Here is a 105,692-nt window from a genome sequence, read left to right on the forward strand (position 1 = left end):
TATCGCCCCAACAGAACCACTTTGCTTTAGTGTGTTAAGTTTACTTTGATCGGGAGACGTGTTCGTCGACGTCAACGTCAACCGACAACACTGCAAGAATTGGCCGTGGCACTGCAAGAGGAGTGGGTCAGATTGCCCCAAATCGTGATTGGACGGTTGATTAGGAGCATGCCACGACGAATTGCTGAATGTCTGAGGATTGGTGGATCAATTACTCATAATTAAGACAAAAATCAAAAACGTCCATTTTCACTTTTAACAGTGTATCTCTTTGCGAGTGAAATGGGATCGTAAGATAAGCCACCCATATAAACTGTTTATATTCATGTGTAGGCAATTGGCATGTTATTAACATACACTGGTTACCTCTAATAAAAACAGCAGTGCATTTCCGCAGTTTTGTATTGTTTCTGAATATCCCCTACTTTTTTTTTGAAGTATACACATTGGCAAAACTAAGTTTATAATATTTCTGTCATAATTACTTCCGTCCCTGTAATTTGCGGAGGCTGTCGGTGCCGCTGTCCGGGCTAAATTTCACCCATGGCACACTGTATGGCGCAAGTCCGTCTTCATTAGCCTAGTTGGTGATGAAAAGTAGGACGATAAACCCTATTTCGTTTTGGTAAATTTCGTCAAGAACACCGCTATCTATGAAATTATTGTATCGCTTTATGCAACTTGAATAAAATGTTGTTGGAAAAAGACTAACATAGGCCTAAAGTTTAAGCGGTATATTAGATTAAAAATTCTAACGTGCTATCGTCTAATTTCTAACTTCTGTTTATGTAATTTTTAAACTTCTATTCGTGTAGCCTAATTTCTAACTTCTATTCATGTAATTTTTAAATTAAAAATACATTATGTAAGATTTAGGTAAAGGTCTAGCCATTCTTGCTATAATAGTTCGAAAATAGATCATATAAGATATGTTGCCAGGCAACAAAACATACGCCCACAGCAGCTCAATCGTCTTGGCAGTCGACAAGGGTTGTCGCATATTTATTCTTTTGTAGGTAATTAGGGGAATTTAATAGACAATTTCATACAGATGACATTATAATTTTCGTCGTTTGAGGGTTCACGAGTTTCTAGAAACTAAAACAAGAGCCATAACTCTGGAAGTAATCTATAGAAATTGTTGAAATTCGACAGGCATTTTCGTTTTACTAATTCAAATAAAGCATATAAATTTCATACAGATCGGATGATAACTTTTGTCGTTCGAACGTTCACAAGGTTCAACAAAGTAAAACAAGGGCCAAAGCTCTAGAAGTAATTGACGGAAATTGCTAACATTCAATAAGCTTCTTCATTTCACTAATTTAAATGATGCATATAATTCCATACAGATTAGGTGATAACTTTTGTCATTCAAGCGTTCACAAGATTCAACAAAGTTAAACAAGGGCCATAACTCTAGATGTAATTAACGGAAATTTGCTGAAACTCAATAGGCTTGTTCGTTTTACTAATTTAAACGAAACATATAAATTTCATACAGATCGGATAATAACTTTTGTCGTTAAAGCATTCACAAGGTACAACAAACTCACGGCGGAATTAACGGGAATTGTTGAAATTCAATAGGATTCTTCGTTGCACTAATTTAAATGACGGATATCAATTTCAAACAGATCGGATGATAACTGTTGACATTAGAGCGTTCACAAGATTCATCAAAGTGAAACAAGGGCCATAACTCTAGATGTAATTAACGGAAATTGATGAAATTCAATAGGCTTCTTTTTTTTACTAATTTAAATGATGCATATAAATTTCATACAGATCGGATAATAACTTTTGTGAAACAAGGGCTATAACTCACGCGTAATTAACGGAAATTGCTGAAATTCAATAGGATTCTTCATTTCACTAATTTAAATGATGCATATCAATTTCAAACAGATTGGATACAAGGGCCATAACTCTAGATGTGATTAACGGAAATTGCTGAAATTCAATAGGCTTCTTTGTTTTACCAATTTAAATGATGCATATAACTTTCATACAGATCGGTTGATAACTTTTGTCGTTAGAGCGTTCACAAGGCGCAACAAAGTGAAACAAGGGCCATAACTCCAGAAGAAATTAACGGAAGTTATTGGAATTTAATAGGATTCTTCATCTCACTAATGCAAACAACATATATCAATTTCAAAACAACCATATGATAAATGTAGTCTGTAGAGTGTTCACGAGAAATTGTGGACGATGCAGGACGGACGGACGGACTGACGGGGGCGACGGCAATATACGACCACATTCTCATGTGGGCGTATAAATATGAATAATTTGAAAATTTCATTCAAATTACTCTATTGCGAGCGAAGATATTTATAGCCTTTGAAGGTTTGACAAGACGTGTGCAATAATTTCAACCACCGTACTGGTTGTTCGAAGCTAAGTCTCGCTCCTCCATTTTTAGATTAATTTAAATCAAAATATGTCTGAACCGTTCTAATCTATTTAATATCGGAGAAATCTGATGCCATCATCAATGAAGAAGACGTTTTTCGCCTAAATAATAGAAATAAGATGAAATAAAATTAAAATTCACATTGAACAAATAAAGAAGTTGGGTTATGAATTGTCTTAATTTTAAAAAAAATTACATGATAGAAGTTATATTATAGCCTACTAAATTACATGAATAAAACGAACAGAAGTTAAAAATTAAGTGATCAGAAGTTACAAATTAGACGATAGCACGTTAGAATTTTGAATCTAATATACCGCCATACATGCTCAGCCATCGGACAAGTAGTCGATAGAATAAATTTTATTTCGTTCCAGTATGATTTATCAAGACGTACATGGCTGACTTTTAACGCACTCGGCAAACCTATACAGATTCCAGTACGGGTACCGGAATCACTCGGTAAACCTCAACAGATTCCAGTACCCTACGTCTAAAGTAGGGTTCCGGAATCTGCCGAGGTTTGCCGAGTGGTACCGGAATCTGCCGAGGTTTGCCGAGTGACTTTTTACGCAGCCTTCAATCTCGATCAAAAAGACGCATTTTTTTGGCATTTGGTGGCGCGAACACCCCGCTCAGACACGCATGATCAATGATCCGATTAAAGATACTAAGAAGGCCAATGACATCACGATTGTAAACAAAGTGTCAAAATCGGCTCAGAATACAAACGAATTTGGCAAGCGTAACCTGTGTCGATGAAGTGAAAGAATAAGTGATTCACGTGAATACAGAAAACCTATTTATGTACGTAGATCTAATATTTATTATTCAGTTTCGAAAACCCCTGAATATCAGTTAACAGCGACGAGGGCACGGCGTTACTCACATTCATATTACACACCGAGTTCAAACGGTAATCGCTTAATTTAATTCTTTAATACAACAGTAACAGTATCTTATTTTACAGGCTTTACAATAATATGCTATAGCCTAAACAAAATGAGTTCGCAAGGTGAAACTGTTTTCAAATTGTAGGTAGAAACAAACCGACCAGGTCTCGTTCTCGTAGCTCGTTACGCTGCAGTAGTCACTAAAGGTGAGTGGCTACTTTTAAGGGTTAGATCTAAATATTAAGGCCACCTGCAGATTTTTTCAAGATGTAACAGGGTCAGGGCAGGTGAGTGTTGCCGAGGATTGTGGCTAAGGGTTATAATATAGGGTTAGTGCTAGCCCCATTGTGACCTTGATGAAATCTGCATGTGGCCTTACTATTCAGTTTTGACCCCTGCTTGGGTGTTAAAAAGTCATCTGGGAAATTTAAGTACCGGTAACTTACTTGTAAACCCACTTAAAAATACATTATGGGAGATTTTTGTAGAGAGTTGGCCATTCTTGCTATAACAGTTCAAAAGTAGATGATGAAAGAAGAATATATTGAAAAATTCAGTCAAATTACTTTATTCTGAACATAGTTATCATCGTTGTAATATTTGCCTAGAAATGGTAGCGAATTGTGTCTTCACCTTCGCTGACCGTTTGATTGACAGGCGTTAACTCCACCTACATATCTCGATTATCAAGTAAAGTTTTCAATGGCATACGGAAACGCTTTACAGCGGCCTCGCTAAGTACACTCTATCATTTAGCCTCGATCTAACTGACGTATTTTCATCAGGTTACCCCTTATCTGATTTAATCAATTAGTGAAATCCTATTTAAATCCGAGCTGTAGCCGAGCCATCCGTGGGTCTACAGAGTTGATTTTGGTCTTGTTGTTTAAATAAAGATCTAATTTATAATTTCTATAACATCTGAACCCTAAATTAAGACTTGCAATAATCAGATTTAGCTCTTGCATAATACAAGTTTAAATAATCCAATGCTATCTATCTCAATTATTAAAATGAAGAAATACTCATTCACCTCAACTAAAATGAACTAGGTACCACTAATGGTTTACTAATATAGCTCACCCGACTAGGCTATATCAGAGACTAACAATCTATACGACTCGCCTCCTGTCTGAAAACCTGCACCCCCCCCTCGCCTCCTGTCTGAAAACCTGCCCCCCCCCCCCCCCTGTATTGCAATCCCTACCAAACAATTAAGTTACTCTCTTTGTCTTTAAAATCAAAAGTCTTGTTCTCAGAAAAAAACCTTCTATACTCTTCAACTATTGACTTGAAAGATAATTAAAAGCTGGAAAACATAATCAGTGGGCCATGTTAAAGCTAAACTCAAAACATTCTTGTTTCAAAACCCTGATCTGTAAATAGAGCGAATAAAACACTGAAGAGCCCCTTAGAAACTGTTCTTCAATATTATCATGCTTTATAAATGACAATATTAATATGTCATGTTAGCTGTTCCTCTGCTTTCAATTTCAAGTGAGTTACAAAACCCCCAAGTATTTACAGTGTATTTTATTGTCTATTAAAATGGGTTCGTCCGTTCCGTCCATCCGTTCGTCTGTCACACTTTTTGGGACACAATAACTCTCTAACTCTCCTTCTAATTGAGCTAGAATGTTCAAACTTGGTGTACATAGGTGTTTATTAGGTTGATGCCTTGATGGAGTTCGAAGATGAGCATTTTCTGCTTATGGTAAGCAGAGATAAGCAATTTGATTGGTTGATGCTTTTGGACACAATGACTTTAGTTCTGATTAAGTGAGAGTGATCAAACTTGGTGTATAGTTTCATTACATCAATACCTTGACTATTTTCTGCTCAGACTAAACAGAGCGATAAGCAATTTGATTGGTCGAGTCTTTGGAACACAATAACTCTCCTAATTGAGCAACAATGTTCAAACTTGGTTTAAGTGTTTATTAGGTGAATGTTTTGATTGAGTTTGAAGATGAAAATTTTCTGTTTTAGGGTAAGCAGACATAAGCAATTTGATTGATTAATGCTTTGGGACATGATAACTTTAGTTCTTATAAAGTGAGAGTGATGAAACTTGGTGTACAGTTTCATCACATCAATACCTTGACTAAGTTCGATAATGAATATTTTATGCCGAGGGGATAAGCAGAGCGATAAGCAATTTGATTGGTCGAGACTTTGAAACACAATTCCTTGATAGAGTTCGTAGATGAGCATTTTCTGCTTAGTGTAAGCAGAGATAAGCAATTTGATTGGTTGATGCTTTGGGACACCCTAACTTTTTTAGTTTCAATTAAGTGAGAGTGATGAAACTTGGTGTATAGTTTCATTCCACCAATACCTTGACTAAGTTCAATAATGAGCATTTTCTGTTCAGGTTAAGCAGAGCGATAAGAAATTTGATTGGTCGAGTCTTTGGAACATAAAAACTCTCCTTCCAATTGAGGTAGAATATTCAAACTTGGTGTAGGCATTTTAATTGAGGTAGAATGTTTAAACTTGGTATAGGCATTCATTAGGTGAATACCTTGGCGTAATTCAAAGGTGAATATTTTCTGCTTGGGGTTAGCATAGATAAGCAATTTGGTTACTTGATGCTTTGGGACACGATAACTTTGGTTCTAATTGAGATTGATGAAAGTTGGTTTATAGTTTCATTACATCAATATCTTGACTAAGTTCGATAATGAGCATTTTCTGCTTAGGCTAAGTAACTATAAGCAATTTTAATTGAGGTAGAATGTTTAAACTTGATGTAGATGTTCATTAGGTGACTTAGTTTAATGATTAACATTTCGCACTAAAAGAGGTAAACAATTTCATTGGTCGATGCTTTGGGACAAGATAACTTTGATTCTAACTGATGGAGAGTGATGAAACTTAAAGTATAGTTTTATACATGTACCAGGAACTTCAAAATATTGACTGAGTTTCATCGTGAACATTTCCCGCTTAGAGTTCGACTAAGTTTAGATAACCAGTTTAATTGCTCAATACTTTTGAAAAAGGTAAATGTGCAATTAATCAATATATGTCATCTATATATTTGGGGATTTCAGCAGGGGACATCTGCCTCAGTGTTGACTTGTTTTAAATAAAATTAAAATCATGTTCCATAACCTACAGTGTATACAGTATACACTTAATTATACACGTTTAGACTTGTCAAGCATGTCTGAATATGTAACTTGGATTTGTCTGAATACCCTGCTTGGATTTTCAACATACACATGTAATAAATAGAAATTAATTAGGTTGGTTATCTTGTTGAAATTGAATGCATCTTTAATCATAATTAGATCACTGTAGTGTTTTTTTCAACAAATAGAGAATCGCCTACCAGTCTTTTTTGATACCAAAAAATATCAACACAAGCTGATAAAGTAACAAAAAAACGAGGCTCTGCCGAGTTTTTTTTTACTTTATAAACAACTGTTGATATTTTTTGGTATCAAAAAAGACGAGTAGGAGATTTTATTTATCACCCAATCCCTTCTTACATGCACAAATAGATAAATATAATTCTTTGCTGTAGATTTCACTTTTACTGAACATTACAGCGTAGTGATACATCATTTTTGGACAGCAATTCAACCATTGCGAAGTCCTTTATATTGACCCAGTGTTTCCATCAAGGTCAATTGAATAACAATAGTTTATTTTTAATAAAAAAAAAAGTTACTTTTAATAAGAAATGAACTGTTCTTTGAAAATAAAAAAAAGTAGTTCCTTTTCAACTGACCAATCAAATTAATGTAAAGCAATATCTACTGTAGAATGTATTATTGGGTGATAAACACAAATACACATGCAGTTATGTAAGTTAATAGGTTGGTAGGTCAATTTGTTGAGTGTTGGCACAGTAGCAAAGTTACTTAAAATAGATCAAGATATGAATGAGCTTATCTTGTTCATCTATTCTACATGCTTTTCTTTACCAAAACATTAAAGATACATTATGGGAGATTAGATAAAGAGCTGGCAGTTCTCACTATAATAGTTAAAAAAAACTAGATAATGTAAAGGGAATTTGCTAAAAATTCCAGTCAGATTGATCCACTCTGAACTGAGAATTTAGCGATTGAATTTGGGGCCTAGCCTCGATTTTATTACTAAAGTTGGTATGATAAAATACATAGTCTCGATTATCCATTTCTTGATTTAATCATGAATGAGCGTAGAGCAGCAGATCAGATTCTAATCCAGTAAATATTGCAGGCTAGTGATGACATCGAGAGTTGATTATAGTCTGGATAAGTTAATTAATGTCTAATTAATAATTTAGATAACTTTTGAGGCCAAAAGAAAGACCTGCATTTCCAATAGGCAGATTTAGCTCTGGCATAATGTATGTTTAAGTATATGCTATTTCTGTCTTGTTTACTAAATGATTTTACTATTTTTCGGGACAAGAATGATCTTAATCTTATTAATATGTTGCTTTTCAAAGTCCTTTATCCTATATTTTTTTTGTAGCTAGATCTTCAAGAATGATGTTTTGGTAGGCCATTTGAAATTATTGTTAAGATTTCTTTGGCAGTTGGAACTTAATTACACAACCATTGATTAGAGAAAATGTTCAAATTAGAAAGACAAAATAGGCCGAAAAATCGAGGTTCCGTGTAAACGTTACATGTAAAACAGCCCTTGACAGTTGGAATTCGATATAATAAGATTAAGCCATAGTGCTGTTTTCCAGGTCCAGCCAAAATTTCCCTCATAGCACACTGTATGGTGTTTGCTCATCTTCATTAGCCCAGCCGGAGCAGAACAGTAAGACTTTTAACCCTATTTCATTTCATATTTAATATATATTTGCCAGCCAAGCACATTTTAAATAATACAAATATCACCAGATGTCTGTATGAGTGATAAGGTACTCTTATTTTAAGATAATGATTCAATGAACCTACTAGTATGAATGAGTGCGATTACTATGCAGCCAAATAGTGTTTGATAGTAATTAGGGTTTCACACTGCGTAGCTTGTGTGAAACACTATTGTTTTTGTTTGGATTATATTATATATGAAAGCTTATTGTTTCTGTTAAGATTATCTTTTTTTGTTTTCTGTTATTTTCCCATAAATCTCAGAATCTAACCATGGGGTCTTTCTGAACTTTGACCTAACCCCCTCAAGAATGGATTGTGGCTGTGTAAAACTATTTTCAAAACGTTTTACGAATTCGAAATCACCAAATTTTTCGAACGAAAAAAGTAACAATGCATAGTCGTAACTTTGTTGGGTTTTTTTTACCTATTTTACTAATTCTTTTTTCTTTGAGTACCTTGACGAAATTCATTTTAGCTTGTAATTTCAGATTTTCAAATTTTGAAAATTCGTCACTGTGATTTCGCATCGGAAGTTGAGACCAACAAGACAACTTCTTTAATATCTACATGATTTTCATGAAATTTGGAATGTATGTAGATCTTACTGATGCGACTTGAAAGATGTCATTATTTCCTAACTTATCTCCCCTTTGAGAAATTAAGAATCAAAGTTTTCAAAAAAATCGACAAAATATAGGACAGATTGCCTTGACATTTGTTTTCTGTTATAGCTAAGATATTACTGATGCGTACACAAAATATGACGTCTATCGATCAAACCGGAAGTGCCACCATCTTGAAATGTGAAAAATTCCTAAAGCTTTTGCGATATTTTACTGACAGACGTGGGAGTTACATTTTCTGAATCCTTGAAGGAATGCCTAAATGTTTCTTGTTATATTTAGGTTTATATAACTTCACGATTTTTTGACTGATTTTAATGATTATTTTTTCTTGAGATTCCTTATATAATCCATGACATGTGACAGGAAGTGACAGTGAAGATGAAAGCTTTCATATCTGCCTGGCAGATCTAGTTATTTTTTTTTTTATTTGTTATTTTCCCATGAATTTTATATCTCAGAATCTAACCATGGGATCTTTCTGAAACTTTGACCTACTCCCCCAAGAATAGGTGGTGGCTGTAGATTAAAACCATTTTCAAAACGTTTTACGAGTTCGAAATCACCGAATTTTACGAACGAAAAACCTAACAATGGGTATCGTAACTTTGTTGGGTTTTTTTTTACCTATTTTACTAATTTTATTTTTCTTTGAGTACCTTGACGAAATTCATTTTCACTTGCAATTTCAGATTTTTGAATTTTAAAAATTCGGCGCTGTAATTTCGTCCCGGAAATTAAGACCAATTGACAACTTCTTTAATATGTGAACAATTTTTATGCAATTTGGAATGTATGTAGATCTTATTGATGCGACTTGAAAGATGTCATGAGAAATTTCCTAACTTATCTCCCCTTAGAGAAATGAAGGACCAATTTTGAAAAAAATTGAAAAATATAGGTCAGATTGTCTTCAAATTTTTTTTCTGTACTAGCTAAGACATTACTGATGCGTACACAAAATATGATGTGTATCGATCGAAACGGAAGTGCCACCATCTTGAAACGTGAAAAAAAACGTAAGGCTTTCGCGATATTTTACTGATAGACATGGAAGTTACATTGTCTGAATCCTTGAAGGAATGCCTAAAAAATGTTAAGAGTAGAGTTTTGAATAATCTACATTGATGGGCTTGTAAATAAACACAGAGGCCATAGTTTGTTAAATTCGTCTCTTATTTCTAAAATTAATACATTGCTGGATATTCGGGCTCAAGGTCAAATTTTTAGTATTTGAAAAATTGAAAATTACGAAATTCCACTTAGACGTTTTTCTTGTCGACATTAACGGCCTGGAAATGCGTGAACATTATATGGATGTCTGTCAATCCAACCGGAGGTTCTGTCATCTTGAAACGTGAGAAAACAATAAGGCTTCTGCGATATTTTATTTACAGACCTTGAAGTTACATTATCTGAATCCTTGAGGGAAAGCCTAAAAAAACATGCAGAGCAGAAATCCACATTAACAGCTGTTCAAATAAACACAATAGGCCGTAGTTTGAAGAATTTGTCATCTATTTCTGAAATGAATACATATCTGGATAGCCGAGATCAGGGTCGAATATTTTGTATTTGAAAATTTCAATATTTTGAATTTTGCCTTTGACCTTTTTTCATGCCGACAAAGTTCTTTACAGGACAATTTATTCCCTTAATTTTCAAAATTTACAAATTTGACGAACATATTCGATTAGCTGAGGACAATCTGATTCCAAAAATATAAATTCCATTCAATTTTCAATGTTATCTAATTTAATTTTGATGCGCCCACATTTTCATGTGGACATATATTGTCGTCACCCCTGTCCATCCATCCGTCCACAATTTGTTTGTGGACACTCTACTAGTGACAATTTTTATTTGATTTTGACAAAACTTAAAATATAGATTTATCTCCCAAAGATCTCAGTTCCTTTTGATATTGGCATATATCGGACCATAACTTCATGGATTATAGCCCCTGATTGTATGAAAAATCACGTTTTTAGTTTGTGGACACTCAAGAGGTCACGATTTTCATCTGATTTTGATGAAACTTGAAATGCATGTTTCGATATTTGTGCATATCGGATCGTAACTTCTTGAATTATGGCCTCTGATTGTACGAAAAATCACAATTTTAGCTTGTGGTCCCTCTAGAGGTCAAAATTATTATCCGATTTAAAAAAAAACTTTCGAATGTATCAAAATTATTATCCGATTTAAAAAAAAACTTTCGAATGTATCACCGTTACACTGTAATGATGGTTGAGTTCAAATTTCGTGAAAATCGAACCAAAACTGCCTGACAAAATGGCCACCCCTCATACGCAAATATACTATTCAAAAAAAGTAGGGGATATTTGATTTTTAAGTGTTATTAAAGTCACCTAATGAAACTGACGAAGAAACAAATGACAAAATAAAATGAAGTTCACATTCGTCGATTTATTCCAAATGATCGTTAGACTAAGTAAGGCACAGACTGACCATTATAAGGGTAAAATGATACCCGGGGTCAAACAGCAAAGCCACCACAGCATCACAACCAAGTCAGTAACTGGTAAATCCTCCTCTGTTTGCCAAACAAGCATTGATCCGACGTGGCATACTCCTAATGAGACGTCTAAGGTCATTTTGGTCCAGATTGTCCCATTCCTGTTGCAACGCAGCAGCAAGTTCTTGGACATTGGCAGGACGTTGTTGACGTTGACGTAACCTCTGTCCAAGCATGTCCCAGACATGCTCGATGGGGGAGAGGTCGGGACTCAGTGCTGGCCAAGGTGATGTTCTGTTGTTGGAGGTAACCTGTAACGATCCTGGCCCTGTGACATCTTGCGTTGTCATCCTGGAAGATGAAACGGCGGCCATGATGTCGTGCGAACGGCACAACATGGACTGCCAAGATGTTGTCCCGGTAGTACTGGCCTGTAACACGCCCTGCAACAACATGTAAAGCCGTTCTTCCAGCAACAGTTATGCCTCCCCACACCATAACAGAACCACCCCCAAATCGATCATGTCTGATGACGTTAACGTTTCGACGACGCCACACCCTCCTACGTCTGTCCAAAAAATCAACAGTGAACCTTGACTCATCTGAAAACATCACATTGCTCCAGCGTCGATTATCCCAGTGTTGACGACCCCTACACCAACGACGTCTTGCCTGAATGTGATGATCTCTCAAACAAGGGATCACGCGAGGACGTCGGGCGCGAAGGTGACCCCTATGCAGTCGATTCCGAATCGTCTGGCCACTCACTCTCACACCAGTGTCTGTTTGAAGACGAGCGCTGATCTGATTTGCTGTGATGACACGATTTCTCAAGGCCAAGGTACGGATAAATCGATCCTGGGCTTGAGTTGTCGCCTTTGGTCGACCTGAGCGTGGTCTGTCCTGTACAGATTGTGTATCACGGTATCTGGACCATAGTCTGCTTATGACAGACTGAGAAACATTCATCGTCCGCGCCACAACCGCCTGTGTTGTGCCGATCTGTAGCATGTCAAGGGTACGTAACCTTTCATTTTGGGTAAGCCGACGCATATCAAAATTTGTTTTCTGGTCACTAAAACAATTAAACTGATGTTTCCACCCTGGAATTCAATGCCACAATGACTGTAACATTCAACGTCAGAGTCGTGCAAATCTTGGGTTGGACCCCCATGATGATCCCAAGCATCACCTGCATTCCATGCGGTAGCTATTGGTGCGTTTGGGCGTCACATGTAACTGGAAATGTTTCTTCTGTTAGGTTCTATAGTGACTTTTTTCGTAGTCATTTGCATATTTTAGTATTATGCCCCCAAAATCAAATATCCCCTACTTTTTTTGAATAGTATAGTATATGGGTCATTCCATGTCAAGTGGGCCAGGGGGGGGGAATCGACCCCTCGAAAAAATTTGGAAAAAATATATCTTATTGAACATGTAAAAAATAGAAACTGCAAAATTTGTGGTCTGTACTTTGAAAATTGACTGAGATACGAGCATTTGAGTTTCATGAGTTACCAATGAGTTTTCGAAACAAAATATGTATCAATAATTTACTTTAGTTTCAGATATCTTATTTTTGACCTTTCTAGTGAAGATATACAGCTCACATCTGATTGTCTTCAAGAACTTTTTGTGTAGATTACGAATCTGCAATACAGTTGAATGGTAGGGTTCACATGCTACTTGGTCAGAAAAATTTCTGGATTTGGTAGTGCTCCAGGAGTTACAAGGTAATAGATATAGACCAATATTTTGGTCTATCCAGAGATTACCAGTAGTACTACATTAGAAACATATGAAAATAGATACCCTAAAAATTGGCCTCAAATATGGTTTTAGACAAAAACTGTCTCCAACATTCTTGTTCCTTGCTATCTCGATATTTTTTCGATTTTTTCAAAATGTGGAATTAGGAATATCAGCATTTCCAGCCATAATAAACATATAAACCAAATTTTAGCAAAATTGAAGGGGGTACGGTTTAACTCATTGGGTGATAATTGACATGGAATGACCCAAAACACAGATTTTGAGAAAAATTGAAAAAATATTGAGATGGTATGGAACAAGAATGGTTTTAACGTTAGAGACATTAGTACAAATTATAATTCCACCAAGTTTCAGATTTTTAGATGCTCATCTACCGGGTTCAATCGGCTTGAAAATATGATAATTTACATATTAGACGGCATGGGACAAGAATGGCTTTAACATGTGTTGGAGACATTAGTACAAACTACCGGGTTCTATTGGCTTGAAAATATGAGGCAATTTTCGGAATTTTGTGCCTAAATCCATATTCGAGGCCAATTGTCTGGGAATCTAGTGAAGACTGGTGCGTTTCATATGTTTCTTATGTAGTACTACCAGCAATCGCGTTTTTAGCTTGTGGTCCCTCTAGAGGTCCCAATTTTTATCCAGTTGAAAAAATGTTTGAATATTTCACCGTTACACGCTAATCAGACCATAACGGCCTAACAAAATGGCCACCCCTCGTTCGCAAAGAGTGTAAATATATGGTATATCAAGGTTGTGGACCCTCTAGAAGTCACAATTTTGATCTGTTTTTGATGAAACTGAAAAATTGTTAAATTACTGAAAATGCTCTTCTAATTTTTATTTTTTTTCAAAACGGCTCAATAGATGTTTCTGAAACTTCTGGTACAGGAAGTTAAGTCCAACACCATGTGTTAAAACTATCCCGAACGTGATGCGTAAACCGTAATTAGTTGATAAAATATCCGATGTTGTATGATTGCTTCCAGTCTGTTCCCTGAAAGCCGGTTCAGCACTGCCATGCAAGTCTAGTTATTATTACTATTATTTACAATGGGAGCCTATTTCTCAGTAGCTGTAACAGAGACCGATATGGGACCTAATTTTCTATGTGGAAACTAGGTGGTGGTTAGGTGATCAACTATTTTTGAAACTTCTGCGCAGACTGGAAGTGGCCGAATTATGTACGGTGCTCCAAAACTAAAAATCGGCCGAATTTTGTATGGTGCCCCAAAAATAAAAAAACGACAGTAATTTTGTCAATTCTTTACCTATTTTTGTCCCCCCTCTTTCGAAGAAAGCAGGGGACTATTAAAATGTGTTCGTCCGTCTGTCTGTCTGTCCGTCACACTTGGTGTAGTTGTTTGGGGAAAAAAAGTGATTTCTCCTTCTGATATCGACGGATGAAACAAATTAAGGAATCGTTGGGTCAATCAGTGATTGGACTACTGTGTGATACCCAATTTATACAGATACGATGATCAGATCTCAAAATATAGCACGTCGAAAATCAAGTATTTTCTGATTTGGAGCCTTTTTGGACACCTTTATCTCAAAAACTACTGCTGCGATTTTCTTTTTATACTTCCTCTATTGTGAGTCCCTTCAGAGGTATTGTGCATAAAGCAGTTGAATATGACGGCGATATCACGAGAATTGGACGAAAATGGAACTGAAATTAGAAAAAAATCGAAAAATTGTTAATATCTGATTGACTTTAAATTTATACACAGTGTTTAAGGTCATGAGACAAAGAATCCTATTGATTTTCACCGATATTCGATAATTACTGCCAGAGTTATTTCTGATTGTCATGAGACAAAAAGTCTATTGATTTTCATTGATTTCCGATAATTATTACCCTTGATCACTTTGAAAAGTTAATATCCGATTGACTTTAAATTTATACACAGTGTTGAAGGTCATGAGACGAAGAAGCCTATTGATTTTCACCGTTTTCCTATAATTACTGCCAGAGTTATGGCCCTTGATGACTTTGAAAAATCTTGTGGACGTTCTTGAGGCTAAAGTTAATATCCGATTGACTTTAAATTTATACACAGTGTTTTATTGATTTTCACCAAGAGGCTAATGTGAATATCTGATTGACTTTAAATTTATACACAGTGTTTAAGGTCATCAGGTCATGATTTTATATTTATTACCGTGTTTACACATATAAAATCGTTTTGATTGACTTTAGATTGATACACAGAGTTTAAGCTCTTGAGACGAACAAGTATATTGATTTTCAATGAATTTTGATAACTTGAATAGCTAAATCCATGATATTTAATGTTTTGTAGACTAAACGTTAGCATGGGCCAAACAAATTCCAATGATTTTCTGATAATTACTTAATGAGTTGTTACTTTTATTTTAGTCTGTTATAAATGTTTCATTACTGACAAAAGTAAAAATATGCGACAACTCTTGTTGACTGCCCCGACGATTTAGTTCCTGTTGGCGTATGTTTCGTTGCCTGGCAATCCATCTTTTTAAATATTGCCGTAATAAACACAATAACTGTCGTATTTAAACATATGATACATTTTGACATAGTCGAAGATGATGCACATTAAGTTTTTGATTCTTGATGAATCTTGAAGATATTAGGTGGCAGATTTTGAAAATTTAAATTTTTACAGAAAACTTTTTTATTTTTAAATGTTTTTTTTTATGGCGTTTTACCCAGGGTTAAAGAGACATCTGATTTGAGCAAAAATGTGGGCAATTTTGTCTCAAAAATTTTCCTTGGCCGCTATTGGCTAATTCAGTTTATGGGTTCTAGGTTAATTATTTATTGCTCTATTTGTATAAAACAAAGATCATATACTCCATGATGCAAATTCACGATAAAGTTTTCTGTTGGCACCGGAAGTGATGTAATTTTGCTAAAAACAATGATTTTGACAGGTCGTAATGTCTTTTTGCAAGCAAATATTGATTTTTAACAAATCTTAATAGATCAAGATGAATGCCCCTACTAAAGGCGCAAAAAATGTTTTTTTAATTTTGTTTTTTTATTTGCTCCATTTTGATTTAAAGGCAAAAAAAAGTGTAAAAATTAACTATTTACATGCATTCAGGCTTTTCGTAATTTAAAATATTTCTTTGTAACTTTCATAAACTTATAGCATTAATTCATACGAAGACAATGTATGTCAAACTTAGTTTTAATATGAGTAATGAGTCACTTTTCATGTTATTTTGCCTGTAAAAGAGTCAATTATTATTCAATTTTCATAAAAGTGATACCATTTTATGCCTAATGTCACTTTGACAAGGTCAAACCAATTTAACATTTTCACTGTCACCGGAAATGGTGTCATTTTGATAAAAACTGTATTTTCAGCCTTCAAAACAGATATTTTATTCAACTGAGTCGTATTTGTTATTTATTTTATAATCAAGATATTTGATTCCAATCAACAAAAAGAATGAAGCTATACGGTCATATAGATACCACAAAATAGTCTCTAACTTGCTCTGTTGCAGAGAAATAGACGATTTTCTACAAGTCACTTTTCAAGGTTTTTGGTCCATAAAAGTGTCAATTATTATTCGATTTCCATAAATATTTTACCATGTGATGCGTAATGCCATTGATGATTTCATAAAACTAATTTAACATTTTCATTATCACCAGAAGTAATGTCATTTTGGCAAAAACTGTATTTTTAGCCTCCAAAACAAATTTTTTTTTTTTTGATGTGAGTGATATTCATTTTTCGTATAAAATTCTGAAATTTCATTCTAGGGGACCAATAGAATGAATCAATACGACCATATAGATATCAAAAACGTGTTTCTAATATCTTCCCTAGCCGAGAAAAAAGGATCACTTTTTAAGATTTTTTGCACGTAAATAAGGCTTTATATATGGTTAATTTTGTTCAAATTTTAATCAATTTTCTGTTATGCAAAGGACAATCGATGTGGTTATTTCTGTAATACAATTTAAATATTTTGTTGATAACGGAAGTGATGTCATTGTGACGAGTCTTCGTTGAATAAATGGAACTGATATTGCTGGATTTATTAGCTAATTTTATAACGTGTCCTATGCTTTTATGGCAATCTGTTTAATGTTTGCATTATTACGGGAAGTGATGTCAGTTTAAGGATTAAGTAGCACGGGTGAAACCCGTCATTACTGCATTGCAGTTCTAGTTTTTATTTATTATTATAATAATTTATTGTTGGCTTGTTGTTTAATACTATCAATACTAATTTTATTTATCCTTGTCATAAGAAATATCATACTATCAGATGAAAAACTTTGTATTTTAAACAGATGGCATAATTATTTATCCTAGAAGGAATTTCTTTAATTCTGCATAGGGCATATATTATGACTGTATGCTGCATATACGGCTCACATTGAAATGTGGTTGTGTATTGTTGTCACCCCCGTCGGTCCAGCCAATTGATACACAGCGTTGATGGTCATGAGACAAGAAACTCTATTAATTTTCAGAGATTTCCTATTTTTCTATAATTACTGCCAGACTTATGGCCCTCATCTTGTGGACGTTCTAGAGGCCTACATGTAAGTGATCATTCGATTGACATTAAATTAGACAATTGCTTGTGGAGCTCTAGAGGCTAAAGTCATTGTCTTAATTAAAGTGTATACATTTTGTTTAAGGTTATTTTTAAGCATGTCTGATAATTGGTTTTCTGGTCATTACTTCCAGAGAATTTGTTCTTGATAACTTTCAAACAATCTTGTAGATGCTCAAGATTATAATTTATTTTTTGACTGTTTTTGTACTCATCGTGTTTATGTTCATGAAATATAGAAATGTAGAATTACTTTTGGAGTTATTACCCTCAATCACTTTTTAAAATCTTGTAGACCCTGTAGTCCTGTAGTTATTTTCCTAGTGATTAGAAATTAATACATGGTGTTTGTGAGATAAAACCTATTCATTTTCAACTATCTCCGATAACTTGAACAGTTAAATTTATCATCAGTACCTGTACATGTTTTGTATAATAAAATGTTAGAATCTTGAAGGACGAGAGGCCAATCAAATTTTAATTATTTCTGATAATTAGTTAATGGATTGTTTCTCTTGTTTAAATTCTCCAATTGTGGTACCTACAAAACAATAAATATGTGACAACCTGTGTGGACTGCTCTGATGACTAAGCTGCTGTACGATGAGCGTATATTTCATTGCTTGTCTACCTATCTTATATATTATGTAACAAAATGAATTGAGAGTTTGTTGGCAATTTCACCTTATTTAAAGCGGACATTGAATGAACCTATTTCACAAACATTAAACTGAGCCGTACTTTTTCCATTACACTTTCTGATATCCATCCATCTAGCTGTCTCAGTGACAGATCATCAGATGGCTTATTAAGTTATTTCCAGGCATGTTTTCATATTATTAATAATTATGTTGGTTTTTTTTATCATAGTGATGATTGATTATGGTTATTTCAGATTAAATTCAGTGTGCAGTTTCTGAGATTCAAGCTTAAATATATAGCAATGAAAATGATGACAAAAGTCAGATTTATGGTAGAGGTTGAAACACAGAGATTGGAGACAGTGTGTATAATTGGTGATCATGATACTCTAGGAAACTGGAACCCAGATAGATTACTTTCTTTGGACCTTAAAATGAAGTAATTATCATGAATTAAAGTTTGTCAACTTAAGCAGCGCAGGGTACATAAATGTTGGACAAAGTCAGTGGAAAAATTTTCCAGCATATGCTATAAAATTGAGACATTGCATCTCTTTTTGCCACACTAATGACTGTTTCTCAGTATTTATGAAGCTTAAAGATGCCTTTCTGCATACAAACTGGGTGATTTGATGATATCTTTGGACTAAAAACATGTTCAAACTAATTAATCTATCAAAAATTTGCTTCAAATCCCTCTCAAAACATTGAAATCGCGAGGAAATACCCCAAGATGTATCTATGTTTGTCATGTAACTTGATTGAGGAAGGACCCATTTTCAGAATGTATTTGTCGTTAATTACTGCTCATTTGCCATACATATTGAAGCCTAAGTAAATTCTTTGATTCTTTTTCTGCCGTTGAATTGTAGAGTCTGTTGTACGTTTAAACCCCTCAATGTTCCCAGAACTGCCTAACCATTTGATCAAGAAATAACAACCGCTCCCTAAGTCAAGCTGGCAGACAATAAGCTGTTGGGTTGCCATCAGTTAGTCTAATAGTGATACCCTGACATTTTTGCCCAGTCCTTGCCTCATGGGTGTTTAAGTGAATCCGGTATTTTTCTAGTAAGATTGGGCGTCTCTACTTTCCATTACATGTATTCCAAATTTGCCATACTTTTATGGGAAATAACTACCAAATAAATCTTTTCGTGAGAATGTATCTTTAACAAATCAGTTAAAAAAATCAGAAATAATTGAATCTTGGAAAGGCACATGTTCCCCATGACGAAAAGCAGTCATATCACTGTAAAAGTTTTGAAATTTAAATGGGCAAATAAAAGGATTACAAACAAAAGAGATTTATATATTTTATATATAGAACTTAATTAAGGACTGATGGTTTAAATACTTAAGCCCAATTGAGCTCGAATGTTAAATTATTAAAATTGCTGACCTTATCAAATACTTTTAACTGACCTTTTGTGATATCTGTCATTGATTATATCATTTTGTTTACATAGAAATGTATGGTGTGTAGATATTGACCTACCTGCCAATCAAGAGATCAACTACCGATATTGTATAACTGGTCTGCTGGAATCGGCTGATAGGGACGAAAAAGAGGCGATTATCAAACAATGGGAAACAAATATTAATCCAAGAAAAAGCTTCATTACAGGTTTGGGGAATTTATACCTTCTATTTTTCAACGTAGGAAGGGTCTGGACCAGTTGTCCACATTTGAAGTTATTTTACTACCGGTCACAATTTTTATCTGATATTGACGAATCTTGAAATATAGATTTATCTACCAAAGATCTCTGTTCCATTCAATATTCGCGCATATTGGGCCATAACTTCCTGGTCACAGTTTTTATACACCCACATTGGCTAGCCTGGAGATCGATGTTCGATCTCTGCATTGGCTGAGAAAGTTCATCAGGATTTTCCGACGTGGTTTCCACTTGTCAGTGCTCGGGACGGAGGGCCTGACAAGCACAGCTGTCTAGTCATTTGGATGGGACGAAAAACTGAGGTCCTGTGTACACATTGGTGTGCACTTAAAAGAACCGTTGGCAGTTGGAAATTTGATATAAGAGTAGGCAATAGTGCGGCTCCTTGGGCAAAATTTTCCTCATAGCACACTGTATGGCATATGTCCGTCTTCATTAGCCCAGTTGGAGCAGAACAGTAGGACATTAAATCCCATTGCATTTCATTTTATACGCCCACATTGAAATCTAGTTGTATATTGTTGTCGCCCCCGTCCGTCGGTCTGCCGTCCACAATTGCTTGTTTCAGTGTAGAGGCTAAAGTTAATATCCAATTGACTTTAAATTTATATTTAGTATTTACGAAGAACCTTACTGATTTTCAATGATTTCCGATTATTACTACCAGAGTTATGGCCCTTGATTACTCTAAATTTATACACAGTGTTGAAGGTCATAAGACGAAGAATCTTTTCAAAGATTTACGCTATTTACTGCCAGAGTTATTGCCCTTCATATTAAATATTTTGCATACTAAACATTAGCATTACTCGTTATCATATGTTAGTGTGTTATAAATGTTTTCATTACGGACAAAAGAAGAAAAAAATATGCAACAACCCTTGTTGACTGCTCGGAAGACTTAGCTGCTGTGGGCGTATGTTTCATTGCCGGGCAGCTTATCTGTAAGATCTTGGTTCCTTTTGATATTCACTCATATCGGAACTTATCTTCCTTGATTATGGCCCCTGAAGTCACAATTTTTATTTGATTTTAAAAGTTGCTTAAACATATCACGATTACTCCCTATTGATGGTTTAGTTTGAATTTCGGACTAAAACTGCCTGACAAAATTAACATTATCCAGACCATAATAAACTCTTGATGTCAAGGCTAGCCTTCGATGTTGGCTGGATTAGATTCCTATATGCCGCTAACGGCTATTGATAATTAAATCAATAAAAGCGGATAATCGAGACTATGCTGTTTATATTAATGATTTTAGTAATGATGACCGAGACTATGCAAAAATTTCACATGCTTCTTTCTCGGCTCATAGTGGATCAATTTGACTGAAATTTTCAGCAAATTACCTTTACACTATCTAGTTTTTAACTATTATAGCGAGAACTGCCATCTCGTTATCTTTATCCCCAAAATGTATCTTTAAAAAATATTTTTATAGTTCAATGATTAAAATTTCTGACTAAAGCTAAGCAGAGCTAAGCAATTCCATTGGTCGATGCTTTGGGACAAGATAATTTGATTTTATCTGATGCAGAGTGTAGAACGTAGAATATAGTTTCACTACCAGGTACTTCAAAACCTTGACTGAGTTTGATCGTGAACATTTTATGCTTAGACTAAGTATCGATAATCAGTTTGAATTAGATAAATGTGCAATTAATTAATATGTGTCATCTGTTTATTTTGGGATTTCAGTGGGGGATTGTCATCAGCCTAACTGCTGGCTTGTTTATTTTTATGCACCCACATTTTTATGTGGACGTATATTGTTGTCGCCAGTGTCCGGTCAACGGGATGTCCACAATTTGTTTCTGGGCACTCTACAATTTTGATGAAACTTAAAATATAGGTTTATCTCCTAAAGATTTTGATTCCCTTCGATATTGACATGTATCGGACCATAACTTCATGGATTATGGCCACTGATTGTACGAAAAATCCTGTTTTTATCCGGTTTTAAAAGCCGTTTAAATATAACTCCATTACACCATAAAGACGGTTGAGTTTGAATCTTGTGAATATCGGATGGAAACTGCCCGAAAAAAGGGCCGCTCCCTATACCCAAATAGTGTAAAAGTATTAATATCAAGGTTGTAGACCCTCTAGAGGTCACAATTTTTATCCGATTTTTGTCTATCTCTTGCAAAATGTTGGCATATCTTGCTTGGCAACTGCATGTTTTTTCTACTAAAATCACAACAAATTTAAAATAATTCATGGGTTTACAAAATAAAGGTTAGGTACTATTCAATCTGATTAAAACACAGATCCAATTTCGTTTCGTTTTTATAGTTCAAAATTTCGATTTTACTTGTCTTTACTACACTTGGATCTGGAAGCGTTGTTATTTAACTCGTGTTCTGCTTGAAATGAGGGGTCAGCCAATCAAATGGTCTGTCGAATCGAGCATTTGACCTTTTTTGCGCGGAACTGTGAATAGACAAAGCAAAAGTAGATAAAAAATACATGGCGGTCGCTAATTGGTTAATCGAATGACTGACGTAATTGGGTCAAATGTCGCTTGCTTGGTACCTGACGTCATAGAACGTGAACTCCCACTATAACTTGTTGGATCTACATGTAGTGTAGGCCATCGAAAGTATAAAAAATGAAACGAAATATAGATCTATATTTTAATTAGATGGGGTACTATTCTAATTGTCCCAGAGAACAGTTAGCTCGATCAATGTATTGTATTTTTGTAGATGAGAATGATTTACAGATTTTACCTGTAGCTCAGTTTGGTAACTACGGTAAGTATTTCATAAATATTTACTTTTACACTTTAATATACAGTGCAGCCCTGTTATGTCCATATGGCAGTAATCTACAAAGTTATAATTTTTGAGAGAAAATTATTGGCAGTAAACTTGACCAAATTTTTTTGTTTCTGTGAAGACATTGATTAGAACAGTGAAATTTTTGGAACCGATAGCAATATGGGTCTGATTCCCATAATATTTGCACCATAACATTTGATCTGGGACATATTTTTTTCTTGTAGAAAAGGGGGATTGGTTTAACGTGGTGCGTTAGATCACAGGGTCTGTCATTAAGTCAGGTGGCATGGTTATGAGTTGACTGTTCAACATTGTGGGTATTCTCCAGGTCCTCCGGTTTCCTCCAACAGCCAAATACATTATGTTTAAGTGAATTTTTGAGACCGAAATGACCACGTTTGTGTTGAGTGGATGTTAAACTCCATTTCTCTCTCTGTTATTTAAACATACATTATGCAAGAGCTAAATCTGCCAAATGTTATCTAAATTATTAATCAGACATTAATTAACTTATAAATCCAGACCATAATCAACTCTCGATGGCATCGCTAGCCTGCGATATTTACTGGATTATAACCAGCTCTTCTGCTTCTGATTAAATGAAAAAATAGATAATCAAGACTATGTTTTTTTATCCTACCGACTTTAGTAATGATGATCGAGGCGAGGCCCAAACTTCAATCGCTAAATACTCGGTTCACGGTGGATCAATTTGACAGGAATTTTCAGCAAATTCCCTTTACATTATCTAGTTTTTACCTATTATAGTGCGAACTACCAGCTCTTTGTCTAATCTCCCATAATATATCTTTAAATGTTCAACCAAATTTGAGTAATGGATTATCAGACGTACTAGGGAAGAATAGTAAGCTGTTTTTGTTTCTAAACAAACAAGTTTTAGGAAAATAACATACCTACGAATGAAATTTGTTTTGAGCCAGCTTTAATCACCCAGCTTGAAACTGAAACTAATTCTTGTGTAATATTTGTGTGTACAGTATTTTGATCACAAATCGTACTGCTAAATGCTACTAGATAATCTTTGATTATCGAAGGCTATATTTAGCGTATGATGACTTAACATCCAACAAATTACAAAAGAAAAAGCTTAAATTACAATTTTGATATAGAGGAAGCAAACTAACTTATGATTTGATATATATCAGATTGAAGGAGTAAAAGTTGTTATTGTTACATGCGTGTATTATTTCCAAAAAGACTTGGTATGAACTAATCTCAGAGAAAGTATAAACAATATGTAGTGGCATTACAAGCAGAATTACAATTTGTAATCATGATACAAAGACAGATGTTTATTTTAATTACCCATAACTTTTAAATTTTAGTATTTTGTTTATGACTTCTAAAGGAATATGAAATATGGTTTTCATGATATTCAAATATTTCATGTGGAAATTTCCAGAATCTCAATTGATTTTCAGTTCCAGTTGGTGCATTTTATCTTTTTACATAGAGAGTTATTTGTTTCTACAATAAACTTTATGAGATTATGATATGTGCCCTTGAATTTATTGTTTTAATTTACTTTCTTATATTTGAGTGTGATAGAATGGACACAAAAATCTGAATTTAATAACAAATTTGTCTAAAAATACGGAGATTGAAAAAAAAAAAAATCCTGAATTAATTCCCCCTGACAATTAGATTTGTATACAATATACTTTATAATTATTATCCCACGCCAAACGAAGTTAGGGAGGGATATTGAAATGGGGTCCGTCTGTCCTTCCCTCCGTCTGTGGGTCCCAATTTCATTCACGGCGCATATCTCATAAACCATTCAAGATATCTTTCTGAAACTTTGTACACACATCTACCCATTACGATAGTGTGCCTTTTGAAATTTAGGAATTTCTGGGATTTATATTTTTTGTGTTTCCATGGAAACAAATTTGACTTAGTTTTTGGTGTGCAATTTCGTTTCAGGAGCATATCTCATAAACCATTCAGGATGTCTTCATGAAACTTTGTACAAACATTAACCTATTATAGTAGTTGTGCCTTTTACTATTTAGGAATTTTTGCGATTTATATTTTTTGTGTTTCCATGGAATCAAATTTTACTTAATTTTTGGTGTGCAATTTTGTTTCCGGAGCATGTCTCATAAACCATTCAAGATATCTTCATGACACTTTGTACAAACATTAACCTATTATAGTAGTTGTGCCTTTTGCTATTTAAGAATTTCTGGGATTTATATTTTTTGTGTTTCCATGGAAACAAATTTGACTTAGTTTTTGGTGTACAATTTTGTTTCTGGAGCATGTCTCATAAACCATTCAAGATATCTTCATGAAACTTTTTACAAATTTTTAGACTATTATAGTAGTTGTGTCTTTGGAATTTCTGGGATTTAATAATTTTTGTGTTTCCATGGAAACAAATTTGACTTAGTTTTTGGTGTACAATTTTGTTTCTGGAGGATGTCTCTCCATTCAAGATATCTTCATGAAACTTTTTACAAACATTGGCCTATTATAGTAGTTGTGTCTTTGGAATTTCTGGGATTTAATAATTTTTGTGTTTCCTTGAAAACAAATTTGACTTAGTTTTTGGTGTTCAATTTTGTTTCTGAAGCATAAACCATTCAAGTTATCTTCGTGAAACTTTGTACAAACATCAACCTATTAAAGTAGTTGTGCCTTTTGCTAATTTGGAATTTCTTGGATTTAATCATTTTTGTGTTTCCATGGAAACAAATTTGACTTATGTTTTATGTACAATTTTGTTTCCGGAGCATTTCTCATAAATCGATCAAAATATCTTTTTGAAACTTTTTACACACATCATCCTTATTACAGTAGTTGTGCCTTTAGCTATTTTGTTGGATTTAATAACTTTCGTGTTTCCACTGAAACAAATTTTTTACTACAGAATTTTTACTGCACATTTGAATTAGTTTTTGGTGTATAATTATTATTCGTGTTTCAATTGAAACAAAATTTTTACTACACATTTGAATTAGTTTTTGGTGTATAATTATTATTCTAGAGCACATCTCAGAAACTGGTCAAGATACCTTTATAACACTTTTACATTCATCAACATATTTAAAATGTTTAAAGTTGCAATTTCATATTTTTATGTTCTATTTTTAAAATTTATTAAAATAAAGCCTTAAAATATATGGTATCTATAAACAGTCCTACCTTGTTAAAGAATAATCCTATTAATCCTATAATTCACTATTGCCAGTTGAGAAATTGGCAAAAATATCATTTTTAACTTCAAATTCAAACGTTTGAAGAAAGCTATTCCATGGGGGAGAATTGAAAAACAAGGGAGGTAATTGTGTTATTATTTCCGGGGTCAAAGGATTTTTAAGAGGGAGAATAATACCTATGATCGTATAATAGTGAGTTGACAACCTATTGAGCAAAAGACATAGAAATAATTATGTTTTGACTTTCTTAGAAAATATGAAATTATCGCTTTAAATATTGAATATCAGAAGCCCATCTTTTCCCAGTAAGATCACAACATCAATGTTGATTTATATTGACAAATAATTCGTGTTTTCAATGTCGAAGACTTGGGATGATATGGAGTTAGAGACTTACCTACTTTAAGTGTCATCATTGAAAGTCAGCATTTCTTTGTGATAATGATACCAGACATTGATGGTTCTTGAATTATTTTCTTTTCAGAATTTTGGACCTTTGCTAATCTGTGTGTTCCAGCAATTCCACTATGTTCTTCTGACAAAAAAAACATCTTGATTCCAGAAAGCAGCAATAGATGTGAAAAAGTGTAAGCTTCAACCAGTTGTGGATGCATTTACTAAATGATTTGTTTGAATTTGGCACTATGCTGATGGTTGCGGATTGCTAATGGTGTTCCAGATATTTTGGTTCACTGCACTTTTCATATATTAAGTTGTGATGTATATCTTTCAGATGGTTACCATAATACGACATCTGGATGGCTCTCAACACAAACCTATGTGCAGCTGAGACTACAAGGAAACCCTATTCATATACATAAAGCTCGGCATCAACACCAAACATTGCACGTGAAATGTGTACCACAGGATTATCGGCCTAAAAACGTATTAACCAGTTCAGTTATTTACATCATGTAGCCCTAAACTAAAAATCTTCTTACACAACTAAGTATTTTTTTTGGTGTTTTATTTTTCGTTTTCTCTCAGTGTTTTTTTACACCCACTTTTGGAGATGGTTGTATATTGCCTTAACACTAAATTTCTTTCTTAGCACAGCACAATAGAGGCTAAAATAGTCCAAATATCTTTTTTGGAATATATGGGTATCTTTCCCTATGAAATTAGGAACCTTATTGAATTTCAGCATGTCGTTGCCCTGGTCCGACTGTCTGACATCCACAATGGACACTCTAGAGGCTAATGTTAATATCCGATTGACATGAAATTTTGACACACTGTTCAAGGTCATGAGACAAAGAAGCTTATTGATTTTCAACGATTTCCGTTAAGTACTAGTGGACACTCTATAGGCTTAAGTTAAAATCCACTGTGTTTATGGTCATGAGACAAAGAATCCCATTGATTTTCAATGATTTCTGATAATTACTGCCAGAGTAATGGGTCTTGGTCACTTTGGAAAATCTTGTGGATGCTCAAGAAGTTCAAATTAATATCAAATTGACTTTAAATTTATACACAGTGTTTAAGGTTATGAGACGAAGAAGCGTTATGGCCGTTGATCACTTTGAAAATTCTAATGACTTCTGATAATTACTCTGATTGTTACTCTCTATCAGATTTTAGTGGGTTGGAAATGCGTTCATTACTGACAAATGTAAAAATATGTGACACCTCTTGTTGACTGCCTAGACGATTTAGCTGCCGTTTGCATATGTTTCGTTCCCTGGCAACCTATCTTTTTTATATCACCACTCAGCAAATAAATTTTGGTGTTAGTACTTTAAAATAAGAAATTATTGGAATCTGTCTTTTAGGTAAAGGGAAAGGGAGGAGGGGGGTGGAATGAAAATGTGAGTTTAATATAATTCTTTGGTTACGATATTTAAACAATCTCCACATTAATTTCTTGTCTGCGATATCACCTCGGTGGAAGCGGACGTAAAATACAACTAACCCATCATCATAATTTCTTGCATTCAACACTGTAATACTTACGAATCGATCTAACCTTGTCTTGTTCCTTCCCTGGATATTTTTATAGCTCTCTTAAAGTTGTCAGCAATCAAAATAGCTATTAAAAAATCCAAGTAAAGATTTGTATGAAACTGAATTTAAACCTACTAATATATAACAATATCTAACTTGAATTGTGAGTATCAGCTAACACTATTTAAATTGATATTTATAAGAAATACTAGTTAGTTTTGTTATCAAATATTATTCTGAGTATATTGTTTATCATGTTGGTCAATATTACCTTCTCCTTTTTGACCTGCAAACCAAATTCAAATCAAATTTATCAGTGTTGGAGGATTGATGATTTTTGTTTTGATTTTCGTATTTATAATATAAATAATATCATTGCTTCTTTACATATAATATAAATTAATTATAATGGTTACCATGCTTTTTTGCGGCTTTATAATAATTTTAAATAATAAGAACAAATCAGAAAACAACTCACTTTTATTGTTTATTCCTTTATTTGTTTTTAATTTATAGGCTCACATTTTATAGTATGAAGTAAAAGTAGTCATATATTGTTTTCAGTCCTTCTGGCTGTTTGTCAGTGCATCCAAAATTCAGAGTAACCTGTTGCCACGTTTACTCTCTCTGAGAGTTTTTACCCTTATCATCAAAATCGTGTTAACAGAGTTTTTGAGATTTTACTTTTCAAACTTGCTTTGAATATCATGCAAATGAACCCTAATAAGTTTTTCATGTCAATTATTCGCATTGTTATTGCCCTCTCATAGATGACTTGATGAAAACGCTTTTGTTACAGTTTTTGCGTTTTATGTAGACAAAATGCTGATTTAAATATAAAGTTACAATCCTTGTCGTCAAAGCCATGTGAACACTCTACAAATCAAAGTTTCAGGATATTTTCTCCACACTTAAAATACTCACAATACCTTCATGATAAGCTGTAACAACCTTGAAATTCCAGTCAATAACTTAGATTGTGTTAATGCCATTTTCAGGTGGATATTAATGAAGATAGTAATGAAGGCCCACAGTCTTGTTCAATTAACGATGTTCAAATATCTGTAAGTAAATATACAACTTTTACACCTCTCGGAACACCTATGTGCTCCAACTACAATGGATATTAGTCTGAACAAATAGCATTAATTTTCTATGCAGTTAACTCATCGAGGTAACTTTACATGTTTTGATTGGTTGAGAAGAAGAATGACCTTCATCTTGTGTTTGGAAAATGTAAAGTACCGGTATATTCCGAAACTGGTAAATTGAGACAGTATTCCTTTTGGGTGAACTTACACAGTTTTTTTTATACACCAATATTCATTTTGTCGAAGCAGAAGTAATTTAAGCTGGAGCAATTGAGACAAGTGCACTATTAATATATACAACTTAAAAGCCAGAAAATAAGTGGCTGAGTTGAGTTCATATTTAGGCTTCTGTCAAGCGCAAATTTTCTTATTTAGTGTGTTCGATGTTTTTAGTGGTTATACACAGTTGAATATATCAGATTTAGATGATATTTAGGTAGAACTAAATCACTATTTCCATGCCATATATACGTCATGGACCTGTTCTAGACTTGTTCAATATATAATTGTAGAACGTCTATTGTTCTTCTATACAGTTACACGACCATCATGAATAGAAATGGCATTTGCCGGTTTGTACTGATCGTGAGTTTCAGCAGTTAGTAAAAAATATTGTTGTATTTGAATAGATTGGGAAAATATACCTATTTTGCCATGTGTAAATTTGCAGATAGGTTCTGACCATGTTTGTTTAATCTAAACTAGGGCAGCCCAAAGCTGAGTCGGGGAGTGACATAGGCTTGGTATGGTTGCAATACCACTTCTGGTTTTGGAGTTATACTACTTCCAGCTTTACGAAGCTCATATATGATTATTATACCTGACTTGCTATCGACCATCAACCGACCTGTGACACCTTGAGCAAGGAAATAGAATGATCTGTTAGTTTATTTTCCATTGTCCAGTAACTATCTTATTATTGTAGGTGTTGCGAGAGGATGGTTGTAAACCACATGAACAAAATCAGTTTGGTGAAGCCTATCAACCAGATGATTTTATGGTATTTACGACTAATACTTTACATCCTGAAACATTGGTAAGACTCTTTTATTTATAGCAGTGTTAATGGTAAGGGCTACGATATTGGGAAATATATTTTTTGGGTTAAGAGTGTAGTAACATTGGATTCCTTTATTACAGGGTTTTCAGTTAGAATTTTATATACAGGATACCTCTAATGGATATATGGAACCACAATATATTGGTTACACTCATATATTACCTCTAAATACAAAACATACCCTTGAAGAAAAACATCTACCTCTTATGAGTTTAAAACATAAACCAATTGGAAAAATCGCAAGTAAGTACTGGTAGTGAGGATTGTTAGATTTATCATTAAAGATTGGGTTCTCTCAAATATATTAAACTTGTAGACTGGACACTCTAGAGGCTAAAGTTAATATCCGATTGACTTTAAGTTTATACACAGTGTTTAAGGTCATGAGACGAAGAAGATTATTGATTTTCAATGATTACCAGTAATTGCTGCCAAAGTAATAATGGCCCTTGATCACTTTGAAAAATCTTGTGAACGCTCTAGAGGCTAAAGTTAATATCCGATTGACTTTAAACTTATGCACAGTGTTTAAGTTCATGAGACGAAGAAGCCTATTGATTTTTAACTATTTCCGATAATTACTGCCAGAGTTGTGGCCCTTGACCCCTTTGAAAAATCCTGTAGAAGATCTATAATCTAAAGTTAAGAACTGATTGACTTTAGATTTATATACAGTGTTTAAGGTCATGAGATGAAGAAGCCTGTCAATTTTCAATGATTTCCAATGATTATGGAAATTGATATTAAATGTTTTGTATGCTAAATGTTTGAATAAGGCAGAACTAGAACCCAAATGGATTGTTACTTCTAATCAGATTTTAGTGTGTTGTAAATGTTTTCATTTCTGACAAAAGAAAAAAAAAATGCAACAACCCGGACAACTTAGCTGCTGTGGGCGTATGTTTTGTTACCTGGCAACCTATATTTAGAATGGCATTTGCACAGTAAAGGGATAAAACATAGCAATCAACTTGGACATGTTGTAAATAGAAATGTATGTATATTTGTTATGTCTTTGTTATTGTTCCTAATTCATATATGGTTGGGGAGACAGAAAAGACAATATAAAATACCTGTATGAAAATTATATATTATTTTTTCTCAAAAAAAAGTTTGAAACCCAAATAATTTGGATAGAGCCAAACTCCTGAAAACTAGTACCTATTGGATAAGGATTTGGATTTCCAACAAAACTTTAGTGTATGTTTGGATAAAATTGTTCTATAATGATTAAATGCTGAATTAGGACAACACCACAATCTCTAGGGGCTGTAAAAATAAACAATATCTTTTCTTCAGTTTTCTAATATTTGTCCCCCGCCTTTCGACGAAAGCAGGGGATTATTGAAATGGGTTTGTCTGTCTGTCTGTCTGATTGGTTGATGCTTTGGGACACGATGACTTTAGTTCTAATTAAGTGAGAGTGATGAAACTTGGTGTATAGTTTCATTACATCAATACCTTGACTAAATTCGATAATGAGCATTTTCTGCTCAGTGTAAGCGGAGCGTTAAGCAGTTTGATTGGCCAAGACTTTGGAACACAATAACTCTCCTTCTGATTGAGCTAGAATGTTCAAACTTGGTGTAGGTGTTAAGTGGGTCAATGCCTTGATGGAGTTCAAAGTTGAGCATTTTCTGCTTAGGTTAAGCAGAGATAAGCAATTTGATTGGTTGATTCTTTGGGACACGATAACTTTAGTTCTAATTAAGTGAGAGTGAAGACACTTGATGTATAGCATTATTACATCAATACCTTGACTAAGTTCGATAATGAACATTTTCTACTGAGGGTAAGCAGAGCGATAATCAATTTAGATGGTTGAGACGAAGGAACACAATAACTCTCCTTCTAATTGAGGTAGAATGTTCAAACTTGGCGTAGGTGTTTATTGGGTCAATGCCTTGACTGAGTTCAATGATTAACATTTCGAGCTGAAACTAATAAGCAGAGCTAATCAATTTCATTGGTCGATGCTTTGGGACAAGATAATCTTGATTCTATTTGATAGAGAGTGATGAAACTTAGTGTATAGTTTGATTGCTGGATACTTTTGAATAAAATAAATGTGCGATTAATTAATATGTGTCAGCTATTTATTTTGGGATTTCAGCGGGGGACATCAGCCTCACTGTTGGCTTGTTTTTTCCCATTTTCCATCTGAGATGACAATGTAACACTTGACATTTTGTATAGAGTCTAAGCATTGATATTTTACAATAATTCCAGTCACATTGATAAAATTGGCCATAAAGTATGTCTTACACCAAATTTCCATCCAATATAGCGAACAAAAACCAGCATTTATTTTGCTGAAAGCTTGACAACAGATTATTTTGTTATTTGTTTGTTTAATACATAATTCACAGATTGAATAAGAATTATTGTAAATAATTTAATCAAGAAAATAAATGTTGTAGATATATAACAGTTGTTATTTTCCATTCAAGTTATGCCAATTGATAATTCATCTATAATTTTAAAAGTAATGGTAATAAACAGTCCATTCAAAGTTATTATAAGGTGGAAATGACATAGTATTAACTTAAAAAAAACCTCCAACAGTCATTTCTAAACCTTAAATGGTCATTATTTATCATGCAATATCTGTGGTTCTTTTTTGCTATCTCTGGGTACTGTTACGTAAACACTCATATGAAGGAGCAAACCAGCTAAGCTATCCCAATGTATGAATTTTTATACGCCCACATTTTCATGTGGACGTATATTGTCATCGCCCCTGTCCGTCCATCCGTCCACAATTGTTTGTGAACAGTCTACAGGTCACAATTTTTATCCGATTTCAACGAAACTTGAAATATAGGTTTATCACCCTAAGATCTCGGTTCCTTTCGATATTGGCATGTATCGGACTGTAACTTCATGGATTATGGCCCCTGATTGTACGAAAAATCACATTTTTAGCTTGTGAACACTTTAGAGGTTACAATTTTTATCCGATTTGGTTTAAACTTGAAATGTATGCTTATAACCCAAAGATCTCGGTTCCTTTCGATATTCGCGCATATCGGACTGTAACTTCCTGAATTATGGCCCCTGATTGTACGAAAAATTGTGTTTTTAGCTTGTGGACCGTATAGTGGTCATAATTTTTATCCGATTTAAAAAATCGTATTCTTATATCACCGTTACACCCTAAGGACGATTGAGTCCGAATTTCGTGAAAATCGGGCCAAAACTGACAGACAAACTAGCCGTTCGTTCTCATATAGCGTAAAAATATGGTATATCAAGGCTGTGGACCCTATAGTTCGAATTTCGTGAAAATCGCCCCAAACTGACAGATAAAATGGCCGTCCTTCGTTCTCAAATAGCGTAAAAATATGGTATATCAAGGTTGTGGACCCTATAGAGGTCACAATTTTAATCCTATTTTGATGAAACTTGACATGTAAGTTTATAACCCAAAGATCTCGGTTCTTTTCGATATTTGCACATATCGGACCTTAACTTCCTAAATTATGGCCCCTGATTGTACGAAAAATCACGTTTTTAGCTTGTGGAGCCAATAGAGGTCATAATTTTTATCCGATTTAAAAAAACGTATTATTATATCACCGTTACACCCTAAGGACGGCTGAGTTCTAATTTCGTGAAAATCGGCCCAAAACTGACAGATAAAATGGCCGTCCTTCGTTCTCAAATAGCGTAAAAATATGGTATATCAAGGTTGTGGACCCTATAGAGGTCACAATTTTAATCCTATTTTGATCATATCATATTTGTTCATATCGGAACATAACTTACTGAATTATGGCACCCGATTGTACGAAAAATTGCGTTTTTAGCTTGTGGACCCTATAGAGGTCATAATTTTTATCCAATTTAAAAAAACATATTATTATATCACCGTTACACCCTAAGGACGACTGAGTTCGAATTTCGTGAAAATAGGCCCAAAACTAACAGACAAAATGTCCGCCCTTCGTTCTCAAATAGCGTAAAAATATGGTATATCAAGGTTGTGGATCCTATAGAGGTCACAATTTCTATCCGATTTTGTTGAAACTTTCGATATTTGCGCATATCGAATTGTAATTTCCTGAATTATGCCCCTTGATTGTAGGAAAAATCACTTTCGTTTTAGCTTGTTTTCTATCCATCTCTCGAAAATGTGGGCGTATCCTGCCTGGCAGCCGCTGGTAAATTCATTAAATGGTCCCTTGGTATGAATCAAAATAGATAAATGGCATATTATTACATTTCTTTTAATCTTCCTGGTGGAAGTAATATGTCCCATTACTGTGCAAAGAGCCAGTCTTTGTATGAATCCAATTTTGAAAATCAAGTACCACCAATTACTGTGGTACCGGACCTTAATATGACATCATCCCAGCCATTGTTAATCAATGCTGCACAGTTTCTTGTTGAGTCTATATTTTCATGTCAAAATGTCATAGGCAACACCTTGCCTTTATTAATATTATTTTTATTTACAGTTCATTTTATGATTGCCAAACCAGTTAAGAACATTAAATTCAACATGGAATCTTGTTTTCAAAGTCATTGGAAATTTCTTGGTGTGTCTTTGGATGTCGGCCATAGAGGCATGGGTTCATCTTATAAAAAGTAAGTATTTTGAGCTATGAAATATCAGTTCTGCTTCCATTTTATTATACACCTATATTTAATTTGTCGGTTGCCATTCCCGAAATGCCCAACTGGATATATTTGATCTGTGCAAAGGAGAATTTCCCAAATTTGATTTTAACATATTTCTTAACCATTATGGTAATGTATGGATTTTTCAAACAGGACAGGTTATGGTATGGCATCGATGTGTACATCAGTCTGTAATCATCTAGGGTTTGCGACTTTGTGAAATCAAGAATTCTTTGTTAATTTTATAAAACTATTTTTTTCTTGTAGGCTAGCTCTTGTTAGAGAGAATACAGTTGCCTCCCTTTCAGCAGCAGCACAGAATGTAAGTTATTAAAAAATAAGATTGATGATTGCATTTTATTTATTGACTGTTCAACAGTTGACAGTTAAGCCAATAGTGAAACTAAAATTAATAAACAAACCAACTCCCGCTCAGTTTTCTTAAATGAGAATTTAAAATAATGGGGAGTGTTGAGCTTGTATATGTATGGGCTATTAAATTAGTCTTGTGGAAAATGATTATCAACAAAATAAAAGTGTAGAATTAATCATTCTTTATGTTCTTCAGGGTGCTGATTTAGTAGAATTTGATGTAATGTTAACAAAAGATTTACATACTGTTGTTTATCATGATTTTGAAGTATGCCTTACATATAGCAAGGTAGGTTAATAAAACAGGTTAGAATAAAGAATAATACATTAAAGCCTCAATATGGGGCCAATAATCATTTGCCTTACTTAAATTTGTAAAAAATAAGGACTTAATTGTATTCTTTAAATAGTAATCTAATAAACGTCCGTCTGTCTGTCCACAATTTGTTTGTGGACACTCTACAGGTCACAATTTTTATCTGATTTTGACGAAATTTGAAATATAGGTTTATCTCCAAAAGATCTCGGTTCCTTTTGATATTGGCATGTATCGGATCGAAACTTAATTGGATTATGGCCCCTGATTGTACGAAAAATCACGTTTTTAGCTTGTGGACACTCTAGAGGTAATAATTTTCATCCGATTTTTAAGAAACTTGAAATGCATGTTTATAACCCCAAGATCTTGGTTCCTTTCGATATTCACGCATATCAGATCGTAACTTCCTGAATTATGGCCCCTGATTGTACAAAATGGCCATCCCTGGTACGCAAATAGTGTAAATATATGGAGTATCAAGGTTGTGGACCCACTAGAAGTCACAATTTTGATCCTGTATTGATGAAACTTGAAATACATCTATAACCGAAAGATCTTGGTTCCTGTCGATAGTCGTGCATATCGGATCGTAACTTCCTGAATTATGGCCCTTGATTGTTCAAAAAATCGCTTTGTGTTTAGCTTGTTCTCTATCCATCTCTTGCAAAATGTGGGCGTATCCTGCATGGCAGCCACTGGTTTTCGTTTTAGATGAAATGGTAAGATTGCCACACACTAAATTTGTCCATAAGCTCGATATACTTTTGGGGTGGGTAAGGGGTGGATGGTCGATTGGACGGCATGCACGCGTTGTATCATAAGGTCTGTCATTGAGTCAACTGGCGTGGTTTCGATTCCCCGGTTGTACGTGACAAGGAGTAGGGTCGTCTGTTCAACCTCATGGGTTTTCTCCACGTCCTCCGGTTTCCTTCCACTGCTAAAGACCCTTACGCGCAAGCGAATTATTGAAATGAAATTGAACCATATGTTAGCCTCCAAATGACCTTGTTTGTGTTGAGTGGACATTAAACCCCATTTCTTCCTCTCTTTTTCTGGATACACTATTGAAAGCACCGTTTTCTCTGCTATCAGACCTATTCTAGAGAGGAGGCTCCTCACTTTGTCCGGCTCTGGGCCCCCCATACTGTCCCTAGGTTTTACATAGGCTAAGTCAATTTCCCATTCCCGTTTCCATTCAGATCTAAATAAAAAATTGTTCATTAAAAAAACATTAAAAAAACATCTAATCGTTTAGATGAGATACCATCTGGAGCTTGTTGTTATCCCCCGCCTTTCGAGGAAAGCAGGCGACTATTAAAATGGGTTCGTCCATCTGTCTGTCTGTCCGTCTGTCTGTCACACTTTTGGGACATAATAACTCTCCTTCTAATTGAGCAACAATGTTCACACTTGGTGTGTGTTTATTAGCTGAATGCCTTGATGGAGTTCGAAAATGAGAATTTTCTGCTAAGGGTTGGTCCATTGGTGGATGCTTTGGGACACGATAACATTAGTTCTAATTAAGTGAGAGTGATGAAACTTGGTGTATAGTTTCATCACATCAATACCTTGAATAAGTTCGATAATGAGGGTAAGCAGAGCAATAAGCAATTTGTTTGGTTGAGACTTTGAAACACAATAACTCTCCTTCTAATTAAGGTAGTATGTTCAAACTTGGTGTAGGCATTCATTAGGTGAATTACTTGAGTTGGATGATGAACATTGTCTGCTTACGGCAGTGGTTCTCAACCTTTCTTTGCCAACGGCACACCTTGGCACACATGAAAAAATTGTGGCATACCTGGCTAAATATATATGAAAAATATTTGAATTTTTCAAAATAAAAACATGACAGCATTCAACCATAGACACAGACTAGCTAGTCATAGACACATAGAATGACTCAAACTAAGTATAGACCAACACAGCTATGAACTTACTTTATTGCCGTGTTTCTAATTTCATCAGTCAAATAGCTGGCTTCTTTAGTGCCAAGGCACACTGGTTGAGAATCACTGGCTTACAGTAAGCAGAGATAAGCAGTTTGATTGGTTGATGCTTTTGGGCACGATAACTTTGGTTATAATTAAGTGAGAGCTATGAAATTCCGAGTATAGATTCCTTGACATAATAAGAATTTTCTGCCTAGGCTAAGGAGCGATAAGCAATTTGATTGGTCAGGACTTTGGAAATAACAGCTCTGCTTTTAGTTGAGGTAGAATGTTTAAACTTGATGTTGATATTCATTAGGTGAATGTCTTGACTGAGTTCAATAATTAACATTTCCTGCTAAAGCTAAGCAGAGATAAACAATTTATTTGACTTTGATTCTATCTGATAGAGAGTGATGAAACTTAAAGTTGATAATCAGTTTAATTGCTCAATACTTTTGAAAAAGATAAACGTGCAATTAATTAATATGTGACATCTATTTATTTCCTGGATTTCGGCGTGGGACATCAGCCTCACTGTTGGCTTGTTCATGGATGGAAATGAAAAACATGGGAGCATGAAATCATTAAATGGCCATTACTTTCATAAGGATCAATCTATTTGAACAATTTTTGGACAATGTGCTTTATAGTAAAACTACTTTTTATTGTATATATGCTCTGAAAGTATAATATAGTGTTTAGTCTGGATTATTGTGTTAATACATTATTTGGAAAATCAATCATTGCTTATCTATGATATACATGTATCTGTATGTATTTTTGTTTTACAGAAACGAAATGACGATTCTGGTTCTAAATTGTTAATTGTTCCAGTCAAAGATTTAACTTTGGAACAACTGCAAAGCATGAAAGTAAGTTTAAATAAATCAGTATCAAGCTTTTGAAGAAAAGATAACTCCTTTATAATAAATGTGGGATATTATTGATCAAAAGAAAATACAAAAATCAAACTACCATTTTTATCCAAAAACTGTTAATAATCAAAAATTAAATATTTTATCCTAACAAATTGCAGAATTGAAATAAAGAAAACATCAAAGTATGCTTAGAATATTTTCTTTATTTTACAGTTATCTCATGCATCATCAAGGCTCGGAGAACAAATAGGTATGCTAATTTACTTAAAATAAACTTTCTTGTATGTTTCCACAGTTTGCGAAAGCAACAATTTGTTATGATTAAGATGGCTTGCCTAAAAATAATGAATATATTTCTTTTATGCAGACAAAGGTCATATATCTCTATTCATTGGGATGAGACAAAAATTTATGTACAAATTGATGATGCATCTAAAATATCCCTTGATAAGTGTTGTTTCACAAGCAATTGTAATAAGTATTATCAGCATATTACCACTTTTAGAACATTTAAGGGTGATTGTTTCCATTAGATACCATGCCAACTAATCAAAATCATTGATACTGATATATTTACAACGTACTTTATAAATGAGAGATCTGAATAAAATAGATATATTTTTTTTCAGTAAATACAATTCCTTTCAATAAAAATGTAAAAAAACAACAGGAAATTGATTTCACGGTGTGTACTTTTACATAAATAAATACATTTTGGGGGGCAATTGTCCTATGGGGGCAGTTTTCTGGCTCCCAATGACATTATAGACAAAACCAATCTGATGAGAAAATTCTAGTGTTGTTGGGTTGCCTGCCCATTCTCATTGCTTATCTTCTGCCAAAGACATCTGCACTCAAACCAATTATTTCAAAATGAGATCAGTAGATGTTGAGGAAGTTAAACTCCTCTCTCTCTCTCTCTCTCTCTCTCTCTCTCCTTGTTATGAATTGCAGATAAATATGTGTAGGTTACAATGATAATATATTTTATGTTTCTTTCTGTTTAAGATTTAAATGGTGAAGACTTTCATCCTGCTGATGCACAGCCCTTTCCAACTCTACAACAATGTTTCCATGGTGTGGATGAAAGCCTAGGTTTTAATATAGAAATCAAATTTCCACTTCAAGATGAGGTTAGTCTTTTATCATTCTTCAAGTGATCAGATGCAGAAGAGCCCCTAACTTTCGGCAAATCTTACATTTCAGTCAGACGGGTAAAGTGAAAACAAAGTGCCCAAAATCTAATGAAACACTAATTTTACTTTTCTTTTAATTGAATACGACGAATTTATACTGAATTTACTATGGATTAAATCATTTTGTCTGGAGCCACTCAACTTTGCGGGAATTGTTTTGGGCATGGAATATTATTTGTGAATGCAGCTCCAACAATCTGATTGGATGGTTGGAATTTAGGTCGGCATAGAGTGGGATTTCGGTTACAAAATTATTGGACAACTTTGAAGTTGCTTAACTCACGGGCTAAAATAGCAGAAAAACGTATTTGCGGCAGTTTAAATTTTCAAAATTTTCTTCAGGAGGGCAATGCCCCCATATCCCGTGATGATTGATTGGTTGTGTGGATTCAGATCAGCCACCTAAGTTGGGCCATATTGGTCCACATTGAAGTTGTTGTATTCACGGGCTGGAATAACAGCTTTCTGCCATCTCTCCCGTCTCAGTGGACTGATTTGGATTCGAGTCAGCCACCTTAATTAGGCTATATTAGACCACTTTGAAGTTGTATTCACGGGCTGAAATAGCAGGGGGAATGGGGGAGGGGCCTCTTGAGGGTACTTACACAGTAAGCCCCGCTCCTTCACCGCTTGCAGAGGACCTGCAACCCGAAATTTTTTTGCCCATATCGGGTTGTAAACCCCTAACAGTTATCGAGCCCGGACACCTATGTTTGGGCTTACCATTATATAACATGAAATTACCAGCACAGATTTATAAGTATTTAACTGTTTTAGACTGGTGTATGGGAAATGGAGGGATTTATGGATCATAATACGTATGTAGATATTTTACTACAAGCTGTATTTAAAGACTGTGGTTCTAGAAGAATTATTTTTTCCAGTTTTGATCCGGAATGTTGCATACTGTGAGTACATTAACATCCAATTTTTCATATGAGGTTTACCATATTATTTATGTATTTTCGGGCGTAGGCTTGCTGAATGATCTTGGATTAGCTTCAATTTGACGATTTCTTCTTTTGCAATTTGACTCCTGTTTCAGTAAAATGTCAACAAAAGCTTTGCTGGATTGAACAGAATTTTCATTGTCAATTTGCGATTGGTTAACAAACATTTTTAAAAGAATCACAAATTTTCTTGCTATGAAATGTCAACACAATCCTAGCAGAATTTAATGAAATTTTGATTGGTTAAGAAACATTTTAACAACCAATCAATCACTGTGTAACTAATTGAAACAGCACTAACCAGAGCCATAGATCAGTAAATATAAAGAAAAGGATGACTAAATACCTGCGAGGTGGGCTAGTTAGACACACAAAACTGTGCTTTGATAAAGCAGTGTAGACTGTGAGTAGTATCATATTGCGGATTGCCATAGCGGTGAACGCACTTTAAAAACTTCATTTTTCCCTCCCTTTTCTATTTAAATTCTTTTTTTTTTTTAAATTACAAATAAGTATTTTCACATTTTTTGGGGTTTTAGATTACAAAGAAAACAGAATAAATATCCTGTATTATTTTTATCAAATGGACCAACCAAAAGGTATACACCATACTTAGATGCCAGAACTAGAGGTTATGACGTGGCCATGTATTTCGCTCTATCTGAAGGATTATTGGTGAGTATTTATTCGCAGAATCTAATGGCGCAAAGATTCCCACAGACTTGCTGAATATGACAATTCTTGAAGACAAAACTGAACAGCAAAACACATGCAATATTTTCTAAAAAAGCTACTAATCATCTGTTGGAATTTGAAATAACAGTGTTGAAACCAAGGCGACCTTCATTTTTCTACTTTATTTGCAGGGTGTTGATCTTCAGTCTGAATGCCTATTATCGGATTTAGGAGTAATTAAAAGAGTACGTGATAAAGGCTTAGTATTATTTGTATGGGGTGAAGACAACAATGATAGAGAAACCATTAGTACATTAAGAAAACATGGAGTACACGGCATTATATATGATAGGTAAGTAAGGTTTTTTATGCTTTTGGGGAGTGATCAAGTCAATCTGATTAAAACACAGATCCTATTTCGTTTCGTTTTTATAGTTCAAAATTTCGTTTTACTTGTCTTTACTACACTAGGATCTGGAAGAGATGTTATGTAACAGACGTTCTACTTGATGTGAGGAATTAGCCAATGAAACGGTCTGTTACGGCGATTTCTGTGGGAACTGTGGGTAAACCACTAGAAACGTCAACGCCGATTGATTAATCAATGTCTGACGTCATAGGGTCAAAAGCCACTCGTTTGAATCATGATGTTAACCCTTACTATAACTTGTCAGAACTTCATGTAGTGTAGGCCATCGAAAGTATAAAAAACGAAACGAAATATAGATCTGTATTTTAATCAGATTGTGATCAAGTGATCAAATGTGTGCGCTTTAGATCAAAAGGTCTGTTATCGATTCAAGTGCTGTGAATTCGATCCCATACTTGTAAATGACAAGGAGTATGGTCCGCTTGTCTAACAAACCGGTATTTTATCCTCCCATTGCTAAAGACTCCTGACCCCAAATGATTGAGATATATATTAGTCCCAAAGTGACTTAATTTGTGTTGAGTGTATGGGCTGGGGAGATAATAATCTGAAACACTGCTTTGCCATAAAGTAAATGGTTAATGCAGCTGAGTAAATGCTTGTATCCATTGCTTTTATAAATGTGTCCTAATTTTGCATTACAAAGTTCAAAATGCTCTGTTAAGTATCAAGTTCAGAATAACCTCAAAACAGTGCATTATTAAGTTCAGAATAACAGTTTTACCTCATAAACAGAACAATTCTGCAACTAAAATTTGACTGACAGGATCAAATGAAATTGACATTGAAGCTTTATATTAATTGAGAAAGTGGACAGAATCACCCCTATACTTACACAAATGTTATAATTTTGTCTAGGATTGATTTCTACAAAACAGATAAAAACAAATATTTTGAAGCTGTGGAGGCAAATGGATTACCAGAAATGGAGACAGGAGAGTCTTCTACATCATGAAACCAATTCCTATAATATGCTATGCTTTTTGAGATTATCATTTAAAGAATCTTTTTTCTTTTTGTAATTATCTAGTAACACATTCAATTTGATGCCATAAATATTCCTTTAAATTTTACGTTAATTATCAGTATTTATTAATATAACTGTTATAATTCTTTTGTAAAGGGCTGTGCCATTAACTGTTACGTTTTTGTAAAGGCCTCTGCCATTAACTGTATTTGTATTCTTTTTCTATTATTTATATTTATCTGTTTTGTGCATTGTCTGTTAGTAACAAACCACAATTTACATCTGTAGTTCAATCTGATTATCAAAGCATTTAGTATTTCATTTTGTATATACAGCATGCATTTCTTGTTATATTTAATTTGATCATTTGTTGTCCCCCACCTTTCGAAGAAAGCAGGGGACTATTAAAATGCGTTTGTCCATCTGTCCGTCTGTCACACTTTTTGGGACACAATAACTCTCTTTCTAATTGAGCTAGAATGTTCAAACTTGATGTATGTGTTTATTAGGTCAATACCTTGATGGAGTTCAAAGATGAGCATTTTCCGCTTATGGTAAGCAGAGATAAGCAATTTGATTGGTTGATGCTTTTGGACACAATGACTTTAGTTCTGATTAAGTGAGAGTGATCAAACTTGGTGTATAGTTTCATTACATCAATACCTTGACTATTTTCTGCTCAGACTAAACAGAGCGATAAGCAATTTGATTGGCCAAGATTTTGGAACACAATAACTCTCCTTCTAATTGGTGTAGGTGTTTATTGGGTGAATCCCTTGATGGAGTTTGATGATGAACATTGTCTGCTTACAGTAGGCAGAGATAAGCAATCTGATTGGTTGATGCTTTAGGGGCACGATAACTTTGGTTATAATGAAGTGAGAGCGATGAAACTCTGAATATAGATTCATTATATCATTACCTTGACTAAGTTCGATTGTGCGAATTTTCTGGGCTAAGGAGCGATAAGCAATTTGATTGGTCAATACTTTGGAACATAAATACTCTGCTTTTAATTGAGGTAGAATGTTTAAACCTGATGTAGATGTTCATTAGGTGAATGTCTTGACTGATTTCAATGATTAACATTTCAAACTAAAGCTAAGCAGAGCTAATCAATTTCATTGGTCAATGCTTTGGGACAAGATAATCTTGATTCTATCTGATAGAGAGTGATGAAACTTAGTGTGTAGTTTGATTGCTCAATACTTTTGAAAAAAATGAATGTGCGTTTAATTAATATGTGTCAGCTATTTATTTTGGGATTTCGACGGGGGACATCAGCGTCACTGTTGGCTTGTTGATTTTGGTTAACTATATGGCCAAGTTGGAACCCATGCAATTGATACAGTTTACTTTTGTAACTTGAACTAGCTTATTTTCATTTCTGTGAATTTGGGAAATTCTACTCCTATTCTGTACATCTGTTATGTCTTGAAGCATTTCTGAGGTTATCTCATCCGTATGGATTTTTAAATAGATTTAATTAAATCAGGGAATTGTTTTGTTTTTTGGTGTGAATATTATTTAGAATTTTAAATCTGATGTGTTATCGAATATTTATTCTGAGACGTAATGAAAATGCACCACTTTTATAAATGGATGAATATGAATTTTGTTTATGAGATATACTTTAATCTTACAATTCTGAATGTAACATCAGATCACGACCATAATATGTGAGAATGATGTTTTCACGATTGTGAAAAGTCACCATAGATAAATTCTCTTTAACACAAAAAACTGAATTTGACAGAATGAGAATGTTAAAAAAAACAACACAATGACCTACAATTCAGTTAAATCGGTGGTGCATTTTCATAGCCATCTCAGTATATTGTATGTTTTAGTTGCCATATTTTATTTTTAACAGAACCTATATATTCTTATATTATGTTTGTTCACTATATGTATTATACTAGGCCATAATAAATGTTAAATGGACAGGAATTTAAATAATTGAGTGTAGTGTTTATAATCACTAATGTCATTTGAGGGATGTTTATATATATAATTAATCCCTTGCAAACTGCAATATTGTGAAAATTGGATCACTAAAGAAAATTGATCAATTCCGTTCAGTATTTACAAAGATATGATGAATTGAATATTTGTCAGCCTAAAGCCAAGCTCACAACCTGCTGTACTTGTTTTGACACGCATAGATCATAGGGTTTGGTAGCTTGCAGCTCAGTTGCAAGAAACCGGCTGAAAGTTTTGTATGTGCAGGACCATGAGTCTCTAGGCCAGTCTGCGATCTTCTACGGTGCCGAACACACACAAGTCACGCGTAAGACTCCCACATGGCTTTACTAAAATCCCCCCCCATAGACTGTCCATAGTAGTACGTACGGCAGGTTGTGAGCTAGACTTAAGGCATCCTCTGCAAATGATTTAAATGGGAAATGGTCAAGTCAAAACTACAAGTAGAGTTTATCTACCGTTGATATTTTGATTTCTTAATTAAATGTTAAATAATCAATTTGAGTACAACTTAAGCTGAGAAAAATTAGATATTTTCCAAAAAATAGAATGACATCAGAGACTTTAAAGGACCTAAGTCCGTAACTCAAAATCCTCCAAAATCTTCTACATCGAAAACACGAATTATTGGTCAATTTAAATCAACATTGATGATGTAAACTTACCGGGAAAAGATGAGCTTCTGATATCCGATATTTAAGATAAAATAATTTTTTTAACATTGGTACACGAATCGTGTACCATAATGCGCTTCAGCCCCAGTTGTATTGAGAGACTCGAGGGACGAGGCTAGACACATTGCACCAAATCAAATGGAGTTATGTAGACTAGAATAACTAGACGCTAGAAATTTGCACTCGATTGAGATTGCTGACTTATTTCGCCGAACATAACTGATTTGAAATTGGAGTAAAAACGGAAACCATTAAATGTAAATCAGTTTATATACATTCATATTACAATATTATATGCGCTGCGACCCACTTTTGTGAATTTCTAGGTCCCAAATGTTAGCGATTTAGCTCCTTTAAGTTAGGTTATACTTATCTGTTGAGGTTTTGGTGAAAGAATGTTTTTTTGTAGAATTCTAGATACTTTGTTATTTATATATGTTAATATTTATTAGATGTTTTATGATGCAAATTTATAGATCTGTTTGAAATAATTTTTTAAGGTGTTTCCATTTACATGTACCTGATTAAAATGAAGTTAATTGTCAACAGATGCACCTTGAATTCAAAAACAAACAAAAGTTGTTAATTGTTATATATATTGTTTCTTGGTGCCTTAATAATACTCACTTGACACCTGTCAACCAATATGTAAAGTACAATATTTACTTATTATTGTAAATATATTTCATTGATATTCAATGAATAAACTTTGTACAAAGTATCATTCTTTTATTATGATAGATATTGAAGAGCTTCTTTTCCAAAATGCAATAAACACCATTTGAATTTTCATTATCATTTTTATATTTCTTATTTTAAAAAGTATTGTTACAAAGTATTGTTTTTAGATAAATCAAATTTAAGTTTATCATCCTGTCTTTGGTATTTTTTTTAAAAAAAACTCCCCATCAGTAATGTCATGGAATTTATCGCATTTTGGTAAAGAGCTCTTTAAAAATTGCATGAATCAATCTTAATTATTTTTATTGAAATATATAAATATTGTATGAGACAAAGTATGCAACTTGAAAACCTCTTTCCTTTTGTCAAATGTTATTTATTCATAGTGCTCGTAATATTATTAAGTACTTGTGGTTATTTGTAATTAAATAAAATAATTTTCCTTTAACAAATCTGTTTTATTTCTTATTTATTAGCATCCTTGATTAGTTTTCGAATCTGGGTGTGGCAATTTGCTGTGTCTTGCCACAGAATACAATAAACCAGTGTTACAAAAGACAGTAAAATAAGAATAAAAGTTTTAATAAACTTTCTTCAAACCGAGATACCGTAGTAAAATTTATTATGGTCTTTCAACCACCCTTTTAATGGAGCTAAACCTATAATTCAATATTTTCCATAATATTTGAAATTAAAAATACGAATTAGAATTCAATATTTGTTCATTTTAATCAGTATTGATGTTGTATCTTGCCATGAAAATATGGAATTATGATACCAAATATAAGACACAATGAACATTTTATAATCTGTACACAAGTCCGGTATTTATGGTTCTGGGTGCCATTTGCAATGAACAAAGAAAAACATATTCTACAAGACAATGCGGAAGTAATTAGTAATGGCTGATTCATAAGCGACAATAAAATTATAAAAAAAAAACGTCCAGGAGGAAGCAACCATCGTTCAATTTTGACTGCAGGTTTACATTTCACCGAACATAATTAATTATTATAAATTACACTTTTTTCTTAAATAAATATAAATCGCTTTACTTTATTTTACTTTATATACATTGATATTACATTAATAGTCCAATATTTCAGTCTAAATAGGTTCCGTCCAAAGGATAAAACCATACGCCCTGTAAAAAAAAAAAAAAAAAAAAATGCTTTAAAAATTGTATCACTTTTTGAAAATTAATTTCTTAGAATAAATATGACCAAAATTGGTGCTAATCATGAATCCATAATTTATTATATTTTACCATGGACCTTATAATACAAGGTCCATGATTTTACATCTTCCAAACTAATAGGCTATCGGTATGACGATAAAATGAATTCGCGCGAAGTTGATCGTAGCCAGTCATTGGCAATCAGATGTGTCGCCCCTTATTACGGATACTAAAGCCCAATCAGCGACAGCAATCTGTTGCGTACAGTTTGCCTTATTTGAGTAAGCAGTTGTCAGTTGATTACAAAATAAACCCTGGCTCTGATCTCGCAAACATCAACCCGTCCTTTATTGTTGTGGCACATGTGCGCCAGATGTAAATATAACCTTTGACCTTCCTCGGAAATGGGAGTCTCCCATGTTCTGATTGGCTTAGAATGTGCCTCATTCCCACGTGTGCTGATGAAGCCGACTGCCACACAAAGCAAGTGTTTATATGAAGCCGGTGACAAAAGCTACCATAAATCACCTTAATTTGGCGACCAGCATCGGGAAAAATGTCCGGTTTTAAACTGGGAATTGTTCGCCTTGGAAGAGCTGCAGGAAAGGTAGGTATATTTTTAGCATGGAATGTATTGCAAGAAATTGGCTGTTGATATCGATCGCCTTCACTCCAGCAAGTGGGAGAAATAATACTATGTGAAACTAGCCTACATAATACTTTACATGTATATTCTCGTTCACGGAACAAAGATAACCAAACAGTGTTTGAAGACAAGGCATTATTAGTTGATATTTTTGGGGGGTTATGTATATTCTGTTGTTTTCTATGGTGTATATAAGATATAATACCTCGTTAGATAGTGAAAATAGAGCACCGTTGATTAATTAATAACACTAATCCGATGGAGGAAGATCGCTGCCAAAACAATGAGATTAGAATGAAAACCATATCTGTTCAACTGGATTGTTTTCCAGTGAAAATATATACTGGTGTTAATATCTTCTTAAAGGTTAAAAAGGATCTTCTTTATTCAGAGTAGAATTAGTGTAATATTAACTCCTATCACCATTGCTGTGATTCAGTTTGAATTTTAATTGCATTTATCCCAGTTACCATTAGGACACTGAGCACAGCAAGATGGTTTTAATTTAATTGGGTTCTTTCTGTTCATGAGGTCAATTTTGTGAATGATTTTTTTGTTAAATCTATTTTAACCTGTAATATCCAACAAAATGTAGGTTTCTACTACATGATTTAAGTAAAGGGTGGGGGTATGTGGTGGGGTGCAACCAAAGTGTTGCAGAGCGTAGCATTTTTTGTTCATGTTAAAAGTTTCAATCTTAAAATAATAACTACATATTAGTCATCCCAATGATCGGCCTGTTGGCATTGCATGTACTGATTCTTATATAGAATCCCTTTCACCTAAAAATAAACGCACGAAAAATCCCACTGTTAAGAATTGCCTAGGAAAGCATGGTAATTAAGAACCCTGGAGGCAAATAAATAATTGAAAATACAACCAATGAATGGACAGGGACAGTATAATGATAGTACTGTAATAGGCATTCCTGTTGTTTTGAAGACATGTATATGTATCCACAAAAAAAATATGCCACTAGAAAAGGGACTGCATACTCCTGCAACCCCCTTTGTATCTGCACATATAGACACTCTTTTACATTCTTCTGGATTGAGAATTGAGCATATACCATTTAGCTGGCTAGTAGCTAAGTATAGATCAATTTTTATTATTCAGGTGCAATGAAAGGTGTTTATTGTACAATTTAAAGATCATTTAGTATGAATCTCTTTTAATAGGGTATTTTACAGACATTTGGAGAGAATAAAATGGTTTTATAGGTGCATGTAATATTATCACTTAGTAATGCATTCCATAGTTGTTAAGGACCATGCTGCAGATAACATTTGTGTGTGTAATGTTAGATCCCATATTTTCCATGTCTTGAGTACATCCACCAGGTATATGTAATGCCATAGGTCACAATGTGTTTTACCAAATTTGTTCTCTTCTCCCACATGAAAACTGTTGCACAAATGTTGTGGGGACTAAGGTACACATACAAAAGGCACTCAGTGATACAATATGCAGTTAACGATCAGCCAAAGGACCCAAACCAAAAGTGGACTCTTTAAATTGGTTATTCTGATTCACAAAATACAACAGGTTCAGTGTTGATATACTTTACTATGAACATCAAATACAGACTGTGTAAATAATAAGCAAACAAAAATATAGTATTTTAGACATGACAAAACCTAATCCAAATTGAATATTTCAATGTACGGTACAGATTAATTCGCAATCCTGTTATGCAAATACTTAATTGACAGCAATAAAGCCTAGGACAGATGAGCGTCTCGAGAGCGTATGCCACTGTGCGAGTAAATTACGTTGATCATGTGACTCATGTGGAAGCCATTTGGAGATCATGGGATATCAATGATATCTCGTATTGGCCTATGAAAATGGTTCGTTCGACAATATACACTGGACACGGAGAGACAAGCAGATTTTTCGGCGAATCAATTGCTAGTGTAAAATATTTCGGCCGAAAATATCTAACATGCTAGATATGGGCTGTCAATCACGCGATTGGTTCACCAAGCAAAAGGGCACACGTGTGATTTTTTCTAGCGATTTTAAAAATCGGTGCAATTGGGCGAAAAAATATGCTTGTCTGTCCTAGGCATTAACGACTAGCTCAAATTGGACGTGTACAACATACCCAGAATCGAGTGGATAAGCTAATCTTACTTTTAAAATAATAACAAGATACTATGTGTGAAATCTTAACACCATCAACTAAATGTTTATTAATTGTTAATGATTTGTTTATTTAATCAAGTAGGTGTTAAATAATCTTATCTGTCCTATACTGATTAATCAGTGAACAATGATTAGATTACACATTTCTTGGATGATGTCATTTTTTTTTGTGCCCAGCATTTTTAGATACCCACATTGAAATGTTGCTGTAAATGTTGTCACTCCTTTATGTACGAAAGCCCAGAAGGCAAATTCCAAATTCCAAATGCGAAATTCCAAATTCCAAATTCATGTCTTACCAATCAAATGAATCAAATAGCAAATTGGCAGCCCCCCCTCAATTAAACAAATTAGAATTTAAATAAATTGTAATTTTAGACAACTAATTACTGTAATTAGTGCTATTTTACCTATCTGATGCCTGGATCGGATAAATTATTAGGGGGTTGGATGGCCGAATGGTTAGCACGCGCGCGCTGTATCATACAGTCTGTCATTGAATCAACTGGCGGAGTTTCGAATCCCCGGTTGTACATGACAAGGAGTAGGGTCGCCTGTCCAACCTCGTGGGTTTTCTCCGGGTCCTCCGGTTTCCTCCCACTGCTAAAGACCTCTACGCGCAAGCAAATTATTGAAATTAGGGGATAAATTATTAGGGGGGGGGGGGGTTGGATGGCCGAATGGTTAGCATGCGCGCGCTGTATCATACGGTCTGTCATTGAATCAACTGGCGGAGTTTCGAATCCCCGGTTGTACATGACAAGGAGTAGGGTCACCTGTCCAACCTCATGGGTTTTCTCCGGGTCCTCCGGTTTCCTCCCACTGCTAAAGACCTCTACGCGCAAGCGAATTATTGAAATAAAATTGAACCATGTGTTAGTCCCGAAATGACTTAGTTTGTGTCGAGTGGACGTTAAACCCCATTTCTCTCTCTCTCTCTCCAAATTATTAGATTTGAAATTGCAAATTCCAAATGTGAAATTGCAAATTGCAAATTCGACATAATCACGTGACATTACAATCATCATGGCTGCTGCAGAGACGATAATACGCCCACAGCAGCTAAATCGTCCGGGCAGTCAACAAGAGTTTCGCATATTTTTACTTTTTTGCAGTAATGAAACATTTATAATACACTAAAATCTGATTAAGAGTAACAACTCGTTAAGTAATTATCAGAAAATCATTAGAATTTGTTTGATTTTTATAAAGTTCTGCCCCATGCTAACGTTTAGTATACGAAACATTTAATATCATGGATTTATCTGTTCAAGTTATCAAAATTCAATGAAAATCAATATACTTGTTCGTCTTATGACCTTAAACTCTGCAGTATCAATCTGAAGTCAAGCGGATGATAACTTTAACCTCCAGAACGTCACAAGATTTTGCAAAGTGATCAAGGGCCATAACTTTGGCAGTAATTATCGGAAATCATTGAAAATCAATAGACTTTTTTCTTTCATGACCTTAAACACTGTGTATAAATCAAAAGTCAATCGGATATTCACTTTAGCCTCCAGAGCATCCACAAGATTTTTTGATGTGATCAAGGGCCATAACTCTGGCAGTAATTATTGGAAATCCCTGAAAATCAATAGGCTTCTTTGTCTCATGACCTTAAACACTGTGTATAAATTTTGGTCAATCGGATATTAACTTTCGCCGGACAGACAGGCAGGCGGACGGACGGGGGCGATGACAATATACAACCACATTATACGATCGCATTTGGAATTTGGAATTTCGCATTTGGAATTTGGAATGTGTCTTCTGGGCTTTCGTATATAGGTAAACTAGCACCAATTAGTTGTGTAAAATTACAATTTATTTAAATTCTAATTTGTTTAATTGAGGGGAGATGCCAATTTGCTTTTTTATTGGTAAAACATGAATTTGGAATTTCGCATTTGGAATTTGGAATGAGCCTTCTGGGCTTTCTTATTTATGGTGTCCACAATTACTTGTGGAGTTCTAAAGGCTAAAGTTAATATCCTATTGACTTTAGATTTATACACAGTGTTAAAGGTCATGGGACTGATTTTCTATGATTTCCAATAATTTCTGCTAGTTGCCCTTGATCATAAACTGTAAATTTATACTTGTTTAAAGTCTTGTGACGAAGAAGATTATAGATTTCCGATAAATTGAACAGCTAAATTAATGATATTGAATGTTAAGTATACTGCATTGGACAGAACTAGAAAAAATTCAGTTTTTAGTGTGTTGTAAATGTTTTCGTTACTGACAAAAAAACAAATATGTGACAACCCTTGTTGGCTGCTGAAAGACTTTGCTGCTGTATGTTTTGTTGTCTGACAACCTGTCTTTGATATGGATGTTGCTTAATTAATTGAATGTTGAGGGTAACAAATTTTGAAAAGATTGTCTAATGATATATACCTTGAAAATCTTGTATTTCACCTGTGTTATTGATTTTTATATGCCCACATTTTCATGTGGATGTCGTGCCGTCACCCCCATCTGTCCATGTGTGTCCACGTCCTTTCCCATTTTGTTTGTGGACACTCTACATGTCACAATTTTTATCAAATTTTAACAAAACTTATAGGTTGATATCCCAAAAACCTTGGTTCCTTTCGATATATTGGCATGCATCGGAATGTATCGGACTGTAACTTCATGGATTATGGCCCTGATTGTACGAAAAATCATAATTTTAGCTTGTGCACCCCTCAAGGTCTGAATTTTTATTTGATTTTTAAAACTGTTCAAATATCACCGTTACACCATAATTTTGGTTGAGTTCAAATTTCGTAAAAATAGGACCAGGACTGAAAAATTGCTGCTCCCCATTACGCAATTAGTATGATAAGCATGTAATACCAAGTAGAGGTCACAATTTTTATCTGATTTTCATGAAACTTATGTTTATATCCCAAAGATCTTGATTCCTTTAAATATTGATGCATGTCAGACCATAACATCCTGGGTTATGGCCTCCAGATTTTACGAAAATCTTGATGTCTCTATGTACATGTATAACCAATATTCAATACAAAAATGGCACAGAATTACAGGTTATGTAAGTATAAATGAATATGTTGGTATAAGGGGTTCTAGAAAGAGTAAACATGCTGCTTTATGCTCAATGCTATTCACTACATCAGCTATTTGTATTGGTATGGTACATTTGTAGATGAAATTGTAATTCAGAAGCCATGACTCTGAGTATATCTATGAATTTAAAGTACTCAATATCAGACATTGAAAACACAAATTATTTGTCAATTTAAATCAACATTGATGTTGTGATATTACCGGGAAAAGATGGGCTTCTGATATCCAATATTTAAGACAAAATAAACATGTTACCATTGGTACACGAATTAGTCCCATTTGTAACAAGGGACTCGAAGAACGAGGCTAGACATATTTCACCAATCTGTTTTACAGAGGATTACGAAAGTCTCTGATAACTTTGTAAAAGATGATCGCTTTCAACACGTGACATCACATCACGCAGTGACAATCATTGTTTACATAAGACGTTACTGGTTCGGACAGAATGGTGCCTTTTACTCATTTTACGTACGAAATGAAACAGGGTTTAACATCCTACTGTTCTGCTCCGACTGGGCAAATGAAGACGGGCATACGCCATACAGTGTGCTCTGAGGGAAATTTTGCCCGGGCAGTGGCACTATGGCCTACTTTTATATCGAATTCCAACTGCCAAGGGATCTTTTATGTGCACGCCAATGTATACATAGGATCTCAGGCTCAGGTTTTTTTTGTTTCATCCGAATGACTAGACAAGCTGTCCTTGTCAGGCCCTGCGTCCTACACCACTGACAAGAGGAAATGTACTTTCTCGGCCAATGCAGGGATCGAACACGTGACCTCCAGGCTAGCAAGCCAGCGTCTTACCATGGCTCCCATTTTACATACCCATTTACACTAAATAGGACATATGTTTTTACTTACATATACATGTACTTCAAACGCCTTTATTGCCCCCACCTTTTGAAGAAATCAGTTTATATACATTCATATTGCAATATATGCATTGCGACCCATTTGTGTCAATTTCTAGGTCCAAAATAGTAGCGATTTAGCTCCTTTAAGGTCAAATACTCTGTATTCTTTATATTACTAATAGCTCTTTAGGTTTGGGAGGAACTTTTTACCATATTAATTTATATAAAAGGGTAAAATAAAATGTATTTGAAATAGTCTAGAGTGAAGTTGACCTTTTGTAGATGTCATTGAAATGTCATTTTAATGATAATTCTACTAGCACTAGATAACGCATACAGCTGATACAGTGAGTGAGTCATTAATTGGTAAATTAATGGACTTGATGGTATCTTGTATAGAAATGATAACACTACCTGTTGCCTTCTCACGGACAGGGTATATGTAGTGATACAAGGCTATGAGAAGACTGTGGCTTTACTCCAGGGTTAATATGCCTATTCTCAAAACAACGATAACTATTTGTTCCAAATTTCAAGTTATTTGTAAGCAGCATAAATGGTGCTGCATATTGTTATTGTTTGTAAAATGTCATTTCCTAGAAGCCACATGTTTGAATGACAAAACAAGTTTGCAAGGGTAAACGAAAGGTCTCAAATCATAGCTAAAAATAAACACATGCAATAAACTAACATATCAAGTCTTTGTATCTAAATGTTGCTCTGTTTTATTGAAGAATTTTATTTTTTAAAAACATTGCGTACCTGATATAGCAGTTTACATGTACATGTACCTACAGTATCTACATCACAACTTATAGAATTTGAAATGAAATGTTTCATTCTGAATGCATTCACCTAAGGCATATCTTTTTTTATACGTCCACATTTTCAAGTGGACGTGTATTGTCGTCGCCCCTGTCCGTCCGGACATCCGTCCAAAATTTGTTTGTGGACACTCTACAGGTCACAATTCTTATCCGATTTTGGTTGTTACCTCTAGACAGAGCACAAGCTAAAAACGTGATTTTATTCGTACAATCAAGGGCCATAATTAAGGCAGATACTTGAAATATAGGTTTATCTTCAAAAGATCTTGGTTCCTTTTGATATTTGCATGAATCGGATCGAAACTTCTTGGATTATGGCCCCTGATTGTACGAAAAATCACGCTTTTAGCTTGTGAACACACTAGAGGTCACAATTTTCATCTGATTTTGATGAAACTTGAAATGCATGTTTAAAATCCAAAGATCTGGATTCCTTTTGATATTTGCGCATATTGGATCGTAACTTCCTGAATTATTAGCTTGTGGTCCCTCTAGAGGTCAAAATTATTATTCGATTTAAAAAAACATTTGAATGTATCACCGTAATGATGGTTGAGTTTCAAATTTCGTGAAAATCGGACCAAGTGGACTCTCTAGAAGTTATGATTTTTATCCTATTTTTATCCGATTTTGTTAAACTTAAAATATATCTTTATATCCCAAATATCTCTGTCCATTTTGAGTCACAAAAGATACATGTAGTGGCATTAAATGAACAAAATGTTAAGGAACTTTAATAGATGGACTTAAATTCTGTCAGGAAAGATTTCAATAATTTTTTAACCATATTTTTGGTAATACATGTACTGATTTATATTGTGTATGATCTGGTTGTCAGTATTTGAATATTATGCCTTTAATGGTAAGTTTAGTTGGTGCCCAAATTAAGAATATTAATCGACTTTACTGAAACTTTACAACTTTACAAATTCAATTTCAAACATATAACAAGTGTGCATCCTCTTTTGTGTAACTGTAGCAATAATCTAGTAAAATGACAAACATCCATGTAGAATATAAGATGATAATATAAGCCTAAGATTGATATAGATGTTTACTCTTTCTTGTAGCCATTACAGGAGAAAGTCCTAAATATTTTTCTGGCAATCTTTAATATAGAAATCTGATCTCTATACTCCCACTGACTGACAGAGGTTGGTGAATTCAAAAAGATGTTGGTTGCATGTATACAAAACCACATAAATTATTGTGCTTTAAGAATGGTAGCCAAAATAAGCATTGTGAACATGTATATCATTATGTCCAGGGTGTGGACTTGTATATTTATTCAAACCATCTGAACCCACATTGCTTTGTTATTATATAGGTCTGTAGGGCTATTGTTCTATTTTCTTGTGTATATCCGATATTTATAGCAGGAGTAGGCTAGTTTCTATTAGAAAATGTCAGTGGTTTCCCTTTCCTCACCTGATGTTGATGTAATATTACAATTTTGAATATGTTTTTAGGTAAACAAATAGCTGTGAGTTGGTTTACAAGAATCTGGCTCCAGTATTAACCAAAATGATGAATATTGGACATTGGTCGGAACAATTTGTTCTGATATAGCCTTTTTTTATATGAGAGTTTATTGATTAATTAATCTATGTCTTGAAGTTGCAAAACCTGGTATACATGTTATGTAGCAATTACAAATATAAGTATTTACATGTCAATAATCAATGTGAAAAGAAAGCATTACATACAATTTGACCCATACATATATAGGCCAGAGTGCGTTAATCATACATTCTGTTTAATATCTCTAGACCTCTTTAAATTTGTTCACTTCAAGAGTGCTACTCAGAGAAATAGTCCCGAGAACCTTTTGATGTCCATATTTAAAAATCAAAGTTAAAATATAAGGCAGAATAAGGGAATATTCATTTTTATACGCCCACATTGAAATGTGGTCGTATATTGTTGTCGCCCCCGGCCGGCCGTCTGTCGGTCTGGCGTCCACAATTGCTTGTGGACGCTCTAGAGGCTAAAGTTAATATCCGATTGACTTTAAATTTATATACAGTGTTTAAGGCCATGAGACGAAGAAGCCTATTGATTTTCAGCGATTTCCGATAATTACTGCCAGAGTTATGGCCCTTGATCATTTCAAAAAATCTTGTGGACGCTCTAGAGGCCAATGTTAATATCCGATTGACTTTAAATTTATACACAGTGTTTACGGTCATGAGATGAAGAATCCTATTGATTTTCAGCGATTTCTGATAATTACTGCCAGAGTTATGGCCCTTGATCACTTCAAAAAATCTTGTGGACGCTCTAGAGGCCAAAGTTAATATCCGATTGACTTTAAATTTATACACAGTGTTTAAGGTCATGAGACGAAGAAGCCTATTGATTTTCAGCGATTTCCGATAATTACTGCCAGAGTTATGGCCCTTGATCACTTCAAAAAATCTTGTGGACGCTCTAGAGGCCAAAGTTAATATCCGATTGACTTTAAATTTATACACAGTGTTTAAGGTCATGAGACGAAGAAGCCTATTGATTTTCAGCAATTTACGATAATTACTGTCAGAGTTATGGCCCTTGATCACTTTGAAAAATCTTGTGGACGCTCTAGAGTCTAAAGTTAATATCCGATTGACTTTAAATTTATACACAGTGTTTAAGGTCATGAAAGAAAAAAGTCTATTGATTTTCAGTGATTTTCGATAATTACTGCCAGAGTTATGGCCCTTAATCACTTCAAAAAACCTTGTGGATGCTCTAAAGGCTAAAGTTAATCTCATTGACTTTAAATTTATAGGCAGTGTTTGAGGTCACGAGGCGAAGAATCCTATTGATTTTCAAAGATTTCGGATAATTACTGCCAAAGTTATGGCCCTTGATCACTTTGAAAAATTTTGTGGACGCTCTAGAGGCCAAAGTTAATATCCGATTGACTTCAGATTGATACACAGAGTTTAAGATCTTGAGGCGAACAAGTATATTGATTTTCAATGAATTTTTATGACTTGGAACAGCTAAATCCATGATACAGTATTAAAAGTTTTGTATACAAAACGTTGGCATGGGGCAGAAATTTATAAAAACCAAACAAATTCTAATGGTTTTCTGAGTTGTTGCTCTTAATCAGATTTTAGTGTATTATAAATGTTTCATTACCGAAAAAAGTAAAAATATGCGACAACTCTTGTTGACTGCCCGGACGATTTAGCTGCTGTGGGCGTATGTTTCGTTGCCTGGCAACCTATCTTTAACAACCACTAGAGCTCCCAGACATGCACATGATCATAAGATAGTGAATGTGTGATCGCAGTGATCAGTTTGCATCAGTAAAACAGAAAGTGCACTACAAAAGTATTAAATGAAACATGTTTGTGGTTGAGAAATGGAGGTGTTAATTGTTTGAAACTGATGTGTTCCTTGAAAGTGTTAATGTTTTTAAATTTTATGTACTCGTATTTATTTCTTTAATCATTAATTTCTTTTTTTGCTTCAGACAAAATATGCATTATTAGATGAAAGAGATATATCATTGGTTGATAATTATGCATTTGAGGTAAGTCAGTGCGGAGAAAGTCAAGCCATGTTGTCAAATTATCTGGAAAGTATAAAATCCAGCGAAATACTAATAATTTATTAAAGCAGTCACCACTTTAAATAATCAATATCTTCTCATCATCATTACTTTGGCATTGTCTATTCCATTGGAACTGGAGTTTGGATTGTCTAGCCATTCAATGCAATACACCTCTCCTTGGACACAGTAATAGACAGGGTCGTCAGTCAATATATTAATGGTAGTTAATATTTAGATGCACCTATATATATGACTATTTTAGTCCTTCGATTCAGATTGATCTGCATCAGATTATTTGATGTATATATTTACAGGCTAAAGTTGAAGTAAATAAAGATGGAGATGGTGCCAAGATTTATGCCTTTGCGTATGATATGCAGCGTGGTAGAGGTACAGGACAATATTTACATGATTTATTATGGTAAGATTTTTATCAGCTTTGGTTTATTTTATTTGTCATTTTTTGGCGCAGCTAAGAAGGTATCAGACTATTAATTCAATAAATAGTTTACATGTACTTGTCTTTTTGAATGTCTGATTTTAACAAGCTATGCCATATTGCAGAGTGTATACATTGTAGGGTAATGTGAGTAGTGGGCTTAAATTTGATAATCAGATGCAAAATTTTCATATTATTAGTCCATTTGGAACTAATTTTCAATTGGTTAAGAACCATATATACTCTTCAAAAAAAGTAGGGGATATTGAGAAACAATACAAAACTGCGGAAAGGCACTACTGTTTTTATTAGAGGTAACCAGTGTATGTTAATAACAGGCCAATTGCCTACACATGAACATAAACAGTTCATGACGGCCCCATTTCACTTGCAAAGAGATACACTGTCAAAAGTGAAAATGGATGTTTTTGGTTTTTTATCTTAATAATGAGTAACTGCTCCACCATTCCTCAGACATTCAGCAATTTGTCGTGGCATGCTCCTAATCAACCGTCCAATCATGATTTGGGGCAATCTGAACCACTCGTCTTGCAGTGCCACAGCCAATTCTTGCAGTGTTATCGGTTGACGTTGACGAACACGTCTCCCGATCATGTCCCAGACATGCTCTATAGGGGAAAGGTCAGGACTCATGGCTGGCCAAGGCATATGGACAATATGGTGACGCTGGAGGTAGTCATTCACGACATGAGCGCGGTGGGCACGGGCATTATCATCTTGAAAGATGAAATGTCGACCTGCACGTTGAGCAAAGGGCAGAACTATCGGTGCCAGGATGTGGTCACGGTAGTACACACCAGTGACCCTTCTTTGAACAATATGCAAGTCCATTCTGCCAGTTGTGGTGATTTATCAGACCCACGCCCGAATCTGTCATGCTGTCTGACATTCGTTTACACGCCTCCAAACGCTAGCACGCCAGTTGTGGTGATTTATCAGACCCACGCCCGAATCTGTCATGCTGTCTGACATTCGTTTACACGCCTCCAAACGCTAGCACGCCTATCAGTGAAATCCAGAGTAAATCTGAACTCATCTGAGAACATTACACGCGCCCATTGATGATTACCCGATTTCTACACTGCCTACACCATTGACGACTGTTTGACATGTGCTTGCGAGTTAATGGAGGCACAACACGCAGCCGTCGCGCATGCAAATGAGCTGCATGTAGCCGATTTCTAATCGTTTGGGGTGTAACTCGAATTCCTGTAACTTGGTACAAGTTTAGAGAAAGCAGATTGGCCGTTTGTCCTCGATTACGCAGGACCTGTGTACGAATGTATCGATCCTGGGCTTGTGTAGTGGCTCTAGGACGACCTGAACGATGTTTATCATCAGCATTATTTGTGTGTTTGTTGGTACCGGTTCCAGTCTGCTAATGTGACACATTAAGCATGTTCGCTACTGCTCGCTGTGTAGAACCCATTTGAATCATGGCAATAGCACCTAGACGTTCATCATGTTGAAGACATCTCATTGCATATTAAACGTAACACACTAAAGCAAAGATACGCTAAACAGTAAATCTTATGCAACAACCGATAGGAAAGCAAACATTGATAGGATAAACCAGCATGCAGCAGTTTTCATCAACCCTTCCTTGAAGTGTCAAATTTGACATCGAACCCCTCCCGCTTGTATGTCACCCATGCAGCTCAGTAGTTCCGTTGGGGCAATATGTTCTTCATCTGTGAACATACTCTCAAAGCATGTCAAGTGTCCATGACTATTTATCATATCACAACCTGCATAGGTATTAGCATTTCAATATCCCCTACTTTTTTTGAAGACTATGTAACTGAAATAGGGACCTTTCTTCCATTGTGTGACTTGATAAATGTGACTATCAGGTACCATTATTAAAGATGCATTATTCAAGATGCCTATTGCAGGTCTTTCTTTAGACCTTAAATATTATATAATTATTAATTAGACATTTATTAATTTATTACATTCCATAATCAACTCTCTATGGCATTGGATGCTCTTGATTTTCAACGAATTTAACATGATTGGCGGTTAATGATTTAATTAAAAATGTATAATCGAGACTTTGTTTACTATAGTTACAATGGTAACAATGACAATCAAGACTCCACTATTCTTCAAACAGTTCTAACATTGCTCATAATGAAGTAATTTGACTGAAATTTTCAAAATGTTCCCTTTTTATTATCTAGTTTTTGACTATTATAGTGAGAACTGTCAGCTTTTTATCTAAATCTTACATGCATCTTTAATTCAGCACTTAAAGACTGTTTATCCAGACCCCAAAAATATAGTTCAATTAAAGGGAGAAAACTGATCACTAACTTTTCAAAAATGTGTCACAGAGTGTTTGTATTTTGGGTCAGTTATCTTTTATGATATACTATATTACTTTGATTTCTCCAGGGAAAGACACAGTGGAGGAGTCGCTCATGGTTGGAAAGTTGTACATCGTAACGGAGTAACAGTTGATAATCGTATGGAAAATTTAATGTTATTACAGGACAAATGTTCTGTCCCCTCTAACGAAGAACCATCTAATAAAAATCGTGAACAGAGTCTGTACTGGATAGCAGTGCAACAATTACAAGGAGATCCTTTAGAAGAAGTCCATATGGGTTTAAATCAAGCTAACCAAGTAAGTTTGACATGATCACAATTTATTCTTTGTGTATCGTGTCGGGAGCAAAACATTATAATTTGAACAATTGTACTAATATTCAGTAATTTCTTGAAAACAATATTAAAGGAGATGATCCGTGTCTTTCTTTCGATAGGTAATGATGATAGCTAATCAACTTGTTATAATTTAAAAATTTTGCTTCAGTAATTTCTTGAAAACAATATTAAAGCGGAAGATCCATGTCTTGTTTTCCACAATCTGATTAAAATACAGATTTATATTTCATTTCGTTATACTTTTGATGGCCTACACTACATGAAAGGTCGCGTCAGGGGTCAAACGAATGGCTTTTGGCCCTATGACACCAAACATTGATTAATCAATCAGCGTTGATGTTTCTAGTGGTTTGTTTACCCACAGTTCCGTGCATGGCATGTCAAGAAGTCGGCATAACAGATGGTTTCATTGGCTAATACCTCACGCCATCCAGAACGCATGTTATATAACAACTCTTCCAGATCCTATACTAGAGTAGTACTGACAAATGCATGTTGATAACCCAAATTTCTTGGTTCCTTTCGATATTTGTGCATATCGGATTGTAACTTCCTGAATTATGCCCCCTGATTGTACGAAAAACCGTGTTTCTAGCTTGTGGTCCCTCTAGAGGTCACAATTATTATCCAATTTAAAAAATCATTTGAATATATATCACTCTTACACCGTAATGGCGTTTGATATCGAATTTTTGTGAAAATCAGACCAAAACTGCCAGACAAAATGTCTCCCCCTTGTATGCAAATAGTGTAATAGTATGGTATATCAAGGTTGTGGACCCACTAGTGGTCACAGTTTTGATGCAACTTAAAACAGTTTTTTATCATCCAAAGATCTTGGTTCCTTTTGATATTCGTACATATCGGATCGTATCTTCCTGAAGTTGGTCCTTGATAATACGGAAAATCAAATTTTTAGCTTGTTGTCCCTCTAGAGGTCTCAATTTTTTTCCGATTTAAAAAAAGGTTTTAATATATATACCCGTTATACCCTAATAATGGTTAAGTTCGAATTTTGTGAAAATCGGTCTAAAACTGCTGGACAAAATGTCTGCCCCTCGTACGCAAATAGTGTAAATAGATGGTATATCAAGGTTGTGGAGAGGCCACAATTTTGATCCGATTTTGATGAAACTTTAAATTTATGTTTATATCACAAAGATCTCGCGCACATTCGAACGTAAATTCTTGGATTATAGCCCCTGGCTTCTGATTGTACAGAAAATTGCTTTTTTTTTATAGCTTGTTCTCTATCCATCTCTTGCAAAATGTGGGTGTATCTTGCCTGGTAACTGCTGGTTTGTTATTTGGGGTGATAAACTACATATCACCAAAAAAATACCGATTTTTTTTTTACCAGCTATGTTCCAAACTTGGCCCAAAAGCATGATAATAAAGGGTGCTGATGACAACAAAAGTCGAATTTTCTCAGTTAAACCTGCAAGGATTTTCATCAATTTTGGCATGAACAACGCTAAAGGCAAGTCCAAGAAACCTAAAGGACACGTTTTGGCTATAGATTTTGGTTTGTCTGGTATCCATGGAAATGCCAAAAAATGATGAGTTTTATTGGAAATTCTATAAGTTCATGCTAAAAAGAGATATCGATAATCCCTTCCTTAGATCAAACGTTAAAAAATAGCCGCTCAAACTTTTAAAATTTTTGTTCATTATTTATCTTCAAACGAAATTTTGTTATTTTCGGTAAATTCTTTGAATACGTTCACAACAAGTTTTAAAATAAAACAATTTGGATATAAAAAGTAAATATTTACTTCAGTGCATTGCTCCGCCGCTCTCAAAATCATTTTATACATTCAAAAATGTTAGTCTTTGACCTTCAAAAATAGATGTTCTAGTCGTGATAATTGCGTCTTAGAAGGAAATCCTTATGGCGTTATAGATAGATAGATGTCAATGGTCCAGTGTGAAACTGTTGCTGAAGACAGGCATGATTGTTTACTGTGGATCATGTGACTGATGTGTACGACATCATAATATATTCAAGAACTGATCGAAGTCGGGGAAAACTTCTCATTTGCTGTAAATAGTTTGTTTCTTTCCGCTTGTATCTTCATTATTTACACAACAAACGATTGGACTGCTTGTGTCCGAGGGGTTATTTTAGTCATGGAACAAATTTCCAAAGCCTCAATAAGATCGGTGTTGAAAAGTTAGTGCGTATCTTTGTCTACTCATCGCCCTGAATGCATCCCTTGAGATGTAGTATGTCTATGTAGGGTGATAATGAGAAATTACAGATATTAATTTCAAATTGCTGACTTCTTATCAACTTAACGTTGTAATTGTTTATTTTATTTACATTTTTTTGTCAATTATCAGGCCTAATAATGGTTTGAGTGCATAGAACCTCATAGTTGTCATTTCAATTGATATTTGACAAACTAGCTTGTTGATAATCTTCTGGCCCAATAGAATGTGTGTGAAAAAGTTTATTTTACGTCCGGTTCCACCGAAGTGATATCACAGACAAGACATTGCCCTATAGATCAGCAACAATATATATGTACATGAGTATGTATTTTGTCTTGTCTGCATCTTAACTCGCATTTATTCTTTTTATTGTTTGGTTGGGCAATGAGAGGTATTGTTCGAGAAAAAATGCACAGGTTTACTGTAAATATCCAAATACAATACTTCAGCTTCTTGTATTTATCTTTGATTATTTAACAAACAGTACAGAAACCTGTACCCAAAGCTGCATTTTTAGTGATTTTTGTGTTTAGGTTATGTGTAATAGAACAAAGTAAGATGACTTAACAAATTATATGATTAAAACTAAACATTAACAAACTTCTAAACTGGGTTGCAGAGTGCCTTGAGGAATTAATTACTGTTAACCTATAATTTATCTATATTGCTTTTACAAGTTATAGGTTTTTACCCTGGAAATGATTTTACATTTTCAATTCTATGTGTTGATTACGCCACTTAATAATGGGGCTGGTGTCTGCTGTGAAGAAGACAAGTCACATTTATCGTATTACTATCTTTTTGCACACATTCCAATAACTTGTAATATTAATTTTTAAACTGTAATTATTGTCAAGTTGTTATCCATTTTATTCTTATTTCAGCATTTACCAGAACCTTTATATAATCGATACTATAATTCTAATGGTGAGGTTTTACTTACGGAAGGTAACTATACATCTATTCTTCAATTTGTATACCTTGTAACAAAGTTCGTAACTGAGAAAAAAATGTGAAAAAAATTGTATTTGCATTTGGTATTTTGAAAATACTTTTAAAAAAAGTCAAGCTGGATGGTTGGAATGAAGGATTTGTTGGTACTATGCCTCTTCGTTCATCATATATTTTATGCTACATACAATCATAAAACATAACAGGTTTTCTTTACTAAAAGTTTATTTTATATCCATTATTTTATATTAATCATAATCTAAAACAGGATTTGATTCACCTTTTTTCAGAAGACACATGTGTTTATTATGAATGTCATTATCCACCATGTACCAATATGGAAAAGGAAATCCGTGAATTTAGTATATGTGGCAGATGTCAAGAAGTTAGGTAAGTCTAAATCTTTTGTATTATTATATGTGACACAGTGTTTTATTGTCCCCCGCCTTTCGAAGAAAGCAGGGGACTATTAAAATGGGTTCGTCTGTCTGTCTGACTGACTGTCCATCCGTCTGTCTGTCCGTCACACTTTTTGGGACACAATAACTTTCTTTCTAATTGAGCTAGTATGTTCAAACTTGGTGTAGGTGTAGCAATCTGATTTGTTGATGCTTTGGGACACGATAACTTTAGTTCTAATTAAGTGAGAGTGATGAAACTGGTGTATAGTTTCCTTACATCAATACCTTCAATAATGAGCATTTTCTGCTGAGGGTAAGCAGCGCAATAAGCAATTAGATTGGCCGAGACTTTGGAGCACAATAACTCTCCTTCTAATTGAGCTAGCATGTTCACACTTGGTGTAGGTGTCTATCGGGTGAATGCCTTGATGGAGTTCGAAGATGATAATTTTCTGCTTAGGGTAAGCAGAAATAAGCAATTTGATTGGTTGATGCTTTGGGACACAATAACTTTAGTTCTAATTAAGTGAGAGTGCGGACACTTGGTGTATAGCTTTATTACATGAATACTTTGACTAAGTTCAATAATGAACATTTTCTACTGAGCGTAAGCAGAGCAATAAGCAATTTGGTTGGTCGAGACTTTGGAACACAATAACTCTCCTTCTAATTGAGGTAGAATGTTCAAACCTGGTTTAGGCATTCATTAGGTGAATGCCTTGATGGAGTTCGATGATGAACATTGTTCACGGTAAGCAGAGATAAGCAATCTGATTGGTTGATGCTTTGGGGCACGATAAAATTAGTTAAAATGAAGTTAGAGCGATGAAACTCGGAATATAGATTCGTTATATCATTACCTTGACTAAGTTTGATGGTGAGAATTTTCTGCTTAGGCTGAGGAGTGATAAGCCATTTGATTGGTCAAGACTTTGGAACATAACAACTCTGCTTTTAATTGAGGTAGAATGTTTAAACTTGATGCTGATGTTCATTAGCTGAATGTCTTGACTGAGTTCAGTGATTAACATTTCGAGCTGAAGCTAAGCAGAGCTTATCAGTTTCATTGGTCGATGCTTGGGACAAGATAATCTTGATTCTATCTGATAGAGAGTGATGAAACTTAGTGTATAGTTTGATTGCTCGATAGTTTTGAAAAAATAAATGTGCGATTAATTAATATGTGTCATCTATTTGTCCCCCGCCTTTCGAAGAAAGCAGGGGACTATTAAAATGGGTTCGTCCGTCTGTCTGTCTGTCTGTCTGTCTGTCTGTCTGTCTGTCTGTCTGTCTGTCTGTCTGTCTGTCTGTCTGTCTGTCTGTCTGTCTGTCTGTCTGTCCGTCCGTCTGTCTGTCCGTCACACTTTTTGGGACACAATAACTCTCTTCCTAATTGAGCTAGAATGTTCAAACTTGGTGTATGTGTTTATTAGGTCAATGCCTTGATGGAGTTCGAAGATGAGCATTTTCCGCTTAGGGTAAGCAGAGATAAGCAATTTGATTGGTTGATGCTTTGGGACACGATAACTCTCTTCCTAATTGGGCTAGAATGTTCAAACTTGGTGTATGTGTTGATTAGGTCAATGCCTTGATGGAGTTCGAAGATGAGCATTTTCCGCTTAGGGTAAGCAGAGATAAGCAATTTGATTGGTTGATGCTTTGGGACACGATAACTTTTAATTGAGCTAGAATGTTCAAACTTGGTGTATGTGTTTATTAGGTCAATGCCTTGATGGAGTTCGAAGATGAGCATTTTCCGCTTAGGGTAAGCAGAGATAAGCAATTTGATTGGTTGATACTTTGGGGCACGATAACTCTCTTCCTAATTGAGCTAGAATGTTCAAACTTGGTGTATGTGTTGATTAGGTCAATGCCTTGTTTCATACCCTGTTAGGGTAAGCAAAGATAAACAATTTGATTGGTTGATGCTTTGGGACACGATAACTTTAGTTCCAATTAAGTGAGAGTGATGAAACTTGGTGTATAGTTTCATTACATCAATACCTTGACTAAGTTCGATGATGAGCATTTTCTGCTCAGGGTAAGCAGAGCGATAAGCAATTTGATTGGCCGAGACTTTGGAACACAATAACCCTCCTTCTAATTGAGCTAGAATGTTCAAACTTGGTGTAGGGGTTTATGAGGTCAATGCCTTGATGGAGTGCGAAGATCAGCATTTTCTGCTTATGGTAAGCAGAGATAAGCAATTTGATTTGTTGATGCTTTGGAACACGAAAACTTTAGTTCTAATTAAGTGAGAGTGATGAAACTTGGTGTATAGTTTCATTACATCAATACCTTGACTAAGTTCGATGATGAGAATTTTCTGCTTAGGCTAACGAGCAATAAGCATTTTAATTGGTCAAACTCTTCTTCTAATTGAGGTAGAATGTTTAAACTTGATGTAGATGTTCGTCTTGACTGAGTTCAACAACTCTTCTTCTAATTGAGGTAGGATGTTTAAACTTGATGTAGATGTTCGTCTTGACTGAGTTCAATGATTAACATATCGAGCTAAAGCTAAGCAGAGATAAGCAATTTCCTGCTTTGGGACAAGATAACTTTGATTCTATCTAATAGAGAGTGATGAAACTTAGTGTATAGTTCTTAATCAGTTTGATTGCTTGATACTTTGGAAAAAAATAGATGTGCGATTAATTAATATGTGTCATCTATTTATTTGGGGATTTCGGCGGGGGACATCAGCCTCACTGTTGGCTTGTTATTTTGGGATTTCGGTCGGGGACATCAGCCTCACTGTTGACTTGTTTTACACTCATTTTGTGGAAACAGGATATTGAATATCAATCAAGTCATGAATTGCTTATAGGAGTATTTAGACCAGGATTCATTAAATAACATTTTCTTACTCTGGTGAAATAATGCTATAGAATGATTTACATGTAAAAATGCTAATACGGGTTACATTTAGCTTGTATTTTTGGATTAATAAAGCAAGGATTCACTTCAGGCATAACCACTATCAGTGTGAAAACAAATGAAATGAAATAAAGTTTAACATCCTATGCCATGCCTTGCACTATGATATAAAAAATGCCCTGACACAGGTGTTTACGCCTACTCTTCAGTAAATTCCAATGATTCTTTTACAAGCACATTGCCAAAAACACTGGGTAAACCAGGCTGGAAAATCCGGAGTAACTGTCTTTGTGAAAACCAGGATTGATTCCAGGACCTCCTGGACTCGGTGAAGGACCATGGTTCCCATGTGTGAAAAAATGTAAAATAAACCACTGCATTGAACTTTATATTGTGACCAGTGATTAAGATCATCTGTGCTTGATGTTTTATTTTTCCTCTCTAAAATATTTGGTCAAATTTTCATTTAATCTTCAATATGGATTAAAGGGCAGAATAAATATCTTGTAATTATTGAAATAAAATTGGACCATATGTTAGTCCCTAAATGACCTAGTTTGTGTCAAGAGGACTTTAAACCCCCCTCTCTCTCTCTCTCTCTCTCTGTCTCTCTCTCTCTCTATCTCTACATTCTACAGTAGATATCCCTTGTGTGATAAATTTTATAATTAATTGGTCAATAAAAAAGGAACTACTTTTTTTATTTTCAAAGAACGGTTCATTTTTTATTAAAAGTAACTTATTAAAACGGAACTATTTTTATTTAATTGACCTTGATGGAAACACTGGGTCAATATAAAGGACTTTGCAATGGTTGAATTGTTGTCAAAAATGATGTATTACTACGCCATAATGAAATCAGGTTCAGTAAAAGTGAAATCTATAGCAAAGAATTATATTTATTTATTTGTGCATGTAAGAAGGGATTGTGTGATAAATAAAATCTCCTACTCGTCTTTTTTTTTTTTGATATCAAAAAAGACTTGTAGGAGATTCTCTGTATAACCGATGCTTTGTAACACATACAATCCACTTTGTAAGATGAATATATCCAGGGTTTCTGGAAATCAAGAACAGCCAGTGACTAAACACTTTTTTTTTGCCAACCCTGCTAAGTGAGTGTCGGGCTTGGTTAAATATGAAAAACAATACTAAAAATAAAATGTTTTATATAATTTGTATGCTCTTTTGTATTTTCAGATATTGTGGCACATATTGTCAGCAAAGGGATTGGCCAGTACATAAACGATACTGTCGGGAACGAAGACATTTGTTATACCGCGAACGTTCACCAGAGCGATAAAATTGCACCCATTTCATAGTCACCTGTTGTTTTTGCTCATTTTAAATGTGATAGTTACTATATCCTCTCTTGTTCTAGTCCAACAGTTTTAATAATTTCTTTTGATTTGTGAATAATCAAGGAGGGAGATAAGCCTGTCTCATCTTTAACAAAAAGCTTTATCTGTCTTGCTTGTGTATGTGAACTAATCTGTGTGTATTAACACCTGGAAAACTGGCCTACTAACAAACTACGAAAACTCTATCGTTTATCATAGATAGTGGTGATTACAAGACTATTAACAATGCCCTAGTGTGATAGCATTGTGGCAATCATCATGAATCTGTATTTAGAAGATAATATGTGCAATCGAACGATTATCCATTATGGTGGATATACCCAATTTCTGTTTCATTTTGATGTGATTTTGCGTCTAAAGTGTATTGATTTAGTCAAGAATAGTGTCAAAGAACTTTTTATAATGTTGTTGTTTTTAGTTTTTTTATTATGTTATTTACAAAGAAATCCATGACTGAACCTAGATCGGTAGAAGTTGGGTTTGAAATACTTTTAAAATTTGACAATTTAAAAGTTCAGAGAAGTGGAAACTTTGAAATCTAGTGAAACCAAAAGGATCTTATAATCTAGTGAAATTGAAATGTTTTGAAGTCTAGTTATGGTTTATTTAGTATTTTTAAGGTGAACCTGTTCCTTTCAGTTTGTTTGTTTATTATTGTTATTGTGGAGCAGTCTGAAAATTATGATTGAAATGTTTTTATCTTGATTTTTATTTACTTTTCAAATGGCATCTGTGAAAAGTTGGTTATATTTAAGGGTTAAATTTAAAAGTTTCAACTAATTGTGAGATATACACTGATACAAGAGTAATCTCCCCTATGAACTTTGGTTTTTAGTTGTATTTATGATTCTACATGTTTACAGATACCGTTTCCAAGATTAATTTTCTAATGCAGCTAAATCTTTGGGTTGATTATACAAGGAATTATTTTGTTAACATACATCTTTTATTTTCTGCATAGTTTATGCTATTGGCTAAGCTTGTACTAAAAGTTTAGATTTTGACGCAAAACCAGGCATATTTTTGCAGCAACTGTACAACTAACCTGTCAGATCCATCTCCAAAAATAGTTTTAGAACACGACAGATTATAGTATTAAAAAAAATATCCTGCAAACATCCCATCTGACCATGTACGCAAACTGTGTTTGTTTTATAACAGTACATCAGTATTTTTATTATTTATTAAAACTACATACTAATGCATTTATTTATTTATTTGATTACTAATATATGTGTATAATTCCATAGATCTACTAATATTTATCAATTATTGTATATTGTTATTGTTACTAACCACTAGAATGTGTTGTTCTTTCTAATTGTTATTGCGTAGTTCATTTAGTCATCAGTATGATTTTTAATTTGTTATTTTTCTAATCATTTAATCTACCTGTGTAACAAAGTTGTTTTTGAATTTAATAATTAGAACTCGCAGAGACATAGCGAAATTGTTTTCCTGAAATACAATAAGACGAACGTGAGGTAAAAATCCCCTTTTGTACAAAATAGCGAGAATCAAATAATTTGGCCCAAGATTATACTTTTGAAACAACTGAAATTTGGGACCAGGGCTCTTTCTAAATACCAAACAGACTACTTCCATGACATAGCCATTATGGTATTATAAATCAGTCTTGTTCTGGGTTTCTTTTAGTTAATTACTACTCAATGATTGAGAAGATAACCATCCCTTGTTACAACTGAAAAAATATATATAACAGAATATCAGCTTATTCACACTGGTGGCAATTGTGGCCGGTCGTCTCAAAATGGATTTAGAGCCCTGTTTCACAATAAAATAAAAATTGCCCATTGTGTAAATTGAACTTAAAAGTTAGTGTACTAGGTATAAGTTTAGAGAAGTATAATTTTGAATAAGTTTGTAAATAACTTATGTAACACCATATTCCTGAAGAAATTGTTACAAGCAATATCAGCTCTTTATCCATTGATACTTCCTCTGAGCATTATGGCTCATTTATCTATTGATTTACTCTATGATTAGTTGTCTTCCCCTTGGAACCAGGCACATGTGCTCTGCTTGCTTTACTACTTTATCTCAAGATTTCCACTGAATTTCACTTCTACAGCCCATTTGAAAGGTTGATGTAATAAAAGTATCAAGTAAAAACACCCGGGGAAGTATCAGCTATTCTAATTATTGGGCAAGATAGACCAATGAAAATGATTGCCCATAACTTTTAACATTGCTTTAAGAATTTGTTGTAACACATGATTGATGTTTTATATAATAAATTATAATAATAATGCATATGTGGGACATGAATTTTAATTCAAGATGAGAAAAGCTGTTCATTTAGATTAACAAGGGAATCCTTAGTATTTGTATATTGATGTTTTGTTTCATAAACAGTGCTTTAAGTTTATTTGAATTTTACCTTAATAAATTCTAGTCCACATTCCATATAAATGCATGTTAATTATGTTAATATTATTCCATGTTTAAGGCCAAAAGTAATAATAACAATGTATTGTGTATTTTTATAGCCATACCCTTATTTTCTAACTTTTAAATATATAAAGAGTAACTTCATGAAAACAATGAATGTGTAATATCATAAACCAATTTTCTGCAAGCTTAGAGGATAAATAAAAGGACTATGAGCTCTTGTTAAAATCTGAACTCTTGGTCTCCTTAGAGAACTCTGCAACCCCCTTCCCCTTTTAGTTCCCCGTTAGTATATGTTTAAACCTATGCAATAACATGTTTATCATTATAAAATAATATATTACAAATAATTTGTGCATATTCATATTAGTTTTAAAATACTAGATTAGCAAGATAAAACTGCAGGGTTTTTGGCACCATTTACAACATGGACGAATAGGGGTTAACAAAACTGTATTTTATGGATGTGTTTTTACAACATGTATGTCATTTTATGATGATAAACATTTTCTTGAAATGGTTTAAAAATATGCCATTTGAAAACCCCAAAAGAAGGGGATGCAAAAGTGAACGAAACAATTTATGAAATTTTAACTGACAATTTTTGACAGATTTCAATGATTTTAGGCACAACAAAAAAAATGTTTTATTCTGAAAGTTATTTTTTCTTGTCAGTGTTGAGAAAATATTGTGTTTTGTTTGTTTTTCTTGTTTTCAATATTTACATTTACAATAAAGAAAAAGCTGTATATTTGAAATATTCATATATGATAACCAAATTTTGAATTCCAGAAACATTCCAGTGTTGTATATTTGTGTTGTACAATGAAATAGTAGAATTTTTGTGCTATTGTTTTTTTTATATTTTATCTCTAAATCAGTTTGCATAGATAATATTGTGACACCCCTCCCTAAATATCTGAATGAATATAAATTAAAAGTTCATCTATTCAACACAGACATTGTATATATTCAATTATCATTTCATACATAATTTAATAGGTTCTATTTATTTGAATAAATAATTTATATATAATACTCATTTATGTTATAATCAACAAACTGCTTAAAATACCATCTATATTGGTGCTAAAAGGGCAACAACCAATAGGTTTTGAAACTTTAATTGGATACAATATGTGAGTTAAAGTCAATTTCTTTCTCTTTAAATCACGAAATTTGAAAATTTTAGTTTTTATACGCTCATATATTGCCCTCGTCCGTCGTCCTCAATTTCTTGTGAACGCTCTACAGACTACATTTTCTCATCTGATTGTTTTGAAATTGATATATGTTGTTTGCATTAGTGAGATGAAGAAGCCTTTTTAATTTCAATAACTTCTGTTAATTTCTTCTGGAGTTGTGGCCCTTGTTGCACCTTGGGAACGCTCTAACGTCAAAAGTTATCATACTTATCATCCAATCCGTATGAAATTTGAATTAGTAACACGAAAAAGCCTGTCGAATTTCAACAATTTTTGTAGATTACTTCCAGAGTTAAGGCCCTTGGTTTAGTTTTTAGAACCCTCAAACAACTAAAATTATTATGTCATCTGTATGAAATTGTCTATTAAATGCCCCTAATTACCTACAAAAGAACAAATATGCGACAACCCCTGTCGACCGCTCAGATGATTTAGCTGCTGTGGATGTATGTTTCGTTGCCTTGCAACCTATCTTTGAAATTTAGTTGATCACCAACATATCAATTTTTGAAAAAGCTTGGTTTGTTGTGGCCGCTCATCCAGTCTTTTATCAGTAATTATAAAGCACCTGATGTACTGAACATGGGCACTATTTCATTAGGTGTCATGCATCCCAGTAGAGTCTTGACCTTTGAAAGTGAGAGCTACAATTTTAATATGTATGTGTAGAGTGATTGGAGTAACATAAATGTTCAGAAGTTATTTGTGACTTTTATAGTGTCCACAAGCTAAATTCCTATTCACTAATATTTTGCATCGATAATAAATTACTTTAAAACACCTAAAATCACCATACTCCTCGCAGTGTTTCGTTTGGTTAGACAAACGAGGCTATCAAAACGGATCAGGGGGAGGATCTAGGAATTTTGAACGGGGGGGGGGGGGCGCCGCAAAATGAGGGCACTGACCGCGGAGGTGGGGCACGCCGCTGGGAGGCGATTTTTTTTGGGGGGGGGGGGGTTCCCACGAAAATTATCTGTCATTTCCTTGCATCTGTAGCCATTCCAAGAGCTATTTGGCTGATATTTTCGTCTAAGTAAACGTTCGGAAATCGTTGAAAAATAGCCTTAAAATCGAGCAAAAAAGCCAGTTGAACATGCGACTCGAAAATTGTCATGGCGAGCGAGGCATTATGATGGGAAAAAAGACGAATCTATTCCCTAGCCACTTCACTATTTAAGCCTTGTAACTTGTACTTTGTACTGTCAACACATGAAACAATGCTACATCAAGTTGCACTCATGTGCGTCGGTGATGGGCATAAGTGTATACGCCGCCGATTCCACAAGATGTCTGTCTATAGCCACTCTATAGGAGTAGGGCACCGTCAGCTAATAATTAAACAACAAGAATTCGTTTGAAAGTGAAATAAAAGCATTAATTAGAATAGACTGGTGTGTTTGAATCGATGGTTTGAGTCATTTGGGATCCCTGCAACAGGTTGGGAACGGACATATTTGGGTCTGAGAAAGGGCACTTTCAGCAGTAAGGGCACTGTCGAAAATTAGGGGGGGGGGCTTAAATCCGCCTCTGCCGGATACAATGGAAATAATACTGTTTGGAGACAACAATACTTTCACCGTTTTTAATACATGTAAATCACTGTTGAGCTACCAGAAATAACTTTTCTGGGCATGCGCGTGTGTCATGCAATTGAACCAATCAATACATAACAATTACCCCTTCCTTACAAGTATACATTATTATCATAAATGGACAATTATTCTTCACAAATTTAATAAATTACTGCGACGAAGGGTTAAATCTTTCTGGAGGTTTTCGTTCGCGATAAGGGTTTCTTCGGGGTAAAACAGAAGGATGCGTATTAACATCAGACGATTTAACATCAGACATCTCACCAGTAGCTGCTGTATTTGGGCTAGCATTATCTGGAATAGAAACTTTGTCATCATTAAACATTGGTGGTTTAAATGATTCATGAGTCGAAGGTAATACAGGATTTTCAATAAATTCTTGCTCATTCGGAACACTTAATTCTCGTTTACGGATTTGATCTTCGTGTCTTTTTCACACGTTCTGACCAACTTGAACGTCATACGAGCTTTGCATAACGTTGATAACAACACCAGGTAACCAACGAGGTCCTGATCGAAGATTTAAAACAAACACTAAATCACATTTAAATTTAGGCACAGCAAAATTCCTTTCAAATACTTCAGTTTATTTTCTAGAAGTTAGTGAGGGCCTAAGACTTGAGAAACGTGTACGCAATTGTCTTTTCATCAATAAATAACACGGAGTCTCACCCGTCGCCGTATGAGGTGTCGTGCGATAGGACAATAAAAATCGACACAGTTTCTCTTCTATACTTCCTTTGTCGTTAGACATTTTATTCATTTGTTTATTAAAATAGCCCACATAACGCTCAGCCAGACCATTAGTAGCAGGATGCGCAGGAGCCGTTCTAGTAATGTGTATATTATTTTTATCTAGAAACGCTTCAAACTCACTGCTAACAAATTGGCCACCGTTATCAGTAACTATGTGTTCAGGGGGTGCCAAAAGTTGCAAATAACTTACGAAGCTGATTTATTGTGGAATAACTTGTAGTTGATTTCATTATTATAACCTCAAGCCATTTCGAATAGGAATTAACCACAATTAGAAAACTATGCCCCATGAAAGGTCCAGCGAAATCCAAGTGCAACCTTTTCCACGGACCAGACGGCCAATTCCATGAAGCAACCGGACGTGACGGTAATGAAGCATTTTCCTGACAACTAAGGCAATGTTTGGTAATTTGTTCAATGTCTTTATCTAAATTAGGCCACCAAAAATATTGTCTGGCAAGCGACTTCATCCGCATAGTTCCCATATAATGTTCACTATGTAAATCTAAAAGTAACAAATCACGCAGGGAGCTAGGAACGACAACTCTACTCCCCCACAAAATACAGTTTTGTTCTATAGAGAGTTCCGATCTTCTTACAAAAAAATACCTTAAGATCCTCTACATCACAAGTTAGCGGCCAACCCTCTCTTGTCAGCTGGAGCACTTTAGCTAAACATTTATCAGTCCGTGTCTCTGCGGCAATAACTTTCGAAGTTAGAGGAATTTCATTTAATCCCAGAGCATTCACAAATAAAACACTATCAGACTGACATACGCTAAATTCATCACTATAGTCTTGTAATGGCGTGCGCGACAAATAATCGGCGCATAAATTATTTTTGGAAGGAATATACTTAACATGATATTTATAAGCTGATAATATTAATGCCCATCTCTTTATACGGGATGCTGCAAGTTGTGGAATGCCACTGTTTTCCCCAAACAACTTGACCAATGGCTGGTGATCTGTAAATAAACAAAACTCTCTACCCAATAGTCTAAATTTCTGAACCCCAAATATAATTGCTAAAGCTTCACGTTCAATTTGCGCATAGTTTTTCTCGGCGACCGTTAAACTTCTTGAAGCAAAAGCTACGGGTTTAAGTTTACAATGCTTTTTCTGCTGTAATACAGCAGGTGAAGCGTCACAAGATAATACCAAATCAGCTTCAGGGTCATAATCAAATCTTTAACTTTTTGAAATGTAGAATTATGCTTCCCTTGCCATATAAAAGTCTTATTAGATTTTAACAATTCATACAATGGTGCCATATGATGAGGAAGGTTAGATTGAAAGCGAGAATAATAATTCACCAAACCGATAAATGACCTTAACTGTGAAATGTTATTTGGAGGAGGAGCATCTTTAATCGCTTTTACTTTCGATTCAGTAGGGTGTATACCTTCAGCTGAAATTTTAAAACCTAAATATTCAACATTAGTCAAAAGAAATTTACACTTTTCTTTCCTTAGTTTCAAACCACAATCCCGTAACCTTGTAAATACATTCCGTAAATTATGTAGATGTTCCTTCTCATTCTGTCCCGTAACAATAATGTCATCAAGGTACGCACTTTGACCATCCAAACCTTTTAAAACCGCCTCTATTGCTCTTTGAAATAAACTAACAGCTGAACTCACACCAAACGGAAGTCTTAAATATTCAAATAAACCGCTGAGAGTATTTATAGTTGTTAGATGTCTTGAACTTTCATCTAAGGCACATTGAAGATATGCTTGAGACAAGTCTAATGTCGAAAACAATTTACCACCAGATAAATTTGCGAATATCTGATCAATTAAAGGTAAAGGATACTTATCTAATTTGGCATACTTATTTATAGTTAGTTTATAATCACCACATAACCTCAATTTTCCATTAGGTTTTATGACAGGCACAACTGGTGCAGCCCAGTCCGAGTACTTTACTCTTCTGATCAATCCATCTTTCTCCAGTTGGTGAAGTTCGTCATCGATACGTTTTTTCATTGAATAGGGTACTGACCTTGCCTTACAAAATACCGGTTTCGCATCTTTTTCAATATCCAAAGTTACTTCGTAATCTTTTAAAAGACCAACTTCATCAGAGAATAAATCATCGAATTCCTGTAATAAACTAGATAAATTCGGTGAAGACTGAACTGTATATAACATTAATATTTCATATAAATCCAAATTTAGGGCCTTGATCCACGACCTCCCCAACAAAGGAGGGCCTTTACCATCAACAATAACTAACGGTAAAGTGAGTGTTCGTTCCTTATAATCAACAGACACTAGTTTTTCACCAATAACTTTTATACTATTTCCAGTATAAGAGTTTAGTTGAAGTAACGACCGAGACAATCGGGCATTAGGGTACAATTTGTCAAAATCTCCCTTATTTATTACAGTACAACCTGCACAGGTGTCCAATTGAAAATTTACAATTTTAGTATCAACCGTAACATTTACCAGTAACGGGGAATTATCACTACATGAATGTACATGGAATAAAACATCTGTGGCGTCAGATTCAGCAACTAAGTTAGCATAATTTTGCTTTTTATTCTTTCTTTTCCTGTAACTTTGTTTATTCTTGATTCGCCTGGACAAACAAACTTTTGCTATGTGTCCATTTTTATGACAGAAGTGACACTCTGCACTAATAAAACGACAATCATCAGGCTGATGTGAATCTCCACCACAGCGAAAACATGGTTTGAAGTTTTTACGAGTATCCCTCTCCTTGGGAAAACGGAAGGTTCCCTTGTTCAACCCGACCTTATTTAAAGACAAATCACTGGTACTTGAACCTTGTAAAACTGATGCATCTCGCGTCGCAAATTCTTGTGCAACAGCTATTGTATAAGCTTTATCAAAAGTTAAATCGGTTTCTAACAAAAGTCTACGTTGGATACGTTCATCACCTACCCCACAAACTATTCTGTCTCTTAAAATATCATTTAAAGATTCACCGAAATTACATTTCTCGGCTAGTTTACGTAATTCAGAAACATATTGAGCAATTGTCTCTCCTTTTTTCTTAATACAGCTATGAAATTTAAAACGTTGAACAGCTTCTGAGGGGGTGGGGGCAAAGTAATTTTGTAAAGTTTGTATTATATTTTCATAAGATGTACTTGCCGGTTTATCTGGAGAAAGTAGACTTCTTAAAATTGAATAAGTATCTGGTCCTACGACACTTAAAAGCGCAGCGCGTCGCTTCGTTGCACGTGCATTGGCTGCATCACGGTTCGATCCATCATCAGAGACAGAGACTTCAATACTTGATAAATCGTTTGCTTGAAGATACTGCTCTAACCTTTCAACATATTGTTCCCATTCAGATCTTTCTCCGCTAAATTGTTCTGTTTGACCAAAAGTAGCCATATTTGAACCAATATCCTCGTCGCCAATTATTATGTACCAGGAGTCGGGGAATACATCAGTTGGACTGGCTGGGGAAATTAAACCAGGCAGTGTAGTAGAGAACACCTTTATTACATAACAGCTGATGTACCAGTGATATATTCAAGAATGTTAATAACAGGCCATTGCCTACACATGAACATAAACAGTTCATATGGGCGGCTTATCTGACGGCCCCATTTCAATCGCAAAGAGATAGACTGTCAAAAGTGAAAATGGACGTTTTAGATTTTTGTCTTAATAATGAGTAATTGCTCCACCAATACTCAGACATTCAGCAATTCGTCGTGGCATGCTCTAAAAAATCAACCGTCCAATCACGATTTGGGGCAATCTGACCCGCTCGTCTTGCAGTGCCACGGCCAATTCTTGCAGTGTCGTCGGTTGACGTTGACGTCGACTAACACGTCTCCCGATCATGCCCCAGACATGCTCTATAGGGGAAAGGTCAGGACTCATGGCTGGCCAAGGTATATGGACAATATGGCGACGCTGTAGGTAGTCATTCACGACACGAGCGCAGTGGGCACGGGCATTATCACCTTGAAATATGAAACGTCGACCTGCACGTTGAGCAAAGGACAGAACTATCGGTGTCAGGATGTGGTCACGGTAGTACACACCAGTGACCCTTCCTTGAACAATATGAAAGTCTGTTCTGCCAGTCATGGTGATTCCTCCCCACACCATAACAGACCCACGCCCGAATCTGTCATGCTGTCTGACGTTAACATGACGCTCATTTACACGCCTCCAAACGCGAGCACGCCTATTGGTGAAATCCAGAGTAAATATGGACTATCTGAGTACACAGAGGCGGATTTAAGGGGGGGGGGGGGGGGGGGCGAAATTTCGACAGTGCCCTTTCTTACTGCTGAAAGTGCCCTTTCTCAGACCCAAATATGTCCGTTCCCAACCCGTTGCAGGGATCCCAAATGACTCAAACACACCAGTCTATTCTAATTAATGCTTTTATTTCACTTTCAAACGAATTCTTGTTGTTTAGCTGACGGTGCCCTAATCCTATAGAGTGGCTATAGACAGACATCTTGTGGAATCGGCGGCGTATACACTTATGCCCATCACCGACGCACATGAGTGCAACTTGATGTAGCATTGTTTCATGTGTGGACAGTACAAAGTACAAGTTACAAGGCTTAAATAGTGAAGTGGCTAGGGAATAGATTCGTCTTTTTCCCCATCATAATGCCTCGCTCGCCATGACAATTTTCGAGTCGCATGTTCAACTGGCTTTTTTGCTCGATTTTAAGGCTATTTTTCAACGATTTCCGAACGTTTACTTAGACGAAAATATCAGCCAAATAGCTCTTGGAATGGCTACAGATGCAAGGAAATGACGGATAATTTTCTTGGGGACCCCCCCCCCCCCAAAAAAAAAAAAAATCGCCTCTCAGCGGCGTGCCCCGTCTCCGCGGTCAGTGCCCTCATTTTGCGGCGCCCCCCCCTTTCAAAATTCTTAGATCCGCCCCTGTGAGTACATTACACGCGCCCATCGACGATTACTCCAATGTCTACGCTGCCTACACCATTGACGCCTGTTTGCCATGTACTGGCGAGTTAATGGAGGCACAACACGCGGTCGTCACGCATGCGAATGGACTGCATGTAGCCGATTTCTAATCGTTTGGGGTGTAACTCGAATTCCTGTAACTTGGTACAAGTTTACAGAAAGCTGATTGGCCGTTTGTCCTCGATTTCGCAAGACCTGTGTACGAATTTATCAATCCTGGGCTTGTGTAGTGACTCTAGGACGACCTGAACGAGGTCTGTCTTCAACATTGTGTGTTTGTTGGTACCGGTTCTACAGTTTGCTGATCACAGACTGTGACACATTAAGCATGTTGGCTACTGCTCGCTGTGTAGAACCCATTTGAAGCATGCCAATAGCACGTAGACGTTCAGTTTTCATCAACCCTTCCTTGAAGTGTCAAATTTGACAATGAACCCCTCCCACGTGTATGGTGCTATTGTGTGTCGCACGTGCAGCTCAGTGGTTCTGTTGGGGCGATAAGTTCTTCATCTGTGAACATACTCTCAAGCATGTCAAGTGTCCATGACTATTTATCATATCACAACCTGCAGGTATTTGCATTTCAGTATCCGCTACTTTTTTTTTGAAGAGTATATTTTGCATTAATATTAATACTAGACTACTAGAATGTATCTGTTAGTTTAAACATATTTTATTGACAAATATCAAAAGGATTGAGCACAAAACTTAGAATAGCCCCTTCCATACATACAGATAATAGACAAAATTAAAATACAAACAAGATTGCGAAATAGGATATACAATAATAAATAATTTATAAGTAAAATCAGATGAATTATATCGTAAAGCTCTATATAAAAATAAGTGAAGAGGTGATAAAGAGAATATAAAATTATATTTAAAATTATATCGCAATATCACTGTTATACAATTTGTTCAATATATTTAAAACATTGAAAAATAAAGTTTATTAAATGGGATATAATTGAACTGATGCATGTATAAAATGATTTGCTAAATGTTATTCACCAAAAAAGCTATTTCTAATAATATATACTAAGATGTAACTAATATCATTAACTTTTATTTAAATCGTTTTTAAAGTTTGATATATTTGTGAACTTCAAGGAAAAGGTTTGTATTCATCTCAATTGACAATTCTGAATTGCCGCACAATAGGATATCTATATTTATCACAGAATAATTTGACAATGTATTTGATAGATCGGCACGAATTACATCATATAAGTGACATTGCAGAAAATAGTGCCCAGCATTTTCTATAAATTTGCCACAAGAACATGTGGGATCATTCACAACGTTTATTTCATACAAATCATTTTGCAACGAACTACACCCATGCCGTATTTTACACAGGTACTGTACCTGTGGTATTTTAGTGTGAATAATATTTTCATGTCTATTACCTTTACAGTAGTAGGTTGGCGCTTTATGTATTAAGGAACATAATTTTTGTTTGTATAGATATTTGAAGGATTTAATGTTGGTTGATTGCTTTATGGGGTCCTCTAATAATTCCCAATCTCGAATTGTTGTGGGGAAGTACGAAGTTTGGTGTAATGTTGTTCTACAATAAGGATTTCTATATTCGCTAATGTTTCTTAAATTGTATTGTTGTGGTGTTTGTTGATAATATTCTAGAATGTCATATAAATATGCTGGGTTTCTCTGATTTTTAATTTGAAAAAATGTAGTTAGTCGCTTTTGTGTACGTCTGTCTGACAATTTATTCCATCCGGTTTCAAAATAAAGCGCTTCACGAGAACAAGTTTTAGTTAGTCCAGTGACAATCCTGCCAGCTTCTAGCTGTACCTTTTCAAGTTTTTCGGTATTGGAAACGTTACACCAATCCCACACTTCACATACGTATTCCAATTTTGGCCTTGTGAATATCAAATATACGTTATTTAGAGCTTGTCTATTAAAGGTGAATTTTAGTTTACGCAAAATATTTAATAATTTTGAGTTGGACGAGATAATAGTTTCTATATGGATGGTCCATTTGGCGTCATTTGAAAGGGTAATGCCCAAGTGTTTGTGATATTTAACCACTTCAAGTGCTTGATTATCGAATATCAAATTCGGATAATTTTCTGTTTTTTAAAACTAAATAAAATAGCTTTTGTTTTGTTTGGATTAAAGTTTATAAGCCAATTATTCGCCCAAATGTTGAGATTTGTCAGATCGTAGTTTAGGGACTGTTACATCCAAGTGCCGGATCGTCTGCAAATAATCTAGCTACTTTATGAAGTACATTTTCTACAGCATTGATGTAAGTCAAAAACAAAAAGGGGCCCAAAACTGATCCCTGGGGAACTCCTGATTGAAGAGTAATTTCTGATGACACAGAGCCATTTACGAATACCCGTTGAGTCCGGTCTTGGACATAACTAGACAACCACGTAATTAGCATGCCTGAAACCCCATATTGACTTAATTTGTGTATCAAACCAGGTAAAAATACGCGGTCAAACGATTTAGATATATCGCAAAAAAACATAGCAGGAATATAGTTGCTTATCTATTGCAGATTAGATATCATGATACACTTCTAAAAGTTGAAGAACACTAGAGTAGTTCGGTCGAAACCCTGATTGGTATTTGTACAAGAGATTGTTTTCATGGAAGTAGTTAAACAGGTGTTTAAAAACTACCTTTTCTAATAATTTACTCAAAGTACTTAATAGGCTTATAGGTCGGTAGTTTGAAACTAGAGAGCTGTCTCCTTTTTTACAGAAAGGTAGTACATTTGGAAAAACGCCTGATTCTAGCGATTTATTAAAGATATATTTTAATGGTACACATATTGTTACTAATATTACCAAATCCATTGGCTTTTTTCAATTTCAATGTACTTATAAGATCTGCGATTTCCTTTTCCTCGACTAAAGGAATATCAAGTAGACAATTTGTTCGCTTATTGAATTTTGGTAATTCTCCTTGCTGAGTGTTATCTGTTGAAAGAATTTCAAAGACATAAAGAAAAATCCCATAAAAAGTCAAGAACTCCATCATTATTAATACGTCTAACGAGCCGGTTAAAACGTATTTTCAGATGGTCAATTCTTTTAAGACAATATGATCAGAACGCAGCAGTATTCCATGTAAAATGTCAAACAAAACATTTCTTGAATGTGGAGCAAAACGTTCTCAGTGAAGATGAGCTAAGTTTATTCGAAAATTAACTCGGTAATAATAAGCCAGTCAAATAAAGTCGCATACTGATTATTGCTTAAATCAACCCCTGATTTGTTCACGTGATCAGTAGTTATACTTTAATAATCAATCTGCAGTGGATATGAAGTTCAGATTTATGTTCAACCTGTTTGTTGACAGGGGGCGTTTGTTGATTGTCTCTAATCAGACAGGAAATTACCACATTACACACAAAATACAGACAAGCATGGCAAGGCCCGTCTGTGGGGAGTTCAGCTCTGAACGTAGGTCTCATTACACTCGCCTGTACGTTCAGGGACCGTGCTATTGAATCCTTTTGAAAAACTTTCGAACCCCAGTCAATTTTACTGGAAACAGTTGCGTGTCATCCGAATCGCTTGACAACACTGCACAATATGAATGCCCGTCTGTGAACACGTGGTTTGTAAAATGTAATGCAATTTCGACATGTTTTCTTAAATTTGTCATATCAGTCGCAGGGCCGATATGGGCTAAACCATTGTCTTACAGGTGAAATCAATTAGGATAGATTTAACATTGATGTCGGTGTGTAAGACTTATGGAAACTCGTGTTTTCCTTTTGCGTTCGTCACTTCCGATTGTAGAAACCTTAATTACACATCTATCGTAGCAATAATATCTGTGTTAAAATTATATTTAGAACGTGTTTAACCAGTTCTATCAATATGTGATAATGACTGACACCAATATTGTCCTTTAATTGGGGAGAGAGAGAGAGAAATTGGGTTTATCGTCCACTCGACACAAACTAGGTCATTTCGGGACTAACATATGGTTTAATTTTATTTACATAATTCGCTTGCGCGTAGGGGTTTTTAGCAGTGGGAGGAAACCGGAGGACCCGGAGAAAACCCACGAGGTTGGACAGGCGACCCTACTCCTTGCCACGTACAACCGGGAATTCGAAACCACGCCAGTCGACTCAATGACAGACTTTGTGATACAGCGCGCGCACGCTAACCATTCAGCCATCCACCCCCCCCCCCCTTTAATTGGGGATCACGTGGCTAAGTGGGTAAGACGCTGGCTCGCTAGCCTGGAGGTCGGGTGTTCGATCCCTGCATTGGCCGAGAAAGTTCATCCAGATTTTCCGGCGTGTTTCCCCCTTGTCAGTGATGCAGGACGGAGGGCCTGACAAGGACAGCTGTCTAGTCCTTCGGATGAGACGAAAAATCGAGATCCCGTGTATACATTGGAATGCACGTAAAAGATCCCTTGGCAGTTGGAATTCGATCTAAGAGTAGGCGATAGTGCCGCTGCCCGGGCAAAATTTCTCTCGTAGCAGACTGTATGGCGTATGCCCGTCTTCATTAGCCCAGCATAGGAGCAGAACAGTAGGACGTTAAACTGCCAGACAAAATGGCCGCCCCTCGTACATATCGGATCGTAACTTCCTGAATTATGGCCCTTGATCGTATGAAAAATTGAGTTTTAAGCTTGTGGCCCCTCTAGAGTTAACAATTTTTATCCAAATTTAAAAAAAAACGTTTGAATATCTCAACGTTACACCCTAATGATGGTTGAGTTCGAATTTCGTGAAAATCGGACCAAAATTGCCGTACATAATGTCCGCCTCCTGTACGCTAATAGTGTAAAAATATGGTACATCAAGGTTGTGGACTCTCTAGAGGTCACAATTTTCACCCGATTTTGGTAAAACTTGAAATGCATGTGTATAACCCAAAGATCTTCGTTGCTTTCGATATTCGCGCATATCAGATCGTAACTTCCTGAATTATGTCCCCTGATTATGCGAAAAATCGTGTTTTTAGCTTGTGGTCCCTCAAGAGGTCACAATTTATTATCTGATTAAAAAAAACGTTCAAATATGTTGTCACCGCTACACCGTATTGTTGGTTTAGTCCGAATTTCATGTTTATAACCCAAAGATCTTGGTTGCTGTCGATATCTGTGCATATCGAATCGTAACTTCCTGAATTATGGCCCCTGATTGTACATAAAATCGAATTTTTAGCTTGTGGTCATTATAATTATCTGATTTACAAAAACGATAAAATATATCACCGTTACACCGTAATGTTGGTTGAATTCGAATTTCGTGAAAATCGGACGAAAACTGCCAGACAAAATGGCCGTTCCTCTACGCAAATAGTGGACCCTCTAGAGGTCACAATAAAGGTCCGATTTTACTGAAAACTTGAAATGCATGTTTATAACCCAAAGATCTTGTTTTCTGTCGATATTCGCACATATCTGATCGTAACTTCTCGGATTATGGTCCTTGATGTTACGAAAAATCGTTTTTTGTTTAGCTTGTTGTCTATCCATTTCTTGAAAAATGTGGGCGTATCCTGAGGTATATTACCATAAACATACCAAAAATAAATATGGGGAAACCGGTTTAGGGCAGGCTTACTGCGCACATAATAACTTCTAAACTAGCTTTGGTGGCTCACAGATGTTTATATCGCCACACAAGGTTCATGAACTTTCTATGTTGCATTATCGAATTATATCACCGCAAAGTTCCCAGCAAATCTTTGGGTTGAGTAAGAAAGTAAGTCCACGCTGCGTCAAAAAGCACCCAAACCAGATGGTGGCAAGATGTTTTTTGTTGGGGTTTTTTTTTTTTGGGGGGGGGGGGGTGATAACACAGATTTAAGGAATGAATAAGCTATTAAACTGTTCATATGGAAAGTTTCCAGGGATTTTCCAGCTAGTTATTCCCTTGTAAGTGGTGCAGGACAAGAATACTCTAAAACGGCTGACGTCAGTTGGTTTTTACAGTGTACAGCTGTAACATCTAGATATAAACATTTAAGTTTAATCGACACGGGATAAAAAGACAACAAAGTCCTCAATTTTAATTCAATCGATTATTTCAGGCTTCATTTAAAGCAGCTTTTAATCCTGTCTCTGCAGTTTAATCTGTGGGCCTTTATTTTCCATATGTAAACTATGGGATTTAACAAACTATTCCCCATGAATAAACATACTGTTAAATACAGGGGATTCTCTTCTGCGTATTTGATACGGGTTTCCCAATAATAAACAAGATAAAAACCAGTGATAATAGTTGGAATATAACATAGACTGTACAAACCTACAATAATAGCAATTGCCACTATATTTCTTTGTTCTCGTTCAATAACCTCAGATCGTTGTTCAGTAAAAGTCACATCCCTGATTTGTACCATATGACGTTTCACGGCTTTTCCAATATAGATATACATACATGCCACGAGAATCATGCAGAAGGAGAACAATGAACAAATGATTGCATACACTTCCTTATCGCATGCAGTAAAGATATAACAACCTTTAGCACGACTGAAACTTTTTAAACCCATCGTCAATACAAAAACAAACGAAAAACTGTATATCAGAACGACCACGACCGTCATTTTACCCGCACTTATCCAAGATGTGTAGGAAAACGTGAATTTTATAACACAAAATCTATCTACAGTTTGCAAAAGAGTCATCAAGCTTGTTACTGTCCCAAAAATGAAGGCAGCATAGATACTGACAAAACATAGAACCTCAAATTTGTCACGAAGAGCTGGTTGTGATACTGCAAGAGTTGTTATGCCGAACAAAAAGTCGGCTAATAAATGTCCCACAAAACAAACTTTCATTTTAGCATCCAATGTGCGATTAGTAATAATCAAAACCAGACTCATACCATTTAGAAGAATAGTAGAAACAGAAATAACAGTTGACGGGATACCATTTCCTTTTTGAAGATGTAAAGTTCGGTTCGATACATTAGCTGCCATACTTGAGATTATTTGATTGTCACGACACTTTGCTTTCACTGGTGGCATACCATAGATTTTTTTTTAGATTATATCCCAACACATACAAAATACGAAATTGTTTTATATGTATTGTGATGCGGTTTTGTTGCGATTCAACAACATTATCATGTTACTTCTACCATGTTTAAGTAATCTGTCATTACATAATCGTGGATTCCAAGAATTTAAAACGGGAGATTAGGCAATTGCTTACGGTTTCAACAAATACTAACACGAACGGTCTTACCCATCTTTTAAATAAATGCGGACGAGTTCACGCTTTTGTTTTATAAACCAATTTCCATTATGTCTTTTTGTCAAATCACGAAACTGGCGAAATTAAGAGCGATCCTAGGGGGCGAAGGGTGGCGTGCAGGTATAAAATAAAACATGGAACAAACAGTGTGTACAGAGTGCCCCCACCCCCAACACTCCCTGAACCAGCATAAGAAGCAGACCAATTTCCTGATTGATTCACATATTACACATATTAAATCGTGTGTGTGTATTATTGGAAAAGTTAATGTCATAAAACGAACAATACCTTTGTTCGATGTGCGATTATAGGCTACATCTAGAATATTGACGCCTCACACATGACAGTCACAACGTTAGCTTTTGGCTCTATGCCAGAGACGTGCTGAACGAGTAGGCAGACTAGCTGCCAATTCTGCCCACATAAACGCAAGAAACAAAAGTAACCGGAAATGTTTGATAACGCTCGAATCCGGAGAGATTTCCAACTAGGGTATAGGGAGTGGTGGCTGTGTGCCCTTCTTTTTGAAAAAGTGTCCTCCCTTTTGAAATAGTGTCCTACCTTCTGAAATAGCATCCCCCATTCTGAAAAAGAATCCTCGAACCCCCGAAAACGCGGAAAAAGTCGGTTCAATTCAAATGTTTGCAGACAAAGTTAATTTTTGCTAAGGCAAACTTGAAAAGTGCCCTTCAAAACAAAAAAAAGGACCTGGCTTCTGGCTTCAGAAGGCCCCCTAGTGACCCGAGTAGGTTTATTTCAAATATGACGGACAACTTTGATTGCTTTTACGGCTGATAGAGTATGATAACTAAGTAAATAAAACACAACTTAAGAACAAATAACCCTCTGGGTTCCTACTCCAGAACGGGTTCCAAGCTGAACACGTCACGAAATCCCGGTGATAGACTGGTTTGTTTCAGGTGGATAAAATTATTCTTTCCTGAGAATGGTGCCACAATATTAACCTCGAGATACAAAGTGCCCTTCAGGAGAGAATATCACCAGGTTTCTGTACTTCAGAACGCCACTTACTGGCCCCAACAGGCAGGTTTGTTTCAAATATGACGGACAACTTTGACTCCTGTTTCAGCTGATAGGGTATGGTCCCAAAATAAATAAAACACCACTTCAGAACAAATAACCCTCTGGGTTCCTACTCCAGAACGGATTCCGAGCTGAACACATAGACGACTGATTTGTTTCAAGTATGACGGATAAAATTCTTCTTTCATGAGCATGGTGCCACAATTGAACTATAAATAAAAAATGCCCTTCGGGAGAGAATATCACCTGGTTTCTGTACTTCTGTGAAACAACCAAGTAACCTATATATATATAATATGGTTCACATGAAATTGTTGCTGCGATGATAATTTTTGAACGCCATGTAAATGTGTATGTGATCAATTTCTCCTGCGGTGTCACTAAAAGGGACGTATTTTAGAGCGATATTCGAAAACACAAGTAGTCTATTCATAAGCTCTCTTCGGATAGTGATAAAGCCACACTAACGGTTACAACACGTCTATCACTTTCAGAACAAAGGTTTCTCGATTTAAAATTCGTCAAAATCTCTTCCAAAATACAGGAAGGTATAATGGTAACTGGTATTTGGCCCTTATTTTTAATGGTAACCGGTAAAGAGTATTCTATAAGTGAAGTTTTTGCTAAGTAAATGGTAAACGGTTTTATAGAAATTCGGCTATAAATAGTAGATGGTAAATGGTAAGAGATTCTGACAAATTTTGTAGGTAGTCATTCTTTATGTAAGGGTATCGCTGCCAATATTAAATATATGTAACATTGATTATATGTAAAAAGTATAAGTCCTAATGCCGATAATGATAAAGTCAAAATACCTCTAAGACAAGAGTTAAATGTAAAACGCCAAATGTTAAGTGTTAAATGACAAATGTTTTGTGGGAAAATGCTTTTTTTTATGTGTCTACATTTTACAAAGTCTCTCATTACATAGAATAGACTCTTTCTCTCCCTCTCAAAAGCTCTAGTATCAGAAATCAATCCAGCCATGGCCAGAGAGGGATTTCTCGGGCCATTGCTTCAGGAATATGCCAGTATTGGACTCACTTACAAACACGGCTTTCCGGTCGGTGTCTTTATGTGCACAGATTTCTTTGAGGGGAGACCGTTTTTTTTTCATTTGGATCAACAATCATCATCATCTTAGTATCGATGTACTACCTACATTGACAACTGAACACGATCGTTGTGGTTCTCATCTCATCACCCAGTTCAAGCCTTTTCAAGCGACGCCTTGGTTGGGGCGTGACTGGGCAGTGATGATACCACTCTTTGGCAATGGCCATATGCAATACGAAAAATCAAGGGGGATGAGCCAGTGCGCAAAGAAGGAAACACAATATCGTAATAGAATTTTCCTGGACCCTCTTGCTTCGCTTACCAAGCTAGATGAGGATTCACGATCGATGATACAGGGAGATTTTCGAAAATTTAACAAATCGATGAGGCCGAAGTATTAAACCAGAAGTGTAGGGACATAGGTAAGGTAATGCATCATCTTATTCCAATAGCGAACGTAAGGTACGACAAAAAAAGTCGAGGAGGCTGGGTAGCTTATCCCCTCAGAAGAATAATTGCGTGATCATCACCAAATGTGATGGCGTCTCGTTAGCTTTTTTGTTCAGTACCAATCATCATTCAGAATATTAAATTATAATGGTACTTGTGATCTCGAAATGCAAATAAAAAACACAGTAAATCAGAGACATGTTTAGATATTATTTTATTCTTAGTCGTCATCAGAAGATTCAAAATCAAAGTTCGTAATATGAGCGGGATAAATATCTTCTTGATGGCTGATCAACAGCTCGCATATATCCTTTGGATATCCTTCAGATAATCATTCACATTGTAAATCTTCATTCAGCCATGCATTGCAGGGTCATCTCATTCGATCATAGCTTTTGCAGCTTGTCTCCAAATTCTTGCAAAATAATTGCTGCGTTCAATGTGCAGCAAAAGACCACTACGGCAAGGTGGTAACAAAGAAAGGTCTGTTATTTTTTCACCCAGAAAATCTTTCTTCTAACGTCATCGCGATATTTGCTATCTTTGCCCGTCTCATTATTGATCAAAATGTGTATATTTGGATCATCGTTTGCGAGGAGAATGATTGGAATGTCTATTTCGCCCGAGCAAGAACCCAAAATACAATTTGTTTCAGCGCCGCCATGATTTGGCAATGCGAAGTCGAGTAGGTAAGCTATTTTGTTGTCCTCATGGTTTGTTTTCAGTTTTAGAATATTCTCGATACTTTCAATACTAATCTTGATATATTTTTGATCCAATCAAGATTAGTATTGAAAGTGCCTACCTGTCTTTCTTTTTCAAGATAATTCCAAATTTCTAACAATTTTAGAGCTGGGACAGACAAGTGATGTTTCTGATGACGTAATTGCTGGTTTAGAAAAACGTGTGTACCATGTACCGCGAAAGGCGACTTACATCAGTAGATAACACTAGAAGAAAAATTTTCTGGAGGAATTTTAATCGTGATGAAAAATGTTTAAAGCTTTCTTTCTTTATTACCACCGTGCATGAGTAGTATTTTACTGCACATTAAACACAGCAATTATGGAGACAAACTGCAAAAGCAATGATCGAACAAGATGACCCTGCAATGCATGGCTAGAAAGAAGATTTACAGTGTGAATGGGTATCTGAAGCACATCAAAAGGATATATGCGAGCTGCTAATCAGCCATTTATCCCGCTCATATTTTGAATCTTCTGATGAAGACATAAGAATAATCTATTTACATATCCACATCTCTTGTAAAGTAGTATTATAATCCAATATATTGAATGACGAAATTGGTACTGAACGAAAAAACTAACGAGAAGCCACTTTTCAGGTTAATTTTGAACCAAGTGGTTTCTGGTCCCCAAAATACATTTGCCTATCGGAGTCATTGGGTGTGTTCTGGAATAGAGAAACCAGGTGATTTTCTCTTTTGAAGGGCACTTTTTATTCATATATAGGTCAATTGTGGCACAATTCTCACGAAAGAAGAATTTTATCCACCATACTTGAAGCAATTCAGTCTTCCACCGGGATTTCGTTATGTGTTCAGCTTGGAACCCGTTCTGGAGTAGGAACCCGGGGGAATATTTGTTCCGAAGTTATTTTTTATTTACTTTCAGCCGAAAAGGGAATCAAAGTTGTCCATCATATCAGAAATAAACCTACGTACTCGGGTCACTAGGGAGCCTTCTGAAGCCAGAAGCCAGGTGATTTATTATTCTGAAGGACATTTTTCAAGGGTGCCTTAGCAACGTGGGCATAGTTAATTCAGTCCACAAAAATTTGAATTAAACAGACTTTTTCCGCGATTTTCGGGGCGTACACTCCCTAAACCCAGGGGAATTTCAACTTATGAATTCCCATTCTGATCATCGACCAACATGGTGCCTCCGTCAGGCATAGCTGAAATTGTGTCCGCGAGTTTAGGAACAACGGTCAGCTAGCTCCCTACTATTAGAAGAATAGTAGAAACTGAAATAACGGTTGATGGGATACCGTTTCCTTTTTGAAGATGTAAAGTTTGGTTTTATACACTAGCTGGCATACTTGAACATTATTTGATTATCATGATACTTTGATTATACCCGAACACATAAAAATACGAAATTCTTTTATTTGTACTGCGATGAGGTTTTCTTGTGATTCATCAAAATTATGATTGTGCTTCTATTATGTTTCAGTACTCTGTCATTGCATAATCGTGGATTCCAAGAATTTAAAAAGGGAGTTTTTACAATATTAGGCAACCTTGGTTATGGTTTCAACACATACCAACACGAACGGTCTGAAAATCACCATCCGCCAAATATCTAACCCATCTATAAAACATGGAACAAATAGTGTGGCATCGCGTACAGAGTGGTATTACACATCCACCTCCAAACAGGCACCCGGTTTAAAAATAATTTTGAAATGCTAAACAAAGTAAACATCTATTATATCAGAAGAACAAAACAAGTTACTGGCTTATAAGCACTGGTTTTCAGTTAAAGATACGTTAATGACTACGGTCAATCTGTTTCACAGAGGCTTCTAATACCTCTATAAAAGATGAATACTTTCAACATTTGACGTCACATCACGGGGCGTCAATCATTGTCTCAATGGCGCGTGCATTGTTTACATAAGACGTTTCTGGTCCGGGCAGAATGGTGCCTTTTACTCATTTTACATACCAATTTACACTAAATAGGAAATATTTTTTACCTACATATACCTCAAACACCTTTATTTATTTTTCCAATGCTTAAAAAATATGTTCTAGAATTTAATTTGCAGAAGGAAAAAAGTTAATATTGGAGGCTTAGTAAGCCGCACCGTTGTCATCCCTATCATTGATTGTAGCGACCTAGTAAATATTCACTGCTGATCAGTGTGGGCTACGGTACCCTCGATTAGCAGACCTTCTTTCGGCAGTCTACGGTAGTGACGTCACTGCTTACATCCAAGCTGTATCCATGCCACCCGATGATCTACAGAGTTGATTTTGAGTATGTCATGTAAATAAAGATCTAATTAATAATTTCTATAACATCTGAAGCCTAAAAGCCTAAAGAAAGACTTGCTATAGGCAGATTTATCTCTTAACTAATGCATCTTTACCAGTCTATTAAATTTTTGCCCCTCTCGGTCCACGGCGAACGGTTCCGAGGAGAGGAACTTAGAAAATGACAGAAAATTTCAATTTTGAGGCTGTATTTGCGATATTGGCGTATTATGATATTTTGATATGAACATTATAAAAATTTGAAGAAGGAATGCGACTTTAGCGTACCTATAATAATTTATGAGAAAAAAGAAAAGTTCGGAATCGGGTTAGTGTGGGACTTGTTTGAATTCGAAAAATAATCACGCCTGGCACGGGCTTGAATCAATCTCATCCCCATCGTGAATTTGACCTGGAAACTTTCCTACAATCTTCAGTTGACCTACGGGCCTGTCGACGCTAAGAAGCAGACCAATTTCCTGATTGATTCTACGGCCGCAAGCTTTCTTATATTATTACAGATATAAAACCATGCGTGTGCATTGTTCTACTTCCGTTATCACAGAAGAAAGATAGTTGTATCATTACTATTATGGACTAATATAAAAATGTCTATTCAATCCATAACTTAGTTTTACCTTCAATCACCACTGATTGAATTAATACGCGAGTTCTACACTTTATATTTACCCGAATCTATTAAAATGTTCTGCTGCTACGATTATACAATGTTATTTTATTATTAACCATTGCTGCACCAGATAGCAATTATTATTGTCGACTGAGTTCATTGATCTATAATGTGTTTGTCACTACCGTCCTGGTCACCGTCCATGTCTTCACAAGGATGTGTGTGTGGGTGTGTTTTGTTTTTTTTGGGGGGGGGGCGAATGGTTAGCGCTTGTGCGTTGTATCATAAGGTCTCTCGTTGAATCAACACTGGCGTTGTTTCCCCGGCTGTACGTGACAAGGAGTAAGGTTGCCATGTGGGTTCTCTCCGGTTTCCTCGCACTGCTAATGACCCCTACACGCAAGCGATTAATTGAAATAAAATTGAACCATTTGACAGTTCCGAAATGAGTTAGTTTGTGTCGGGTGGCCAACATGGATGGATGTTGTAAAACTCGCGGTCATTGCTTCAGTAACAACGGGTTCCACACGTTTTGAAGTCAGGTCTTATTTCTGGAACGTTATATTGAGTCTAGGCCTACCTTATAATGTGTCTCTGTTGTTACAATTTTAAAGCCTGAGACAGACCTTATAATGTAACGCGCACCCGTTAACCATTCGGCCATCCAACCCCGGCCATCCGATGATCGCGAGGGTTGATTTTGGCTTGTCATGTGAATATATAACATTTGAGCCAAACAAAGTCCTGCTATAGGCAGATTTAGCTCTTACATAATGCATCTTTAACCTGTTTATTTCCATGACATTATTACCATACCAAGTTCAACATCATCGCATATATTCACCTCAAATCTAACCCTGATATACTAAACCAAACACTGGTGTCTTTAAAAACCTTATAGTGTTATAGAAGTATGGGGAAATAATTTTGATGGTCAAACACTCTTCTGTTTTTTGGTTTTGAATAGTTGCCAGAACTATTAAAAAAATGTTTAAAGAAGAAAACAAAAATTAAAAGCTCAATTTTTATATTAATAAAATGTTTTATTCAAAATTTCAGTTTATGCGGTGACAGCTGCGCCGGCTTTTAGTTTCAAAACGTACAAAATGGTGAACAGCTGGAAAAAATGTATAAAAAATGTTTAAACATTGAACAAACAAGTATTCGTCGTTTTAGATCCTAAAACAGATTTGTTTCACTGACATGGATATTTTTTGTCCGTTTGTCCGTTTGATATCCATTAGGCCTACAGAATAATGGCAGCCACATCAGATTTCAAATAAGTGGAGATTCCTGTCAATCGTCTAGAAGGCGATGATGATGGTTTCTGAACAATTCGGGACTTGTATTATGATGGACTATAGAAAATGTAATTGTCTAAAGGAACATAAAACTAACTCAAAAGTATCGGGTTTTCCCTTTAATGATACGGTGTCCCTTTAAAATAAACGTGAAACATAAGAATACCTCTGTGAAGTAGTCTTCAAATTCGACTGCAGTCACTCGGTTATCATCTGGAAGTAAAATATTGGTATCAATTAGTAATAGAAACATTTTGCAATACAGGAAGTAACTGATAATTCAACATTTTAACTGAACAACGAAACCTTTTTTTAAAATATAAAATGATAATGTGGTCTGTCCACTCTCTGTGTTAATTCTCACATCTACTTTGGAGACGTCAGCAAAGTAAATGGCCAAATTTAATTGCAAAATAAATAAATATTAGTTTGACATCTGATCTTTCGATAAAATATGTTTCTGGTTACATTTTGGGGAAATAAATCTCACACTGTTAGACGATTGACAGGTAATACATAAGGCCTTTGCCAAATAATACTTACTGTTCTGATCAATTTTGTTGAAATAAAGAGGAAGATCACTATCAGTGACGAAACCATTCTTGTCCATATCCAATTCCAAGAAAAGTCCCTTTGAAACAATTTTCATACCTGGCTCACGAGAAGCGAAGGAATTTTCGAATTCAGCTTCGGAGATTCTGCCATCCTCTGTAAATAAATGAAATATTTAATTAAAATTAACAAAACCCCAGCCGTCAAAGGGCCATTAGTAATTTCACCAGTACTATGATGATCATTATATAAAATTCTTGGCTTGGTTAGCGATACTTTCTATAGGTGGGTGGTCCTGGGAGGGGGTCTCGGGGTCTGGACGTATTGATGCCACACTATACTTAGGAACAGCTGTTGACTAAACTTCGTATATAGCCAGTTTGCGAACAACGCCAGCACTTGAAACTAATAAAGAAAATGTCTCTATTATTCTTTAGTTTAACACCGTGGGAGGTTGGCTGAGCGAATGGTCGAACGCCTGCGCTTTAGATCATAAAGTCTGTCATTGAGTCAAGTGGCGTGGTTTCGATTCCCAGCTTGTACGTGACAAGGAGTAGGGTTTTCACCGACTCATCCGAAGACCTCGATGGGTAAGCCAATTACTGAAATAAAACTGAACCATATGTTAGTCCCGAAATGACCTAGGTTATTGTGTCGAGTGGATGTTAAACCTCACTTATCTCTCTCTAGTTTAAGTCCGCCAATCATACTATGTTAATTCACCCAACATATAAATATAGGTTTCTGTACTTACTGTCGGTATCGTATTCTACGAAGATGTGTTGCATATCGTTTCTGTCGAATTCATTGTTGCCATTGGAGTCGGCTTTGGCAAATAGTGCCGTTGAGCTTTTTCTAACCATTGCCTTAAACTGGGCAATAATTTGGTCCGTGGTTCTAAACAAAATTGTTAAGATTTATTTAAATATTTTCAAATTTATGTAAATAGTAATATAAGTACTAAAAGGTGTATTTTGGGACCTCTAGACAATCAGCCATTATTTGTATTTGGAAGAACCTCAGTTGCAAAGACGTATTAGCGTTGGGGGGGGGGGGGGTATCCAGATGAATGTGCGTTAATGTTGCGTTTAACGGGGTCAACTAATAGGAAGATTAAAGAAGCGCGGGGGCTTAGGATTGACACTTCGCGGGACCTCATTTAACTTCCGTCTTTTCGTAGTTGTCTGACTCCGAGTTCATCAGTTTAGTAAGTAAATAACAATCTGATTCAGTAGTTTGGGCCTTTGACAAAAAGTTATAAAATATATTTATATTTTACACAAGACTGACACATTAACATAATGTGTTTTACAATAAACAATTAGGTTCGAAACCAGGCACATAATGTAATCTGAGATCGGGTTTTGTTAACAGAAACCGCTCAATAACCGTCTTGATGCTATTTTGCGCCAATGCCTACCCCACCCCATCTTCCCATACAGATCCACCATTCGGAAATCCTGTATCGGCCACTGTGGACATAATGCTACGGGTCGTCAATCCCAATCGATTGTTGCAACAATCAAAAGAGATCTTTATTTATTATTCCTGTGGTATAAACTACTTACGGTGCCACTGTAGTTGAAGTATCGGCAACAACCGCTGCTACAATACATGCCAAAATGAAAGCTCTCATTTTAATTCTGAAATTTCTGCAATGATAAAAATGTAAATATGTGCATTAATAAATAAAAAATATGTCCAGGTAAAAATTCAACCACTTTACCTCATTATTATATACACCAAATCATTAAGCTATAGCAGGTTGCCTTTTGTCCGACGTCATCATATGTTATAATAAATATGTGTTTATGGACTCTAATCGAGAAACTAAATAGGTGTACAAGGTTTATCTAACAAGATAATGTGTCCAGCTGGTCGAATTCTAAACCAAATTCATGTCGACAAAATATTATACAGCATAAAACAAACTTTTTAAAATTAAGATTGAGAATATATATAAATTCAATAATTTTTATTACAGTTATTTTACACTCTTTAAAAAAAAGGAGATGGTCTGTTTCTATATTCTAACTAAAGATTCATAATAACGACAGCTACTCTGATCAAGAATTAGAAAAACTCCAGGTGTCCCTGTTGACAGTGCTGGATTAACCATAAGGCAAATAAGGCACGTGCCTTAGGGCCAGCCAAAAATCCAGGCCACAAAATAATAAAGAAAAACTTTTTTGATAATTATCAGGTGGTGACAAAAATGCTTGCCTTTATTTTTATGTAAATAAATTGCATCCTTCTTCATCTACGCGTTTGTCCTTAAAAGCTTTCCATACTCTGGCAAAGGGTTGACACGACGTTTCGTCCGTTTACTTCATAAAATTGACTTTAAAAAAACTAACTGACGAATTTGCAGTCACAAAAACAAGTAAAGTCGTAATCTAGCTAGGCAGTGGATGGGAATATGTAGGCTACTTATAGGAAATAGCCTACAGTACTGTCAATGTTCTGAATTTGTTTGTAATAAATTTCTATTGCTAAATTTAACTTAATTCCTTTTGTCAATGAGCCCAACATATCTGTATTTTCAGGCCACCTATCAAAATGTGCCTTAGGCAGGGGCGTAAATGTGTGTGTACCACCCCCCCCCCCCCCCAGGAAGAAAAATAGTCGGTCGCAAAATCAGTGCAGTCGGTCGCAAAATAAGAGCAGTCGGTATCAAAATAAGTGCACACTGCATACGTCACGCTACTCACGCAAAACTTTAGTATAAAATAACCTTGTCAAATGCTGTGTTTCACTGTTATTCTGTTGTGAGTATGTTGGTCTATGAACAAATTTCCCCCAGGAAGAAAAATAGTCGGTCGCAAAATCAGTGCAGTCGGTCGCAAAATAAGAGCAGTCGGTATCAAAATAAGTGCTCACTGCATACGTCACGCTACTCACGCAAAACTTTAGTATATAATAACCTTGTCAACTTATCATGTTTGAAAAAATGTCGTGTTTCACTCTTATTCTGTTGTGAGTATGTTGGTCTATGAACAAAATTTCACCCAGGGAGAAAAATAGTCGGTCTCAAAATAAGTGCAGTCACTGCAGTCGGTCTCAAAATAATGCATCGGCGACTCAATGAATTAATGAGGTAAACAAACAATACCAGAATAGATCCCAAATACTAATTATTTGCGTGAATCCGTGAGCCTAAATTGCAAACGTCACACAAAACTATAGTATAAAATAACTATGTCTGCTTGTCATGTTTGAAAAAATGTTTATCACTCTTATGCTGTTGTGAGTATGTTGTTTTATGAAATTTTTTTCCCCCATGGTAAAAAAATAGTCGGTCTCAAAAAATATACTAACCGCAGTCGGTCTCAGACTAAATGAATTAATGAGGTAAACAATTACAAAACAGGCGAAATTGACTGATAGGCCGCAAGATTCTGTCTCATTTCTTATTCTCTCGTTAGCGAGAATTTGGTTCCATTTGCCATGACAATGACTAAAATTTTCAGGCCTGCGGCGCTCGATTCCGTTGTAGCAACATTCTTCTATTCCTCTGTTTTCTTATACTGTCTCGGCACTATCATATTCACGGTTATAGTGAACTGCCCAGTTATACTGGTGTGTGGGTCGTGGGGCGTCAGACTATACAAATGTTATGTCAACTCTTGCAAAACAGGCGGAATTGACAGGGGCAGATCTCGAGATTCTGTCCCATTGGCTCACATTTCTGGTCCTCTCGTCCACAAGACTCCCCCCCCCCCCCCAGCAATGACCTCAAGTGCTAGGATATTGACTCAATTTTTCAAAATTTTCTCAGGTTGCTCAGTGTTATAGGCACAATGTATGAGAGAGAAAGAGAAATGGGGTTTAACGTCCACTCGACACAAACTAGGTCATTTCGGGACTAACATATGTTTTTTTTAAAATTTTATTTCAATAATTCGCTTGCGCATAGGGGTCTTTAGCAGTGGGAGGAAACCGGAGAAAACCCACGAAGTTGGACAGGCGATTATCATGTATGACATAAACATGTCAACTTAAATAAAACTGCTTTCCGGCGAGACAACGATCGGCGAACAAGTATGTTCTACTGGGACGCTTAATGTTATAGCCAGTTGACATTCATTGTGGGGTGGGATTGTGGATGGCGCCCTAGATTTGGAACCACCCCCTATTCCCAGCTTCGAGATCTGCTCTGCACATGTCCCCTAGAAAACTCGCGCCTGTGGTGCGCGGCTCCTGTCTGCGTCACTCGTACTGGGGTATGTGCATCAGTCGGTCGCATTTTGGCCAAACACCCCCCCCCCCCCCAAACAAAAGCGTTATGTACGCCCCTGCTTAGGGCCAACAGAGCCTTAATCCGGCACTGCCTGTTGACACGCTACCCTAAGTGAATGTTTTAATTACGTCACCGATATTGCCTGATATTATAATAAGACGTCCTAAAATAATGAAGATAATTATAGTAAATCTGTCACATTTCTTTATGTTAGTTAGTTCGTCATATGTTTTTTACATTTTTCGTGGAAATTAACTGTGATTCATTTTTAAACCTTCCAGCTGAGAATTGATACCCCTGGTTAAGTGTTAAGTTAAAGGTTGGCTCCCCTACCCTGAATGTAAATCCATTTAAGTAATTTTGTGGGCCTTCCCATCCTAAATCTAGAATCCGGCACTGAAAACTGAATAAGTCCACTTACCTTGAAACAAATTTACTTGTGAAAGATCATGTGGTGTTTTCAAATATTTATAGAGCAAAGATAAAAACTAGGACGTCGCAGTTTGGATAAGAATTCTTTTATAGCTTTAATCTATACCAATCTTTAGCCAAAACGTGGCAAGTACACTGTATAGTCAGCAGTATATCACGTCATCAACCTCATGTCTAAAAGCCTCGAAAAGATTACAAAATCATGTGGTGCTGCTGAAGATATTTTTAGAAGGGCCAATTCTCCTCCCACGTTGTCATTTTAATATGTAACTTCTGGCATTACCACTCATTTCAAGAATTCTAAGCTTGGTGCCGGTCATTATCACGTATGTGATAGAACTGGTTAAACACGTTCCAAATATAATTTTAACACGGAGATCAGGAAGACACGATTTATCCTTCTATATAATTGACTGAAGTGACGAGTGATAACAGATACATGGGCGAATTTCTGCTCAGTAATAATTCCTTCGAAGACCAAAAGTTGTTATGTAGATAAGGGAAATAGTCCGTACATTACCTTGTTTTTATTCATTCTATACTTAATCAAAAGAAACCTCATTTCTCGACCCTGTGTGTCTCAAACACATCAGTTAACCCGGGAGCCCAGTGAGATTTAATCAAAATATTGAGTCCAAAAGGTTTGAGGTCTACAATACATATTTTACCCCTAGATCATTTTGGAAAGCCAAGTCTTAAGTTTTGTAACCTGTGCATATAACTGGGAGCGCTCCCCCTAACCCTCCCATATTTAATGGGAGTTAAAATTCAATGTCCATCTACAATTTTTTGCAAGCGTTTCACACTTAACACTAAGAAATAGAATGCATGACTTAAGAGTATACAATGTTGTGCTAATGCTACTTAAGAGCTGAATTATTTAGCACTAATTAGTGACCGTAATTAAAATTTAGAGTCCATAACTTAAACAAAGCCTAAAAGCTAGCTAACCAAGTCATGAAACCAAAAATATCACTTAAGGGCGACAAAAGTTGATCAAACCTTGCTTAAGACTCGTTCAAAGGTGACAAAGGTCAAAGGTCACTAATCAATGACCATAATTAAAATTTAGTGTCCATAACTGAAACAAAGCCTAAAAGCTAGCTAACTAAGTCAGGAAACCAAAAATATCACTTAAGAGCGACAAAAATTGAACAACCCTTGCTTAAGAGTGGTTCAAAGGTGACAAGAGTCACATAACGACGTTTGTGTGTATTTGATTAAATTGTCTTGTCCGGGATTATTTTTCTTTCTAACACCATTTCTATGGGTTTCACTGCATAAAATAACTGCTTAAGAGCATGAAATGCTGTACTAATGCTACTTAAGAGCTAATTAATTAGCACTAATTTGTGACCATAATTAAAATTTAGAGTCCATAGCTGAAACAAAGCCTAAAAGCTAGCTAACCAAGTCAGGAAGCCAACAATATCACTTAAGAGCTACAAAAGTTGAACAAACTTGGCGTAAGACTGGTGACAAAGGTCATATTTTGGGCCACATTATGACCAATCAATCAATCAAATTGCTTATCTCTGCTGATCCTAAACATAAAATGCGCATCTTCGAACTCCATCAAGCCATTCACATAATCAACACCTGCACCAAGTTTAAAAATTCTACCTCAATTAGAAGAAGAGTTATTGTGTCCCAAATCGCTTGATGAACAGACAGACGAACAGGCCCATTTTAATAGTTCTCTGTTTTCTTCGAAAGGCGGATGACAATAATGTTGATGTCAGCAATAATTATGCACTTGAAAGTATGGCAAAGTTATCAGTACAACAAGGAATTTTAAAATTGAAGGAGACTAAACTTCCTTTTAGGCATTATTCGATTTAACAGCCATTTTAAATTACTTTCGAGGTGTGTGCTTGTTAAAATTAAAGTATTTATTTATTGTGGACTTATCAGTTAGTTTGCGAACAAATTTTCTTATCAACCCCTTTTATTTAACAGAACACAGTTTTTATGGGAAACAATCACAGGTTACTATAGCCTACATCAAGCTTGACAGTACTAGATCCATATTTACAATCGTTAACAATATAATATTATTACGAACAGATAAAAAGCATACAGTTAATGAGGAGACAGAAATGTATGGAACCAGTGGCGGCGCCAAGGGGGGCATTTGCCCTGCCCCCCCCCCCTAAATCTGGTCTGCCCTCTGTCCCCCCCCCCCCAATAATTTTAGAAAATAAAAAAAATGTATTTGTGATACGTTTCGGTAATACTTTCTACAATGTTTAAATCCCACATCCCCACTCAGTCATAGACTTGCATGTTGTAGAGTCTGAGTGATTCCTGATCAAATCCATCCTGCTGTAAACCTGCTGTAAACCTACTATAAACCTGCTATAAACCTACTATAAACAATAACACGTGAATCACATGGGAAGTGCTTTTTACGATCTTCAAAGTTTTTGGGTATATGTTAACGCGGCGAAAATATACATTCACTTGACAGACTCACTCCGTTCGTTTGACACCACCCTCTCTATTCGGACAAGCTGGTGATTTGGTGACGAACAGTATCTGGTCAGCTCTATTTATCTCGACAACCAGTGTCTGAAATGCTGCCAGGCTGCATTTCCGGCAGTCTATGTCACAAAATATCGCGGCGAAAATATTCATTCAATTTGAGTCACTCACTCCGTCCGTTTTACACTTTCCTGTCTGGTCGGATAAACTAGTGATTTGGAGACAGGCGGTATTTGGTAAGAAATATTCAATGCCTGAAATAATGCCAGACTGCATTTCCGACAGTCAATTTTTCAAAATGTTCGGGGGCTTTGTTGAGGTTCGCAAGTCCGTTCATTTGACACTTTCCTCTCTGGGGTCGGATAGACTAGTAATCAGGCAACAGACTGCATCTGATCAGCTCTATATATCTTTACAATCGGTGCCTGAATACTGTCAGACGGGCATTTCCGACAGTCTATTTTTCAAAATTGTCTTGGGGAGGTCCACAATACCCCCACAAGGATTCGCTGCTTTGGCGCTCACAAGGGGACTTCGTTGAGGTTCGTATGTCCGTTCGTTTGACATTTTGTTCTCTGGTCGGATAAACTAGTGATCAGGCGACGGACGGTATCTGGTCAGACCTATTTACCACGACGATCGGTGCCTGACAGAATACTGTCAGACAGCATTTCCCGCAGTCTATTTTTCAAAATTTTCGGGGGAAGGTCTCCCATTAGGCGCTCGTGATTGGACTTTGTCGCGGTTCGCAAGTCCGTTAGTTTGACACTTTACCTCAACGATCAGTGCCTGAAATACTGCCAGGCTGCATTTACGGCAGCCTGTTTTTCAAAATTGTCTGAAGGAGACCTCCCTACCCCTTTGCCCCCTTAACCTTGGACTTTGCCCCAGCTTTGCCCCCCCCCCCCAATCACCGACGGGTGGCGCCGCCACTGTATGGAACACAATGATGAAAATACAAATATTATATAAAAATAATTATCCACTTCGCATACATATATATATATATATAAATAGAAGTAGCATTGGTGGAATACACAAATCGAATATTGTAATTAATCACAGCTCTAACCTACTTTTGATATCTAGAAATTGTCATGGGTCGGTCGCAGGGATTGTATGCCTCCTTTAAGAAGCATCTCTGGTGTTGAAATCGCACAAAACAGCATCGCATTCCGAAATCCGTGCCTCACTCCACAGTAAATCTAATTTACAATTTGAAATATTTAGGAGCGATTATCCATAATAGAATGAAAATGATGAAAAAAGACTATTAGCCAACAAGAGTATCGCATGTCTGTATGAATGTATTACTTGTGTGTAAATGTATGTGTTTTCTATGTTATATGTATTATTAAATGTATGCGTGTTGTCCTAAATGGACGTTTTGATGCAATTAACATCTTATCTTATCTAGCACAAACATCTTGTAAGTATAAGCCGGTCTTGATAGCATTATACGGAAAATAACCTTCCGATTTCGACTTTTTTCCGTAAAGATCCATGTAAAGGAGAACACATAAATGTTTCGAATCGTATATGGACTAATTCATAATTTAATTGTCTGCATTTTTTTAAAACCAGAGAGTTATCCAGTTCTATACTTCCATTCTCAATATTTAGAATAAATGGAAAAACTTAACAATTTTAGCATTTCCATTCCTAGGAATGAGTGATTCGTCGAATAGTTTTTCCGCGTCTCTTTAGGACAAGCAGAGATAAGCAATTTGATGGGTTGATTGGTTAATTGGTCATAATGTGGCCCAAAATATGACCTTTGTTACCAGTCTTACGCCAAGTTTGTTCAACTTTTTTTGCTCTTAAGTGATATTGTTGGCTTCCTGACTTGGTTAGCTAGCTTTTAGGCTTTGTTTCAGCTATGCACTCTAAATTTTAATTATGGTCACAAATTAGTGCTAATTAATTAGCTCTTAAGTAGCATTAGTACAGAATTTCATGCTCTTAAGCAGTCATTTTGTGCAGTGAAACTCATAGAAATGGTGTTAGAAAGAAAAATAATCCCGGACAAGACAATTTAATCAAATACACTCGAACGTCGTTATGTGACCTAAAATTTGACCTTTGACACCTTTGAACCACTCTTAAGCAAGGTTTGTTCAATTTTTGTCGCTCTTAAGTGATATTTTGGGTTTCCTGACTTGGTTAGCTAGCTTTTAGGCTTTGTTTCAGTTATGGACACTAAATTTTAATTATGGTAATTGATTAGTGACCTTTGACCTTTGAACGAGTCTTAAGCAAGGTTTGTTCAACTTTTGTCGCTCTTAAGTGATATTTTTGGTTTCATGACTTGGTTAGCTAGCTTTTAGTCTTTGTTTTAGTTATGGACTCTAAATTTTAATTACGGTCACTAATTAGTGCTAATTAATTAAGCTCTTAAGTAGCATTAGCACAACATTGTATGCTCTTAAGTCATGCATTCTGTTTCTTAGTGTTAAGTGTGAAACGCTTGCAAAAAAATTGTAGATGGACATTGAATTTTAACTCCCATTAAATATGGGAGGGTTAGGGGGTGCGCTCCCAGGTATATGCACAGGTTACAAAACTTAAGACTTGGTTTTCCAAAATGATCTAGGGGTAAAATATGTATTGTAGACCTCAAACCTTTTGGACTCAATATTTTGATTAAATCTCACTGGGCTCCCGGACTAAGTATATCTCCTAGAAATGGCTCCACTATACAGATGTCTTTCGTGTTCTTCCAGCCACAGTAGAGGACCGTCCTAAGGCCTTCATTTGAGCAAGTTTTGTAGTCCTTTGACTACAAGAAAAGTTACTGGCCTATAACTCCCTCCATTTCCAATTACACTGACCTCAAACTGTACTGTACATACATGTAGCTTAACATAATAAACTAATTTCCATTGAAATAAAGGTGAAACCTTACCTCATAATTATATGATTTGATTAAACCCAACTGCTATGCGAAATTTCTGTTCATTTTTAAATGGCCGCCGAACCAGAGTGACGTGGTTCTATGTTAATCGAAAATACAGAAAAAACTGTTTGGTAAGATAAGATTAAGATATCATTGTTCTACTCTTCACTATTTGTAACATAATTACTTATTTCCATGCAAACTGTGATGATAGGTGGTGAAAATTTTGCAACTGAACCTAATTTTACTTGCTCTAAGCCTGCTATAGTGTATCAATTGTAGTCATGGATAAGAATTATCACGGCAACAAATATTGCAGTGAGACAAAAAATATAATTATCTATTTACTCTTTTCGAACTGTAGAATCTGATGTTTCCTCTGATCGCGAATTCCGTAGACGATTTCTAGTGATATCAGCTATTGAAATTCACTGTTCTTGTAGAATCCAGGTTGGAAAATACTGCTATGTAAGATCATTTCGTTTCATAGTAGAATCATCAGACAGCTGAAACACTTACATCCTTTTAGAATGGACCTTTATTATAATATTAGAATTTCATTGTATCAAAATATTCTTTTACCAGCCTGGAGT

The 105,692-nt window shown here is 35.4% G+C and overlaps 2 protein-coding genes and 1 long non-coding RNA gene across 7 annotated transcripts; 2 read left to right on the forward strand and 1 right to left on the reverse strand.

Moving 5' to 3' along the window:
* Nucleotides 1-3,089: 3,089 nt before the first annotated feature.
* Nucleotides 3,090-46,111, forward strand: LOC126812825 (glycerophosphocholine phosphodiesterase GPCPD1). Of its 5 annotated transcripts, none has more exons than XM_050539109.2 (18): nt 3,090-3,226; nt 18,484-18,668; nt 19,696-19,853; nt 22,620-22,667; nt 26,364-26,466; nt 26,613-28,890; nt 29,843-29,953; nt 30,058-30,220; nt 34,438-34,567; nt 34,868-34,922; nt 35,169-35,261; nt 38,017-38,097; nt 38,317-38,353; nt 39,112-39,236; nt 40,077-40,207; nt 40,789-40,924; nt 41,116-41,276; nt 42,213-46,111. In XM_050539109.2, the coding sequence occupies exons 7-18, from the start codon at nt 29,915-29,917 to the stop codon at nt 42,307-42,309; spliced, it is 1,248 nt and encodes a 415-aa protein (XP_050395066.1). In that variant the 5' UTR covers nt 3,090-3,226; nt 18,484-18,668; nt 19,696-19,853; nt 22,620-22,667; nt 26,364-26,466; nt 26,613-28,890; nt 29,843-29,914; the 3' UTR covers nt 42,310-46,111. The 5 variants fall into 5 exon arrangements, with proteins under 5 accessions (XP_050395066.1, XP_050395067.1, XP_050395061.1 ...); XM_050539110.2 differs by having other exon boundaries at nt 28,825-28,890; XM_050539104.2 differs by lacking the exon at nt 26,364-26,466 and having other exon boundaries at nt 26,613-26,764; nt 28,825-28,890.
* Nucleotides 46,112-47,290: 1,179 nt separating this feature from the next.
* On the forward strand, nt 47,291-72,342 carry LOC126813156 (zinc finger MYND domain-containing protein 19). Its single transcript, XM_050539133.2, has 7 exons — nt 47,291-47,443; nt 57,865-57,924; nt 58,260-58,366; nt 60,803-61,034; nt 64,174-64,237; nt 64,531-64,630; nt 68,722-72,342. Exons 1-7 carry the CDS (start codon nt 47,393-47,395, stop codon nt 68,822-68,824), a joined length of 717 nt encoding a protein of 238 aa, XP_050395090.1. The 5' UTR covers nt 47,291-47,392; the 3' UTR covers nt 68,825-72,342.
* Nucleotides 72,343-95,062: 22,720 nt separating this feature from the next.
* On the reverse strand, nt 95,063-99,727 carry LOC126813188 (uncharacterized). Its single transcript, XR_007676540.2, has 4 exons — nt 99,709-99,727; nt 96,616-96,699; nt 95,802-95,944; nt 95,063-95,203 (listed from the first exon to the last, which is right to left on the reverse strand). It is a non-coding gene; the product is annotated as an uncharacterized LOC126813188 (long non-coding RNA).
* Nucleotides 99,728-105,692: the final 5,965 nt, after the last annotated feature.

This window comes from Patella vulgata, chromosome 1, assembly GCF_932274485.2.
Source record: "Patella vulgata chromosome 1, xgPatVulg1.2, whole genome shotgun sequence".
NCBI lineage: Eukaryota > Metazoa > Mollusca > Gastropoda > Patellidae > Patella > Patella vulgata.

Excerpts from the sequence above, each read along its gene's own strand:
- LOC126812825 (XM_050539104.2), top strand. The coding sequence starts at position 18,532 with ATGAAAATGATGACAAAAGTCAGATTTATGGTAGAGGTTGAAACACAG. Across the intron at positions 22,668-26,612 it reads AGCTCAGTTTGGTAACTACG|ATGGTTACCATAATACGACA; the intron begins GTAAGTATTTCA and ends TATATCTTTCAG. Across the intron at positions 40,925-41,115 it reads CTCTATCTGAAGGATTATTG|GGTGTTGATCTTCAGTCTGA; the intron begins GTGAGTATTTAT and ends CTTTATTTGCAG.
- LOC126813156 (XM_050539133.2), top strand. The coding sequence starts at position 47,393 with ATGTCCGGTTTTAAACTGGGAATTGTTCGCCTTGGAAGAGCTGCAGGA. Across the intron at positions 57,925-58,259 it reads TTGATAATTATGCATTTGAG|GCTAAAGTTGAAGTAAATAA; the intron begins GTAAGTCAGTGC and ends ATATATTTACAG. Across the intron at positions 64,238-64,530 it reads TGAGGTTTTACTTACGGAAG|AAGACACATGTGTTTATTAT; the intron begins GTAACTATACAT and ends ACCTTTTTTCAG.